Source organism: Rousettus aegyptiacus, unplaced genomic scaffold, assembly GCF_014176215.1.
Source record: "Rousettus aegyptiacus isolate mRouAeg1 unplaced genomic scaffold, mRouAeg1.p scaffold_m13_p_16, whole genome shotgun sequence".
NCBI lineage: Eukaryota > Metazoa > Chordata > Mammalia > Chiroptera > Pteropodidae > Rousettus > Rousettus aegyptiacus.
In genome coordinates, this window is record NW_023416291.1 from 27,859,766 (window position 1) to 28,003,944 (window position 144,179).

Genomic DNA, 144,179 nt, shown 5'->3' on the forward strand with positions numbered 1-144,179 from the left:
CTCACCTTTCTTTACACATTTTTGAAGAATTTCTTAAATTTATCTTCCCAATTTTTGATTTTGTGTTCAATAGTGTCAATCTTCCTTTTCACTAATTTTGAAGCATTTTATAATTGTTTCTCATATTTGTTAAATATTCTCTTCTTTCCTATATCACAGTAGTTTTATTAAGGCTTGTCAATTAACTGTTTTTGCTTTCTGTTTCCAGAATTTTACTTCTAAATTTAAATTTAAAAAGTAAATTTTGTCTAAACTTTATTAGTTTGTCTTTTAAAAGGTAACTATTTTTCCAAAGTGCATTCTTCCTCGGCCATTTGAGCACTGTGCTTCCGGTCTTTCACAAACACAATCGTTTCATAGGTGTTACATGACTATTTTCCAGTTGGCTCACCTTTGTGTTTTAAAATTCTATACTGATCTGTAAAATACTCTCTATTTCATATCTTCGATGTTAGAGACTATCCCTTAATCTAAAGAACTTTAGTAAGCTAGCTAGCATTCTAAGTGTAATAATATGGGAATAGGTGAGGCCATGAGCAAATCTTGCATATTCTTTTCTGCCCAGATTCTTTTTTTTTTTTTTTCCTTAGCAAAAGCCATTCCCAGGGCCAGACCAGGAGTGATGCAGTTTATTAGTGATACTGAGATCTATCTCCTCAAGAAAACCCTTGATTCATTAAGGGGAAAACCTCTACCAATAAAACCTGCAACCACTTGGCACATCTGCTTTTGAATTCCCCGTCTTTACTGCTGCTTCCAGAAAAAGGCCTTTCCTTGCCAATGACAACTTTAGATTTTGCTTAGCAACTCGCCTGGATGGTTAGCTATGCTCAACACTAATATGCTATTACTACAATAAGTCATAACATTGTTATGGAAACGAAAGCTCTAAGCAGAAAAAAATTATGTGAAGGCATCTCCATGTTAAAATTTAACTTTTTTTCTCTCACCTATTGCCAAAGTCCATATTCTTTTTTAAAAATAAGTTTTTAAAAAATGTGTTATGAACACAGCATGGGATCTATTTTTTAACAGATTTTTAAGTGCACACATGGTATTATTACCTATAGGCACAATGTGTGCGAGGGTCTCTAGGTCTTAGTTGTCTTACATAATTGAAATTTTATACCCGTTGGTTAACGACTCCCCACTCCCCCCTCCCATTCTGTGGTAACCACACAATTCTATTTTGATTCCATAAGTTTGACTTTTTTAGATACCTCATATAAATGAAATCAGCAATATTTATATTTCTGTGATTGACTTATTTCACTTAGCAAAATGTCCTCCAAGTTTACCCATGTTGTTGCATGTAACAGACTTACTTCCTTTTTAAAGCCTAAATAATATTCCATTCTATATATAGACCACAATTTTTAAAATCCATTAATCTTTCGATGGACATTTGTATTGTTTACACATTTGGCGTATTATGAATAATGCTGTAATGAACACAAGATTGTAGATATTTCCTCAAGATCCTGATTTCAGTTCTTTTGTGTAAATATCCAGAGATGGAATTGTTAGATTGTATGGTAGTTCTATTTTTAATTTTTTAAAGAACCTCCATATTGTTTTCCATAATGGCTGCACCAATTTACATTCCTACCAACAGTGCACAGGGGTTCTCTATTCTCCCCACCATTGTCAACACTTATTACCTCTGATCTTTTTGATAACAGCCAACCAAAGGAGTGTGAGGTGATATCTCACTGTGATTTTGATTTCCATTTCCCTGATGATTAGTGACCTTGAGCACCTTTTCTTGTACCTGTGTTAGCATTTGTATGTCTTCTTTGGGAAAATGCCTATTCAGGTCCTTTGCCCACTTTAATATGAATAACAAAAGTTAACTGTTTTGACTAATTTCAAGTTTATAATTCAGCAGCATTAAGTATATTCACCACACTACACAGCCATCACTACTACCCATTGTTTTGAACTTGTTCATCACCCAGAAACTCTTTATTCATTAACTTTCCATTCCTCCTTCCCTCAGGCCCTGATAACCTCTATTCTACCTTCCACATATGAATTTGCCTGTTTTAGGTAGTTGACATAAGTGGTATTATACAGTATTTTCTTCTTTTGTGGAACTGGCCTATTTCACTGACTGTAATGTTTTTAAGGTTTATCCATGCTGTAGAATACATCAAAATCCCATTGCTTTTTAAGGCTAAATAGCCTAATATCATTTCGATCTATTTATTTTCTGCTTAAACATCTGGAGAAAATTTCTGGGACTCAACATTCTCATTGTTCATATTAACATTTTTTTATCTTTGCTCTTTTTCTAGTTTTAATTTGTACTTCTTTGATAATAAATATATTTTTAATTGGTAATTTTACTGACTTTATTCCTAGTAATTTAAAACCTGGTTTTAAATTAGAGTTAATGCTATCCCCTTCTTAGCAAGAACCATATAATAAGGTTGCTTTCTTGTCATAAAAAGCACTGCATCAGTTCAGTGTTGAAATCCTTGGTGTGCAACTCTGATGGGAATAACAAAAGGAAGTTCAGAAATTTATCTAAGTGAAAACCAAGGTGATGACAATATGACTATAGATAATGGTTTCCTCCTGATGTTTAATATTTTCTGAGAATGATGGTCTCAACCTCTGAATTGTAAAAATTGTTGCATTTATCATAGGGAATGCTCCTGGTTCACAGGCCAAGTGTTATGACTTGGCACATAGTGTTTTTCCTTTGTAAATCAACATGTGTCACCAATTTGGCTTTCTAAACTCTTTAACTGATGTAAAATAGCTCACTGAGATTTGTGAGCCTTTTGGGACTTGTCGTAACTATAATTACAATTGGAACAAAGTCTACAGAGCCCAGTTCCAGGCAGAGACTCCTTTAGTACTGCTTGCCAATGGCAAGGCTGAGCAGATCCAGCAGAAAGCAAGTGTCAGGTCAGGGAACCAAGGAAAGTCAAGAGAAAGTTTAATAGAAACATACAGAAGAGAATAAGAGAGAGTAAAATGAATGAATGAATGAATGAGTGAATGAGTGAATGAGTGAATAAACATTACATGGAGGAGGAAGATAACACACAGGAATAAAAGTAGAGACAGTCTCCCTGGCTCCGCCAAGAACTAGCTTTTACTTAGTAAATAATTTAAACTCTTTAGGCATCTTTAAATTTTCTCATCTATGAAATGCAATTAGTTCATGACTTGTCAATTTCCAAAGAAAGTTTCCTAAGAAATGTGTAAAGGCGGTATGAGAGTATAAAAAGAAAAAGAGAAAAGAAGAAAGTTGGCCATGGTTTAGAAAGGGAGATAATGAACACCTGTCAATGATCTAGCCACAGGTTGACTCTGTCCTCGGGAGTATCAGAAGTGAGACCCCTCTCTGTGCAGGCTATTATTTCACACTTCTTAGGGCAGAAAGGAGGGCAAAGTTACTTATTTGTACATATTTCATGGTGAGTCTCTATTTTTTTTGCTGTTTTATTCTGCCACTGAAATGTTTTAGAATTTATCTTTATATCTCTATTCAGATTCTTCCTTTTATGTTAAGTCTAAATCTCAACCAGAACTTATGGGTTAAATTCAAACACTATCCTAGATAGGAGGCTGCCCTGTGCGGTGACCCTGAATTGATATTTTGGAGAAATCGACAAGCGCTGAATCCACAAAGCTTTTAGAAAAAATAAAACCACAACTGATTGTAAATTTGATTTATTTTTAAAAATAAGAATCTTATCTCATAATAATATGATTTATATCTGTAGCATGTGCTATGATGTATACAAAATTGCATGCATGTTTGTGTATAATTTAACTTAATCTTTCTAATAATTCTATGTGAAGAATCGTTGTTCTCATTTCACAAATGAGAAAACCAAGATAAAAATGAGAATAGGTGATTTTTCTCTAGGACCCACAGCTAGTAAGTGTTGGAACAGGGACAACAACCTAAGTATTCTAAATCCAAGTTTTTAGTTTCTTGTACACAACCACACTGACTGCAGCAAAATATTTGACACAGAAAGGCACATTCAATATTACAGTATTCAGTTTCCGTTTTATCTCTAGCTAAAATTTCTTTAATATAATGTTACCAGTGAAAATTTGTCTAATGTTGCAGTCAAATTGTATGCCCTTTGACTGTTTACTCTTGAAAATCCCTTTTGAAATCCCCCCTCCCCGCCCCGCCCTTGTGACTAGTGATTAGTACAAAGCCTGAAAAATGGTAATTTTTCAGAAAGTCTTTGTTTAACAAAAGGATTACATCAAGATTCTGAATTCATGGATTATGCAATTTACATTTCTCTGGTTGTTTTTCTTTGGTTCTTTAATTCAAACATTTACAAAATCCTCGTTTAGTGTGTTCACTCTGGGGATAGAAATATTAACCTCTTCTCTTGCTACCTAGGGACTCACAGGCTCATTCTGAAGACTGACATGAAAAAATATAGAAATAAAATAATCACTAAAAGAGAGATAAATCTCTAAAATACCAGCAAAGGGAACACAGGGGAAATGTTTACAAGGGGAAGGCATGAGAAGTTTCTCAGGGAGGTGCTATTTAAATCTCAAATTATAGGTGGTTTATCAGGCTAGTAAAATAAAAAGAGAAAAAGAGCATTCTAAGGGAGATAATGAGTTTCAACAATAGCCCAAATAAAAGTCATGGTTCATTAGGTTTATTTAGGCTAGACTGAACTAAAACATTTTATTTATTTATTTTTAATGAGTCCCTTTATATATTTATATGTACCACCCTTCATTAAACATGCACACACATGTGTGCATTGACAAATTGAGGAGGTTTAGAGAAGTCTTAAGGAAAGAAAAAAGAACAGTTAAGAGAATTAGAAAACAAGAATGTTGTAGAAATCCTAAAGCCATGGATCAGATGAGACCAGTGAAATATAAAATGTATGGCCTCACTTGTTTCATCAGTATGAGCTCCAAGTTTTACTCTAAACTATCTAAAACGAAAACAAAAAACAAAACAAAAAACAGGTAAACAAGAGAGATAAACAAAATTGACAGATTTAGTGTCCATAAAGTAAAAAGAACATGCTATAAACAAGGATAATAAAACCACATAAACAGAGCAAGACCAGCCAACTTAATAAATAAAAAACCAATGTCTCGGAAGGAACACAGCTCTTCCTGCTTCAGAGAACTGAAAGAAGTGTTCATGATGATGTGACTGCTGGTTCAAACTTGAGAACCTGATACTGTCTTTTTCCTGGCTCTCACACTCTTAGCCCCTAGGTCTTCCACATATTCAGACTCTTGGCTGCTTGTCCTAATCTGTACTCTGGTCCCATCCAGTAAGAAATGAACCCCAGCAAGGAGCAATGCATAGGCTCACATTAGGACATCCACCTAACCTTTCACCAGTAACTTTTATGTCTCATCATGGTAATGGAGTAATTATTTCTAACTGACCAGGGTGCCATGAATTGAGAAAAAAGTAATAGCTCCTTCTCAAGTTAGGATCTCATATCATCACTAAATAAATAAAAGAGATATTTTACCTGTTTTAAGAGTATTTAAATATTTTTTCGAAATGTACACCATGGCATATTTAAATGTGTCATTAAGAAAATCTAATGCCTGAAAGCACAATGGCTTTATACTGAGTGATATAAATTACATTTTGTATCACTGCACAATTATTAGTAATAAATGTTTCTATCCCAGTTGTTTGAGAGCCTGAATCTACTTTTTTTTTTTCCTATAGAATTATTCCTAGGCTCATTGGATTGACCTTTTTTGGTCACTAAAATATATATAGAATATTACAATATTTTCTCTCTTACACTAAGTTTATAATCAATTCTGCTTGGAGTAAAATAAATAACAACAAAGTAATACACAGTTTTTTCTTCACTTGCTAAAAATCAATATTGAAATCGTTACTCTTGACCAAAGGCGAGCGTTGAAATAATCTATATTACTTAAAAAAATAGAGGCCCCACTTTATGACAACAGAATCTGAACACAGGTTAAATGAATCAAGATGTTAGCTTTTTAATAAGTTCTAGAGGTCATCCTAATATGTACTCTTGGTGAAAGAACTAAAGATTTATTGAGAATATCTCAGCCATCATTGGCTTTCCTTATCCTATTTTTGTTATAGATCTTCACCATTCATCTAAATTAGCATCATGAATAGCAAAAGTAATTTGATCACAAAAATATTTTTAAATATATGTGTTTTTTAGTAATCTCAACTTTTTATCCAAAGCATTGCAATTAAATCTAAATGGAGGACATTTCATTGGTGCTGCTGATAAAACTTTGGGAGTTTAACTGAAATAAACAACAAAAACAAAAATTAAATATTAGAAACAAAGGCTACAGACAATATGGAAAAATAAGCTTGTAAATAACCAAGAACAAGCAATATTTTGACTTGAGACTATCTCAAGTTTTCTCTCTTGGTGGTTGCTGAACAACAACAAAAAATTATATGAGGGTTTCAAGTATAAACAAGAAAATATATGCAACTTCAGCAGAACTCAAATCATTTTTGGATAATCTGATCAGCTGTGGGGTACATCTGTGGTTCATTCACTTCTTTGTGGTTCATTCCTATGATCAAACGGAAAAGACATAGCTTTTTTTTATATAGTCTTTTTTTTCTAGAACAGGTTTAGGTTCACAGCAAAATTGAGTGGATGGTACAGAGATTTCCCACATGCTCCTACAGATGCACACCCTACCCTGCTATGAACGTCCCTCACCAGAACGGTACATTTGTTATAGTTGATGAACCTACACTGACACATCCTTATCTCCCAAGTCCACAGCTCACATTAGGGTGCACTCTTAGTATTACAAAGTCTATGAGTTAGATAAATGGATAATGATGTGTATCCACACACACACACACACACACACACACACACACACACACACACATATACATATATACACAAAACCTTGCGGAGTATTTCGACTGCTCTAAAAATCTTCTTTGCTACATAGATTCATTCCTCCCTCCCCCTAACCTCTGGCGGCCACTGATCCTTTTACTCTCTCCAAAATTTTCCCTTTTCTAGAAGGTCATATAGTTGGAATCATACAGTATGTAATGTAACCTTTTCAGACTGACTTCTTTCATTTAGAAATATACATTTAAAGTTCCTCCATGCCTTTTTATGCTTTATAGTTCTTTGTGTGTGTGTGCCGAATAAGATTCTATTTTCTAGATGTACCACAGTTTATTTATCTATTCACTTACTAAAGGGCATTTTGGTTGTTTCCAAGTTTTGGCAATCATGAAAAAAACTGCTATAAACATTCATGTTCAGGTTTTTGTGTGAACATAAATTTTTATTCATTTGGTTAAATACCAAGGAGTGTGTTGTTGAATTATAGGGTAAGAGTATGCCATGCCAAACTGTCTTCCAAAGTAACCATACCATTTTGTTTTCCAACCAGCAATGAATGAAAATTCCTTTTGCTCCACATCCTTGCCAGCATTGGATGTGGTCAGTGTTTTAGATGTTGGTTATTCTAATAGATGGGTAGTAGTATTTTATTTTTGTTTTAATTCACAGTTCCTACTAAATAATGTTGAGCATTTTTCATATGTTTATTTGCCAGGTATAGCCTTTTGAACTAACTGATCCAGACACCTCTTAATTTGTGGCAACTAGAGATAATGTCACAGTAAGGTCTATATTTATCTGAGTTCTCTAATTTCTATTTGGATCGTGAATCTCCCACACATTGACCTCAAAGAAACCTTTCATAAGCAATTTGTGTGGCTTTGTGCAACAGGGTCTCACAACTAAAGACACATGAGCTGTTTGGTTTAGACTTCTGCTTTCTTCTCAGAACACAAAATAGAGAAACAAAGAGGAAGAAAGAAAGCTAGGCTGAAAACAAGTTTTATACTAAAAAGGGGGTGTTGAAAAACTCACTCAGTTGAATGATTTAATTAAACTTAATGAGAAAGGAAAACATCCTATTTACATTAAAAAATAAATCTGATGTTTTCAAGGAAATTGCTGATGTGGCACAGCTGTCCTGCTCTTGAGTCTGTTTGCATACTTTTGTGTGTGGTTGGCTTGGATAGAAGGCAGCTTGGTAAGTCTGTGAGAGGGTAGCAGAGTTGTAGAATGTATTACTGTATGTACTTCTCCAGCTGCTTGCCAACTTTGTCTTGAACACACAGTGCTGTCTTGCAGCAACTGGGACCCACTCTGGTAGACTCAAAAATAAGAGAAACCCCATGCAGTGAGATGCCAGGGGAAATGGGATTAACTAATCCCTCACAGTTGGTTCCTCTTTAAACCTACAAGGGAAGTAACACCTGAGGAGTTTCTCTTCCTGATACTGCTCCTCTTGGGGAAAAAGGTGAATATCTGACCTGAGAGCTTTCTGTGGGGAGTAAATGATGGGTTTTCTGTTATCTGAGGTTTTCTTCTCTGTGGGAAATATATCAACTCCCTTTCCCTAAACTTTCGCAGCTGATGAAAGCTGAGGCTGCCCTTCTACTTATACGTAGCTAATAGAAAGAATAAGCAGTAGTGTCATATTAAAATGCTCAAAAACAACACATTAGAGATTATAAACATTAAAGAAAAGCAATATATTGGATTATAGTAAGTATGGAAATCTAAACTTTTTATTCAGCCTTTGTTGGGGTGGTAGGAGTGTAGCCATACTTGCTAGGCTGCCCCCAAACCCCCTCACCCGCTTCCTTTCTGGGGAGATCCCAAACAAGGCTGAGTAGAAGCCTGGGCCTCTAAAATTTAAAAACTCAAAAAATGAATTTAACAGCAAAATAAAAAAGACAAAGGGTCCATGTATTGGAAAATAGAAATATAGAAATTATTCAGTCAAAACAATATAGAGAAAATAGACTGAAACTAATGAACAGGTCTTTAGATACTTGTGGAAAATTAAAAAAAAAATTATAATATTCATTTCATTACCCAGAAAGTGAGTAGAAAAACAGCAGAGCTTAAAATTTCTTCCAAAAAATGTGGCCGAAAACATCCCAATTTTGCCCAAACCTACAGATTCGAAAAGCTAAATAAAACTTAACTAGATTCAATCCAGAGATATCTACACCAAGATGTACTGTAGTCAAATTTTGAAAACTAAACACACACACACATACACAATTGAAGACAGTGATCATAAGGGAAAAAAAAAACAATTCAAATGATGCAGATTTATTGTCAGGAACAATACTGGGAAAACCTGTCAATCCAGAATCCTGCATCCCAGGAAAATATTAAGTAATGAAGGCGAGATCAAGACATTTCACAGGTAAAGGAAAACTACAGGAATTTTTCACCAGCAAACCTGCTGTAAAGGAATGATTTAACAAAATTTTCTAAACAAAACAAAAACAAAGAAGAAATTAGGGGTAAATGTAAAGACTATCCTAATTCTTTTGAGTTTCCTAATTACGTGTTAGGTAAAGCAAAATTTATAACACCAATGTACATAATCTCTTATGTTCAGAGAAGGAATTTTTCTCAATTTTTTATGAAGCTAGTGCTACCCTGAAATCAAAACTAGTCAAAGACAGTACTGAAAAAGTAAACTGCCAATCAACATGCTTCATAAACATAGACATAAAAGTCATTAAAATAATAGTAAATAGAACTCAGCAATATATAAAAATAAATTATACACCATGACTAAGTGGAGTTTATTCCAAGAATCCAAGATTGAGCCAATATATGAAAATCTATCAGCCACCACATTAATGGATTAAAGAAAAGAACATCACATGTTCATAACAATCAATGGAGAAAAAAAATTAACAAAATTCAGCAGCAATTCATGATTAAAAAAAGAAACCCTCAGGAAAAAAAAGGAATGGAACTTCCTGAGCTTGATAAAGAGCTTCTATAAAACAAAATTACATTTAATTATATAGCATTATATTTAATGATTAATTAACTCAACATTTCCTTCTAAAACTGGGAACAAGGCAAGGATATCTGTTTTCACAACTCTTATTTAACAATATGCTAGAAGTTCTAACCAGTGCAACAGGCAAGTAAAGAAAAACTTAAAAACAAAAAATATCAAAAAAGATAAAATTAAACTTTATCTTCAGATGACATGATTGTCTATATAGAAAATCTTAAGAAATCTACAGAGCAATCCTGGAACTAATGAGTTAGTTCAATGAGGTTGCGAAATACAAGATGAACCTATGAAAATAAATTATATTTCTCTATCTTACCAATGAAAACAAGGAAACAAATTTAAAATACCAATGCCATTTATAGTTTTTTAAAAGTTAACTACTTATGTAAATCTGGTTGCTGGTCTTATCATGGTGATCATTTTTTTAGGTATATAAATGTTGAATAAATATGGCGTACACCTGAAACTAATACAATATTGTATATTAGCTATATTTTAATAAAAATCTTTAAAAAATAAAATAATAAAATAAAAAATACTTATGTAAACCTAGCAAAACGTATAGAACTTATATGCTGAAAACTAAAAAATAATGATGAAATAAATCAACTATTTAAATAAATGGGGACACCTACAATGTTCATGATTTGGAAAACTTAATGTTAAGATGTCAGTTCTTTGCAAACCGGTATTAAGTTCAACATGATTCCTAACAAAATTTCATCAGGATTTTTCTATATACATACGAGATTATTCTAAAATTTGTAGGGAAAAGCATAGAAACTAGTAGAGCTAATACAATCTTGAAAAGAAAAAATAAAGTGAGAGGAATCTACTTACCTGATTTCAAGACAGATTACACAGCTATAGTAATCTAAATTGTGACGTATTGATGGATAGACAGGCACATTGATAAATGAATCAAATAGGCAACTCAGAAATACTTTACAAACATGCCCAACTGATTTTGACAAAGGGACAGAAGCAGGCAAGGATGCAAAGAAACTGGATCACTCACACATTGCTGGTGAGAATAATACGGGGTTACCAATTTACAATAAAGGAATAATAGCCTTTTCAACAAATGATGCTAGAGCGAGCAGGCATTCATTGGCAAAAACAACAACAACAACCACAACAACAACAACAACAACAACAACAACAACAAAACTCCAAACACTTCACCCTAAACTTCACAACCTTTATTAAAATGAATTCAAAATGAAGCTAAGGCTTATACATAAAATGCAAGACTCTAAATGTTGAGAAAATACATAGAAGAAATTGTTTGGGATCTAAAGCTGGGCAGAGTTCTCAGATGACACCAAAAACATAAACCATAAAAGGGAAAATTGATAAATTGGACTACATTCAAATTTTAAAACTTCGCTTCATAAAAAAACCTTGTTAAGAGGAAAAAGGGAAAACCACAGACTTGGATAAAATCTTTGTAAGCCACACATCTGACCAAAGACATATCTAGAATATATAAAGACTTTGACAATGCCACAATATAATTATATAAACAATATAATTATACCATGGAAAGAAGACATGAAGGGGCATTTAGTGACAAAGATACATGGATAGTAAATAAGCAGCTGAAGTGTTCGAAGTCATAATAAAATTTAAATCAATAAAAAATCAGTATTCACCTATCGAAGTGACAAAAATTAAAAGTAGTGAGCATCAAAAGCAGGCAAGGATGCAAGAAACCGGATCACTCATACATTGCTGGTGAGAATAAAATGGAGTTACCAACTTACAATGTCACAGACACTAGAAAATGTTTTGACGGTTTCTCAAAAAAACTAGAAATGCAACTAACAAATAATCCAGCCATTGCACCTCTGAGCATTCATCCCAGAGAAATGAAAACTTATGTCACACAAAAACATTACCTGAATGTTTACATCAGCTTTATTCCTAGTAGCTAAAAATAGGAAAATGTAGATACCTTTCAATGAATGAGTTATTAAATGAATGTGCATCCATCCATGAAATACCCATCAGGAATAAAATAGAATTACCTATTAATCCACACAACATTGTATGAATCTCCAGAAAATTATGCCGAGGGAATAAATATTCCAAAAGTCTATATACTCTATAATTGTATTTACATAAAATTATTGAAATGACAAATTATACAAATAAGTACAAATTAATGGTTGCCAGAGGTTAGGGAGGGTGAAGCAGTGGGTGGGAATTGAATGTGGCTATAAAATGGCATTAGGAGGGATCCTCATGGTGATGGACACAGTCTGTATCTTGACTTAATGTCAATACCATGGTTGTAATATTGTGCTACAGTTTTGCAAGATTTGTTATTGTGGGGAAATGGGATCTCTCTGTATTATTTCTCATAATTTCATGTGAAACTACTGTTATCTCAAAAAAGATTAATTTAAAAACACATTTACTCAATTGAGTTAACACCAGTTTGATCCACTAGGTCAAGGCAATTCCAGTTAAAATCTCACAAATTTTATAGAAATTGACAGGTTGACTTCAAAATTAAAATGAAAATGTAAAGATCCTAGAAGAGCTGAAATGAACTTGTAGAAGAAGAAAACTGGAGTACTGATTTCAAAAATTTTGTTTTTTTTTTGTTTGGTTTTGTTGGTTTTTGTTTTTATTCATTTTAGAATTAACTACAGTTATCATAATGGTAGTGAAATATTGGTGAAGAAACAGGCAAATAGAATTACACTTAGAAGGTCAATTGATTGTTAACAAAGTCACCAAGATAAATCAATGGTTTAATTATAGTCTTTATAAAAAATGTTGCTGAGATAACTGCATAGATACATAAAAAAACAAAGCAAGAAATATCAGGAAAAGTTACTAAGGTAAATAAAATAGGTCCTTTTACAATAGTGCCAAGCAACTAGAAATAAATCCGAAAGATGTTAAAAATTCTACAGAGAAAATTATAATTTTTTCAGGTATAATAAAGTAATTAATGAACAAATGGAGAGATATATCATGACTTTAGATAGGAAAACAATGTTTAAATATATCAATTATCCAAAACTTGATCTATAGCTTCAATAAAATATCAATAAAATTTCCAAAATTTGGTTTGAATTTCAAAATGGTTCTAAAATGTATATGAAATGGTGAAGCAGAGTAAGAGTGATGCGAAAGTTTTACATTTTTCTGACCAAGAGTCAAGCTTGTCTCTCTCTTTTTTTTTTTTTTTTTTTTTTTTTGTATTTTGGTGTCTTGGCCAATAGAGTATGGCTGAAGTGATTCTAAGTCATTTGTAACCTTTAAGAGAACTCATAGTTTCACAGTTTTTACCTTGGTCCCTTGGACTTCTGAGAGAGAGAGAGAGAGAGAGAGAAATTGATTGAGATTGTTTTTTTTCTGTTATATAATAACAAAAATTTTTTTCTTAAGCATTTGATTCTGATTTAAAGAGTCCTAACATACCTTCTATGTCACTTCTAACTATAACCTTTGAACTACTTGGATCTTTTATGATAACCAAGTAAGATAATGTATATGAAAATTCTTATATTTTAAGGGATTATTGTAATTTTGTCCATGATGCTGTTTAATTTTCATTTCTAGTTAAGCAATGTTTAAACATCCACCACAAATCATCAAATGTACTTTAATATGAAACATTCCAGAATGTTAAGTTGTAAGCTTTATGGGAATAAAATTCTCTGTGGTCAGGATGTTGGTCATGGTTTCTTAGTTCATGATCATAAATTAAGTCCTATGTTTAGTCAGTCCTTGGCTATTGCATTCATAAGGCTCCATATGGATGTCATCAAGTAAACAATCTCTTCACTGTTATTTCCACAGTTTTAATTTACAGGCTGATATTCACTATCTAATAAACAACATCAATATCCCAAGAAGATAGTCTAGTTTACCAACTTCTTTCAAGATACAAATTCTCAATGAATATTTTTGAACATCTGTAATCTTCAAGGTGCTGGGCTCCTGAAGTATACACCAGGAGATAGATGTATCTCCTGCCTTTAAGGGGTATAACTAAAGCGAAACTCCTGTCAACTGACCAAACTGGAAGATGTCATCTATAAGATGCCTATAGTTGTTCAAGTTGCACCTTAGAAATCATTTCAGATTTCTCTATCTCCCTCAAGTGTCACATCCAATCAATTAACAAGTCAGATAATTTTATGAGCTAAATATTTCTCAGTAGCGTACTTTCTTCCTGAGAGACTTTAGCATTTGTCTTCATAATTTGTCCCTTGCATATCTCACAAGCTTTATTCGAATACCTGTTACTTATATTTTTTACAACTTTTTTTCTAGCTTTATTGAAATATAATAGGCAATTAGTTGTTTGTTACATTTTACAATTCAATGAGTTTTTAAATTATAATTGCCACAGAGTAATATATTAGTTTCAGTCGCACAGCATAGTGATTAGAGATCTATATAACTCACAAAGTTATTACCCCTTATGTATTTATTACAACATTATTAACTATTTTTCTTATGCTACAATTTATATCTCCATGTCTGTTTTGTAACTAACTATTTGTACTTCTTAATCTTATGTTATATGCAAATTATGGAAAACACATCATAGATCTACAAACATATTGTGATTTTCTACATACCTCATGGCTTTCCTCATACAATTTTTTTCTCACCAGAATACCAATTTTCCTATTTCTTTTCCAGCTGACTCTATTCCCCAGATGATATGTATCTATTATCTGACTCTCTCTACTCCCCAAATGACATGCATCTAAAATCTACTTGAATATGATGCATAAACCTCAATCATAATGTTTACTGTTTTCATAAACTGTATCTGTAGGTTTATCTCAATTATTAGACTTATCTTATTAAGAAATACCTTAATAAGAAATATCTCAATAGTAAAGGTAGTATCAAGGGCCATCTTGGAATGCCCAGAAATGATATTAACTTAATATAAACTAACGTCAATTTAGTATAAACTCAAATTTAACATGATCTCAATAAATATTTAACTTATCTTACACCAGTTGTATAATTAATAAGTAAAATTAATTTCTAGTTAATAGGCCAAAAGCAGAATTTTCAACAAAAACAATAGTCGCCAAGAGATAATAAAAGAGCTCCCAAATGCTGAGAGATATTGTTATCCCCAAACTGTATTCCCTGTTAATCTACCATTAAAGAATAGGGTGAAATAAATATACTCTCAGAAAATAAAAACACATAGAAGTACTTACTTCAAGAAAACTTTAATAAAGGATTTATTAAAAAATATGTTTCATAAAGCAAATTTATTTTTTAAAAAGTACTGATACTTAAAGGACCTGTGAGCAAAGAAGGTGGTATACACGCAAATGATTCCACATAGATCATCTGCATAGAACACAAAATAATGATAATGACTAACTTGGGGGTCAAAATCATAGTAGAACCAAAATATGTGACAACAACAAAACATGTGGCAAAGGGGAGATGCCGATAGGAGTTAAACTGTTCCAGAGTCTTTCATCATTTGATGGTAGAGATGTTAATTAAGGTTAGATTTTGTCAACATTTAATGATAACCACTATAAATGATGTAGAACGTTGATCTTTTGGACCAACAAAATAAATATAAAATTATGGAGAAAATGCAACTGACTCAAAATAACGTAGAACAACACCAATAATAACAACAACTTAGAAATAGACAGATAGCCATACAACTTACAATCAGATGCTAGCAAATTTCCAAATATATCAGTAAAAATATGCTCAGTAGTTAAAGAGATGTTTTTAGATTGGGAAAACTCTATAAATGGAAACGTAATTTGGCATTAATTCTTTACCTCTTTGAACTAAATAATACCATTTCTAGTAACTTATCCAAAAACAAAAACAAAAAAAGAAATACAATCAAAGATATATACAAAGATATACTTAACAGATCATACAAAGCAAAATTCTAAAGTCATTAAAATAACATCTTAATATTCAACATGAAAATACTTATGTCATAAAGCCATGGAAAAAATAGGTTCCCTTTATACAATAAGAGCTAAAATTCATAAAATTTAATTTTGTTTTATTTTTTATCTTTTATTAGTGCATAGAAATGAGATAAATTATCAAAATGTTAACAAAAGTCATTTCTTAATGTTGGGCCTTTGGGTGATCAAGTTTTGGTATTTATGACCATGAAAATGTATTTTTGTAATTAGAAAAATATAGTTATTTTCCTCCAGTAGAGCTCATAGAAGTACACTTCAAATATACTTCATATGCAGTATTGTTTCTTTGAGACTAAGAGAATTTGCATTTGCGCATTTCTTTATAGTTCCATGTGTGTATGTACATGTGTATATGTTATTTTACATGAATTTTATAAGAAGCTTGAAGTAGGTATTGCTATCATCATCCCCTTTTTACAGAAAAAGAGACCGAGAGTCAGAGAGATTATGATATGCTAGCTAGTAAGACTTCGCATGGTACTTGTTTTATGGATGTTTGTTCTCTGTGCCAAAGAATTTCTCTAAATATGTACGGACCACTCATATCTTTTCTAACTTTGTAGATCAATTTCTGTAAGGTTACTGAACAGCAGTAGTGATGTATGCAAATATATACATGGGCATCTAAGTCCAGTTGTACTTTCCCTCTGTTGTAGGAGCACCAGGCCCAACAGCTGTCCAGCAGTGATTCCTTAGCAGGCTGTAACCACAGACATAAACATCTCTCATTGATGAGGAACATTCTCATGATCTTGACACTGCAGTTACTTGGAAGTTTCCCAACACCATTAGGAAACATTCCCCAATCTCAAAAATAAGGTTTGAGAATTTTATTTCTCAACATGTAAAAAGAAGTAGGGGGAAGATAAAACTGGAAGATAAATAGCTGGAGAGACCACCTCTTCCTGCTGTGTGGGATGCCTCAGCCAGCTACCTGCAGTCGCCAACATGTCTGTGGTCCTGCTTTCTTTCGTCTGGCTCATCGTACAAACTGAAGGTAAGCACTAATGTGTTGACTTTTTATATAAAAGTCAAATTATTTAATGCATTTTTTAAAGAACCTTAAGAAAGGTTACTTGACAGGTTGCTTGTATAACAGTCAAGGCATTGAGATTGGCCTAATAATTTAGTTAAGATGTCTCTGAAATTTTATCCCTCATTCAATAATTCTATAAGTGCTACGTGCTATCATTTTATTTTATAAAGTACACAGACCCTAATGACACCAGAAAATCACCTTTTAGACTAGAATTCAAGAATTTTCTAACCATCTCCAATGTTACCTTGAGTAGAATTGATACTTTCTACTCCATATAAAGACAGTCATTTATCTGAGGACACAGTTTATCCAAAGGTTTCATTAGGGTGGATGACAAGGATGGTTCTTAAGTAAAATCAGAGTTAAGTTAGACAGCATCGCATTATTATACAAAATTAAAAATTAATTGACCAAATAGTACTAGAATTGAGACTAAAAATTATTAAAATTTACTTTAATATCAGCCCCATAATTCTTTCCACTTAATGGTATTCATATTCCTTTTTGATAAAGAACTTTTAGTAATATATTTATAAATTTCTTTTTTTGTATGTAATGAATCCTTCTCAGGACAGCATCACAGCAGGGTTTACAAGGAGAGATTTTCTGCTTTAGTATTTCCCTTTAGGTATAGAATTGTTTGGTGTTCTGAAGGTCGCACTGAATGTCACACTGAGTGGGAAACTGTCTCCAAGCAGAGACATCGATCTGTCGAAATGAGAACATTTAAAAATGAGACGACCTTATATGGATGATTGAACAATTAAAAGAAAAAATGGATGAAGTATATATCCATTTTAGATATGCCATCTTCCTAGACTGGTGTTAAATAATTTACATATTTTATACTATTCAATTTTTACACCAACCTTTATTTTAGATAAGTGAACTGAAAAAAAGGTAAAATGGCCTTTACAAGGTCATTTAGCTAGGAATTAAGGCCACATATTTTTGCTCCAATATGAATTATTTTCCTATATGCAAGCAAAATAGAAAAATACCTATGCAATGCAATTTCAAGTGCATCAAGAACATTTAGTCTATAGACATTTTTTTTACTTGTTCTCTGATGCTTTAAAATATTCCAACAGAGGATCACAAAACTTTATTTCCTATGAATCTAAAGTTTTTGAGGGCAAATTCCAATGAGAAAAAGAATATAATGGTTTATTGTTATAATGAGAAATAAAATAACATAGTAGAATCTTTCCTAAGACCAAAGTATTGTCTGTAGATAAAAATTTTGATTTTTGGAGGGTGAAGTAAGAGATTGCATCACAGAGAGAAAGAGAGAAAGAAAAATCAGAGATCTCTGGGAAAAATGAGAGAAAATTCACAATTTGGAGGAGGACTATAGAGGAAGAAGGAACTGGATAACTACAGGAGTATTTCCTGGCTCCCATAATCTTTATTCTAATCCAAGACATGCCTTTTATGGGCATGGTGGCCCAGAGTTTACACATATTGGGAGATCATCTAAAGAACTGTTTTCATCATCATGATGTCTTTCCAGAATGGGGTGGGGAGAGAATGGAGAGCAAAAAAAAAAAAAAAAAAAAAAAAGTATCTGCTATCAAAATTTAAGTAGAAGGAAGAATTTGTTCTTCTTAATGTTTACCTTCTCCACGGGAATTCAGTTTTTGTGCCATTTCAACAAACCAGGCCAACCAAAAACAATATCAATATTATCTCTCTTTCTCTAGCAATAGCCATAAAGCAAACACCTGAAGTAAAACTTTGTGAAGTAGTTCATCCTAAAAAACTACACATTGTACAAAAAAGAGAGATACAGACCAACCAGACAGAGAAGCTTGCCAAAGAGGTAAGTGATGTGAATGACAAAAGATTTTACAATTATCTTGAGACAGTAAAGAGACTTTTAACTAATAGAAGTGATGTCACAGTCAACATCTAGTAGTTCTTATAGGGGTGATCACTTGTAGATTATATAAATGTCTAATAACTATATCGTAACCTGAAACTAATATAATATTGTATCCCTGTAATTGAAAAAAGTATTATTAAATAATCTAACAGCTTAGTCCTGAAGCTCATATATATATCTCCCCCTTTGTCTAGGAGAGACCATAGGATTTCTCAGAGAGCTTTTACAATTAAGCAGCAGAAAGAAAGTTAACTGCCCACTTAATCAGAAAGAATATAACGGTTTGGACATTTCTTCAAGGTTTTGTTTGTTTTTTATTTTTTCGGTGAGGGGTAGGAGACTCATAGGAAAGGCAGCCGTTTTTGAAGAAGTTCTTTATCAAGTTCACTAAACTCACGTCTTCTCCTTACCTTTACCCCTGTCCCCTCAAAATTTTTTGAATTTTGAATTTTTTGAATTGTCTTTTCCTTGGCCATTTTTTGTTTATAAAGGAGAATTCAATATTATCTCATACAATGTTGCCAATATTTTCCTCATTTTATAATTTTTACTTTATTTAATTCTTAGTAGATTTTTGGTCGTTTTTTTAAAAATATATTTGGTTTGTTTTTAACATGATAAAATTATATACCTTATTATTATCCCATTAGTGATTCCTTAGGATACACAAGACTGTATATTGTATATTAGGCAAATGATTAGCCCCTAGCTTACATATTAGAGTTTAATCTTCCAGTATTGCTACCATGTTATTGTACTTTTTGGAAATCCAACTAAATATATGACTTATGTTTTATTTTACATATTTTAAAGGCATAAGAGAGCTGTTTTATTTTACATATATTCATAATTATTCTATATATACTACATATATCATTATATTATAATAATTTTAGAAAGACTCAGAAATATAAATTGATATTATAATATCATTAAATATTTTTAGGAAAGATACGAACCTGAACTTCAGTATCAGATTATATTAAATGGAGAAGAAGTCATTCTTTGCTTACAAAAAATCAAGTAAGTTGTACTTCCTGAAAGTTTAATCACTGGAATATATTAAAGGAATATGGAAAAATAAGTCTTGAGACACTGTAAGTGTAACATGAGATAAAAGACATTAAGTTTAGTTTGTGCTAATATTATCTAAGACGGTTGATGCTTTTTTAGGAAAAAAATATGCAAAGTGTATATGCATATTTTATATGCAAAGTGTAAAATAAAAAAGAGCTTTTTTCCTTGATGCTTCTTGGAATTTAATAAAAATGGTTTTTACCCAGATAAGCTCAAACTTTTGATGTGACTTTCTATTACTTATAATAACATCTGTTCAAGGATCATTCAGGGCACACAGCCTTGAAATAGATCTCAGGGAATGGGGTTCCCCTCAGTTCTGTAACAGTTAGTTAACTTCTCTCTGGACTCTATGGTCCTTGATGCACCCTTCAGAAACACTGTGGAGGCTATGTTCTTGGTGCAAAGAATCTCAAAATAACCCATTTGCAGATAGGGAATCTGCAGCTAAAAAGTAGCTGAGGGCATTTCTTTCCTCAGATCCAATAGGTATAGCTAATGCTTTGATATGCATTTTCAGCAGCAGAGTTCCAGTGTCAGAAGAGGATCAATGAGTCAGAATGTCAGCTCATTCTCATTATAGACATTGTCATTCCTTTAGATCTGGAAATCATATCGAGAACACGTGTCTTTAGTACCACAGTGAGTGCATTGTGCAACTTTCTGCCTCCACAGGCATCTCCTGGGCCCAGGCTACACTGAAACACATTACTCACCCAGAGGAGAGGAGATCACCTCACGCCCTCAGAACATGGTAGGTGGGATCTTCTTGAGATCTGCCACTTACATGATAAGATCATAGGTCCAAGAACAACTTTAAAACATTTTTAAGAACTTCAAAACAAGGCGCTCATCTATAACCAATGAGACAACAGATTAAAAAATCATAGTCAGCTTTTTCAAAAGGTAAGAAGCTTTCAGATATTACATTTTTAGGAGCAACTGAAAGTCCACTTTTCCCTAGGCCATCTTATCAATAAATTAGAAATAGTCTTCCCTATAGTACTTGAAATATCATGTCACTATTTACTGTTTTCTGATGATACATGCATTTGTCCTAAGGTCAGCAATGAAATATCAATAATTTAATTAATATATCTAGTTAAACTATCACCCTCTAGGTAATGTCGAGGCCTAGATATCAGACAGAGAATCAAGGTCAAAGGAAGAACAGAAAGAGAAAACAAAAAGGCTGAATCATGGAGTGTTACCAAGCTGAGGGAGTCTCTCAGAGCTACCTCTGTGGCATCCTAAAAATGTACGTCTGTGTAAAAAACAGACTTCTGCCACAAAATGGCTCTTTGTTTCCTTCTCTCATCCAAACTCTCATCTCATGAATATCTGGAGTTTTGCTAACATTGACCTCCAAGGAAAGTATCTGATAAATTAATTCATTCTCAAGTGTGAATGGCTGATGATATTTTAATCTGATACCTCTCCAACTCTTCTATTAGAAAATGTTTATGATAATATCGTTTCTTCCAAAAGAAAAAAAAAAAAACATGGACGGAATTTCAGACTCTGAGACAAGTCAGTTTATTTTGAACAAGAGGTTAGTTATTAGCTTTCTTAGATCATTCTAGACAAGTGACCCCCTAGTTTGCTTTTATAGAACACCTACCATGTCTGAATTTCTAGTTGTAGACAAATTCTCTGGGTTTTTGGTACTGTTAAAAAAATTTCCACCGACATACCAATTAGAGTGGTGAATGGGACCAGTTAATATGAGAGGCCTGCAAGCAGTAGCACAGCCTCTTGAGAACTCTAGAATCTAGAAAAGTGTATACTGCATTTTATGGATATGTGATGGGTAGTGTCTTAGGGACTCAGCACAAGAGAGTCAAATCCGAGAGCTCTTCAGAGTACTGGAGATCCCAGGGGAGCTGGCTACTTCTTAGATGCCCACTTAGGTGTCCACTTAGGCTCAGCGCCCCTGGAGTTTAGCGCAAATTAGTGCCAGAAAGACAGCTCAGCCATCTAATATGGAGACTTTCCATGGTCCGTTGGGGAGCAGTTCCTAAAATCTCTGAAGTTCTCCTGATTTTCTTTTCTGGGAACTGCTCTGGCTACAGCCACTACTCGAAGAATTTTCATATATATTCAAGATAACGGCTTTTACTGTTACTGTGATACATTTATTCTTGTAGTTATTTTTTTTTCCTATTTCCCAACCTTAGGAACAGTGCTACTATAAAGGATATATCCTGAATGAAAAGAATTCTGTCGCCAGCATTAGTACATGTAATGGGTTGAGGTAAGAACTACTTCTCAAAATATTAAACATTAAGCACCATTTTGTTACACAGAATGAGTCTTCCTGGACATAATGTCTTATTATCTTGCTAAAATTTCCTCTGTCTATAAAATGCTGAATATATGTGGTTAACATAAAGTATCACTCTTATAATCATTTCATAATCTGCTTCTCCAGGAGAAATCAGTCCTAAGAATAAACAAAATGCTACACTCTGGACCTCAATAACTGGATCCATTTCCACATTTATTCACCCTACTCTCGAAAACATTCTTTTTTATTTTCTTAAGAATTCTACCCTGAAATTGAAATGGTGAAATGCAATTTTTTAAAGTTGTGTATGTGCGTGTATGTGGTATGTCTCTTTACAAAGGTAATTCTTGCCAATAAGGGAAAGTTTGGAAAGTTAAAAAAAAAAAAAAGCACAAATAAAAAAATAATCACCATGAAATTTTACCTCTGCATGATTTCTTATTAACATTTTATTATGTTCACTGGCTTGTATGCATATAGACAAATATATCCGATACATGGTTGAAATATGAAATAAAATATACATAATTGTTCTTTCGACATGGTTTGTGCCACATGACATTATAAGCCTTTTCCCATATTATAAAATACCTCATAGATGTAATTTTTAATGATTGTGTTGGCTTTGTAATATTCCATTATATGGATTCACTTTATATTTCTGAATCGATTATTTTACTAAGAAGAGAAATTCTCTAAGCTACTGATTCCAAACTGTTCCTTTGGCTGATTTGCTCATCATTCTTTCTCTCCTCTGGGATTCTTAAAATCTACATACTCTTTTACTTTGTTTTTCATTTTATTCCTTGCCAAGAGATATTTGCTAAATGTATAAACTAAGGACAAATATTTATTGAGCTCATGCTATAAATTTTCAATCCTTTGAAGGTAGCTTCATCTTAGTAATTCTTCATAATTCTCTGAGTAAATTATGTAAGCTCCATTTTAGTATTGATAAATACTGATTAGAACTCATATTAGCAAAAGTTAGCCAAAAGCCTATGAAGAAAAACTGTATGTATGAGCTTGGGATGGAGGAAGAGGTGTCATTCTATTCTGGTCAGTATGTGTGACCCTGTGACAAAGAATTCCCAAACATGAATCTCTGAATCTCACAGGGGATACTTCACACATCACAATCAAAGGTATATGATAAAGCCTCTGAAAAGCACAGACCAAGAAGAACATGCTGTTCTCACAGACAACCAGGAGCTAGACTCAGCTAATCACACCTGTGGTGTAAGAAATGTTGGCAGGAAATACAGCCTTATTCGAGCCTCTAGGTCACTCATAAGCCCAGAGGTAAGTGTAGCATTCCGATGTCATATTTATTCAATTGTCTTAGCGATGATGTATGACAAACTGGTGTGCTCAGCAATGACTGGTATAGATAAAGGTAAAACCAGGATATTTACTTATCCTTCAATTTAATTTCTCTCTGAAGAAAAAAAAAGAATCTTTTTGTAAGCTTTTTAATCTTTTAGGTTGAAGATAATTATTAACAATGTTCTTTTACACTTTGTAAAGCAAGAAGACTTTCTTCGAGCTGAAAAATACATTGATCTCTTTTTGGTGCTGGATAATGCTTTCGTGAGTATGAATATGCGTGGTTTTAGCCAGCTAAGGCAACTTTTAAGTTTTCTTATCAAGAGAATACAAGCTATAAACTATTCTAGCCTGTTCACCTGATTGTTTTCTCTGTTCAACATGCCTTGCTAGCAATAGTTTTCACTCACCCACTACTTTAAAATCCATCTGCTACCAAAATATTCAGATATTGAAAATATACTTAAAACCAGATAACTACAGGAAGTCAACTACAATATTTAAAAACAAACAAAAAAAGGAACAAGTTATTAAAATATTTCATTAAATTTTTGCTGTATTTGCTTTACAAATTCTGCTTTGTATAGTTAAATATAAAGTAGATATAAAACTATACATACTTTATAAATTATATTTATATATACAAAAACTGCTAGAATCTGTGATTCTAATTAGCAATTATTGCTCTGTAATCAAATTTTAATATTATTAAATTTTTTTAAAAACATCGACATTGTTAATTTGATTTATTCAATGCAAAAATGAATAACACTGAAATTTTATATAAATTCTTAATTTTTCTTTAACCAAAAAATTTTTACATCTTAAATAGAAACACAGAGTTGAAACACAGAGTAGTATATAAGGTGGACATGGAATGAATAGACACTTATTTACATTGATATATACAATTTTTCTCAACATGTGGACCTCTATGCCCCATCAGCTTCTCACTTTAATTTGCTGTTTTAATTATATTTTGCATTTTGTATTTTACAGTATAACATGTATAAGGGGAATCTAACTTTGATAAGAAGTTTTGTGTTTGATGTGATGAACCTACTCAATGTGGTAAGACATTTGTCCTGTAAACATGTGTTTCCATATGGGAGCCTGGGGCCTTCCTATGGTTTCACCAAATAAGGAGTTGGGAGGATCACAATGGCATAAGGTCAGTGGTTTGGGGAAATTTAGCAGATAAGGATGAACATCAAGGGAAAATCGAAGGCAACTTCTAGGATTTTTGTTTTCAAGATGGGATATATTTATTCATCACTTGTGGTCAGCAGAGGATCAAAAACACTAAAGACATCTCAAAAGTTTTTATGAAGAATAATGCTCTTCCCACAGATTTATAACACCATAAATGTTCAAGTGGCCTTGGTTGGTATGGAAATATGGTCTGATGGTGATAAGATAAAGGTGGTACCCAACACGGGCATCACTTTTAACAACTTTGCGAACTGGCATCGTTCTAATCTGAGGAAAATGAAGGTGCACGACCATGCTCAGCTACTCAGGTGAGCACACTCAGGCCAGGGGCAGGCAAAGGAAGGCAGAGCAGGTAGTCATTGTAAAGGTTTCTTGGTAGAGATTACTGTTCAATTATATCTCCTCCCATGAGTTGTCAGGAGCCTTAAGTTCTACCACTAACAATTCACCTGTGAGATTATCGGAGACCTGTGTCAGATCACTAAAATGGACTCTTGGATGTGGAGTGACCATCTGTGGTCATTATAATACTATGGAACAACAGAAGCTTTTCTGGGGCTTAGTGAATATAAAAAGGGTGCAGCAAACAAAGGAAATCTAATACATAATTGGCAAAAACTAATGGTTCCTAAGACTCAGATTGTAACAATGTACCTGTAATTTTCACACAGTGGAATTGAATTCAGCAACCGACGTGTAGGAATGGCAGCCTCGAATTCCTTATGCTCTTCATCTTCGGTTTCTGTTATAGAGGTTTGTAAACTTATAGTAAGGCTTCCTGTGCTTCTATACCCTCTGTTAAGACCAACATAATGCCTTGTATAGAGTTAGCACAATGAACACTTGCTGAGGCAGTAAATAAAAGTAGAAATGAAACTACTAGTAGCCCATTACACTGAAGGTTCCTCGGATTGTGAAAAAGAATGTTTCATTACATTTGTCCTCCCAGAAGGCTGCACCCCTCAGTTGGTGTTAGTGTGTAAGAACAGGAAGATTGGAAGAGAAAGGGAATAAAAGTCCCCTCTGTGGCTTGAGCCAACTTCAAATTAATCATCCCCAGTATTGACGGCCAGAGAGCTCAGACAGCTGCATGTTGGTATGACATGGTCAAGTACTACCAATGTCATAGGCATTATTGCTACAGGTTTTGGAGGCCTTCGAGTACATCGTATGATATCTTCACGTCCTACGAAGAATGTATTTACTAATTTAATCATGGTTTACAGAGAAGTTATGATTAGTTCAGCAAATTTTTAATAGAGCACGGACTCAATGGTTGGATTAATGAGAGTCATTTCAAATGTTTATTCAACATTTTACAATAACTGACGACAGGAGAAGAGACTAAATGACTTTTTTATCTGTCAAACTACTGAACATTGGCAACAGTTAAGAATTCGCTGAATGATAAAAGAAGTAATAGATGTTTCTATTTTTTTTTCAGGCTAAAAAAAAGAAGAACACGGCTCTCGTGGGAGTGATGTCACATGAGCTGGGTCACGTCCTAGGCATGCCTGATGTTCCCTACCACACCAAGTGTCCCTCCGGGAGTTGTGTGATGAATCAATATCTGAGGTGAGACCTTGTCAGCCAAGGAGGGGAAACATTTCTTAAATCTTAAAGAATTCAGGTGTAGTCTATATAGTTGGACAGGCATTTTTTTTTTTTTTTTAACCAAGGGCTGCGTATCCCATTAATTCACCCTCCAGCCTCTGAATGCACAAGTTTTACCAGCTCATTATTTGAAACGTCCAAAAAATACCAAAATAGAGCTTAAGTGTGGCGACCATGTTATTTTAACTTCAAATAATTTTAACTTCAAATAATATATTTTTGAAAAATATGTATCTAATTAAGATGATAATTATCCCTATTGCCAAACAATCCTTTTGTTACGTTATTACTAATTACCTTCTAATGCCAACCATTTTGCAAGGACTTAGGATTTTAAAAAAGGAATAAAACATACCTTGTCCTTGATATACTCATGAATAGGAAAAGAAATACGTTCATAGAACCTCTGAGTCTGGAATTATGTCCTTTCACTAGTTTATTGTTATTATCACTTACCTTTCGTCTCTTAATAATAACAAATGGCGAAGCTCATCAGTGCCGCCGATTAGAGAGTGCTGAATCCACGCAGAAATTTAAATTCTTCCAGCTCTACAGCTGAGTGTCTAGGAAAATGGTTTTCCAACCAGCCTCACAGGCATGCTCCGTCGCCTTCCACATGTAACACAGTGCAGTCCTAAGCAGAAACTAAATTTAGAATTTCTACTGAACCAGGCAATGATGTTAGATAAGTTAGATTCCCACATTCATTTATCATGGTATTTATGATTTTTCTTCTGGACACAGTTCAAAATTCCCAAAGGACTTCAGTACTTCCTGCCGCTCAAGTTTTGAAAGATACATTTTATCTCAAAAACCAAAGTGCCTGCTGCAAGCGCCAGTTCCTACAAATATAATAACAAACCCAGTATGTGGGAACCAACTTCTGGAAGTGGGAGAAGAATGTGATTGTGGCTCTTCTCAGGTATGAAAATATTCACAGTTTAAAAAACCCATTAGAGAGTGATTATGGCATGTTTCCTTTTTCTGTCTTGAAACAATGTTCTTTTGAAAATTCTGAAGACACAAGTTTGGCATTTAGTAAACGGTAGACTTGCATATGTGTTTTTGGCACTGATTTTTGTCACTCATCAAGCCAGTGTGTAAACCAGGCAGTAAATAAAACGGAGGAAAAATAAGAATTACATGCACCTGTAGAAAATGGGTTACTAACACAGAGCATATAATTCTGCTAGTATTTATAAAATCTAAACCCTTCAAGGCACCAGTGTACTCTAAAGAATCTTTCTGATGGAATATTTGCTAGCAACCCCATACTAAGTTTTAAAGAGAGCATTCTATTTTCTTAGCAATTTTCTTTTACTTTTAAGACCAAAAAAAGGCTAATATTTGAAGAGATTGTTCATGTGCCAATCTCCAAAATGCTTTTATATACATCATGTATTTTATGACTCACAACAAACTGACAGAATAGGTTTCCCTTTCATCCCAATTTAGAGAAGAAGCAGTGAGAATCAGAAAAGTTAAGTAGCTAGTTCCAATGATAAAAAGCTGGTAATTGGTGAAATCTGCTGCAATTCAAGATTTATCCATTACGTTAAGAGGCTCTGTTAAAAAGGGGAAAGCACATAATCTCTCTGTGCCTCAGTTTATTTAGAAATTTCAAGCTGTTTAATTACATTAGAAGATTATTATTATAACTTAATCATTTATGAAGAATATTGCCAATATTCTAATAATTATAATGAGATAGAATTTTAGAAATCATTTGATACTTTATAATAGATTAAGTGTAAGTTTATCTCATTCTTTCTTGATCATTTATTGGGTGGAAACAATTGAAGTTGTTCATAATCTTAGGTACTTTTAATTTCAGCAGGCAAATGCCATACATAGCTTATATACTTTAGAGTATTCTTTAGCAAATAATCCAGTTTCCCATGATATAATCTGCCATTTTATTATTTTTATGTACAGATATAGGTCTTTTTCTAAGTTTTTAAAATGATCATTCTATGTGTCTAGTATTATAACACAAACGTTATACTTTTTTAATGATTGTAATTATACAATGCATTTTAATATCTTTAGTGGTAACTCTTCATCGACATATAATTTTTTTTCAGAGGCCACTGGCATGTTCACAATATTAAGCATGGTCTTAAAAGACCATTTACTTTTGAAGTCTCTCAGGATGATTACGTATAAAGTTCTTCATGTGATTCCGGCACATTTTGGAATCTTATTCTGAAGTATTTCCTATGTATACATTTTTGCTATTACTATGTGTAAGGTTTTCTTCTTTATTTTAGGTTCTAATTTATTATTGATTTTTAGGTTATTTGATTATTATCTTAACCAGCTAGCTATCTTAGTGACTCACCCACTATATTTTTGAGTTGATCCTCTATTTATTCCAGGTCAAGAATTTTATCACACGTAAATAGTGGAATGTGATTTATACTTCCCAATTATTACACTTTTATATTTTTTTCCTTGTCTCATAGCACTGGTCAGAATTTCCATACAAATAAAGACTATAAATAATTCTTATTCCTTATTTTATTGGATATGCCTTTGCTATTAGATAGATTTTTTTATCATGATGATACATAATTCTGATTATAATTTGCTTATATGTGCCTGAAAAATTCAATAAAGTTCACTGAGTTTTTACCAACTAATTTTTTTCCATCTATCACAATACTGGTTGTTTTTTCCCCTTAGTCTCCTAGTATGATGGATTATATAACTTTATTCTGTACAGTTGAGACACCCTTGTATTTTTGGTAAAAAAAAAAAATACGCATAGTAGTAATGAAGTTATTATATAAATAAAGTGGTGTTTTACTAATTTTTTCAAGTTTTTGCATTTATATTCATAAATGAGAAGTGTGTGTGTGTGTGTGTGTGTGTGTGTGTATTCATTACCAGTTCTCATTATCAGAATTATGTAGGCTTGGTAAAATGAAGATTTAAAATATTTTTTCTTCTATGTTCAAACAGTTTTAATAGTATAGAAATATTCTCCCTTAAAGTTTTAAATTAATTTACATGTAATACCATCTAGGCCAAATTTATTTGCTGGGGTTCCTGGGTAATTCTATTTTTGGCCTTTTGAAAAGTTTTTTTCATTACTCCTGACATTTTTTTCCTATTATTAACTTGGTTGTTTCCACTGCAATTTGTAAAGCAGCTTAATTGAGTTTAAAAACTAACATTGTATTGCCATCTTGCACCAGCATTGTATGTCCATAGTCTACAGGGGAAAACAATGCTGAACCCACTTTCCCATTGTGTGTGCTTTAAAGGAATGCAGGAATGCTTGCTGTGAGGCCAGGACCTGCAAGTTAAAGCCGGAAGCTGATTGTAGAGAAAATACTCTTAAAGGTACCACGTGAGACCTTGAGCTTTTGTCTTTGCTCTCAAATATTTTCTCACTTCTATTTCAGATTTGAGAAAGATGTGCCATTGTGTTCTGTAATACATTTGAAAACACATTTTTAAAATGACACAATTTCAGAAAGGAAAGCAAAAATATTATAAACATAAAGTACTCAAGGTTGTGTGTATACTAATATGCTAATGAGAAAATAGCTAATTTGTCATCTGGGAGATTAGAACTGCTGAAATCTGCACTAAAAATTGTATAGATTTCTGTTAGGTAGTGATGACTTTAATAGGAACTAAGGTAAGAGAAAGAAAAGTTTGTTTTTAAAAAGATTTGATTGTTGAGCAAATTTTATTTTTGGTTAGGGGCTAATTGATAGTTGTAGAGCAAGGCAGTCAGGAAATCAATAACATGGAAGAACACATTATAAGATTTTATTGTTTTATTCCTTTTTTATTTACTAAAATTTTTATTTTATTTTTAATTGTTTATTTTTATTAAAAGTTAGTTGACATACAATATTATATTAGTTTCAGGTGTACAATATAGTGATTCGACATTTATATACAATGTGATCTCGTGATAAATCTAGTCTGGCATCCTGCAAAGTTATTACAATATCATTGACTATAGTCCCTATGCCATACATACATTATTATCCACGGGCTTATTTATTTTATAACTGGAAGTTTGGACCTCTTAGTCTACTTTGAACAAACAAAACAAAACAGAAACTCATAGATACAGAGAACAAACTGATGTTCGCCTGTGGGGAGGAGGATGGGGAAATATGAACAAAATTGTATTCCTTTTAAACTGTTTCAATAAGCTATAATCGAAATTTTTTGTGTGTGTTTTATACAATCCTATATTAATTGGGCTAGGGAATCTATTTGCATTGACTATGGTATTCGTTTCAATGAAAAAAAGTTTTTTGAATCTAAAAATGGTAATAACGACAATACATCATAAGTAGAGGAAGGACTCAGGATACATTATACAGAAGAAGTTATCTCTACCCCTATTTCCTGAATATTTTCTGGACTTGAAACTGGAGAGAGGTTATAAAAGGAACAATTGATTCAAACACCATCGACTATCACTCTCTTAGGAGGGGACTGGCAAGGTCACAGACAAGGAACACTACTCATTTATTTATAAGGAACTACTTACACAGCTCATGCTCTGGTGGGATCCACTCAGCAGGAAATTCTAGAAACTGTGCCCATATTCTAATTCTGTCACAGAGACTGGAGCATGGCATCTCAAAAAAATATCCATTCAACTCTTTAGGGGCTTGGAATGATAGGTGGGCATACCCCATTAATGGGTAAGATTAGCGATTTTGTATTGTGGAAGGAAAATTGGACCTGGCCTCAGGAAACTTTAATTCTTTTCTTAGTTCTGTCCAAAATGAGCTGAGGGACTTTGAGCCAAGTTATGTAATTAATTTTCTAACCTGTGAACTGGAGCTAATGATATTGTCTCAGATGGGTTGTTAGTATCATTTAAACTCTTCAAATGTTATTATTATTACATAACATTTTATAATTCGTATTAACTATGGTTTCCAAACTTTTTTTTTTCCTTTTGACCAGAAAGTGAATGAAAAAATCTACTTCACTGAGCTGCTACCTGCCAGGACAAGAATCAAGAAATATAAACATGCCAGAGTCTTGTGTATTTTCACCTTTGCACTTAGATGTATTTTGCTTTTCATTTGTCATTACCCTTACTATACTTTTTCCAGTACAGACAATAGGTGAATAGATATGCTTAGAGAAGTTGCCTGTTTTCTGAGACCTGATCTACAGTGTATTTTTAAGGATCATGAAGCTGTTACTTAGCTCTGCTCTTTGCAAAACAAAAGAAATTAGCTCTAGACCAAAATACCTTAAAATGTATGGCTGAATTACATGCAGAGTTACTCCAGGCTTGTAAAACTACAAATGACTTTTATTTTAACCCCATTTTCATTTTATCAGTTATAGCCCATGAAAAAAATAAAATCACTTGCTAAGTGAAGCCGTTGGTTCATGCATTATTACTTCTCTGTCTTTTACTTGCTATGCTCTTAGAAGTGTGGTATTTTCTGTACCATGTCAAGATTTATTAAATATAAACATTTTGATTTTATCATATATAATCCTTTCACCATCACATATAATATTAATATTGAGAGGTCTGCATTCCTTACATTTTAATTCAATCATCAAGGAATGCTTTATTCATCTATTGAATTAATGAATTGTAATGTTGATGAATAAAAATACAATTTTGCGGCAAACTTCTGTGTGGTTGTTTTCAAAAATCAGTATTTTTAAGCTGTTGTAGATCTGTGCTAGGTGTGGAAATGAGGGAAAAAAGTCACATCTCCTTTTAATGCTTAAAATTAAATGACTTGAAGTCAGTCACACAAGAGGACTAGACTTCTCTCTGAGGTTTCTTTCTCTAAATATTTTTTAACAATTACTCACAAAAATTACTCAAATTTCCAGTGATCCTTGTTCTGGGAGACTGGGAACTTAGACACACTTTGAAAACTTGGGCTTTGAAAGGAAGGGCTTTCTTGAAAGCCCTGACTGCCGGTCTGGGCTGTCTCCTGCTTCCGAGTCACTGTTAATGGTGGGTTTGGCACTACCAGAGTCACAGTGGAAGCTGCATGTCAGATGTCCCTGACAGACAGCATTTTGTCAATATCTCTGCTGTCCATGGGTCTGATACACATTTCCAGCCAATTTCTCCAAGAAAAAAGCATTTCTTTAAACATGTTCCCCCTCAACCCCCACTTCACGCTCCAGTAGAGGCTTCTTGTAGTAAAACTGCCTGAGCTGCAAAGGTTATAGTTAGCGATGGGCTGCATATGGCGACTCCTGGCTCGTGAGTACCAATGGCTCAGTCTTCAGGAATGTTACAAGCTGGTTGTGAAACGCAGCCATTACTGAAAACCACCCTGCATAGATTTACAATTAAATAAATTATATTAAAACCTATGTTAGATTTACCCAGAGAGATAGAAAATATATTTATTTATATAACATATATATGAGAGAGAGAATGAGAGAGATATTAATCTATTATGAGAAATCAGCTCATGTGACTATGAAGACTGCTAAGTGCCACAATCTGCCATCTGCAAACTGGAGACCCAGGAGGGCTCAGAGTGTGATTCTGTGCTGAGGCAGTTGGAGGAGGTGAGATATTCGAGCTCCAGCCGGCAGTCAGGAGGAAGAGGGGCGAAGTTCTCTTTTCCCTGTCTTTTTTGATACTCAGTCCCATCATGGCCTTGAGCAAGATTGCCATAAGGCATGTCGTGGGATTATATGATGGATCATATTTAGGGTCCGTTAAAAGAAAAAGGACATTTAGTCTAATAGCTTTCGGACACTGCTACGTCCTTGCCATGTATCATCGTGTTTAGTTTTCATTACATTCACTCCATTCAGTAATTTTTTTTTTTTATTTTGCTGATGGTAATATTAACATTCAGAAAAGATTTAACCAATGTCACACAGCAAATAAATGAGTAACTGGGTTTTACCCCCGATATGACATTCTCTTTCCAGTGAAATAAACCGAAGTTTTAGAACTTGATAATTATATTTATTCTCTGTATGTTTTAAAAACTGATAAGAAAATAAAATAATAGTTAAAATCATCATAGTAAGAAAATTGTCTATATATTTAAATAGTAGTCTAACCAAGTTAGCTTTTCAGTGTTTAGTATAAATGTAAAAAGATATAATACCACATGTAAACTATGTGGAGGATGGTGACTAAGGCAAACAAGAAAATACATATGATAGAGAGCTAGATATTTTAAGCAGCTTGAAAGGCTTTATATATATATATTTATATATATATATTATATATATATATTTTTTTTCCCCTAGAGATCAGGGAAGAAAAGTAGTTTACTGCTAATATTTCTTCCAATCGTCTTATTCCCTGAGAGGAAAATGGTGTGAAGGTCGCAGTAGAAGCGACCCGGCTCAGACAGCCCCCAGCTCTCTCCTCGGTGTTGAAATGTGGCCAGGGACTTGCTGGGGTTGCATTTAAGCTGATTCCCAGGAATCTTTGGAAACTTTCACATGATAACAACAGACCAGGAGAAACTAGGTCTGACCTGCTTTTAACATGTCAGAATTTTTTTTTTTTAAATGTGGTGGCTTTCTTGGTCTAGAAAGAAATTGAAATAAAAAATCTGTACACTTAATACCTAGACTAGATGAAAAGATTGACCTAACCAAGCCTTAGACATAACTGAAGTTAAGGGACAAAGGGACAGGTCCTGTGTGTGCGAAGATGTGTGGTTCATGTGCATTTCCTCAGAGAATTTCATTCAAACATGGATGCACTCACACAGAGGAAAATTTGGGGAATAAGCTTTCTTAGAACATTAGAATGAGTGAGGATGCTGAATGCGATCGAAGCAGAAGTCAATCATCCATGAGAAGAATATAACAGCCACGTGGGGCCAGGTTTGGAAGGGAAATGGTATTGTTGCGAAGATTTTATGGATCGAAGCTTTTCTGTGGATGGAGATGAATGAAGAAACTCTGAAACAAAGAGGGGACAGTTGAAGGGAAGTCTCTGATTCCAAGTGACACTATAATGTTGAGGAGGAAACAGAGTCAGCAAAAAGAGAAGATGCCTTTGTGAGGGAAATTGAAAGGTATGGGTTTTTTTGTTTTGTTTTTTGTTTTTTGTTTTTGAAAAGAAAGTGAGGAAGAAACTGTGACCATTTAAAGGAAGAGAATAAAATATTTTTATTTTTAAGGAGCCCATGTTTGGGGGGTAAAAAGCATTTGTATGGAAAATATGGTTTGGAAGATAATTTTCCAGCGTTGAAATTAAGAGACTCAAAAGCAAGTGAAAGATACCTGTGAGTGAGCATGTTGGGGAGGCTTCACTTGTTTTTGATATACCAGATCAAATCGTGGCAAAGTATGAGGCAAACCCTGTGTTTTGAGGGAGAATCAAGGTTTGAAAAGTAAAATTAGAACCAGACAGATCAGCTTTATAGAGGTTAATTATAAGTAATAGAATCCATCATATAGGAAAAATCCACAACTCTTCAAATATTCCGAAGAGGGCCCCTGCCTGCCCCTCTGTGCCCTGGGCTCACTCACTCTGTTTGCCGACTCACCACGCCAATCATACGGCTGTTCCTCCCCTATTACAAACAGATCTCACATAATGGAAAATCAAAGGTCCTTTCTTGCGGTTCCCTTAGAAGAGCAAACTGAAGTGCTTTCCCCCAATAATAGCAAACAATAAACAGCAGTGTAAAACACAAATGTAAATATAGTCATCTTTTTAAAGTGCATCCTTACTCATTCTGCTCTTTGCAAGAACTCCAGCCCTAAGGACTGGGCACCTTTATGTACCTTGCCCAGTTCTCACTCCTCCTCTTTGTTTCCACATAGGAGATCCATTTTATTGACTACTAACCTTTCTGCTTCAATTTCCGGTCCTCCTGCATCCCTAAAACTCTCACCTATGCACCACCTGGAAGGCCCCGCCCCCTAAGTTTGCAAGAAAATCACTTACCCGCAGGAGACTCCCTTATAGGAATGCTTGTGAGTAGGGGCTGGGTTAGCCGGTGACAGGGAACACACCAAAGTTTGCTCACCCCAGCCAGCCTTGCTCCGCGGGGCAGAGTGGGAGGGGCCCCCCCAAGGTTTGTCTGAAGGTCCCCCTTGAGCAAGGACTTTTGCCTTTCTCTCTCTTTGCGTTTCTGTCTAGTTTCCCCCTGCATCAGAGAGGCCGTGACCATGAGCCGTTGTGGAGCCGAGTGGAGGACTCCAGAGTGGGCTTTCGTCTGAAGTCTGGAAGCTGAGAGAGGGGGCTCAGGCAGGGTTTTTTAAATGAACAAAATCTAGGGCTTTGGGTGCCCTCTTGTGCCCACAGTGGGAATAGCAGCAGATCCCGTTCTAAATTCTCTGTTGACTTTATACATAAATCCTAGTACTAAAAGCTAGTACAGTCCTCTAAGAATGACTTTCCCAGGACTCAGGATGTGTTAGTTAAGCACTGTGTGACCTTGGCGGGGATTTGTTCCGCAGAGATTATTTAGGACCTGTCTCTGATCCAGTCCTATCCCGGAGCCTCTACTGCTAGTGAAACCTGCATTTCCTTCAAATCACCTTAACAAGATCAACCTTCTTGGGCTGAAAGGTGCCTTTTTGGCCAAAATCCATCCATTCAGCTCATAGAAATAACTGCTCTCTTGTTAACTGTTGGATGAGTAAGTAGTTGTCCTCTGACTTCCTCCAAATGTCTCGGTGCTACTTTTGTTTTAGAACTAAATTTGAGACTTAGAGTTTGCAAGGACCCTTTTCCTTACTTATTTCAGATCTGACCATTTTTCCACCTGAGAAGAGTCTTTGAAGGAGGACCAAGGACGGAGGGGCATGCGCTCCCTGGAACGGTCTCCCCAGGGCACTGCTAGTACAACACACACGCACACCGCTGACTGGCACCGAATTACCTGTGATGGTTACCGACAGGGTTCACAGATTCCACACAGCCGTCGCCTACAGCCTGTGCAGGTGGGTAATGGCCACGGTTTTAATGGTCAGTAATCAGGAATACAAAAAGGAACAGCCAGATTCTAAGGAGAGACTGGTTTCTTGTCCAAGGATTTAGAAAGTAGAGGGGAAATCTGGATTCGAGGAGTCAGAGGTTGGGATTGAGGATCGTTGTGGCAGTTTACTTACTCTAGAATGACATATGACAGGGACTTCAAACATCCAGTTCTGGTCGCCAGAGATAACCCAGCACATCCAACCAGAAGGAACCTGCTAAGCCCTGTTAGGCAGATGTGCCATGCAATGGGCTTTCAGGAAGTCTGGGGCTAAGAGTAACCACTGACCTCTGGGACACTTCCTCTGTTCTGCCTGAGAAGTAAAATGAGTCCAACCACAGCACCTCCTATCACCAAGTTTTTCATTTGCCTTTTTTCTCAAAAGGAAAGCTACCGTCTCATTAAATTTAGCACAATCTCCCTCTTTTCTCCTTTACCTCAGCGTTGAACCAGAGTTATGCAGGATAACTTGTTCCTTGTTTTTGTTTGTTTGTTTTTGTTTTTGTTTTTGTTTTTGTTTTGTTTTGTTTTGTTTTGCTAATTCTAGGACTGGAGCCTTGCCTCACTTCTCAGCTATGAACCACATATCTCTTGGATTTTGATGATCTACCATCACTTTTGAGTTCAATTATTCTGGATGCAGGTCCTTTGTTGGGCACATTTATTACAAATATTTAGATTATACACATACGGAAGGCATGCTGACCCTCCTGCAGTCAAAAATCCCCATATAACATTGACTCCCTCCAAATATAACTACAGTTGCCCCTTGGTATCTGCAGAGAGCTGGTTCCATGTCCCCACAGACATCAAAATCTGTGGGTGTTCAAGTCACTTATATAAACTATAAAATGGCTTAGAGCAATGCATGTAGTCAGCCTTCTGCATGTGTGGAGTTCCAGCCATGGACAGAAAGTACCGTACTATTTTCAATCTGCAATTGGCTGAATCCATGAGTATGAAAACTGGGGGTACTGAGGGCAGACTGGATATTTATTGAAAAACTCCATGTACAAGTAGACCCATACTGTTCAAGCCTGTATTATTCAAGGGTCAGCTCTATATATGAATATTTTCTCCCAGGCTGTAACTTGCCTTTTTCATTGTCTTAATGTTTTCTTTCCAAGGTTAGACGTTTTTAACATTAATGAAGTTTAATTTATAATTTTTTTCTTTTATACTTGTTCTTTGCTCTATATTAACAAATCCTTGTTCCTTCTTGGTTGTGAAGATTTTTCTCTTCCAGGATTTCTATTATTTTAACTTTTACCTTTAACCCTATGATGTATTTCAACCTAATCTTCATGTGTGATGGTAGGTCAGGTCCGGTGTTTAATTTTTCCATATATACAGCCAGTTGTCCCAAAACCTTTTGTTGAATTTCCTTAATGCATTTGTAATCACAAAACAAAACAAAACAAAATCAGTAAGTATGTATGTGAGTCAACTTTTAGACTCTACTCTGTTGTATTGATCTGTATATCTATGACCTTGCTAAACTACTGTATTAGTTCTAATAGCTTTCCCCTCCTACTAATTTTGATACTGCTTTTCCTTGTTGCACATATTCTACGGGACTGCAAATCCCAATGCTCTTCATGGGCTTGTCATTCATTCCGATACCTGTTTATGCTCTTCATGGGCTTGTCATTCATTCCGATGCCTGTTTCCATCTGCGAATATTCAGCGCCCGCCATGATTCCTCACCATTGAGGCTCTGCTTTTCTCAAAATTCTCCATTGTTTCCTTGATATATCTGCAGGGGCACTGGCACTCAGTTGGCCCTCTCCAGGGTTAAGCTCTGTAGGAGGGAAGCTAAATTGGGCAGATGTCTGGGAAACCAGGAAGCAGTGGGGAGAGGTGTGGGACTTCCCTGGCACCTGCAAATAGCACGTGGCTAGTTGCCATATTTCTTTGATGCTAAGGGTAACATCCTCTCACGTTTTGGGATACTGATTGTAGTATATATGGATGCTACACGCACACATACACACATGTGCGCACGCGTGCGTGCACACACACACACACATACACATGTTTGATGAGCTTTTGTTCCCCTTTTTCCCCCTTGGTAACCTATTATTAAATCAATCCGGTAGCTTACCTGCATGTTACTAGTGAATGGAGGAAATGTACTCAATATCACATCAATTCCAACAACGTGTTAATGATACTAACTGAATATATTTTAAAGTTCCATTTAAGACAATTAGTGCCCTTCTGTGTTAAGAAAACTTATAGTATCCTTTTCTTTTATGACACAATTGTGACACCTGCTGTCAGAAGTAAAGAACTTTCCTATGGAAAAGAAATAAATATTGCTAGGACATGAAAACTTCTAGGAGGAAATGAGCAAATGACGATGAACTTTTGTTGACCATTGACATTCCAGTATTAAGCAGGTAGCACTTTGTGTTGAAACACTATAAGCAGCCCAAGGCCTGTCTCTGTCCCTCCCAAGGTTTTTTTTTTTTTTTTTCCTCTGGAAGATTTGTTCGTGAGCTATGTTGTGACCACGAGGTGGACAGACAGTTGCAGACATCTACCTATCCTTGGGGAGATATCTACCTAACAATAGCACCCTTCTCTAGTTACTAGTTTCCTCTGTATGTTTGTATTTTTCAAATACAAATGAATCAAGGTATACTTTGTATACAGTAAAATACACTACTCTAAGGGTACAGTTCAATGCTTTTTGACAAATGCCACCACTGCCACCATCAAAATATAGAACACTTCCGTTACCTGTGTTTTATGCCCTTCTCCAGTCCGCCCCACCCCGCCCCAGGTCCCAGGCAATCACCCACCTACTTTTTATCACAGTGCATCAAGTTTGTGTTTTCTAGTTTCAAGTAAAGGGAACCATACAGTATATAGTGTTTATGTCAGTATCTTTTACTTGGCATAATATTTGAGAGATTCGCCTATTGTTCTAGTTACTATGATGCATAACTGCTTATTTCAAAACTTAGTGGCATTTTAGTATGCTTGCTGACTCTGTGGGTCAGGATTTCAACAGGGAACAGTGGGGACGACCCAGTGATGTCTGGGGACTCAGGTGGAAAGACAGGGACTGAGTAATTGCCTGGGGGCCAGAGTAAACTGGAGGCGATGTCACTCACTGTCCGGTGGTTGGTGCTGGCTATTGGCATGGACCCCAAATGTATCTATAGACTGGGAAACTTATATGTGACTTCCCCACAGTGTGGTGGCCTCAGGTACTGGATTGAAAGCAAGTGTCACAGAACCAGGCAGAAGCTGTACATGTTCTGTCCTACTCACAGATGTGACAGGTCATCACTTTGGTTGCTTTATATTGTTGCAAGTGCACTGTCATAGTCAGTTTAAATTCAGGACAAGGTCCAACAAAGAATTTGAAAAAACAAAATCTGTGAACATATTTTAAAACTCTCATTTATTTAAACGTGTACATCACCAGTTCATTTTTAAGAAATCACTGAGTAATACACCATCGTATGGCTATATCATAGTTTGTGTAATCCATCTTATCATTCATGGGTATTTAGGTGGTTTCTAGTTTGTAGCTATTATGAATATAAAGGCAATGAACATTTGTATACAAGTCTTTGTGTGCACATGTATTTTTATTTCTTGGGGTAAATACCAAGAGTGAAATAACTAGGTCATGTGGCAGTATGTAGTTAAACTTGAAAAGAAACTGACAAAATGTGTCTAGAATATTATCACTTTACATCCCCATCAGTCATACATCAGAATTCAAGCAGCCCCAAATCTTCACCAAGTACTTTTGATCTCTTTAAATTTTTAGGCATTTTATTGTGTATGTCGCTGCATTTTGAAAAGCCTACAGTTCTCTCCCTCTGTTTTTATTCTTCACCTTCACACAGAACATTTCACTTCTGACGCCTCTGGTCACCAAATATGTGGCAGGTTTTCCCACGTCAGCAATTCTGTGACAGCAGCAGGACGTCCTACAGTTCAACTCAATTTGACACTATCGACCTGGAGAAAGCGTCAGATCTCGCAGGCTAAGGGCTCAGTCCCTCAAGACTGCCCCCCACCCCCCACTCAGGAGGCCTATTGTGAAGAGTATGTCCCCAGGTCACCATGACTCTGTCCAACTTGGCTACAGATAACAGCTTCCCATGACCTCCTCCCGCTTGGATTTGATTGGTTGCCGGAACAGCTCACAGAACTCAGGGAAACCCATGGAAAGGGGTCCAGATGAACGGTCAGATAGAGAGACATAGGATGAGGTCTGGGACGGTCTTGAGTGCAGGCACTCCTGTCACCGTGGCGTTTGGTCCTCGGATACCGTCACCAGTGAGGACTCCCTCCACACCTCCTACCATTGGGATTTTATGGAGCTCCCTCACATAGGAGTGATCAATTATTAATTCCTTTTCCATCCCCTCTTCCCTCTCTGAAGGATAGGGGGTAGGGCTAAAAATTCCAAGCTTCTAATCATGGTCTGGTCCTTCTGGTGACCAGCGCCATCCGGGAGCCCATCCAGAGTTGTCTCATGAGGATGCTCCTAGTGCTCCTGTCATTAGGAATTTACAAGGGATTTGGGAGTCCTGTGTCAGGGATGCAGTCGAAGGCTAAACATGAGAACAAGAGGAGCTCTTATCACTCAGGAAATCACGAGTGTTTTAGCAGCTCTGTGCCAGCACCTGAGGGGCAGAGACACATCTCTGTATTCCTCTCTCCACCCCATTCATCACCCCAGATTTCCATATCATTCAAAAACAGTTCTAACACAATATTCCTGTGTTTAAAATTTTGCAGCTGTTGCCTTCGGGTACACGGTCATCTCCATACTCTGGCGAGCAGACCTCCAACCACGTCTGCGGCCTGCGGGGTGGCTCGTCTCACGGCACAGCCTCCCTGCCTAGTCCTGTTTCACCCTTTCCACTGATAAACACAGCTCCACTGAATGCCCGGTCCCCGGCACCTGCCCGAGTTTTAGATGTGAGTTGAGTTCCTCTAAATTATTATAAAATGATTTTACTTTAATTCATAAAAATACTCTGCTAGAGAGTTCATACCTGTAAGCAAAACTCATCATTCTATTAATATGTGTGTATACACATATATGTGTGTGTGTGTGCATGTGTGTGTATGTTCTTCTTTAATAACTACAGTTCACCCCTGAACAACATGAGTTTGAATTGTGCAGGTTCAATTATATGTGGATTTTTTTTTTTTTTCAGTAAATGCCTGTAGTGTTTTTGATCCACGGTTCGGAGTCTGCAGATGGGGAGGGCCAACTGTATGCACTGATCTTTGCCATTTTGGTATCTGTTAGCAGAGTCCTGGAAGCAATCCCCCACAGATACTGAGGGACAACTGGTATAGTTAAGTTTAGGGGGAGCCAAAAGCTATAACTACCACAATTGTTTAAAATTAATGAGCAATTGCCTGACAGAGTGAGTGCTCTGGGCATAAGTTTTATTTCATCATGATGTAGTAAGGTTCATTTCAAGCCGAGACTAAAAATTGTACATTCCGAGCTAAGGAATATCTAAGCGCCAATGTCCCCACCCTTAATTTTCTCTTTGTGAGGAGGCAACTTTGGCCGTGGGTTGCCTCTGGCACAGGTGTGAGGGCCGTACCCAGCCTCTGGCTGATGGTTAACGGAGTGCCGCTGGAACAGGGACACAGAGGTCCGGCTGTGCCGGAAGGTACGATGATGGGAGGGAGACTCTACAGAGCCTGAACGGGCAGGCTATAGAGATGCTATCACATTCATTTCTATTTTCAGAAGGAAGGCATGATGGACATCTAAACTATTAGAAATATCTCTATGACCTCAGCCTCTACTATTTGCTGGTCCATGTCTAGCTCCCGGTCACAGATGACCCTGGGGCTTTTAAGCAGCTTTGTGTTAGCTCTACAGAGACCCAAAGAAGCTTGAATTTTCAGGAAAATTAGAATTGTAGTAGAATTGTTTTTAGTCACAGCAAACCTGTCATGTTTATCATCTATTCTGTAAACCGAGTGCAGCAATAAAGCCATGATAAATTTATCTACTATTTATTGAGTCCCAACTGTGTGCAACATCTGGAGTTGTTAGGCCCTGCAGGGGACACATGAGTGTTTGCCGTGGTCTTCGTCTTCTTGGGGCTTGCACATGTTTCAGAAGATAAAGTGAAAGTTTGACTACTACTTCCTGGTATTGCGAGCATTTGGCAGCAGACGGAGGGCACGGACTTCAGATATATCACTTACTAAGATCGAAACAGACTTACTAAATACCTCAGACTTCACTGCATCTACTGTATGCAAACAAGCAGAGAGAAGAGAGAGAAAAAACACAGAGTTTCACACCAACATATGGACCGCAGGGCGGGGGCAGGCAGAGTTTGAGGAGTCAGAGAAAGGAAGGAACAGCTGTTCCATGGTGGGTACGAAGTATCACGAAGAATGTCATACGGGACATGTGGGTTCAGGTAAGGTGGACAGGGGCTGGCCCTTTACCCTGGAGAGTGACTGACCATATTTATCAAACTGGAGGAGAAAGGTGGCAGGAAATGAAGAATGTGATTAAGCCACAAAAGACTGACAAGTACACTCAGCGTTCTGTTCAATGAACCCTGAAAAGCTGTTTTGGGAGAGTCTGGAGGCGGATGAAAGGACAGCCAGCTACGTGGGGGAACTCGCACCGTGTGCTAATAAACGGAGCAGGGACGCCAAGGCCTGAGCAGGCCAACCGACCAAATGAGCAATGAGCGAAAAGTAAAACCCCCATGTTTATAGCTGGTAATCCTAAAATATTTTGCAAAAAGTATCTGGACGTGATAACATTTCTCCTTCCAGTTGGCCATCTGTACTACTAGGAAATCTTCAGGAAGGCAGAAGAGGGGGTCTCAGACTTTAGCAGTGTTCAGTTTCTTGAAGAGAAAATACAAACGATAAGGACAATGTCCCTATACACATGGTTAATTTACACTGAAAATATGTATTGAGAGTCTACTATGTGTGAGGTACTATTCTAGAAATTGGGGACCTAGCACTGGGCAACAGACGAAATTTTCTACATTGCATTAGAATATAGGTAGATGAAAACTAAAAGTCTTCACTGACAAGGTGCTTAGTCTGCACTGGCCAAGTGAGATGGGGGATGAGGAGGGCTGAGGCGTGCTGCCCGAGGGCTGTGCAATCTAAACCGCAGTAGGCAGAGAAGATCTTGACAAAAAGATGCCATTCAAGGAAAGAACTAAAAAAGCCGAGGGACAGAGCCTGAAGTTGAAGGGACAACGTGCTGGCATATTTGTTCTGAGTACATCAAGAGGGATGGACAGAGTAGCCGAAGAGAGTTGAAGGGAAAGGTAAGGAATGAGGCTAAAAGTAAAAGGGTACCAGAGCGTGTGGGACTCGTAGATCATTTCAAAGAATTTAGCTTCTCAGAGTTAGATGATAAGCCATTGAAAGATTTTACACAGAGGAATGACATGGCATTGCTTCCATTCTAAAAAGATGATTGGTTACTTTTGGAAAATAGACTATAAAGGTGAGGCAAGGATAGAAACAGTGAAACCACTGATGGGGAGGTTGTTATAGTAATGCAGGTGAGAGATGAGGGCGGACTTGCTCAGGGCGGCAGCAATGGAGTAGGTGGAAGGAGGTTAGATTCAGAGTATATCGTGAAGGAAGAGCTGACAGTATTTGCTGACAGATCGTGCACAGAGCATGAGAGAAAGAGAGGGCCCTGGACAACACCAAGTACTTTGGTTTGAGTGGCTATATTAATTGACAGTTTTGTCATTTCCTAAGATGAGCAAAACATTTGGACGAACAGTTTTGGAGCTGAAAATCAGGAGTTTTGCTTTTATATATATTAAATTTGTGATGAGAATCAGACATCAAAATGGAGATGCCAAACAGACAAATGAAGAAAAGAAAATATTTCTGTTACATGTAAATTTGGCAATCAACAGCATAACAATAATTTTTTTAAAGATATGTGATTTGTTGAGCTCTCCAAGGAAATAAGTATAGACAGAGAGAAGAATAAGTTCAAAGAGTTAGCCCTGGGGACCTCCAATGTCTAAAGGTCTGTGGTATGAGGGGAAATGAGTGAAGAAAAATAATAAGAAGCTAATGAGGGAGAAAAAGCAGGTTAGAAGTCAATTAGGAAAATGTATCGAAAAAGAGAGAGGGTTAAATAGCAAATCAAACGTGACCAAGAAATGAAATCAGAACTGAGAATTGACCATTGCATTTAAAATCTGGAGATCATTGGTGACTTTGATGAGTAATTTCAGTAAAGGGCAGGGACAAAAGAGATTGTCTCTTGTACCTAATTGGAGTGAGTTAAAGAGAAGATAAGGTACTAGGGACAGTAACGATATGTAACTCTTTGAAAGGACCTCGTTATAAATGGATCAAAGAAATGTTGAGGTTGCTGGAAGGGCATACGAGGTCAAGATGTTACTGTAGTTTGTTTAAAGATGAAAATTATAGCTTGTTGAAGGGTAAGGAGAAGGTATGACATCATTTTATAGAAATATGGGACTTAGGAATAGAATCAAGAATACTATCACCATGGACCAACTTATCCAACAGGAGAAAAATCTAATTATGTTATGTTTTATTTTATACTCTGCCACCATTTGTGTATGTTGTTGAAACCACTTGAGCTTATTAGATTTAGTGTATTTGTTAAAGCCCTTATGAAACAGTTAAATTGAAGGTGACAAATAATGTCAACCCTTCAACAAAATTGAGTTTTACATGTGCTATGAACTCTCATTAATTATCATACTTAATCTACACAGTGATCCTAGTTTACTATGAGGAAACCAAAACTCTAGTAATATTAACTTAATTTGTTCAATCTCACTAAGCACTGTGATTATCAGAACTAAGAGTAAAATTACACATTTCATTTAGTCTGGGTCTGCCATTCCCCAGCAATAACCTTGCACTTTGGGTGGCAGAGTGAGTCAATTTTTATGGCTCTTGTTGAACTAATTATATGACATTTACTATACATATTGATTGATAAATCTGTGGTTAGAAATGGAAAGTATGATAGTGATAAAAAGCCCCAAATTCGTCATTATACTGGCAATCAAGATCTCTACTTACAATGAAGATGGTCTTAGAAAAAGGGACATCAGAAAAGCACAGCGTCCTGATGTTAAAAAAAGAAAAAGATCTTAGAGATCAAACAGTTTGATAATCCTAATTTATAAATAAGACCCTGGGGCACAGGTAGCAGATTTAATCACAGGAGAACATAGAACTCCTGATTCTGTAGCTAGTGTTCTTTTCAATGCACAGTTAATGGACTGAAATTTGCTTCTACAAAGAGAATTACAAATTCACCTTGATTAATGTGGTTTAAGTGTACTTTATAATGATTTTTTTAAAAGCCAGACTGAAAATGCTAATTTTATTTCTATGTAAAGCTTTTGCCATTACTATTATAGTTTGAATGAGATACTTCTCTTCATTTGCTTGAATTTTTTGCCCCCTTTGTTCATGTTTCTCTTTAAAGGTGGTACAAGAAAGCCTTCGGGGTCTGCAGAGTGGGCTGTTTCTTGTTTCTGCCTTGGAATGTATTCTCCATCATCCGTCACTTGTCCTGGGCCTTTGCCATTGTGCATTTACTCCTTTAAGTCCTTAGGAAAGTCTGAGGGGTCACTCTCCAAGATGCTAGCTAGAAGGAGACGGAGACCAGGATGGAAGAAAAGAGGGAGAGAAGGAAGCTCAGGAGGGCAAACTGGATGCATTTGGATTGTGAGAGTTTAAGAGAATGTAGCAGACAAACTCCGTGCAAAGCCGAGAGGCCCTGGCTAACTACTTTGTAAAGAGTTGATCCTACTGATAATAAGCAACAAACATGAAAACCTACTACCTCAAACTCTCATGCAAACCAGGATGAGAGCAGATTAGAGAACTTCTTATAGAAGGTTGCTTCACTAATTTGCAGCAGAGAAATAAGAAGAGGATGGGAAAACTTCATACTTGTTAATTTTATTTAAAATATACTTTTGTCTGACATTTGAACTCTGCAGAGTCCTTTTGATATTGAAATATTTCAGGGTTCTTTTTTTTTTTTAAGGTTTATATACTTCAGTAATCATGTTAATTTAAATATTAAAAGCCGTGACCTGAGAGAGATAGCAAATTATAGGTTACTTATAATTTTGTACTATTTTGCACTAATCACTTGTTAGAATTTGAACTGAGGTATAATATTCTCCAAGTTTGAAAGATTGATTATAGAGCAATTATGAAAAGAAAATAAAGCTTTTTTATTCTCAAAAAAGAGGCACTAGTATATGATAAAAAGCACACAAAGCCAGGCAGAAATTTTCTTTAAATCTCTGCTTTTCATTTGTTGATGGCGTGGCTGAATAAGTTACAAAAATTCTCTTCCTCGGAAAGTTCTTAGTTTTACTTGAATTAATCAAAGATAATGCTGTATCTTTAATATTTTAGATCTTCTAGAAATTTAGCCTAGCCATAACTTTCTCAGAAACATTAGACAAATTCCTTAAAGCCTTATCATTTAACATGACACCATAAATAATTGAAATTCCAGGACTGACATTTTAAAAATTGTTTATTCTATTTTCCACAGTTTTAACTGTAGCAAAGTCAAGCTCAATATGATTCTTATTACCCAATTTAAAATGCTCTTTTCAACTATCATTGTCAATGAATCTGATAAGTTCCATTTAATATGAGAAAAAAAATTTGTTTGGTGACCAGTCAAATGCACCGAATATGCCATTGGTCTTCACCTATCTCTTGTATTGACCTGAAAGAGTATCAGGGATTCTTCTGATAGAGATGATCATTTGGATTAAAATTGTTTTTATTATGTTTAGAATTTCTGGAAAGACATGAGGATATAACCAGACAGTAATCAGGTCACAAATTAGTTTATTGCATTCAACAAATTTATGTTGAATGCAGTGTGTAATATGCAAGATACTCCTAGGCGTGTGGTACCAGAGTAAGCAAAAGCAAGCAGAATCTTTGCTTTCTTTTCTATAATCTCTAGAGAGTATATTCTGCTGCAGGACACAGATAATCAAATAATCAGATGAGTAAGTGTGTTAAACTAACATAACTTTTCAGAAAATAAGAGATTCTTGTTTCAGAAAGAAACTTGGTCTAGACTCTGGGGTTAGGAAAGGCCTTCCTGAGGGAGGGATTCTTGAACTGAGAACTGATGAATGAGGAATTAATTTGGCCACAAAGAGGTGTGGGGAGGACTCTAGGTAGAGAAACAAGTATTTCCGGAGGCTCTTTAATGGGAGAAAACAGTGTGTTGGGATAAAGAGAAGCCAGGGTGGTGGTGGGGGGGTGGGGTGGGGAGAGACTGAGAGAGAGAGAAGTAAAGATAAGATCAGGCACGTTCAGGGTGGTATGGTCGTAGACAAGAAAGGGAGGGAAGGAAGGAAAGAAGGAAGGGAAGGAAAGAAAAGTGGGTGAAATTGGCAAGTAAAAATGCAATAAAAACCAAACGAAGATTTATATACCTCTTTAAAAATTAACACTTATCTATCTTTTAATATGCAGCAGGCACTGCTTTTAAATGATTTAGATAAATTACCTCATTTAATTCTCACTACAACTGCTATAAGTTAGATATGATTGTTATGCTCATTCGAGGGGGATGAGAAAAAGCCGAGGCAGAGATAGATCAAATGTTGTCCCAGGTCCACAGTTGGGAATTGTCAGTGCTGGACACTGAACCCAGGTTGTCTGGATCTGAGTGTGTGCTTATATTTACTGTACATTACAACCTCCTTATTATTAAAAGTTAAAATAATTATAGGTTACTTTTATTAGATGCTTATGATTATCAGGGATTTTTCCAAGTTTTTTAAATGTACTGTGTTAACACATTAAATTAATAAAAATCAATTGTCAACCTATTGTTCTACGTATCGAAGACACAGAAGTGAACAAAACTGACAAAAATCCTTGCTTTTGTGGAACTACATTTTAAGGAGGAGAGACAGGCAATTAAAACATAAATAAATAAACAAGTAACTATGTAGCGTTCCAGATGGCATCTAAGGCAACACAACAAAAGGCTCAGAGGTACCAGGATGAAAGTGAGCACGTCTACTTTGCATAGAGTTTTTGGAGAAGACCTCACTGACATGATGACATTTGAATAGAGACCTAAAGGCAGAGAGGAGCAAGACATACAGCTGAAAGGCGAATACCCCAGGCAGAAGGAACAGCAAACAGAGATCTTTAAAGCAGAATGTCCTTGGCATGTTCAATAAACAGCAAGGACACAGGGGGCAGGATTAGAGTGAGTGAAGAAAAGAGTAGTGATGTATGAAGCCAGAGCCTAGTAGGTCTTCAGCTTCTCCTCTGAGATGGAAAGCCACTGACAATGTTTGAGCAGAAGAATCACATAATGTGATGTATATTAATAAGATCATTCTAGATGATGTGTAGATAACACACTATGAGAGACTAAAAGCAAAAGAGTAAGGTCAATTAAAAGCCTGTTTTGATAAAGTAAGCTAGAGATGATGTTTTGGATCATCACAGCAGCAGCAAATGTGGTGAGAGGTGGTTAGATTCTAGATGTCTTTTGAGGGTAGAGACGATTGCATTTGCTGATGGATGGGATGCAAGGCGAGAAAAAAGAGGAATCACAGATCACTCCCAAGTAAATGAAAGGATGGAGTCGTAATACCCTAAGATAAAAAGCATTGTGGAAATACCAGGAAATTCCAGAAGATCAGGAATTCAACATTGTACTTGTATTTGAGGTATCTATTAGATATTCAAGCAAAGATATTGAAAAAACACTTGCTTCTATAGGTCTAAAATTCAGAGAAGTTTGAGTTAAATAAATAAAATTGGCAGCCATAATGTTCCAGATGATATTTAAAGCCATGAGATAAGACAAGAACCACCTCATTAGTGATTGTAAATAGGGAAGAGAGAAGTTTCTAGAGTCAAGCCCTAGGAATCTAAAATATTTAGACACTTGGAAGAGGAGGAGGATTCAACAAAGGAGACTCAGAAGAAGCAGTAAATAAACATGAGGAGATCCATGGTGTACCATGAGCTAAACTCTTCCAAAGTGGAAGTGACAAACTGCATCGAATGCTGCTAGAAGGTCGAATTAGTGAAGATGGAGAATCAACCACTGGACATATCAAGGTGCACGTCATCAGTAATGTTGACAAGAAGTGTTTTATTGAGTGAAAGAAAACAAGTTTAACTGGAGTAATTACAAGACCAAATGGGGAGAGAAACACTGAAGACAAAAGGTATACTCATCTTTTAAGAAATTATATTATTAAAAGAATTAAAGAACAGGATAGTAACTGGGTAGAGGGGAGAGTGATATAAAAGAAGAATACTTTTTTTAAAAAATAGAAAAAATGGTGGCATGTTTGTATATATACTAATCGAGATGATACAGTAGAGAAAGAAGCCAAATACAGTGATGATATTGCAGGGGTGGGGCAAGAAGGAACAGCATACAATATATTCATGATGAGCAGACCTTAGAGGCATGGACAGTACATCCATAGAAATAGGAGAGACTTCGTTTATATTGGCACATATCTTGATAAGGTAGATGTGATAGTTGGAGAAAGTGAATTTTTTTTTCATCTGATGACTTCTTTTTTGTCGGTGAAATAGAGATTTGAGGAGAGAAGAGAGGATGTAAAATAGTCAACTAAGAGAATAGGAGAGTAAATCTCACAGGGAATGTGAGACTGCCTGTCAGCACGGTCATTTAATACTACATCATCCCTAGGAGATACATGTTATTATTATACCTGTGTTACAGATGAGAGAACAAAAGTACAGAGACATTTTATACTTTGCCCAGAGCCACCGAGTTAAAAAGTGGCAGGCAATTTATGCTGTGAGGCTTTAAAGCCCAGTCTTAATTGCTAACACCAGTGAAAAACTACTGAAGCGTTTTCAATAGGCACATGACATGATCAGATTTGTACTTTGAAAGTACAACAAAGATCACACTTGTTGGAGCACAGCCAAATACAGTTTGTGGTAGCTTGTGCCAGAAGAGATGGAGAGAAACAGATGAGGTGTTTTTAGAGGGTAAAATCAACATACTTTATTTTAGTGATGGCTTGATTATGAGCGATCTCAATGATGGCTACTGAGTTGCAACGTAGAATAAATGATGACATTACTAACTGAGGCAGAAAACAAATGGGAGGGCATACATTAAGTTTTGTACTCATTGAGTTTGCAAGGGTTTTGAAGTCTCCCAATGAAGATACTGAGTAGAGAGTTGACTGTAAAGCTCTATCACTCAGATGACCGGACGTATAAAATGTGAACCATAGCATGGAGATGATAATTAAACCAATAACTGAAGATGGGATGGTTTGGAATAAGCATGCAGTTAGAGGGAAAAAAAGGTATGAGCTAATACCTTGAGAACACCAAAATTTAAAGGTTGGGTAAAAGATGATACACTCGCCAGCTGCCAGGGATCTAGGAAGGAGTTAAGAAGACTGTGTATCAAGAGAGCTAGATAGAATTTTTCAAGGGTGAGGGCGTGGTCCACAGTGCCAAATATTGCTGATAGAGCAAGTAAGACGAGGAACCAAAATATCCATCGGATATAGAAATTGTGAACTCAGTAGAATAATAAAGGCAAATGCCAGAGTGAAACGTGTTAAGATTGGCAGGACGTAAGAAAATTGCTACAAGAATTATAAACTTTGTGAGAAGTTTAGCTGAAAAAGAAGGTAGCCGTAGGGGCCTGTGAACTACAGGATTGAGGATAGGATATTTTGAAAGGGAAAGACTCAAGCTCATTTAAATATGAAAAGAAAGTTTCCAATTGTCATAGATTAGTTTATTATAGGACTACTAGAGAGATCATCAATAATGTGAATAGGGGAGGGGATAGAATGCCAAACACAGATAAGGGATAGTATTGGCACAGGAATATCTCTTCTAACAAAAAAACAGGAGAACAGAGACATACAAGTAGATCTGTACAGGTCTCTGCCCATTTGCTTGTTGATTATCCTCCTTTTTGCATTGATATGAAAGAGTTCTATATTACGAGGATATTTACTCTCACCTTTTATCATATATGTTGCATACAATTCTGAAGTGTTTGTCTTTTAATTTAAAATAATTTGTGATTTGTCACATAATAAGTTTTTGTAAATAGGTTTGGATGAAGGTGGTCAAAAGGTACAAACTTTCGGTTATAAGATATTAAGTTCTAGGGATATAAGGTAAGGCGTGGTGCCTATAGCAAACACTCCCGAACGATATATAGGAAAGTTTTTAAGAGAGTGGATCCTAAGAGATCTTATAACAAACAAACAAACAAAATACATCTCTTTTTCTTTTTTTGTATCTATATGCAATGATGGCTGTTAACTAAACTTACTGTGGTAATCGTTTCACAATGTATGTCAGTCGAATCATCACGCTGTACACCCTAAACTTACACAGTGCTCTGCGTCAGTGACATTTCAATAAAAATGGAAAGGAAGAAAAGATTAAGTTATTTCCTCATTTTCCCCAATATCATGTGTTTCACACAGCACTCTAAAGGCCATTATCCACAGGCCCCTCATGGCCCAACCGTTTATTTAGCTAGAATCTAGAAAATAAAAGTTTTCAAGTATTTCTGTCTGGTTTGTTTTATCAATTTTTCCTTTGTAGTGTCTACATGTGGCATGTGGCATTCTGCATAGAAAGACCTTCTTCAACCAAAGTTTTCATAAACATTCTTTAATCATTTTTTCGAAGACATACATGTTTTGGGTTTTTTTTTTTTTTTTACTTTTGAATTTTTAATGCACTTGGAACCATGTTTATAGTAGGAATGAAGTAGGCAACTCTGCGCAGCTCACCTCCACCAGCGCCATCACCACCACCTCAGTGGTTGCCTTTAATTAGGACATGATGTCCGCCCTCCAGGTTTTAGCCTCAAGCATCTCATGAATTGTGTAACTCGATCAAGGAACACTTCCTTGTGCCTGATCAAAACTGCCTATCTGTTAGATCCTTCATCTTTGCTGTGGATGCAAGGACGAAGAACTGTGCACGTTTTTTTTCCTCAAGCCTGTGTGCCCCTCTTCTGCCGGAATGCTTCTCAGGAGTTTATTTTTCATGACTTTACTCATTTCTCAGATTACAGGTATGTCTTAATCTTTTTATCAGGTTTTTATTCTTATTCTATGAGGTAATGTCTCTTTAGTCACAAAGTTTAAATTGTAAATGATAAAAACAGGAAAACCCATTGGTGATTTTGCTAAGAACATAGCATAGGACTTGGACTAGATTACAGCTAATCTTGAGAATCTCTGATTCCATGAAATGCCATATTACTCTTAAGTACTCTGATTTACAGTGAGATGTATTACTGAATATTGGTAATGCGGCAGACACTGTGCTAGCCATTAACCACTTTGTATATTAGCATGTTTAAAATTCTATATTTATTATCTCCACTGTACAGGTAAGGAAATTGAGACTAATATGTACAGATCAGAGAGATTAGATATGCCACTCATCGTCATAGAGCCAATGAACTGGTAAAACTTTGATTCAAACAAGAGCAGACTCCAAATTCCTGTGTTCTTTCCTCTATATCATTCTTTAGTGAGGTAAGCAGGGCTCAACTGTGTGACAGAAAATGTGTGGTAGATTATGTTTAGCACTGACTGAAGAGTACCTAAAATCATTTTAACAAGTAAAGGCTTAGATTCAGCTATGAGAGTTAAGACTTCAAATGCAACTATCCCTGGGAGATAAAGTCAGTGATTTCCACTGAAACAGTACCTTCCAGGGCAGGCTTTGGAAGCTGGCAGAATCCAGACACAGGTATGAAAAGAATAAGATGACAGAGGTGACAACTGCAGAACAAGATGAAAAGCTAAAGGAGTCTGATTTCTTTGCCTCCTTTTCAATTTTGCTGATATTTTTCTAATTTGGGACTAACAGTCTCAATTTGCTTACCTGTAAAGTGTGGGTGCTATTTCACAGTGTTGCTGCGCATGGTTGCTAACTGGGAACTAGGGGACTCTGTAAGAATAATTCTGTTATCCAGTCGCTGTAGGTGTTTGTTAACAATGCTAGATGTGATTTCCCCCTCTGTTTCTTTTTAGAAAAGGTAATACTTGGAGTAGAGGGTCAAGAATTGGTTTATCCTAAAAAGCTTCCTGTGGTACAGAAGCGAGATGTTTGGCACACCCATGATTATGACACACAGGTATCCATTTTGAAATAATAACTAAAACTTACTGCTTTCATAGGCATGTGGAAAGCAATCTCTGGTTCTAATCAGAAGCAAACAAGACAGAAGTCTCAATTATTCTGAGGACTTCCAATCAGCTTACAGCCTGTGTTTGGGTGGGTGGGGGTTGAGGGGTGAGGGGAAAGCATTCCCTTGACAGATTAGGAAACAAAGGTGTAAAGTTCAGATTTTAGGGGTGCCATTTAAAATTTTCCAGTTTATGTGCAGCGTTCCGCTCTTAGCTTTTCAGGCTGCTTTAAGGCGACCTTATTTATTCTGAGCTGGTTCCTCGTGGACTATAATATCTGAGTATTTTACTTTCCCAGTGATCTGATGTGCAGGCTTATTTACCTTACAGATTCTGCGGCAAAGGTGGACAAATTTCACGAGAACGATAAAGGCCTCTTTGGCTTGTTGCTTACAAGGGTATTTAGTCAGGTGTTCAAATTTAAAAACAGTTAACATTTTGTTTTCAAGAGTAATAAATGTTTATGTAGAAACTATTTAATAAACAACATAGGGATAAAGCTCCAAAATTAGGTTATTTTCAACTCCTACTGTTTAGAAGACATTCAAGGACTCTCCTTAGATATTTATCATTAAACACTTGCACTTAGAGACTTAGGTTTTTAATTTGGCCCATGGAGAATACTGGCTGTCACTTTGCCACAACACGCGTTGAGAGGACGAACCTTCCCCAACACAATGGCTTCGCTTTCCTTCCCTCCACCATCGGAGGAGCCAGCCTTCCAGGCTCTCCCTTGCTAGGTTTCTCCATCATAAGTGAGGCACATTTCAACTTTCCAAATGGTCCCATTGAGGCCACTTTCACATGGCTTGTGATAATAAAAAAGCAACTCTCCATCTGCTGCCATTTGGAAATAATGTCTAATCATTTTTTCTCTAAAAGTCAACTTACAAATACTTTTTCTGTTGATCTCCATTTCTCTTCTCACCTTCTCAAGCCTTTTATTGGTTGAAGGTGAAGCTAAGAAGGTGAAATCAAGTTTCGACCACACATTGCAGAAAGGCTAGTGGGCTCTTCTGACATCTTTTGCCTTAAGATTTAATCAAGACTGATACTAAAAGTCCTATTATGAACATACAGAATGACTCTGGACTGGGGCTGGAAATACACAAGATGAGTTTGGAGCACCATGTAGTACCAGAAAGAAAGGAAGTTCTCAAAAAACCAAACAGAACCCCCCAAACCCACGCTGTGGGAGTATGTTAAAAAGAACACAGGAACCAACTGACGGAGCTTCCAATGGCTAAAGAGGGGATAATTTGAGAAACAAAATTAATAATATAGTTTTGGACTGTAACATAAAGTATAAGTTAATATCCATAAACCCATATTGATATAAATAAATAATTGAATAAGTAAATAAATGGGAGTTAATAGACAAATCTCTCATACAGAAGAATAAAAAGATTGATTAGATACTCCCCTCCTCAACAGGTGATGCATCGCTCCATACTCTTTAAGCTTGGGCTGTGTATAGTGACTTCCTTCCAAAGAATAAAATATGAAAGGAGGAAAAGTAGAACTTTACAGTGGAGAAAGCTGTTGAATGCTACCTCACCCAGGTGATCAGGGTAAACAACATCAATGATAAGTCATGACGATAGTACCCATGCTGCTACAGCGTGATGAAGATGGTGCTTTATTTTTTTTCTCCCAAATCTCCATAATGCAATCTAAACACAAGAAAAATATCATGAAAACCTAAATTAAGGAACAGGCTACAAAATACCTGACCAGCCAAAGTCATCAAAAAGAAGGAAATTCTTTTTCATGGTTGAGTGAAATCTTACCATTTGCAGGGATTAAGAAGTAGAAATTGGTAATTACAAAATAGTCAGGGGATGTGAAATAGAGCATTGGGAATATAGTCAATAATATTGTAGTAACTATGTATGGTGATGGGTGGGTACTAGACTTATCAAGGGAATCACTTTGTAAATTATATAAATGTCTAACCACTGTTGAACACCTGAAACTAATAAAAATTATAATAAAATAAAATAAATAAAAATAAGGAAAATCTGAGAAACTGTCATAGTCTAGAGGAGCCTAAAGAGACATGATAACTAAATGTAATGTGGTGTCCTCGATGAGATCCTAAAACAGTAAAAGAACAATAGACAAAAACTGAAAAAAAAAAAAACTGGAAGAGTGTAGACTTTAACTGATAATACCAATCTTGGTTCATTAGTAGTGACAAATATACCATAGTAAGGTCAGATCTCACAACAGGGAAACCACCTAAAACACCATACTTCTGTATTTTTCTGCCTAAACCATTTTTACTTCTGTTTGCCCTTAGAATAAAGCCTAAATCCTCTTAAGTGACTTATTAGGCTGTATAAAATTTGTCTCTTTCCAATTCTTTTCATTTCTCATTTCTACTCATCTTACACTTGACTGTCCAGCAGAACTGAACAGCTCTCTATTCCTCAAACATGTCAAGTTCCTTCCTACCTCAGGACCTTTGCATGTACTGTTGTCAGTCACTGACTTCTTTCAATATTCCTGATACTGTCACTGCATACTCTTATTATGATGCTTATAATATTCTTATAATATTTGTTTGTTTGTTTGCAAATCTGTAGCTTCCATGAAGGCAGTGACCTCTAACTTACACATTATTGTATTTTCCATATTATCACTGTGCCCAAAATAAATAAGTGACTATACATCCAAATAAACAAATGAACAATAACCTAAAGAAATGTGTAAAATATATGGCCTAAACTGTAAATCCTTAAATTATTAAGAATTTTTATGAATCATAAAGAAATAAAATGCCAGAAAAGAAAATGGTGAAAAGACAGAAATTAGAGATTTGTATACAAATCTGCCAATAACTAAACAAAAGAAAATATCAATTCCAATTGTTATCAAAGAAAATTTACTACAATATGTTATTTTATTATTTGAAAGATCTTTATTAATGATAAAATTTAAGGCAAGAAAACAAGAACTGCTATAAATTTCTAAAGAATTCTTAATTCGTATTTCTGTTCTTTATGGTTATCTGATTATTATTTAGCAAAAACTTTACATTTTTTTCATGTTGTTTACAATGAAATCTTAACTATAGTGAATAATCTAAATTGAATTTCTGATATTGTTGTAGATTTAATAAATTCACATTGTGCTTCTCAGGCATAAAATATATACTATAAATGAACATTTATTAGAATAGAAAAATGGTCATGGTCATGATTTATTTTCATGTGAAGATAAGTAAGCTATAAAAAATTAAGATATAAAAAAGTGTACACGAAATTGTTAAAACACATGAACAGAAGATTTACTGATGCAGTAGAACTGCAAGGACAGAGAGTAACTTGCATGTCTTCGGATAAGAGAACAATATGCATTTTTTCATTTTTTTTTACTTTATTTTATAACTAGAAAAAGTCCATCAAAAAAATTAAGAATAGTTTGAAAGCAAAATCCTTCATATATTAGCTTTCTTACAAATGGCTTTATCAGTATTATTCATTTTGACTGAAAGGACTGCTGGGCTGCTGGGTAGACTGTGAAAAACCTGTAATTTTCCCCTCTACCCACCCCAACACACACTAATTGAGCACATATTTAAGTCATGTAACGGATATTGTTTTTCAGGAAACTTATGAAGAAGAATTGTTGTATGAAATAAGTCTAAGTAGAAAAACCTTTATACTTCATCTTTTAAGATCAAGGTAAGTTCTATTATGATTCAAACACTTACAGATTTATTAATCTATTATACCTCAGTTTTGGTAAAAACTGCCAGTGAATTCCTTAAGTCATTGTTATCTATATATAATTTGAATTCTTACTCGTCTAATGTAAGCCCATATCATTTCAACAGCTTAATAATTATGGACATGGTTCTCCAGTTCCTAAATTACTCCCTGTTTGGGTGCTGGAGTTCTTTGAGCTCCATTAATACATTACCACTTTGTGAATCAGTGGGAAAAAAGAAATTTGGAAATCACGGTTTTTAAAGTGACACAAGTTTTTTAAAATAGATATCAAACCAAGTTCTGTTGGAGAGTAAGCTAAGAACTGGGAAGAATTTTCTTCATCGAGTTATCTTGTGTGAGTTATTTAATTTCAGTACCCTTACCTCTCTTCCTTAGCTCTCTTCACCACCTCCATTGTGGTTGTTGAATTCCCGATTTTTAACTTTGGTGTATTTCTACACTCAATAGCTCTGCCTCTCAGCCCCAAACATTAAAATCATGGATAAATGTCAAATGCTCAAAGAGAAGGATAACTTTATTGAAGAATTGAGACTCTGACCTATAAGCTAATAAAATAGAAATAAAATAAAATAATAAAACAATAAAATAGAATAAAATAAAATAAATAAAATAAAATAAAATAAATAAAATAAAATTTACTATAAGAAAAAAAGAAAAAAGATTCCTCTACACTGAGTCTCCCACTGGGACAAATGTACAGAAACATAATAAACCTAATAACATAACTATATCGATAATTTATTCGGACTCTGTATATTCTGACATTCTCAGAATGAAAGGAAGCTAACATTTATTGAGCATTTCTCCAAAGTTATCTCTTAATTCCTACAATATCCATATAAAGCCAAAATTGTTTTATTTCCATTTTATTAAGCAAAAATCAAAAGTTTACCTAAATAATAACTTGTCCAGGGTCACAATGCAGGTGACGATACTGATACTCTAACTCACATCTGTCTATGTTTGAAGTTACCCCTGCCTATGCCAAGTAGCCAATTTTATATTGCTTAATCCTGCTAATAAGCTCAGGTATGTTATAGAATTGTAAACATGAAAGCGGTTTAATATGATATTCATATCTCTGGTGAACATTACTCTGATTTCCTTAGCTCCACAAAATAAGTAAATTTAGTGCACACCACAGAGCCTCCAAAATCTGTAAATATTATTTATTCAGAGGTTGACATATGATATGGTAATAAACAGAACCCTGATTTTATTAATTCAGATTTTATTTGTCTTTTTCTCCATAACTACTTTTTTCTCCATATTTTCTCAATGAGTTTTGACTTGGTTTTTACCATACTTATATTATATAATATTATATATTATATATATGTACATAATTATATAATGGTCATTTTCCAAGGTGATGTTGAGAAATAGAGGTAAATCTTCATAGGCCAACCATATTAAATGAGATTGTTTATTCATCCAGTGGAAACATTGATCGTATTAACTTTGTTTTCACTATAATAAATCCGTTAATAGGTGAAAAGTTCTATTTGTATGTGTGTATGAGGCAAAAGAAACATTAATTTATACCATATGATACTACCACATTACTAAAAATTTTATATAGCCTATTTCAAAATAACCACAAAATGATTGTATTCTATTTAACTTATTGTAGCTCTTATTTTACAGTTTTTTATAAAGAAATTTTTACACATCGAACAAAGTTGAAAGAATTTTATAGAAAACATTTATATATCTGTTAATATATACTTATACCTATAATCTCATCAAGATATATATACACATATACTCATTAACATTTTATTATGCTTATTTTATCACAATTGCTTGTCTATCCACCCAACATTTATCCATTCATCCATCCATCCTCCATTATTTTTATGCATTTTAAATTATATTGCAGACATCAAATACTTCCCTCTAAATATTTAAGCAAGCATATCATTAGAGTTTAATATTTATGTTTTTTTCTTTTGTTATAAAATTTTTATGCAACAAAATGCATAAATTGTATACATTTATTGTTTTGACAAATGCACATTTCTGTTACCCAAATTCCTATATATGAACTATAAGCATTTAATCTGAAGTGGCATTTATTTTTCCCTCTTTCTTGAAAGCTATTTTTTTTGCTGAATATAAAATTATAAATTGATGAGATTTTATTTCTTTTGGCAAATGATGCTGACATTGTTCTCTCCTCCAGGTTCTACAATCTCTAATGAGATTTTTTTTTTTTTGCATTAATTTTGACTCTTAAGGCAAGAGACTTTTACTGAGAAAATATTTTCTCTAGGTCCTTCTCAAGATTCCCCCTTACTAAAACAGCCAGAATCTTTTTCTTTTTCTCTTATAGTTTTTAAACAAACCAGGAAATCTATTAGAAAGGCTTTTTGTAGGAGGATAGATTTTGCTTATCTGTTTTTAACATAAGAAGACCTTGCTGAGATTTGAAAGCAGCCTGGAGGCTTCCCTCTCATATAATTGGTTTTATCTAATAACTTTTTAGAATGAGTAAATCTTAGAACCTGTCTGTCTTCTTTTTCAGGGAGTTTCTAGCCTTGAATTACAGTGAAACCTACTATTCCACAAAAGGAGTGGAGATCACTAGGCATCCTCAGATCATGGTATCTCATGGAACCTTCTTTTCTGTTTTTTCTCTGAAACTATCATTTCTTCATGTGATTTTGAAACCTAATTTCAGCTTTACAAGCAGCTTCAGAAAGCATTACATCAGAAATTAATCCTGCATTGACTACTGTAATTGAATATTTCTAGAATAGAAAATAGGACCCTCTGAAATCTGAAGGAGACTAATCACTGCCTAACCAGCAAATCAATAACTGCTTATGTATTTTTATTTATTAAACTGACTTCTATGTACCCACAATGATATTAAGTCTGAAGGAAGTATAAAACAGGAAACTAAAGAATTATAAGGCACCCTGATAAGGTTATAATTAAGTTAAATGGAGAAAACCTATGGACATAACCCAGTTTTAAAACCTCTATCTAACTGACCCTTAAGTGAGTCACATCCGCTTGCCCAGTTTTTCTGATGTGTCAGCACTGAGGTCTTGCCTTCATTCTCCAAATGAATCTTTGTTTGTTTCTCATGAATATTATTCCAGTGGGTACAGATTCTATTTTTATAACTCTTTTATTTCTCTTTCCAAAACATGCCCTTTATAGCCTATTCAACAATGACATTATTCTTTTTTACCAAAAGTATACTTTTTAAAACCTGTTGCCTCTAAGGCAGCTGTCAACTATAAAATTCAAGGCATTGTGTAATCTTTGTGAAATAGAACAAGAAGAAAACTGGGTAATATTATTTCATGCAAGGGGTAATTATTGGCTTGTGAGGATCTGAGGTCCTTGGAGAACCATGGAAAATGTCACATATAGGTGACAGTTGACTAGATGAAAACAACGAAAAGAGTAATTACTTGATAGAATCATCATGGGCAGAGCACCAAGTAGGGAGTGATAAAGATATCAACTTAACTGAAGGAAAAAAGAAGCAAGAGACATCACTGGAGGATAAACCTAATTTTAACAATTATCAACAACTTTGGCTTGATTTCACAGGCAACTCAACTGGGGGAAATTATAATAACACAGGAGGGGGAATTTCGTAGTAATTTTTGGATAGATTTAAGTAGTAATATTTCTAAAGAAATATATGAGTCTGGTGTCATCAGCTAACAGAGTGTTAAATTTGTGAGAGCCAAATCCATATACTACTGTATAGAAAGTAATCACGCAATTAAAATAAAAGGATTCTAAAGGAGTTTAAATTTTTTCCAAATAAAAGAATGCAGAGAATGAATACATGAATGAATATAGCATAATTTGTGAGAACGAAATACTGATATACTAGAACATAAAATATGTAGATATTTTATTTATATAACATCAATATGTGTGCTGACATCAATAATCTCTTGATTTTAGGACCACTGTTTTTACCAAGGATCCATTATACATGAATTTGATTCTGCTGCCAGTATCAGCACATGTAATGGTCTGAGGTAATGCACAGTATCTTTCTATTTTATTTATAAGTTTTCCTATAGATTTTCAAAGAAATTAACTTCTCATCTTTCTTCTTAACAATCCTGGTAAATGGAAAAATTAATGGGAAAAGCTACTGTATATTTTCAGCATGAGTGTCCACCCTAGCCCCATTGTTTATGTTCACTTTTGGCAAAAAGATGTTTAATGCCCCACCCCCAAGAAAGACAGGTTTTTTGATATATGATCAAGGGATACAGAGTTGGAAGACTACTGGGATTAATTTAGCCTGTCTCATCCTCTCGTTACAAATCAATGTACTGAAATCAGAGACTTGCTCTAGAACATTCAAATTGCTTGTGGTAGAATTAAGTCCAATCCAGACTCCTGACTTCTAGTCCTTTAAATTCCAGCCACACTACAATGCTGCACAGTGTCTCCAGTTTCTAGAAAGTAAAACATCAAAAGTAAAGTCTATATATGTTCTTCATAGATATTTGGCTCAAGGACAGAAGAAGGTGTGAGGAACCAAAGGGTAGAACAAGATACTTTGGTCTTCATTGATGAGGACTTGCCTTGAGTAGTTTCTAATATTTTCAAGTATAACTCCTTTAATGACAAAATTAGCACATACTAGTATCTGTACTTTCATATATTTATGATTAATGCATGACGAACATAAAAATTTTAAACATGTTGCAAGAACTCTGACACTTGCCCAGGTGGGAATCACTATTCTAGCTATACTTCAAAGTGGAGATTGGGCTGTCAAACTTCTGAAAACCCAGATGAGCTGACTCTCACAAAAACTGTTAATTCAATCAAAGACCACATATCATCTCATTTCTTTATCACTCAGAACACTTGGCTACATGTTCATGAGCTCTTGACCTTATAGCTTCCTTCCTTAAAAAGCAAAGTCAATAAAAATGAAATAAAGTAGTATTGTATAGTAATGCAGTAGTGAAAGTCTTAAATACACATTGTATCCTCAATTTCCACAGGGGGTTCTTCAGAGTGTATGACCAAAGGTACCTCATTGAACCAGTGAAATACTCAGATGAAGGAGAACATTTGGTGTTCAAATATAACCCAAAGATGCAGTATGCTGCCAATCACTCTTGTACAGAGCTCAATTTTACCAGGGCAACTGTTCCAAACAATAATAGTAAATTCATGGAGGACATCAAAATTGGAGTGAGTGTTTTATTTTTTCTTGGATAAAAATTATCTTTTTCTCTAGTAAAATGCCTCTTCTTTCCTTTACGACCTCAAGAGAGAGATTATGAGTCCAATGAATGAAGCGTAAATACTACCTGAGTCAGACTCTTTATTGTTTTAAATCTGAAATGTCAAATTTTGTATTTGTTATCTATATAGAAAGTGTTTGTTTCCTACAGTAAATCTCAATTCGACCCAATGACTTAGTGAAATCTTTGAGTAATATGCTCTTGGTTCACACTCAGAGAACATGCATATACCTCAGTGCATGTCACCAAAAGCTGAAAACTTACAATTTCTTAGTATTGCTGTTTTTAAAAAAGGCATACTTATTAGCATATTATAGATATTTTATAAAACATGTTTCCTTTCTGTGACTACTGCAACATAGGAGATTTTAAGAGAGTGGCAGGAGTCAATGAAAAACAGTCAGTCCTATTAGTTAGTCCTACGTGTTAGCTTTGAACTAGATGGGTGCTTTTTACATGAGCTTACTTAGTAAACATTTACTTTGTAAATAAAAAAAAAACCTAAACATTAAAAACTGAATTCATAATTTTTTATAATTCTTATTTTATTTGAAAGATGAAACAAAGAAAGCAAGGATAATCAAATATGGAATGTTATTTCAGGTTTATTACAATCTGATGTATAGAGACAAATATTTTAATAATACGAGAGGTTTTATTTAGATATATTCTTAGAATTATTAGCTATCCTTCTATACTTCACATTCCTGTATTAATATTAACATGTCTTATCTTAAAAATTTTAACTTTAAATATTAAGATAAGAAATAGTAACCATACTTCATTAAATTTTTCATAAATTTCCAGGTTATCCACACAGAAAAGTATGTTGAACTGTTCATTGTTGCTGATAATAATGTGGTAAGTTTTCAGATGAACTTTTGCTCTTTATTCATCCTTATAATAGCATAGCTGTGATTCTAACAACAATAACAAAAAAGCATTTTAATCAGAGTTTCATCCCATTCTCAAAGTTCTGTTTTTAGCTTCCCAAGACAGACTTATACAAAAGACAATAGGGTCCTTGGGCAGCATAGCAGCCTGAACCAAAATAGAACCACTCACTCTCCCCTGCACAAACATGTGAAAATGCTGAACAACATGGAAAAAATAAAGATATGTTCATAATCTATAGTTGAGCTCCAAAGAAAACACAGGAAATCTCCAAGTGCTAAAAATGACTTAGAAAATCTCTGTCATAGTAGTATTCCCTAGAGGGTTGTTAATGTAACAATCTATGATGACATTGACAACAAACCCAGAAAATTAAGTAAAACTATAAGCCAATTTCACTTATAAACATAAATACAAATATCCTAAAAATATCTGCAAACCTAATTTTTCACATATAAAAACATCTTCATGACAATGGTTTATTATAGTTAACATAATTTTTAAAAACTATGTAATCATCTCAAATATTTTTTATATATATATATCAACATTCATAATAAACTCAGCAAATAAGAAATGCAAGAAAATAAAGAATATTTACCAAGATGTTATCCTGTGTAAATATTAAACTCAATTTTGAATAGGATACATCTGTTTATCATTGATAGATTTTTTCAACATATTTATTGAAATTCCCATTCAATATAATAAGAGAAAATAAATAAGATCTATGTTAGTTGAAAAAAAAAAGACAGCATTGTTGCACACTAAATAAAAAGAAAACGGGAGAAACTACAATTAACCTAACAATTAAAAAAATAGAAATTAATAAATTTCGGGCACTAATCAATAGACAGGTTTACATTAGCATGTTGGTGAGAACATGTTAACTAACTTTTAAAAAGAATGCTAAGACCAGTTTTGTTCTTAACTTATTGACTATAAATAAAAACAGTCTATTAAATTTAACATTTTACCCCAGATACCAGGTGAAGGTTTGCTTGATATGATTTTAGGTGCATTAAACTGGGTTTTACATGCATAACTCTCACGCTTGCTGCCTTATTATTGTCTTAAAATATTTAAGGGCTTCTTCCCCACCCCCCACCCCCACCCCCCAGAGAAATTCCTCTGGTAAATTATCTGTTTTAATTTGCGAATAGTTAATGAATATCCACTATGCTATATTCTGAGTATTAAATACACACACATACACACACACACTACTATAAAGGACATGAGAACAAAAGCAAAGCACAGTTAGGGTATTTTGATGAAACAGAATAGGAAAAACAAAGACAGCTTTTGGAAAACATATTGAGGACTTTACATATCTTGAAGTCAATATGATGCATTTTAAGCAGTTAAACAGAGTGAGGCTATGGATGTGTACACTCAGAGCTAGCAAGTTGAAAGAGAAAGCAGAACACAAATGTCTGAATCCTGGGGAACGCTAACAATCCAATAAAGATTTGGAAGTAAGAGTACAAAGGCCTCATACCCATCTATACCTCTTAAATCCATGGGCAGTAATCAATAACTGATAAGGTACCTATTCTTGTGGTCCCTAATATAACCTCAGACTCTCTCCAAACTGTGGAATTTAGGCAAGCCCTAGCAATTCATCCATGGAAACTCTGGTGCAAAAATATATTTGCCATCTAGAATTTAAGGGAATGGTGGAAAAGAGAAACCTGTGCATTATAAAATATTGGGAGTGTATAAAATAACAGAAACCAAGATGATAAGAAATTTCTTGAAAAGGAAAATGATCAACATCAAAATGGACAAAATGATCAGGAAGATGAGGGAAAAGTGTTAAATGGGTTGATATTAAGAGTACATTTGTGGGCCTATCAAGAATAGTTTCAGTGGAATGGTGGTGTTAAACCAGTGAGTAGTGAATTGAGGAGTGGTTGGAAGATGAGAATTGAAGAGATTCTAATGTTATATCTGCGAAATATGTAGATATTTAAGACAACAGGGCAGCAATGACATGGTAGGTAGAAGATACTTGCAAAATTCTGGAAAGGTATATATATTTTTTATTTTTATTATATAAGAAGCTTGGCCATTTGCATTTATCCAAGTAGAATTCCTTACGTTATTATTAAATATATTTTATCAGGTTAAAATCGATAATACTGAGAACAAGGTCCTGATGGCATAAATAGAGAATCCATTTGTAAGAAGAGAACAAAAGGCAGAATAGGCTGGAAGAGAAAAGTCAGCATTGCCTTCCTAGCCTTTTCCTGGAGGGAGGGGCGACCCACACCCTCATGCCCCTCTCCTCACATCTCTGGTTCTAGGGTTACTCTCGATTTTGTGTTCCTTAGTCTGTAACCAACATGGACACTGGAAGGCTGAGAAAGTTGCTGCCCTCTTGCAATATAATGGTTGCTGTGGAGCTTTAGTAAGTTTTGTTTTATCAACATGATAAATATGAACTCTAAAGAACACTTATTAGTTGGTTTAATAAATCAATATAATGTATTGTGAAAAGGAAACAATATTATAAAGAAAAATTTATAGAAGTGCTAAGTTGAATCATGTCTGTAGAAAGTGCTGTATCTAGTTATTTTATGTCAAAAAAAAAGTATTTCTGCTTAAGTCACCAGATTTTTAGCTTACTGGAAGGAAGGAATGTCAAGAAAATATTTTCCTTGAACTATCTGATGACAAGTAAAGTATTTTGTTGAGTTTGTATTCGATTCCAATTATTAATGAATGTTGATCTGATATTTGTATTTCTAGTATCACAGGAATAATCATCACAGTAAAATGAGGAACCGAATTTGGGGAATGGTCAATTTTGTCAACATGGTGAGATTTTATACATTTTAAATCAAGCTAAAAATTAAAAGAAACTGTTGAATTTTGGGGTAGTTTTGATATTGAGAGTGCCCAAAACACAAAAATTCACCAACTCAATTCATTGAGAAATTCACAGAAACAAATAAACCACACTCTGAGTTTTTGGTTTACTAAATAAATTACATTTAATATTTCAATATTTAAATAAGTTTCAAATATTGTCAACTAATCACATAATTTATAATGTACAAAGATTTGAATACACATCATGCATAAATTAAATCCACTATTTTATATTACTGTACCATGATCTTGTATAATTGATTGTTCATGCTTTAACACAGAAATCAGGAGAAATATTTCAGTGAAATGCACTAAAATGATTAATTTGTCTTTTTTAAAATGCAGTACTGTGAATTACATATATTTTTCTTATGCTGACTTCTAAGTCATGAAGCTTCATTTCTAGGATAAAGAGCGCACAAAGGAAGATCCTGTAACAAATAGTCCCCCTAGGTCATTGGTTGTTCATTTGCCAATTAAGGACATTTGATCTGTTTCTAGTTTTTTACTAAAATGAATATAATTTCTTTGAAAATTTGCATACAGATGTATATGCACACATAGATTTTTATGTTTATTTTTTTAAATGACTAAGTGGGAATGCTGGCTTAAATGGTAAGTGTATGCTCTTTAGCTGGTTCTCACAACTTTTTGTTTTATTTTTAATTTTTATTCAATTCAAAAATATTTTAATACCCCTTATGACTTTTCCTTTGATTCGGTGCTTACATATGTGTATCATTTAATTTCCAAATGTTTAAGAATTCTTAAATACATCTTTACATTAGGATTCTGCCTACCACATGCACATTTTCACTGGCACTTTAACATATTAATAATTATTATTTACATTTCTTATCAGATAATTTCACCATTTAGATCTTCTCTGAGTCTATTTTTGTTGACTCATCTGTCGAACAGTGGGTTGTTTTTCTCTGCTCTTTTGTGTGCTCTTAAATATTTTATTGGATACTGAACATTATGTGTAAGATGGTAGGGACAGAAGAAATAGAACTTAGGCCTGGAAATGTACTTTTTCTTGCTAGGCCATTAACATATGGGATCGAATCGATTTTGTCAAAAATTGAATTGGTTCAGGATTTTGTTGTTGATATTGTTGCTTAAGTAGAATACAATTATTTTGTGGTTATTTTGAAATAGGATATATAAAATTTTTACTAAAGTACATGGTAGTATCATATGGTATAAATTTTTGTTGTTTATAATAGAATCTGTTAGTGTTATCCTAGTGGGTCCTGGATTGTTGGGGAGATCACTCCTGCCTCTGCCTTTGCCTCTGCCTCTGCCTCAGGCCTTTATCAAGAGCCAGTGCTCAGAGAAGGCCTCCCTTCACTCACTTAGCTCTTCTTCAGTGGTAATCTCTTCTTGTTCAGTCACTCAGTGGTGACTGGCCTCGTTATGGGACCCGGGACCCCCGGAGTGTTTTTTGTTATGCTGATCTGCCCTTGGTATTAGGAAAGCCCTGCCCATGGGTCTTCGGATGTGTATTTCTTAATGTTCATGTTCCTCCTCCATGGATAGGGGACCTCAAATGATCTGGCCTCAAGACAATTTCCTTTCCTGCTTCTCTTCTTTTATCCACAATAGGTCTTCATTTAAGTTTTGGAGATGTGAAAAAAAAAAATTGACTGAAGTTCATACAGCAGCTTAGGGCTTTTTTTTTTTTTTTTGCATCAGGAAAGAAGAGTCGGGTAGGTTTTAAGATGTTCTCAAGACAGCTCCCCTCCTTCAGGCCTGTAGCACGCAGGAGGATATCTCTGGTCGCCCACTCTGCCCCCATCACTTCTGCAGGCATCCAGAAAAGGCCCATGGAGAAGGAAGAGTCTGCATGTGGGGGTGATTACTTAAGTCTGGGTTTCCCAAAGGGTCCTATACTCTCATTCTAGCTCACACTTGCCCTTTATCGATTTCTTAAAAATGTTTGGTGAATTCCTCCCTGCTTGTACGGTGCTCAGCATCTCATTTTCTCATACTCTGTCACCAGGAGAAGTCTGTCTTTCCTTAGATTTCAGGCTACTTGTTTGCCAATTACCTCAGTTCTCTTATGCTTTCAAGAAGAGCTATGATTTTGTAGATTCTCTGGCTTTTGTGTGTGTGTGTCACGGTAGGAGCAACATTGTTTTCAATTTTATATATCTTAGCTAGAGGCAGAACTCCTCTGAACTTTGAATCTGTGTCTATGGAACTTAAAACGCCTCTCCAAGACTTTTTCTTAAAGGTAGAAAAATGTGGAGAGGAATGATTATACCTCATGGTCATCTCTGCTTTCTCCTATTTCTTATGTCTTACAATTGTCTTTATCATTACTCTAACATTGATCCAAATATAAAGATCAATTTCTTTCCTTGGGTTTTCATCTGCAAAGTAAGCATAAATACAAAATTGTTGCACTTTGCTGAACTTTTATTAAAGATTTTTAGTTGAGGTAGGGAGGTCATACCACAAACAATTTAAAGTAACATTGTCCACAAATCCTTGACCCTTTCCATCATACCACTCCTTACTGGCCCTTTATCCTCCACAGAGCCCATGGGGGAAGAGTCTGAGGGACTGACAGGAAGCAGTCTCTGCTCTGGCCTGCATCCAGCTGGGTCTAGCTAGAGGGTCTGGCAGCAACTACCTCACAAATAGTCTGTCCTTCACAATAAAACATGGCTTTATTGTACAGGATGCTTTCTCACTGGAAGAAAATACATTCATAGGATGACAAATATTGTTTTCATTTGCACTTGCAACCTAAAGATCCCTATGAATATAGAAAGTCCAAAGTGCTCAGGTTAAAAAAAATTTTTGCTCTGTGGGACCTGACTCATGAAGTTCATTCGACCATAAGATTAGTGCCAAAAAGAATGTGCATGACAGCCTCCAATACGTATTTGAGATCATGATTTGACTAAAGGTCTTCATGAGAGTTTTTAAGAAATTTAATTCTCATGGTTGTGAAATGAACTTGTTGGGTTATGTTGACACATGGAATTCAATATATTCATAATACATAGGTTAAGAAAACTGGAAAATCAACACAAGGTTATTGTTTTAGCAATGATATATTAAACTTCTTAATAACCAGTTATATTCTTTACTAATATTACATTAGTGACCTTTCTATTTCTATTCTTAACACAATGTTCATAATTTGTCACTCATTCTTTTTTCCAGCCTGGCTAATATGGGATATAAAATTGATCTAACACATAGTTCTTTGCCTCAAAATCCTCATAATATTTGTTTAAACTCCATCTTCTTTCATCCTGTCATCGACGTATCTATCAACTAGGTGTGTACAAAAGCAGATGGGTATTAGGGTGAGAAAGCTTATAAGCTATAACTATGTCTGCCTGCTTTGAGCAATTCTCAATGAGATTTCTTATTGACAACAAAATAGTTCCAAAAATCAAACATGAAGAACAAACATGACAGCTAACTATCGGTTTTTGAAAACCAGTATCTGTCACGGAACCAACTCATGACCTAAGAGTAGAGATGAATAAAGAACATTCATTCCACTGTGTGCTACTATTAGTAAAATCATATTTTCAGGTCACTTATAATCTCAGAGCTTTAATAAATTATTTATTCTAACACAGCCTGAGTCCAGTGCCTATAAGCCTTTTGATAGTTCAAGAGGAATCCAATGTTTTTGGTCTAGTTTCTTGGTTGACCATGGCCCTTCACCTCACGTTAGGTTTCAATATAATTGTTTGAGGCCTGCACTTTTTGCTTATTTACATCATTCATTAAAATTACTTTTAAAAAAATGTAAAACAATGCAGTAATGGTGAGGATACTTCTGCAACTTGACTTTGTGAAAAATTATTTCTTTTTTGAACAGATTTATAAAACCTTGGACATTCATGTTACATTGGTCGGCCTTGAAATGTGGACAAATGGAGATAAAATAGAAGTAGATTCCAATATAGAAACTACTTTATTGCGTTTTTCAACTTGGCAGGAAACAATCCTTAGAAAAAGGAAGAATTTTGATCATGCTTTGTTGCTCAGGTATGTAACTGCTCTATTTTTGTGCATAACTTAGGTGGATTATTAAAAACAAAAACAAATGAACAACAACCAAAATACTTTTAAAAACAATTTACTTTTTTTATATATATATACACCTATAGAACCTGGTCTTCCTAGGTGGTCTTCCATCCAAGTAGTAATCAGGCCTGACCCTGCTTAGCTTCTGAGATCAGTCAGGAGTGGGCATATTCAGGGTAGCATGGCTGTAGACAAAAAGAAGCAATTGACTTTTGAATAGTATTCAGGGACAAAACATTGTCTGACTATACAGAAAGTTTCTGTATGAACTTCGAATAATCTTTCTTTCTAATTGTGAATAATACCTGAAAAGAAAAATCTGACATATTCATATTCCTGGACAGGATTGACATTAGGTAAGCATAGCACATTTAGAATCCACTCAATATTCTTATTCTTATTGGCTTCTGACACTGTCTCCCTTCAGCCTTCCACACCATGGCATGCTGACTCCAGCAAAACCTACCTTTCTGGGGAAGCATCTCATTCTCTGAACATGTTTCCTCAGCAAGTGTGTCCATCTAGTGACCAATAGTAGAGACAAGCATCTTCTCTACTATTAAAAATAACAGATAACAAATCTCATCAATTAAGCCTGTCACAACTTTAATATTCCCAAGAAAGGGTTTGGATTTATCTAGAATACTAGGTCATTAACTTCTAAAAGGGGGGGGGCATTTTTATCATTTTCATTATTCAAAATACCTAGCACACACTCCTCGCCTATAGGAAAATAACAAAAAATTGTGGAGTCAATCTGACTTCGACCTTGTATTTCACATAGTCCTGTTATTGTAAGGAATATTAAATTATGGAAGAACAGTTTTGGAGCAATGGAGTCTTCTAGCATCTCTCCCAATGCCCTTAAAATGACTATATAAGATGGGTACCCACTTTACCTACTTCATTTACCTATAACACCAGTGTTTCTCCTAAGGTCTACAAACAGCCTGCAAATGTGTTTTCTACCACTATGTAAATGTTAATTTTCAGTCTCAAATCAGAACTGTGAAGCTTCACTTGTAGTGAGAGGTAAGGTCCAGCCCTTTGGCTGATTGATGAGAGTAACCTTGAACTCCAAAATAATATCGTTTTGATTTTCATGTCTGGGATGGCCTGTAGCACATATATTTCCAGGGGAAACATGTACCTGGCTTGGTCTTGGATATGCGTGCACTGGTATGCCCCCAAATTTGGGGGGAGTTAAGCAAAATAACACCATAACTTTCATAGTGAGCAAGATTAGCTCCTTTGTCTATTCCTCGGACATGTGTTTTAAGATACTTAATGAATTAATCTGAAAGTATTTAAATGGGTGTAAGTAGAAAACCTTTTACTTGCATGACTGTCTCTTACTCTGAGCAGTAAGTCTCTATCAATAGAGTGTCTACAATTAGGGGAGTGGGGGAGGGGGAGGAAGTGCTACTAAATGTCTAGCTGGATGTTATATTTGGGATTTCCCAGGTATTGAGTTTCAGGTATGCTGTTCTTTCTATATTCACGTAGATCTAGAAGTGATGAAACTCAATATGTAGCATTATCATGGTGTGACTTTTGGTTTTAAGTGACTATGAGCAAAGTCAGAATCCAGACTGTGCTTTCTCTGGTGCTTCAACTTCATAGGTGGTATTCTCTCAAGATCTTCATAGTCTAGGAAGACCAGAATTCTAAGTTCCTCCAATATTTACAGTCAAATCCTGAGATTTCAAAATGTAGGACAAGACCATTTCAATAGTAAAGAAAGAAATAGAACATATCTTCTTGATCAACAAAGTTAAAAACTGAAAGGGGTCATCTACCTTGACAACTTTTCTTGCATTTGAGTCCTCTCTATTAGACTCCAAGTGTGGCCCTCCAGACCATAATAGTTCTCTTTAAAGTGTTCCAACTCTAAATGTCCTTCTCGAAAGCATATAAAATTTGGATCTCTTTAATATAGGCATCTACATCATTCTTTCTTGATACTCTAGGAATTGTCCTGTTTCCACATAATAACTCTTTTAAATGTTTGATTGTAACTATCAAATTATGCATTTCTATGGCTTATTAAACATTTTTTAAAATTTGCAACCATGGCTAATTAATTATAGTGTTGAGTCCATTTACTATGTTGCATTTTCTCCTCTAAACATTTTTAATTAATTTTTTTGGTCTTTTACATGGTTTTACTCAAAGCTGAGTGTAGGGTAAACTAAAGTCAAGTAAAATGAAACTCAAACCATATTATTTTTTTTATAAAGTATTTGTTTTTATGATTTCATCTTAAGATTGCATTGACTTTCTCAATGCCTCTAATAAACCATAGGTTTAAAATGAGCTTAATTTCAACTGACATCATCCTCAAATCCAGAACTCCAGAAAAAAAGAAATACGCTTTCATGTACAAAGGAACTAGCATTGTGGAGATTCACCGCAATTCATTCTATGTGTTAATTAAACTGGCTCAGACTGAAGAGTGTATTTCATCTTGTTTATAGTGGGAAGTGGCTCTACACGGATGCTCAAGGAACTTCTTATCCAGGGGGCATGTGCCTACCCTATTATTCCTCCAGTGTTGTTAAGGTGAGTTATGTTTTTTATATGTTATATTACTTAATCGAAAAGTTTGAATTAAGTTTCTGTAATTTTCTGTGTCCTATTGAAAGGGACTATGTATGCATTCAGTTATATATTCCCACAAAAATGTTTCATGATGAAACTGTCGTATTTCCTTTATTAAATGAGAAAAATATATATTTTATAAAAGCTATAGGTGAATAATGAATGTAAATGAGTGCTCAGACTTTAACAGAACATTATATACAGTTCAAGGTATAAAGATTAGAAAAGCTCTTTTGTATATTAAATATAGTTATATGTAAGAACATGTAAAGTCCACAGAACTTGGCTGATTTAGCAAGTGAAAATAATTGTATTTGTGCTGAAAAAGAAAGTACAGAGACCTTTTAAAATACCATATCAGGGCAGACCTACAATTTGTTTACCAAAAGCATAAGAAGTTTAAATTGCTGACTCCTTTTGTTTATTGGATTCTTTCCCAAGCCACTAAGCTTCTAGTAAATACTGTTCAAGCAATCACATCTAAGAAATTCTTAAAAACATCAAGATTTGGATTTGTTTCTTTTAGTTTCTCTGCCTAGTTGTTGCTATGCTCAGTTCAGTGTTGTTAAGACTTTGAAATTAAAAGCTAGTATTTACCAAAATAACTTCACAACCTATTTATTATGTGGTTTTTGTATGATTATGCTTTTCCTATGGAATTTCAATAACAAATTTTGCATAAAGAGTTAATGAAAGAGTTAATAATCTAATATAGGCTGTCAGCTCTCCAATTATGATATTATAACCCATCCAGGACACAATTTAAACTTAAAATGAGCAAGACGAAATTACCGAATTAGGGTGTTTTACTTTTACAGTAACCCGATATTGCACCCCTTTTGGAAATTAATATTTTTCATTAATATAAAGATGAAAATATTAAATAGAGCTACCAACGGAGGTAGCAATCAACTTTGCCTTGAATTCTGCGTCTCTGATCTATGGTTTTCTGCACAGTAGAAACTCCCTCATGACTGCACAGTGTTGCTGTGAGATGTGAGACTGTACACCGAAAGCGTGAACCTGTGTATTTTTATTTTTATCCTCTTTGAATATCTAATATATAGAAGACAACTGAGAATGTTTAGTAGGTAGGACATTCATTAATAATTTTTAGCTATTTATGAGAATAAGTATAAATCCAACAATGACTATCATCGAGTCACAAAAAAGAATTACAGAATGTTAGAGTTAGAGACACTCAAAAAGTCATTTGTCCAACCTCATTATATAATTGAAGAAGCTGAGGCACAGGAGAGGCCAGTAACTAAGTCTAGAGCCTCTCAAATAAGTATGAGTTAACCAGCAGCTAGAACCCAGTTCTCAACCACCAGTTTGGAATACTGTGTACTACGGTGTGCTATCTTATTAAAATTACTAATGCACATCTTTTTTTTTTTTTTTTTTTTTTTTGCATCAGGATCTTTTACCTGACCTAAATATAGTTGCGAGCAGAATGGCACATCAGCTGGGGCATAGCCTTGGCATGCAGCATACTGATCACCCATGTACCTGTACTTTGGGAAGATGTGTGATGGATGGTAGCGGAAGGTGAGGCTCAAACGATATAAAGAATATATTTCAATACTTTGGGAGTGGCTTTGGACTAAAAATCCGTATCGTATGAATATATATTACATGGACTTTTTCCTACTATACCCCGGAAGGTCTATTTTAAAATCAAGCATGGTTAGGAGTTTTCCTTTTTAAGCTAAATCTTATCAGTTGTTAGTGTCTCTCCTAATGATAAAATGAGAGAAATTCTAAAACTCCATCTGAGCATACTGCAAAAGCACACAAAAATCAATTCATAATTATACCACGGTGCCTAGGAGAGGAATACACTCTACATGCTTTGTTTTATCATCTTCATCCTAAGCTATAAGTTCCTCCTTCAAATCTTTACTCAAATATCATTCTCGGCAAAGTCTTCTCCAGACACATGACCCAATTTTTCAATCCTGTCCCCTCATACACATACCCTGGCATTACCCACTCCCTCAATTTTTACTTTTTTCCCCTCCTTAGCACTAACCACTATCTAATAGAGTCTATATTTTATGTATTTGATTGATTTATTATTTCACTCCCTTACTAGAATATAGGCTTCATGAGGTCAGAGGGTTTTTTCTGCTTTGTTCTCTGTTATATCACCACTGTCTAGAAATGCCCCAGACACATACTAGGTCCTCATTAATACAGAATGAGTGACTGTCCAATGTCCTTCCAGCATGTAAGTCAGCAGCCATCAGGTCCTAAGCCTTGCCCATCTTTGAACTCTTTCACGGGGGTACACACAGTCCATGGTATATGATAAGAAAAGTGTTTGTTGATGATGATCAGTACTTCTATATATTGATTAAATGAAGTAAAGTGTCTAAAGCACCCAAGCACAGTGACTGGCATAGAGTAAGGACTTAGTAACTGATACCTGATTTTACATCATTAAATACATAGTAATAGTACTATTATTACATTAGTATTAATTCTTACATAGTAATAGTACTATTACTACATTTGTTATATTTTTTCAGGGTCCCACCATCGCAATCTAATGTAGTTAGGGCTCTAAAAGTCCATCTGTGTTTAATCCTTGCATCAATAATAATGGCAAAGGAGTCAAAACGAAAGGAAGATAAAAGGGAGGTGAAGTTCAGTTTTTCCAAACTTCAAACTTCCTTTTAAAAGTACAGTATATTGCATTCCTAGGTTGTGTGAGAAATTATTAAATAAATAGTTTGTTTCCATAAACATTTATAGAGAACTACTTTGTGCTGGGAGCTTTGTTAACTAGTGCTTATTTATTTTTTTTAAAAGTTGAGTATGATACAGTCCTGCATTGAGACGTTTGTAATCTTGCTTATTATAAACAAGTATATAGATAAATTCAAAAGGAACAAATAAAAAGTGATACAGGAGCAGCAAGCACAGACAATCCAGACAAACTGTGGGCGTCAGGAAGGATTCTCTGGAGGGTATACAGTCAGAGTATTTTCACTAAAATAGCTTGTGTTGGCTGTGTTTCATTGAGGTATTTTCTATAATGAAGAGCCCATTTACCACTCTGCTTGAGCAGTAAGGAAAGAGTAAAAAAAAGTAAATGGACTTTTAGAGTCCAGCAATTATATTTGTTCTTTCTAAATTCTTTATAAAATTTTAACAGCTGTTCAGTATGCATTGATATGATTAATCTGTTTTTAATTTATCCTACCTCTAGCACCCCTGCCCTAAAATTCAGTAAGTGCAACAGAATCCGGTACATGCAATTCCTGAAGGATAATAGGCCAACGTGCATGTTTAATGTTCCATTTTTTGATAAGTTCGGTGATTCCCCATACTGTGGAAACAAAAAGTTGGATGATGGAGAAGAATGTGATTGTGGCCCCGTTCAGGTATATACAAATGATGGCTTTAACTTACAAAGTTTATGCTCAGCTAGAACCTAAGCAGGGATGTGGCCATTAATTAACCGTGAAATTCCTTTTAAAGCTTTAAAAGTATGCTTTTTTTTTTTTTAATCATTTATAAAGGAGTCGTTGTTGGTGCAGCCTTATTGCGGGCTTTTTACCAAGTCATAAAATGTGTATAATAATGATCTTATAGGAGGTCCACAGCATCACATTTCCTGGCTTATGTGTTAACTGATTCTTATTGTGAGAAGGGCCCATCAACGTCATTGTCTAATTTCTTAGGCACAGTGGGAGCTGTTCTACAAAATGCTTCATAGTCAGTCAATAGAATTTTACTTAGGAACTTATGAGATGAGCCTATGGCCCAGTGAGACAGTTCATGTTATGAGAAAAATGTCTCAATTGAGTAAGAGTCTTTTAACCTTTCACATATTTATTGCAATCTTGGTCTCTGGAACATTTAGAATAAGCTTTTTGGGGCAAATTTTAAAGTGATTTTTAATCTGCTTTTCTCCAACATAGAAGCTATTTCTTCAAGAGCTCATCACATGAGTCCTAGAAAATTTCTTCTCAATTAAAATGTTATTTTCAAAAGTAATAAATGTTTATATAGAAAATACATAATACATAACATGGGGAGCAAGCTTCAAAATCAGGTTCTTTTCAACTCCCGTTGTTTAAAAGACATTCATTGTCTCTCCTTGGATATTTATCTTATTCAGCAGGTCTAGAGGGGGCCAAGGTTATTCATTCCGACCGAACTGCAAGGTTATACGGTTGCTGGTCTAAGGACCACAGTTTTAGTACATACTTATGCTCTAGACAGTGCATGATTCAAGAGTCTCATAGGATGGCAATTAGAGACTTCATGATCAAAATAAGGGTGGTGACCTGTCCAGAGGTTACAACATCTACTCTTCAACTGTTTCAAATTAAATGTGAGTAGGCTTCAACTTTGGAAATTGATGCCTTTGCCCATGCACAGTCATTGGAATGGTCCTATAGTTTTACTCTAACACTTGAAATATCTTACATGACAGGATGCAGATAGGGTTTTTGCAGTTTTAATTTTGTGTTTGTGCAGATAGGGCCTAAATGTCTGTCCTGCTGTTACTACTGAATGATGCATTTAAAGAAACCAAAAGTCAGCCTGAGATACTAGGCATCTTGAGGAAAATGTAAAATTCAGAAGTTGCATTATCTCACACCAAACCTTTAGTATAGAGAATCAGCAGGACCCTCCCTGAGAAAGGAGGTCATTGGTAGAATGGAAGGTCACAAACTTAGGACTTCGTATGCTGACAGTGGGAATTCATTAGCTCTGGAGTACCGAACAGCCATGTGGGAAGGAAACAAAGCAAACATCTCAAACACCAGTAGCAAGCAGTAGTCTTTATATACATGTCATAGCCAAAGACAATCCAATTGTACTTAACTCTGAAAGATAATCAATGTATTTAAATTACAGGAAAGCACAAACTAATTAACTCTTCACACATGGGTTTAACTGCAAACCAATTTCTGATCTTTGATTTTTGGTTATTGCCAGGAGTGCAGTAACCCTTGCTGTGATGCAAAGAAATGTGTGTTGAAGCCAGGATTTACTTGTGCAGAAGGAGGATGCTGTGAGTCTTGTCAGGTGAGATCTTTCGCTAGAATCAGGCTTCTCTGTTTTCAGTTTGTTACGTGTACATAGAACCAAAGAGTGGTCTGACCACTCTGAATGACCCTGTGCCACTAATCCCAGACTGGGGCTCAGCTTGATTGTACACAATAGAGCATCTTCTGAAGTGCTGCAATTTCTAAGCACTGGACAGTGCTACGGTCTGGGGAGTGAAGAATTTGGTAAGCAGCACTTGGCCTTGTAGGAGTGGAGTTATATGACTAACATTATTCTCACTTCTTTGTAAATCGTTACCAACCTATTCCACTTCAGCTCAGGCGGGGGTGGGGAATTGCCATCTCAACAAGAAAGAACTAAAAGGAAAAACATTATCCTGGAACTGAAAAGTGATAATGACTAGTATATGGAGATATATTCCTAGGAAAAGCGATCAGAAATCCAATGACTCTGTCCAAGCTTGATTGACATTTCTTTCACTCCACTAGACCAGAAAATTCCAAAGAAAGGGAAGCATGTCTTACTCATCTAGAAACATTCCAGAACTCAGCACCATTACATGCATGCCGAATGGCTGAATGAGAAACTATTGTGATGCAGTGCCTTCCAGCAATGAGAGCCGGGGCATTTTCTAGTTTATAAGGAGAAATCTGATTTCTTGGAAGTGGAGATACCTCTTTATAGGCAGGGGCTCCCAGCTGTGTGTGCTTTGATAATGGGGGGAAGGACTGGAGCAAGGGAGAAAGAGGACAAGATGAACAGAACACTTACTCATCTCTCTACTTTATGTTTGTTCCAACTCTCCCCAGTGCTGTTCTAAAAACAAATTTCAAACACGCTATCTTGGCATTCCTTATGTTGATAAAAACCGAGACATTTACAAATGATAATAATTCTCAGTGGAATGGAAAAAGAAGTTATGATCTATCCATTTCTAAACCCTTTTTTAGATGAATTAAATGGGTCAACCTTCCTCCTGTTAACCTTCCTCCTACCTGTCTAAATGTGTCCAAGATTCAGTCTCTGTTTATCTTCAATAGATGAAAAAAGCAGGGTCCATATGCAGACCATCAAAAGATGAATGTGATTTTCCTGAAGTGTGTACTGGCCACTCATCTGGATGTCCCAAAGACCGATTCCAAGAAAATGGATTCCCTTGCAAAAATGCAAAAGGCTACTGCTTCATGGGGAGATGTCCCACCCGGGATGACCAGTGCTCTGAATTGTTTGATAATGGTGAGAGACAACTACAATGAATGGCTGATAACCCTAACAACCATTATTTCTCTGGTATTGTCCTGTGGGAATTTAAGGAGAAGATTGGTGATAATGCCACTTGTAGCATTTTTCCAAGATATTGCCTAGTATATCTCTGCATCTTACCTTTAACAGTAATCGATATTACCTCTAATATTAATTGATTAGCTCAGTATGTGAGTTAAGGCATGTTTATTACTTTTTTTGTACTCCTTCTCAAGGAAATAGGATAGATTTTTAATTATTGATCTCATTCTACTTGACCACTATATAATACTGAAATTTCAATTACATTAGAAAAATAAAGTATTTTATAATTAATAATATTCATGCTTTCATCGTTTTCCTTTTTTTATAACATTTTGCATCCCAGGAGCAAAAGACAGTTCTGATATGTGCTACCTGATGAATAAAAAAGGAAATAGATTCGGATACTGCAAAAATAAGGAAAACCAATTAATTCCCTGTGAAAAGAAGTAAGTGCCTTGTAAAGAAAAGTAAGTGCCCTCTAAGGGTGTTTTGCAAAATCAGAACAGCTCCTGTTCTGGTAACTGTTAACCTCTTTTTACTGAGGAAACTAGGAAGAGGGGGAAGTAGGGAGGGAGAGAGCAGGCCTCTCTGACAGTGTTAACTGACAGCTACGTACTGTATTTATTAGCTGAAGGTCATGGAATATAAGGAGATAAGATGGAAAACATTTCAGATTCTTAGGGAAGAGAAGAAGAGAAGAAGCTACAAAAAAGAGAAAGGAGCACACAGGAGGAGGGGAAAAATAAATAAGAACAGAGAAAAGAGTAAGAGCGAAGAAGTGAAGGCATAAACAAAAAGAAGAAGGTTGGAGTTGAAATTGGAAGAGAGAATGGGAGGATTGGAAGTTAGATCTGATTTTTAAAAGCGTGAGCTGACCCATGCTTCCAGGTTTGTTATTGACATTTGGCAAAGCTTTCTGTGTGCCACAAAACAGGATTTGGACTAAAAATAACAGCAGCAAAAACTTATGGTCAAGTTCAACTTTGCTCTTAAATGGACTATGTAAAAATGAGCAGTCACTTAACTTCTCTCACTTCCAATTACTTCCTAATCTTTAAAAATGTAGGTTATAATAATAGCAACCTCAAAAGGTTTATTGTGAGAATCAACCGATGTGCTTTAAGCAAGAGAGAATAAGAAAAAAAATCTTAGTGTACTGATTAAACTTATGCTAATTCAAATAAATTAATTATTAATAAAAATATTTTTCTGTAAACTTAAGCTACTATTGACTTGTAAGAATCACAAAGATATCATAAAGAAATATGACCATTTTATATGTTTACTGACCTGTCTCAGTACCCAGGGTCAGGACTATGTCCAACAGTTTACCTGCCTCTCTTGGCCTCTCTGCAGCCTGCTGACAAACCCGGGTCTAGAAAAAAGTGGCCAGGCCACTTCACTGCAAACCCAGTCTCTAAAGTTCTATTTCTGGTTCCACGTCTGAAAATATTCTCCCTTTCCTTCAGAGATATCAAATGTGGAAAGATATACTGCACTGGAGGGCAGCACTCATCTGTCCTTGGAGAAGAAAAGACCTATTACTTTAATAAAACCCCAAAGCAGAATGTCACCATTGAATGCAAAACTTTTTATTTATATCACAATTCTAAAGATTGGGGTCTGGTTGCTCCTGGAACAAAATGTGGCGATGGAATGGTAAGATGAAATTGTTTGTTTTATTAAAACTTTTTGGTTCAGCCACTTTAAAACATCATTGGATCCTATAATTGGGTCCAGAGGGCCTATATATAGGAAAGCCAAAAAAAAAAAAAAAATGGTAGCTTGTTTTATTGAGCAGAGTAGCAACAAAATGATCACAAATATTCTTTTTATCTAATCTTTATTATATAATTTATATGTCACTGTTATAAGTATGCTTAATTAGTGTCTTACAGTAGACATCTAATCAAATTATAAACATAATTTTTAAAAGTAATTTGACAATGAAGCAGCCATACATTCTTCATTTATTTTATTCATTCAGCCCTATTTTCTGGGCACGTACTGTGGTGCCAGTGACTGTGCTGGATGTGGATGATGCAAAGATGAATGTACTTGAGAATTTCATAGATTAAGTGAAGTCCATCATTACAATCTAGCACAAGTGGTGAGACTAATGTACATTGGAGTCCAAAGGACTGACTTCACTTATAGAACATAAATGGCATCTTATGATGCCATTAAATGAGAGACACTTCAGCTTGGACTTGATGAACAACATTTTTCAACACACAGAAAATGAGAAAAGACTTTTTATAAAGACATATCTACATAATATGCACAGGTACAAAGTGTATGGCATAGTCAGTTAAATGACTTTTTCAGTGCGACTGGATTTGGGGTAAAATGGCAAAAATGAATTGGGACAGAGAGAATGAGTCCAGATTGGAAAGGGTTTATTATTCCAAGATGAAATTTTACAGTGTATACTACTAATAATAGCTGGCTCATCAAGGCTTACAAACACAAGAATAAAAAAAAATAGCACTTTATTTTTAAAAGTCCACCATTTTGATATTGAATATTTTCCATCTGTGATATAGTTTCCCTCCTCTTTCTCTCTCTACACCACCATCCGCAAACATTACAGTGTCATTCATATAATGTGATAGAGAAACGAATTGGACAACAAAAATTCAAATGTAAAAAAAAAACATTAGAATTTAACGATTTAATGGAGACTGATATTTCAAGTCTAAATATTTAACTATACAGTTTCCCATTAAAATTGCTAAATAAATATCAAAATGATAAGGAATCTATATTTGTGAAAATTGAGTTATGTACACCCACCACAAGCTTGAAAGTTCAAGGACTTTCAAGAAAATGGACTGTGAGGCATCAGGTTGAAGAAGATACCAAACAATTTTTTATTCACTTCAGGTAAGGACAAACAGTCCGAAGTATAAAGCAAAAGTATGACTTCCATTTTATAGAACCCCATTAAGAGTGGCAGGAAGTCTATCCAGCCAGTGCTAAATACTCAGGGAGCCCTACAGCCCTCCAAGATCCGGACTGATGGTTTTCAGAACACTTTCCTATTAATTCCTTCTTGATGACCAAAGATCCTGTGCAAAGACACAGGTCCACAGGAGCTACCTTAACAGGTATCAAGTGCCACTGCCACTTTAGAATAAACTTTCTGTGGTAGTGTGGAGCCAGTTTGTCCCTGTACTTTGGAAATATTTTCAGGCCGTAATGAAGTAAAACATAAATTAATTTTATTTCTTCCATTAAATCATTGCCAAAGAGAGACCTTTGTGACAAGTAGGGTCAATAGAACCAAAAACAAAATTTCAGAGTCCTCGGTTCTACATCATCTCCATGTTAAACACCCTGTTTTTTTTTGTTTTTGGTTTTGTTTTTTTAGTGAATACCACAAAGGTCCTTACTCTGACCACTGTGCCAACGTATAGTAGCCAAAATCACCATGAAAAAGCCTTCTGTTCTTTTACCTCTCCATCGTGGTTTATTCCTACTGATCCTCGGGCCACCTTTCACTCCCTCCTGGCAGTCACTGTTATGCTGATCTATGCTTTACCCATCAGTTTCTCCTCCAAATTGCAGTCAATCCTGCCCACATCTCTGCTCATGGAGCAGCACTGTTCTATTTCTGGCCCTGTTGGAAGAACACACGGGGGAGGCTGGGAGGAGAGTGTTTATAAAGTCCATAGTCATGTAGAGTAATAGCCTAGGCCTTCGCATTCACTTCATCACTCACAGACTCACCCATGGTAACCTCCAGTCCTGTAAGCTCCATTCATGGTAAGTGTTGTATACAGGTATACCGTATTTTATCTTTTATAAAACATTTTTACTATTCCTTTTCTATGTTTAGATATGTTTAGATACACAAACACTATTATGTTGTAACTGCCTACAGTATTCTGCGCAGGCTTGTAGCCTAAGAGGAATAGGCTGTACCCTATAACCTAGGTATGTACTAGGTTATACCATCTAGGCTTGTGTATGTTCGCTCTGTGACATTCACACAATGATAAAGTTGCCTAACAATGCATTTCTTAGTATGTAACATATCCCCATCATTAAATGACACATGACTATATATAGAAAATTTTTTTATAAGGATAAGCAAAAAGGATAAATAGTAATCAATATAAAAGTATTCAACAGTGTAAATAAAGGAGACCAATCTGAAGAATCATAGTCCCCTATAAAATAGATATACATTAAAAAAAAGGAAAATCCTTTTGGAAAAACTTAATATATTTAATAAGATTTAAAAGGGTATAAAATCTATAAAAGTGGTATAATTTGAAATTAAGAAGCATTGCCTTCAAAGTACAAAATAAATTGATATAGTACAAAATAAATTGATATGTAATTGGGGCAGTAAACCATTGAATAGATCTGTAAAAACACAGTAAGTTAGAAGCTAAACTTCTTAAAACGGAAGGTTAAGATAAGGGAATTTTTTTTTTTTTTTTAGCATTTACATACTTTATGAAATGATCCCCCTGATTACTCTATCATTCCTCTGGCTCTACACACAGCCCTTACATTACTGCTGACTGCATTCCCTAAGCCATGTTCCCAATCCCCACAACCATCTATCAACTACTAATATGTACTTTAACCCCTGTTGAAGGAATTTTAAAAAATAAAATAAAATGAATAAAAGCAGGAAAAATAGTCCTAAAATATTTAATACAGATTTAATAGAAATTCTAGATTTAAAAATAATAATAGAGGTAAAAATATAATTAAAGAAATAATAATAAAAAATGTCCCTGAGCTGAGTAATGTATAAAATAAAAATTCACTTAGTACTAGGAAAAATTCATACAAAGAGATAAACATTTATACGTTTATACTGAACCTCATACCTTGAAGTCAATGATGAAAACAAATTATCTGAAAAAGAAATCAGGAAAATCATCCCATTTACAATAGCATCGAAAACAATAAAATACTTAAAAATAAATTTAACCAAAAAAATGAAAAATCTGTACACTGAAAAAAAATTGACTTTGATAAAAGAAATTGAAGAAGACACAAGTAAATTAAAAGATATTCTGTGTCCATGAATTGAAGGAATTAATATTTTTATAATGTTTATACTACCCAAAATGAACAGATTTGATTCAATTCCAATCAAATCTACAATAATATACTTTATAGAAATCGGAAAAACAATTTTAAAATTTGTATGAAATTACAAAAGACCCCAAATAGCCAAAGCAATCTTGAGCAAAGAACAAAGCTAGAAGTATTGCATTCCAAATGATATTGCAAAGCTATATTAATTAAAACAATATGGTCCTGGCATAAATTTAGACATAGACTAATGAAACAATAGAGAGCTGGGAAATAAACCTATATATATACAGTCAACTAATCTTCGACAGCAGCACTAAAAGCATATAATGGGAAAAATAACGTCTCTTCAATAAATGGTGGTGTAAATACTGGATATCCACATGCAAAAGAATGAAATTGGACTCATAACATGAACAAAAAGTAACTCAAAATGGATTAAAGACTTAAATTTAAGCTATTAAACAGTAAAACACCTAGAAGAAAACATAGGGGAAATTTCATTGACATTGATCTTGGCAATGATTTTTTAAATATGATACCAAAAGCGCAGGCAAAAAAGCAAAATTAAATAAGTGGGACCATATCCAAGTAAAGCATTTCTTTAAGTAAAGGAAATAATCAAAATGAAAAAGCAAATTATGATGGGAGAAAATATTTGCAACCCATATATCTGGTAAATAGCGAATATATAAAAGTTATAAGTAACTCATACCACTCAATAGCAAAACAACAACAAAAACAAATAATCCAATTAAAAAATGAGCAATGGACCTGAATAGGCATTTTTCCAAAGAAGATGTACAAATAACCAACAGGTATATGAAAGGTGTTCGACATCACTAATCATCAGAGAAATGCAAGTAAAAACTTCTATGAGATATACATCTCATATTCACCATCCAGCTATTATTAAAATAACAAGAAATAACAAGTGTTGGTGAGGATGTGGAAAAAAAGGAACCATTATCCACTGTTGGTGGGAATGTGAATTGATACAGCTCTTATGGAGGTGCCTCAAAAAATTAAAAATAGAACTAATATGTGATCCAGTAATTCCAGTTCTGAATATATCTCCAAAGGAATTGAAATCAAAATTTTGAAGAGATATCTGCACCCCCATGTTCATTGCAGCATTATTCACAACAGCCAACATATGAAAACAATCTAAATGTCCTTCAGTGAGTGAATGGATAATAAAAATGTGCTTTAAAAAAGGAAATCCTTCTATCCGCAACAACATGGATGAACTTGGGGAATATTTCACTTATGCTAAGCAAAATTAGCCAGACCCAGAAAGACAAATACTGTATGAATTCACTTATATGTGGAAGCTAAATGTCAAAGTCACAAAAGCAGAGAGTAGGATGATGGTTGCCAGGGGCTAAGCGGTGGAGAAAATGAGCATATGTTGGTCAAAGGGGACAAACTTTCTGTTACAAGTAAGTTCTAGAAATCTGATGTACAATTAAGAATGCTGTAATGTGTACTTCAAATTTGCTAAAAGAGAACACCTTAAATATGCTCATGTTCTTACCACACATACAAAAAGTAACTACTTGAGGTGATGGGTGTGTTAATTAAGTTGTTTTTGTTAATTATTTTATAATGTATATCAAATGATTATGATAGACACTTTAAAAATATACACTTTTATACATCAATTATGCTTCAATAGAATGGGAAAAACATGTACCAATATAAGCTCATTTTAAAGAAATAGGTGAAAATAAAAATAACAATTAAAAATTAAATAAATGGGCTAAGATAAGCCAGGCAATAACTATGAGCAACAAAATGATAATAATTTGTTCATAAAATTCACTAAAAAAAAATTAAAACAAAGGTGATAAGCATAAATAAGATTAATTGATATTAATAAAATTCTCAACCAGCAACTGTGATATGACAAGCACAGATCTTCTTCAAATGAAGAAAACTTGATAGAAATAATAGAAGAAATTGTTGTAATTACAATTGTAGAATCTTTGCCAGATAAACATTTGAAGAATTCTAAAGGACACAGACATTAATTAAGGAGATTGTGTATAACAATATTTGAATGTACTGTACATTATTTTCAAATAGAGGATTTCTTATTCCACAGAAGATTCTACATGTGATTTTTCACAGTAGAAAACATCATGTAAATTGTAGGAACAAGTCATTCTAACTCATATTGGTTACTTTATTTCTAGGTGTGCAGCAATGGTGAATGTGTGACTATTGAAAATGCCTACAATTCAACCAGTTGCTCCTCTCAGTGCAATGAAAATATTGTAAGATTTGACTTCTTTTTAAATTAATGTCTTACCAGTCATTTATTTACATAAGATTTATTCCAGAGCCTATGAGTATATGTGCGTTTGTTTGTGAATGTATGTATGTATGCATATTTGTAAGGTGGTTTTTAAATCAAATGTACATTTTAGATCCATTTATTTTTAATGTATCATCAATAAAATTGACCCAAAGAGCCAAACCAGGTATTACATGTAGATATCATCAGTATTGCCAAATATTTTGTCATTGGACTAGTAATCTAGAAACCCAGTAACTTAGATACATATGAAGTTTATACCTAAAGTTTAAAGTTGGACTTATCATAATGTCAAAATTTGTTTAAGGCTTTTGAATAAAACAACTCAATTAACTTTGTTCAAAACTAGCAGGGCCTAACAGTTATGTTTGTGGGTGACGTCTTTCCCATGTTCAGTTAATCATAATGCACGTATAGAGTTGTATATGTGTCAGGAACTCTTTCAAATACTTTGCATATATATGAAATTTTAAAAGCTTCATAACAGATCAAAAGAAGAGTACTACTCCTATGTCCACTTTTACAGATGAAGAACAAGTTGCACTGAACTATGAAAGGAAAAGCTGAGATGTATATACAGAGTGTATTCTTAACCATTACACAATGCTCTTTAATGGACTAAACATTATTCCATCATTTTTCCCCACATTAATATTATCCCATTATTAAGTCTAGCTTGAGTCTGTTCTTTGACAGTTTTCTGTCCAAGTCTAGCAGGGGATGTTTATTTAATAATATTGACGCTTTCAGGAAAGATAAGTCAAGCCATCTTGTTTGTCTAGTTTTCAACTTGTCAGAATTGCTCTCTTGTTCAAAGACCATCTTCAATGGTGGTTGATTCTCACATGTTTTTGCTTATTTTTTTCCAACGTAGACTTTGGTATGCAGTTTAGTTAATCAGTCAATAAAAAGTTTGTGTGTGTATGTGTTTGATATAGAACTAGTACCAAGCCAAGTGAGGTATAAAACACAGCTTATGTCAGTCATTTGATAAAATTATGTGATGATTGCTCTTACAGGTGGATGGCAGTGAACTCGAGTGCCAGTGTAAGGAGGAACAAGTACCTGTGGACTGGGAAGAAAGCTTAAATGTTACCAGTAAGCATCCTATAACATAATATATTGCATATATCAAAGCCAAGCCAGTGAAAAGGCTTTTATCTTCTTTTTCAGGTCTACTACATATATGTTATGTTTCTATTTGGATTTGTATGGTCTTTTATTTTCCATATTTAATTAGTCAAGTTTGAATGTACTACCATTGCTTTTTGGAATTAATGAGTCTTCTCCTAGTTAAATTTGGATCATTTCTTCTAAGAGCCCATACATAACACAACAAGGCCTTTTCTATGTCAGTTAAGAGCTGATGATCAAAACTTCTCTGCTGATCGTGGGTTCCTTAAACATAATGGACTCTTGAGTGGAGTGGCAATTGCTAATATAGATGATAATTTGTGTAATATTTTGGTCTTTTACTTTATATTTAAAAATTATAGGGAGGAGGAATTAACGTATTTGAAGGAGGGGAGAATCAGCGTTGTAATGGCTCAGTTAGTTAATATTCCACCACCCTAAAGATATCCTGGTTGAAGCTTTATTTATTTATTTATTTATTTATTTATTTATTTATTTATTTGCCATTCCAGATCTCTTCATTCTGGTCGTCGTACCTATCCTGGTTATTATCAGTATTGGGATTATCACATTATTAATTCGTTCCCAAAAATGTATTAAACTGAAGCTAGTTCAGAGGTATGTCTGTATTTTCTATGTGTTGAATGGGACAGTTACTGAAAACATATAAGCTTTGTGGTCATAGACGATACTTTATGGGGGAGAAGTATAACCTATTATTGAAGATCATATAAGAGTAGCAGCAAATCAAGCTTTTACATACTTTGTTCTCATCCAAATGTTTATCATAATGGTTTCCAAACTTTGCTGCCTATTGGAATTACAGGGGATTTAAAAAAAAAATACTAATTTGGTTCCTCTTTCAGGTTTAATTGTTATAGGGTGTAACCTGTATATTGGTCTTTTTAAAATCTCCCAGATGACTTATTATTAACCACAGGCTTATCCCATATCTTGTGCTAATATTCAATTTCCTTCTGACAGCCCACCCAGAGAAACACTGGGAGTGGAGAATAAAGGATACTTTGGTGATGAGCAGCAGACAAGGACTGAGCCAGTCTTACCTAATATTCATCCCCTACACGTAAGAAAATTTCATTTGTAATAGTTAATTAATTAGTCAATTTTAAAAGTAGTTATGTATGTGTTTGAAGTGGAACTAGCCCTAAGCTAAATGAGGTAGGAGATGCAGGACAACAATTTAACATGATACCATACCATGAACCCTTCAAACTACTTGTTGGGAGAGAGAGAACGGCATAGTCAACGCAAACCAGGACAGTATTTCAGAGCAAACGATATTGGTTAAATAAAATACTGATTTGTGCACTACTGGAAAAAAATTATAACCATAAACTATATTTTGGGACATAAAACAAGTCTTAATAAACTTAAAAAAATTGGGGCCATACAAAATATGTCCTCAAAATAAAATCATATTAAAAATCAGTAACAAAAGGTATGGGGAAAATCCCCAATTAAAAATTAGGTAACAAATTCCAAGGAATCCATGGGTCAAAGAAAAAAAAATCAAAAGACAAATTAGAAAGTATTTTAAACTATAAGAAAATGAAATGCAATATAGCAAAATTTGTGGGAAACAGTGAAAATACTAATTAAAGGAAATTTTATAGCATCAAATGCTTATGTTAGAAAAGAAGAAATGCATCAGATCAATGACTTCACTTTAAGAAATTAGAAAAATTAAAATAAGTGAACAATGTAAGCAGAAGATGGGAAAGAATAAATATCAGATTGGTCACCAATGAAACAGATTACATAGAAAATCAATAAGCATCTAGCCGTTTTTTAGAGATTAATAAATCTTATTAACCTCTAGCTAGACTGATCAGAAAAAAATAAGAGCATAGACTGTCAGGAATCAGAAAGGTGACATCACAGAAGATTCAACACTTATTAAATTGATAATTGGAGAATATTATTTAAAAATCATTTCAATATATTTCACAGTGTAATGAGATAGTAGCTTTTTTGAAAGGCACACATCACCAAAGCTTACTCATGAAGAAACAGACAACCTGAATAAAGAAATCGAGTTTGTAGTAAAAACCTCTCCACATAGAAGACAGTGCGCCAGTATAGCTTTACTGAATGAATTATACCGAATATTTAATGAAATAATACCAATTCTATATAAATTCTTCCAGAAAATGGGAGAATATGAATACGTCACAGCTCATTTTATGACAACAGGATTTCTCTCTTACCAAGCTGGAAAAAATAATTACAACAGAGAAAACTACTTGCCAGTACTTCTAATAAATAAATGTACAAAGCCTAAACATAGAAAACTATAAAACGTTGATGAGAAAAATTAAAGAAGACCAATATAAATGGAGTGAAGTACATGTTTATGAATCAGAAAATTCACTATTGTTGGGTTGTCGATTCTCCCCAAAAATGACCTATTGACTCAAAATAACCCTAATCAAAATCTCTGCAAGATTTTTTTTGTAAAACAAATAAATAAATTTAACAGTTACAGGATGCAAGAACAATAAGCAAAAATAAATTATATTTCCCTATTCTAGCAACAATGTGAAAATAAAATTTTCAATATATCATTTGAAATGGCTCCAAAATGTGAAATGTTTAGGAAGAAATCTGAAAAAAAAAAACAAAAAAACAAAAATGGACGTTCAAAATGGTGATACGATGTCAAAAAAACTGTAAAAGACCTAAATAAATGGAGGTATATAGACCCACATATAGACAGCCAATTGATCTATTATGAAGGTGCAAAGACAATTCTGTGAAGAAAATTACTCTTTTCATAAATGGTTATAGAACAACTGTACATTCACATGTACAAAAGTGAACCGTGATCTATTTTTTGAACCATGGGCCAAAACGAACTCATAAAACTTGTGTGTGTATGTGTATATATATATACACACATATACATATATATACATACACATATATGTAATTTTCTTATAAAAAATTAAAATAAAAAATGTGCAAGACTAAATTATAGAGTCAAGAGATAAATATAATGATATGCAAGGCAGAGATCATTTTTTTAAGTCAGGAAAGTAGATGATCTGGGGGCAGGAAATAAGTGGAAATAATGATAGAAAACTTGACATGGCTGTTTTATTTCTTAGCTTATGCAGTGATTACAAAGATAATGGCTTAAAATTGTTCATTAGTTCATGAATCCATTTTTTTGTGTTTTTCGTCTTTATTATATTTCTCATGAAATTATTAAAAATAAATAAAGGACGGAGACACTAATTACTGGTGGGGATATGGACAATGAAAACTCTCATGCACAACTAATGAGAGTTTAAATGGTATAAGCAATGGAGGAAATTGTTACTACACCCAACAGAAAGGTATATATGGGAACATTAGAAACCATTTACAATAATGTTCTAACAGTAAAAGGGCTACACGAATTGCTAAATTTTCATACTACAGACAAAGAATAGTAAATGAACTACTGATATCTACAATAACAATGATGAATCTCACAAATATACTGTTAAGCAAGACACCAAATCCAAAATCAAACTCTGTGACTGAATTTAGATCAAGTTCAAGAACTGGTAATGCTAATTTATGGTATTAGGAGTCAGGGTAGCAGTAACAACAGGGAAGAGAGGATCTTCAGAGGCAGAAGTGAAGTTTTCTTTTTGAATCTGGCTGGGCTTTGGTTACACAGATGTGCTCATCTGTGAAAATTCACCCACCTCTACACTTAGTACCTGTGCACTTCTTTGTGTGTATTTTACGCTAAAGGAAAAAAGTTTATGAAAATAACAGCTTTAGTGATATATGAAGGCCTAAGATAAAAGCCGACAATCCTACAGAAGTCCCTACAACTAGTGGCTTGTTAAGTGCCTTTAACAACATCTATGATTTCCAATGCATTCAGTTCACTAACAAAACTATGTAGATTAAGAAGCTACAAAAGCATTTCTTTAAAAATATTAATCATTGAAGAGATCATTCTTGGTAAGATTGTACCGATGAAACTGCCCTCTAGGACCTTAGTCTTGAAGGAGGTAATAAAAGTCTTAAATTTTGAGGCTAAATATCAACTGACCATTGTTAGGTGCAAATGTCAATGAAAATAGACTGGTGCTAGTATTTTGAAGTTGTTGTTGTTGTTGGTGGTGGTGGTGGTGGTGGTAGTGGTGGGGTGTGTGTGTGTGTCTATGTGTGTGTGTGTGTGTGTGTGTGTGTGTGTGTGTGTGTGTGTTTTGTTTTGTTTTATTTTTTTGGTGGGTTTTTGTTTTTGTTTCTGATTTTTTGGGTTTGTGGCAGTTTGGTTACACAGCTCTAGGGGGTTAAATGTTTAGTCCCAACTCTACATGTCCCAAAAAGCATGTGTTTTTAATTGCGCAATATTGCATAATTACCCCCTACCCCCAGGAACACATATTATGATGTTATACCGGAAATGCTCTTACCGAATTTCACGTAAGTATTTAGGGATGGACAGGTCATCTTTCTCTGGTTATATGATGGTTTGTCATTTTTATCCATTCGTACTTTTTATTATACAAGTGGCGACACCAAGATGATTAAAAAACAAGTCTTAATTCTCCACTCAAATGGACAGAAAATATTGTGTGATAATTTTTTAAGCTTACACGAGATTTTGGGGACTGAAACCGCATGATGCTAATATCAATAATATTTGCCTTGAAGTTTAAATAAGAAACGGTATGTAAATGTACTTAGCACAGTGTTTGGCATATACTTAGCACTTAATATGTGTTAATTATCTACTATGCCTCATGTGCTGTTGCAGTTTCTTTTATAATTACAGTTTCCTTAAATTCATATGCAAAACAGGTGCACTCCCACAGCAGAGTCAAGCCAAGGTGGTCTTAGCATGTGATCACTGATGAATAGTCACAGAAGTCAAAAGAGGTTTAAATAGAGCCTGGGGCACATTTGTTACTTTCTAGAATGCAAGCGTCTTAAGGGTTTTTTGTTTTCTAGTTAAATGAGGAACTTAGAAGAGGAGCCTAATAAATATTTTTTTGACTGTATGAGTAAACTTAACTCACTACTAACAGAGTATATACCATAATATATTATAAACATAGATTGTATAGGAGAGTTTGGTTCCTGTAATCTCATATTCAGGCGTGTTGTATTATTCATTGTAAAATCGTATACATAATAATGATTTAGCTGGTGCTTGTTTCGCACATTACCCATCGAAGGCCAGTTTTCAGCAAAATTGGTTTGGGAAAAGTCTGTCTTTGGTGTCCTTTCCCTGTCACATTAAAAATCCTCAGTTAATTTTTCCTCTGGCACTCAGTGCCTCTTCCGGGTCCTGTTTCCACTGGAACAATCTTCCTAGTTATAGAAACATCTGCTGGGGGTTAACAGAAAGCATTTTAAAGAGGGTAACCTCGCCAGGTATATTCATACAGCAATAGTAAGTTCTGGAAGGTCCTTAAAGACCTTCAAGGTCCAAAGGGATATAGCTGGTTGAGGAATTTCAGGCATTCAGACAATTAGAAATATTAAGATTTGGAGGCTAACAGACGTGTCTTGTACAACTCATATTATACAATACATAAAGAAATTCCCAATCTTCTCACATGTAAGGTTTCATAGGTAAAACCTTAGACTCGTCCATCATAAGACAACAACCTAGGGAAGAAAATTGTCTCCCTGTATTTTAATATTTGTGCATTTACTAGGACTGTGTTCCAGGGATGGCTGAAAATTTTATTTTATAGGCTTGAAAAATAATCATACTTGCTTGAAAACTAATTGCAAGTTAACAGTTTTCTTTTCACCAGAGAACTGCAGAGTCCTTGGAGAGACTTCCAACCAGTTTTTCCAGCCCACACTACATCACACTGGTATGGTCCCCTGTCTCCTTTATGTTGGTTGTGCCCATTTTCGTAATAAATTTGATGGACTTAACCATTCATTGGTTCCTTGAAAAGATCCAACAATGTAACATAGGTTTCTAATTTGAAGCAGAAAGAGGACAGTTCCACTTTTCAGCAGGGCTTGGATTAGGGTGAAAAGAGCATGGTGGGTCATCAAGTGCCCGTTCAGATGCTGTCTTTATTTAAAATATTGACATTGTGTTCGTCATGAATTCTTGAGAATGCGTTTTGATTTTTTAGAACAATGCATTAACATATTATTTAAAATGATCACTGAGTTCATTTGTGCCTCTTAAATGTTGCTCCTGAGACAGATGCCTCACTCATCTCACTCTAGTCCTGGTCCTGGTTCTCAGGGGTCAAAACCCAATGGTGGCTTCCAGAGAGGCCATGATCAGCCTGAGAGCCCCCCACTGACAGAAGAGGTATATACTCTGAATCAACTGATGAGAGAAAAGCAAATTTGCCAATTTAGCACACACATGCATTAGAGATAGTCAAAACAGGGATATTACAGGATTTCTAAGATCACCCAAAGTGCTAGACTCCCTATATCTACATCTTGTATCCCCAAGGTCACACACAGAGTGGAGCACTTCATATTCAGAACTGGGTGTGAAAGCACCAAGATTCTCAATGGTGTATTTTTAAAATTAGCAATTCTCCTTAAGCTGTCTCGTGGCCGAAAGGGTGTGATTAAGGCAGTTTTCAATCCTTCTGTCACACGAGAGGGGCTCCGAAGGTGCTGCTCAGCCAGGACAGAACGGAATGAGCATGCCTCCCATGCTCAGCCAGCACAGTTCACTTTCACGGATCAGTTTCACCGGCATTTCAATAGATGCACTTTTTGAAAAAAAGCTCTAGCACTTGAAAAATGTTTGGAAACCACTTACCAAATATATTGTTAGAGAAATTCACAAGGTTTACAAGAAAAAAATGGTTTCTGATAAAACTTCACTTAACCAGAACCATACTCCCCAACACATCCTACCCTATAAACAATTTACAAACTATCATATTTTGTATGAATCAAGAAGAGGTAGTCTGCGCGTGTACCCGCACGTGTGTGTGTGTGTGTGTGTGTGTGTGTGTGTGTGCACGAGTGCCTGTGTGAGATATCTGGTGCAATTCCTGACACAACAACATTCATTTATTATAGAAACCTGCAAGTAGAGATTCAAGAGGACTCGCAGATCCTAATCAAAGTGCCAAAATGGTAAGTTCTCAAGACAGATAGTAACCCTCTGCCTTTTACGTTTTTCAAATGCTGGCATCCTGTTGTGCTTTTCGCCTACTCATTGACTGATGAAGGGACACCCTCTGCCCTTATCAAAAGAAGAGAATGGTTGGAGTTGTTCCCTCTGATTTGCTAACATTTCTAACAGACAATTCGCAGAACATGTTTTAGTCCAAGAGTTTTCCACCTGACCAAAGGAGCAAACTAGAATCAACAGTGTCAGAGTCTCAATATATTTTAGAAATAACAACAAAAAAACTTGCTCAAACTTTTCTTAGACAAAATATACATACCCATGGGTTCTTATAAAATATTTTAAAGGACATAATAGTACTGGTAATTACAGAAAAAGGTGTCATCCTAATGAAATGATTTTTTTTCATGATTGCTTTACCCAAGTTTTTACTGACTATATCTGAAGGAAGATTTCGCTTGTGAGTTATTATATCTATGTTAGAAAATGTATCAAAAACATGTGTTTTTTTTTTTGTCAAAGGGAGACAAAATGAGCATTGTTTGGCTCCATTTCAGAGTTTTTGTTTTCATTCCTTTATTCATCCATTCATCAATTTTTATTGAGCCCCTACAATGTTCTGGGTTAATATGAAGCTTTCCCCCACAAGGCATTCTTACCAGAAATCTGGCCCAATACACTTTCCCTGTTGGTAGTGTAAGTAAATTGGCTCTCTGTAATGAAAAACTAAATGATATTTTTTCTTTTGTGATAGGCTTGTTCATTTTACAATAACTGCTTAATTAGCCATGGCTAAGGAGAGCTGGAGAAATGTGAATAAAAGTAGTACAGCAGAATCCAGAAAGGTTATTGTAATAAGGAGATATAAATGAGTAACTGAAATAGAACATGCTTATAGATTTTATAAAAAACAATTTTTTTTAATCATCTCTTTCTACTTAGAGCTTGAAATTGGATATCCAAAATGGCTGTGCAAGGCTAGGTTGAGGCTTCGGGATGCAAGATCTTCACAAGCTTCTCTCGATATTTGCTGCACAAATTTCTGGCAGTTTTTTTGTTCTTTGCCCAGATAGAAAACATTGAAAAGAAATAACTTCTTTCTGAAATATTCATAACCTGCACTGTAGACGTATGCTACAAAAAATTGTTATGGTTTTCCGAATCCTCTTTAGCTTAACACAAAAATAAAGTCTCCTTACTCTAGTATTCTCCTACAAAATGTTAGTCTAGTCACTTAAAAAAAAAAAGAGTCAAAACCTTGAGGACACTGTAAATTACAGCCCTGAGTGAGTCTAAGAAATAAAACCTAGCTTATAAAGGGTTATTTTCTTTGGGAGCATAAAAGTACTTACCTTAATTTGAACATGACACAATTAACACGAATTCCAGTTTAAATGAAATTCTCTCTCACAGAAATACCAGGAAATCAGTGCAGGAAAGCATCCAATTCCACTAGCTAGTTAAAATGTAGATGACTGTCTTACTCATCTCCTATCAGCGAAGGAGACATAAGAATTAGTCATCTTAACAGAATAGTGCTTAAAATTGTGGTGGTTGCAATGGAAGACTTGATATGTTCCTGATAATTCTAAATTCCTAAAATTTAATTCTAAGTTCCTAAATTTTTAGAATTCCTTAAGAATCTGACGGAGAAGTCAGAAAGGTACAAGAATTTCAGAAAATTCACTTTAGCAGAGAAGAAATACTCCCCATCCCCATGAAGGGCTTGTGAGATCCTTATAACATGCGGATTGAGCACTTAACGTGTGGTTTCTGTGCCATCTCCATTCCTCCCTGTCAGTTGATTACGGTATTTGGAGTTGTCCTGGGAATGATTTCAGCTGTTTCTTTATACTAATGATTCCCAGTTTGTTCTCTTGTGTTCTCTATTTCCTTTGTGTTATCCATTAAAGCTGCATGCAATTATTTTTTTCGTTTGCTGAAATAATGGTTTCGAGTGCTAAATGCAAATTTTATGATTCAATTAAATAAAGGCTGCAAATCAAGGAAGAAGGCTGGTTGTCCTTGGTGAAATGGTTGTTGCTATGCTTACGAGCTGATGTCAGAATGAGATCGAACAGCAGTGACTCAGCACTTTACACCTAGGCCGTTCTCAACAAGCGTTTGTTATTCTAATTAAAACCATCCTTTTAAGAAAGAATATTGATAAATGGGTACTTAAAGCGGAGAATGCTAATTTAAATATTTTATGTAAATATATGAAAAGACATAAATTGTATATAAAATATAAAATCTCATCTATAATAGCCCGGTTAAAGCAAACAATAATCCTCTGATGTCCAAAAGGAAGAGATAGTCACATATTTGTATCCACCTAAACAGTTCATATGTTGATGAACATTTGGTGATATCTTATACATTTGGTGATATCTTATTCTCCCTCTAAAAAGATAGCCCTCTTGATTTGTTATTTTTGTTATTGTTCCCATATCTCTTCCAGGGAACTCACCTTCACTCACTTTTTCTGTCTTGGGCTCTACATGCATCTAACTACTTATTTCTGGTGACGATTTTTTTCAAATTGGAATGTCTTTAGGGATATATATGTACATATCAGTAGAGAGACTGCTCATTAAAATTAATTGATACTTTAAGACTTCCTTTTTAAATATGAAAGGACCTGTCTGAACTATAAATGTCATGTTTTTAAGCTAACACCATAAGTAATAAAGGCTAAAGAGCCTCCTTGAAAAAAAATGTATCTACATTAAATTTTTTAAATGTATTAACATTTTAAAAATGACATTCAGTGGGCTGGATGTGGGTTGAGGAGGAGAAGGTCAATCATTAATGAGCAAAAGTGCTGATAGGAGACAAATAGGACCAAGATGCATCTTTGTTGGGCTGGGGTAGTAGCCACAGCAGGGTGAGAAGTGGACGGGCCCAGAATGAAATGGGGTGGAGGGGAGGGGACCTGGGAATGAGAAAAGTGGCAGCTTTGACCAGCTCTCCACACACCCCTTGCTGACCGGGGAAGACCTGCGTTGGGGTGAGCACCCCAGGAGTATAAGAGAGGAAAATCCCAGAGGGGTGAAAACTGAGTGACCTTCGACTGTGTTCCCCAACCGACCAGCAGATCGACAGGGGAGGGCTGAAGCTTTACCTGCGTGGGGAGTTTGAACAAAACCTCTTCTCTAATCACTGACCACTGAACAATGCAGATCCAGGGCGACATGGAGAAAAACAGTATAAAATATAAAAATGAAAAGTAAAACCAGAGCAGAGCATCAGCAGCTGTACTGCAGGGGTCGGAGGGTGGGCAAGGTTCTGCAGTTTAAGTTCAGGCAAGTCATTTTTTAAAAACATTCAGAAAAATAAATCAGAATCCGTATTTATTACTATATATTATCTAAATGCTATTGTGTCAAGGAATCTCAAGTATATTTTTACATCAGTTCTGCCAGGAATGCAGTGATGGCGATCTAAAACTAAACTAAACCAAAGTGAACCAAACCGGCATTCCCAGTATAGCATCGACTGTTCTCAAACATCAACCAGCTGCTCGTAGACACTTGGCCTTTCTTTTTCATCTGTCTTGACAGATGATTGTGGAGTTTTAAAAAGTACGTTGGATACACTAAAATTGAGTAGTCATAGTCTAAAGGGATGTAATTACTTCATTTTTAGCCTGCAAATGTGTGGCAGGACTGCCTGCACCTGACAACCCATCAAGGAAGTTCCTAGAACGATCAGTAGGTGGCGATCTAGCAAAGTAAATCTCCCGTGAGCGGGCAACCTCCGAGATTTCATCCCTTTATTAAGACAACCCGAGGGCTTCAGAATCGTGACTTGAAATAAACTTACTAAGAAATTTGTTAAACTCCGTTTCTGGTTATTAAAGATGTAGCTCTAGGGGAATTTTGCCACACATCACTTCCTTCTCTGCCAAGGTCGTGACTTCAGGTACACAAACAGGGAGCATTATCCTAAACAGATGGGGAGCTGGGCTGGCAGCCTGAAAGCTTTGAATGAAGATTTTAAATTGGAAAGATAAATCCTATTTACCCTTCGTTCTGAAATCCACTCTTGAAGATGACATGAGCCTCCAAATGACTGAAAACTACTGTGATGTCTAGTTTTCTTTTAAAATTTTATATTATCTGTTTATCTACTTTTGGGGAGGGGGGTGGAGAGGCCAGCAAATTAGCCGCTGCCGTCATGGAAACCTGAAGCACTTCCCCTTTTCCCAAGGACATACAAGGGATAATACATATCAGGAAAAGCTGAAGCCGGTGTGACTTATATGACTTTGTGGTGGACCACTGATGACAATCGATGTCTCCCTACTAATCATCAACGAGTAGGAAGAAATATTAATTGGACTTCTGAGCTTATTGGAAGCTTCCTGATCACTTTCTAACTGAAGGTCAGGCTTTTAGGAAGCTAAAGAGCCATTATGTAGGGAAGTGTCTCTCTCTTGGCCATGGCAGAATCCATTAACATCTTTCTCCAGGAAAAGTTGTAAGTGTGAGCTATATGTAATGGATATTGATTGTTAAGAAAAGAAGATACATATACCTTTAAACCTGAGGGGTCTACAGGGACAAAAGACATAGAAGAAGGGGCTTTCAGGATCTCAGGAGTACTAGCTGGAAGAAATTGTACCAGAACTGCCTTAGAGAATCTTAGATAAGTGAATTTAAAAGTCAGTCCTTCTTGCTCAAGGATACCAGCAGTTTGCTGCAAGGAGAGTGAATATAGCATTTATTGAGCACACACTTTTTGTCAGGCATTAGTCTAAGCATTTCACATGTATTATTATTTCTTTTCATTTAAAACAACTCTATGAATTAGCTGCTATTATTCTCATTTTATAGTGTGAGAAATTCAAGGTAAAAGAAATAATTAGCCAAAAGAACCGATTAAGTAGCACAGTTAGAATATCAAGCTAGGGAGTGTAACTGCAAAGAATATGCTGTTAATCACTACCATGATGCTGGTGTAAACAGAAATTTGATTAGGAAAAAACACAAGCCTCACCTAAACTCAGACTTGTATAAGGGAAATTCATATATCTCACTCCCATTCTCATTTTTCATCCACCAAAATCCCCAGCCTTCGCAGTCATCTTAGCAACGATGCATGAGTTTACATAGCAAGAAAGGAAAAAGGAAGCCAGGCAACTGTCAACTCCAAATTTAGCCAGAACCTAGGTGAGATGCTGCTGTCCGTAGTGGAGCCATATTTGGGGGATGCACCTGAGACTTTTACATCTGTTTCCATTCTCCTTGCCATCCCCTAGGGGGCGCTAGTGATCCTTGAATCTTTTCTGGGTTTCACAACTACTTCAAGTTCTGAAAGATGCTTTCTCAACAGAATAGGGCTCTGCTTGGTTGATGTTTTAGTTCCATTTAGTGTGCCCCAGAAGCTGTCTGTCGCTGCCTCCACCATCTTTGTGCAGAGAAGGAAAACCAACAGAACTATCGGCACTTGGCAGCAGCCGGCAGGCCAGGGAAGGCAGGGGTCGATGAAGAGGCGGAACCTCAACGAAGCTTTCTTCCTTCCTCCTTCCTATGATAAAATGAAAACCGTACTAGAAGATTGGTCTTTAATACTTAGGAAAGGAGAGAGTGTCTGCACTGCACCCGTCAGGCTGCCCACTGCAAAGCTCTGTGACAAGTCTGATTTTACAGACCAGGAAACTAAGGATGATTTGTCCCTAGACATACAGCTGTTAATAGCAAAACAGAAATCTGAACATAGGCCTCGCACCAAAGCCACAATCTGAACTGTTACCCATTCCAATTCTGAGACACCAGGACGACAATGACATCAGAGGTGGCACTGAATGACCTAAGAGATTATTCCTGGGAGAGGTGACTTCGTTCTGTAAAGAGGCTGCCCGTCAAAGTGCAGCGAGCGGGTGGGCCTAGGTTTTTACCATTAAGCAACAGGGTATCAATTTTATTTTCACATATTCTTCAGCTTCTCCTAAGTAATGATTTGAGGGATAAAAATGTTCAAAGGTCTATTTTCTTTCTCACGGGACTCAAAAGAGAAATTAGTGGGTGGACAAATATGAATAATTTTAAACAAATCCTCCAGCATTTAAAATCATTATTTAAACTATTCTTTTCTCCCATTTTATCAGCATTAGCGTCTTGATATAAAAGTTTATGTCAATGACCCAGGTATGGTGACATTAAAAAAATAACAATAACTTAAAGTCTTGACTCAGGGGCATGCTTCTTCAGGTCTACCAGGGAAAGTAGCCAGAGATTAATTTGATCTTCTCTGAAATGTGTCTTTCTAAAGAAGGACATAGTTTAAAATAGCATTAGCTACCGCAGTCTTCAGGCTGGCTGAGAGAAGGAAGAAATAATCTAAGTAGCACATTGAGCAAATTTGATGCCTGAGTGTTGAGGCACTGCCAAGCAATTCAGAAGAGAAATAAATCAATTTATTCCATCTCGTTAATGCTGCTTTGGTAGTTTTTACAGGTTTCTATGCTGAAAATATCACCAGCTGGACACTGTGTCATTCAATATTTCACCTTCAGAAATGAATTATCAGGCACAAGCCCAATCAAATGTCATTCACCTCCCTGGGCTCCCTGGGATCTTCAAGCGAGAGAACACTCAGACACAGAAAGAATAAAGGTAAAACGGCAGTACCACACAATGTTATTTCTGGGGTCACAGTATAGCCAAAGCCATAACCTTCACTGGCTCTCCCCTGCCCCACTCCCTCAGGTGGCTCTTCTGAAAGTAACAAACAAAAACTAGAGACAGTAAAAATACTGCAGATCTCAGCTTAAAAAAAAAAGGTCTAAAAATAAATAAAAAGTAAGTAAGTAAATATGGATTTATACCATTTAGAGTCTTCATATTTAATTATTCACTTCTTTATTCAACCTGTACTCAATGCACACCTGTACTCAATGCACACATATTCAAGGTGTTGTTCCAGGTACATGAAGTCACACAGGTATATAAAGCTCTCCCCTAAAAAATCTAAGCATCATGGGAAAGCAAAACAAGCTTCTAAATGAAGGATCATGAACAAATGTGATGAATGGCACAAAGAAGGAAGCAGTAAATGTGATTCCCGAGGGGAAGGCAGAGGAGGTGTACACTAGTAGAAAAGAGAAGGCTTCAGAGAGAAAAAAATTCTTATCAAGGTCTTGACAAATGTACAAAAGGCTTGCCAAGAAGAGAATTGGCATTTCAGGAAGAATCAGCGAGTCTATGCATACCAGAGTCTGCTGGGCCCATGGACAGTGAGTAGACAGTGTAGCTAAACTATGAGATGTACAGGAAAGCCTGGTGTGAGGGCAGATTGAAGGTAGGTTGTATAAAGTTCCTATTCTGTGTGTATCTCCAATGCAATGGGACTTCCTAAAGGGATTTAAATGAGAGCTGCATGATCAAACTTATGTTTTAGAAAATATGACAATCGTAATTACTTAGGGAAGATTAGAAGAAAACTACTGGACTGTTCAGATTAGAAGATATCAAACTTGATAGAGACCAGGGATGGTAGAAACAGAGAGAAGAAGATGGCTTCACAAAGCTTGTTATTATTGAGAGATGGAACAGGATGAGGTAGGGAGAAAGGTTGATAATGGCTTCTATGTTTCTGTTTGTGCAGATAAGGTTTCATTGTTCCTTTCCTCAAAGAGAATGTAAGGGAGGAAGCAGGTTAGACTGGAAGCAATAATGAGTTACATTTGAAGCATTTTTTAATATGTATAATGAATTAATATGATCATAAGAGCAAATCGAGAAAAATTACTCAGAAAAGTTTTCCTTAAATAAATAAAAATATCTATTCAATTTATTCTATTATTGTGCTAGAAGCAGACAACCTAGAGCAGAACCCTGGAGTTGTATGACAGGGTAGAATACAAAATAGGCTCATGAAATACTGGTTTAGAGTAAAAAATGTGTCCCCTTTTCTTAGGTAATGAAAATAAAGCCCATGATGTGGAAAATAACTGAGATGTTGATAATTTTGGAAATAGGATCCAATTCCCCTAGTTGCTCATATCTTTCAACTAAATTGAATATTGTGCTAGAAATTTTAAATTAGGTTATTTTAACGCCAAGAAAAAATATACAAGGAAAGAAGTGTAATCACATATACTACGCTGTCCGAAAATGAGTGATGCTTAAAAGAATTGTGCTGTAACTATTTTGGAAAGATTAGCAAAGAAAACTGATGAGCGAAAGGAAGTAAAAGAGTGATAATTCTTATCTTTCTTAGCTGGAATCATAGGAGTGGTTAATTCCTAAAACTGACAAATGTACAAATGGAAGTATAAGAAACTTATTAAGAAATATGCAGGTAGCTAATATTGGAAGTAACTTACAGTGTTGAATGTTTAGTGTGTAACAAATTGGGAACCAGGAATGAGAAAGTATGCAGCAGAAATGTCTGTCTTTCATTATCAATCTTTGACTGTTAGTTGATATTTTAAACTATATGTATTTCTATGAAAAAAATATTTTTCAAGAAGGTTAGGTAACTGATCCATCATGAGATTCAGTGATCTAATTAATAAATTAGAGTTCTGCTTCATATAAATGAGTAACTTAGAAAATTTTGACAAAAATTAAATATCTTTATTTCTTGATTGAAACACCAAGAGATGCAATTTTTTGACCTCCACTCTCACTATATATATATATATATATATATATATATATATATATATATATATATTCCCCCCCCCCCATTATTTTAAGTTGGTTTCCCCTATTGGAGAGTTTGGGCAGGGCAGGCTGAGGGGGGTGTGTCCATGGGTGGATTCAGGAGCGCCAAGACTTGTCATTATCATCCCTACATGGTCCCAGAAAGACAATGTAAAATTGTGACTGAGAAACAAAATGAAGGCTAATCCAAAGAGGCAAATGCACAATGGGCCCTGAAAACTGCAACGGAGGAAGCATCAAGAGCTCACATATTGAAATCAACTGGAATTGGAGAGCAAGGGGATTTGGGCAGAACTGGCTAGAATAGGAGGTGGACTAGAGCAATCCCAGAGATAGGATCCCATGCCCACCACTACGCTTGTATGAATTCTCCTTATATTGTGGCATGTAAGAGCTCTTCCAACTGAAAGAGGATGAGACAGAAAAGAGGGTCAGTCTGTCATTCAAGGGAGACTCAAAAATTGAACAAATACACTTGCACATACCCAGACAAACACACAAAGGGTAAATTATTCTCTTACTTCGAAACAATGTATGGTCTCTGAGAGCCATACGAATGATGAAGTAGATGAGGTGAGCAGCCTGCAAGTGATCAAGACAAAACTCTGCTTTGCTGCAATGCTGAAACAGCATCTCTGGATGACAGCATCACTGCAAAATATCTGCATCCTATTTTGACTAAGAAATCTAGAACTGAGGGCTTGTTTCTTCTGGGTAATGGGGTTTACTTCCCTCTTTGCTTTAAGGAGAACTACTAATATAGGACTATTATAATCAATAATAATATGAGGATTTTTAAGTGATTTACTATTTTAAATAGATGCAGTGATTAGGATATCTTGCATTATAGTAGTTAGATGGACAATGTGGTTTTCTTTTTATCACTAAGAATAATTTTTATTATTAGATTCAGAGAATGTACACACATGTGAGAAGTTGAGATGGTTTTTAGAAGAGCAGCTATCTCACAAGAAAAAATTTTAAATCCACTAAGCTAATGTTAATATTTGCATTCATGTGATTAAAACCCTTCTCATTTTCACACCTGAATTTTTCAACTATGCATATGTTGAGTATATAATTTTTTCCCTAGCTGCAAGAGCTGCACAGTTGTTCCTCAGGGCAGTTGCATTTTGGCTTGCACTATCCACACCCTTTCTTAGATCTTCAGAACTTCCAATAACCAGGCTCCTCTCCATCTGTGTGTCCTTTCCATCTGCCTCTCAGATCCACTTTCTGGCCTTTTGCACCTTGTTCCTGCCTGTGGATGCTGACGATTATAGACTGTGCCAGTGAAAGGTTTCTTCCTCTGGCTTCCTTGTGGAATTGTCCAATAGGAGACGACAGACGACAGGCAGGAATAGACATAGAGAGAAGTGTGGCTGGGTTATTTCCCAGTCCTACCACATAGGGCTGTGGGCTGGAAGCTGCTGTGTGTCTCTACCACAGTGCACCCTCTTCAACAGCCGTGAATCATTCTCTCTCTCTCTCTCTCTCTCTCTCTCTCTCTCTCTCTCTCTCTCTCTCTCTCTCTCTCCTTCTCTCCTCTCTCTCACCCTTCAGACTAGGGTGATAAGGACTAACTGCTATTGATAGTATTGGGGTGTTCTACTATCCATTTTTAATCCCCTGAAACCCTAATCACACCCTTTCACAAAATAAAAAATTCTCTTCTTGCTACTTACTCCCTTCATTAACACTCATTGATTATCCCCTTTTGAGTGTGGAATCTGTGAGCTGCCTGGACCCTGATGGCTACAATGTCAAAATTCTGGTTAGTTTCATGCAGAGATAGAATAGTCATCTTTTTTCCCCCTCATTTGGTACTCCAAGCAATTACATGAACCCTAAAGCAGATCAGCTTATAACCAGTTATATTGCATCAAATCTCATGAAAGTCAGTTCTCTAAAATCTTAGGAAGCAGGCTAAATAAATGAATAAATGAATAAATAAATAAATTTAAATTGTTTCTCTTCATTCCTCCCATTATGCCCTGTTCCTATCACAACACCCCTTACAGGCATAAAATATGGATACAAAGAGACATAATTGACACAGGGCTGGCATGAGAAGGGAAGGCTTGGCTTAAAGGATTTACCCAAGCCAAACATAACTTGTTAAAATCATAGAATTGGGGGGTCAGGAAGTAAGAAATTTATAATTACACAGGTTGGACTAATCAGAAAAGCTTTTGTGGGCCATATGAGAGCAACTTGACCTCGATAAAGAAAAAGCATTTAGGATGCATGAAGGAGCTTAGAAAGCATTTCAGGAAAAGGTGATATTTTGATAAAGATGGATTGTGTGCAGCAGGTGCTGGGGAGCAGGGGAAGATGGGATTGAATGAGTAAATGAGGCTCCTCCATGAAAAAGTTTGAAAGCTAGGTAGAAATATTTAAATTAGATGTAGTCGGCAATAGGAAAACATTGAAATTATACGCTAAACATGACCAGACCATTGGAGGGAATTCTATTCTAGCACTTTGGATTAATTTAACAGGATTTATCCTCAGAACAATCGTATCAGACTTTGAGGAAGATATGGAAACCAATAGAAGTCAAGTCAGTTCTTCCATAATGGTCCATGTGGAAATTTTGAAATCCTACATATAGTTATGGTGCTTTGCTAAATTTTTGCTGAGTAGCAGAGGTGAGGAGGAAACTGATACCTGCAGAGGCTAGATAATTTGCTAACTAGAACCAGATGGAGGTAGACCCCTACACCATGGGAACTTGTTTAATATTACTTCCACTACAATGTTTCTTTGATACCTTCTCCAGTGTAATTCCACCATTACTAATGTAATCACAATGACCCATTATGGAGCAATTTCAAGGAGAGTTTCATCTATTTATTCGACACTATTCTGAGTTCGCATGGATTTTTATTCCAGGAAGAGTAGCCAGGATGAGAAAGAATGACACTAACAAAGTTTTTTCTTCTTTTGTGGCATGTACCACTCATTAGCCTGTGACTTATGTTGAACACTGCCCAAACTAGTGATTTAGTATTTAAAACTTTTGGAAAACTGTAAGATAGACATTATGCTGAACACTTTGCCTATGTTATCTCATTCTGTACTTGCAAATCTTTGAGGGGTGTGAGTGTGTGTGTGTGTGTGTGTGTATGGTTATTATGTAAATTAGAAAACTGAGGCTCTTAGAAGCAATCTGTCCAAGTCACATACCTAGTAAGTGACAAAGCTTAAAATAAATCTGGTTTTCCTGAACCCAAATTCATGCTCTTTACACTGCACCCGTTTACTCATCAAATGCATCAACTCCACCCTAAATTAAGCAAAAGCAATATTTGTTTTCATGCAAGGTAATCATATGTGTATAGTTCTGGTTTTAGAATTAACAGAACCATGCTTAAATATGTGTAGCATTTTGCATTTTCCAAATGTTTTGCATCCTTTTTTATTGCTTGCTCAATGAGAAAAATCTTTATAAGCAATTTTTGCAAGTCATAGTGGTTTAAAAACAAACTGCAAGGAGTAGGGCCCTTGAGCAGGGATAGCTCTGGCATTCTACAGCCTCAGAGCTAGAGAAAGATTACAACTTTCTGAGTTCCCTAGATTTTGTCAGTGCTCTAAATTGACAAGCTATCACTCTTAATTCCAGAATTGGTATAAAATTGCCAGTGGGAATTATGCTCTAAAATACCAGGTCTCTCTGTTAAAAAGCAAAATGAAAAATATCACAAAGGTATACCTGGGAGTCACAGAAACTCATACCTGATTTGTGAAACACTCGTTACCATCGCTGAAATGTCAATGACTCCATGCAACCTCATGAGCCATCAGCCTCAAGCCACCTAACATTACACATTGTAATAGAAACTCACTAGAGTGGGGGAGCAGGAGATGGCATTACTGTATTACATTTCAATGCAGTGACTGCTTCAACATCCATTTCCTTTGGCTGCATTGATTATGCTGCATTAATTTACATAAACAGCATAGATGCTACTCTGGTTTATACTGCAGTGACTCTAGTTAGCAGCTCCAATACTACAGAAACTCCGGCCTCATAGTTCTCAGAACTGAAGACTTGAGAATGGTATATTTAAGCCAAATTGAGGTGCTGTAAGGTTGAACTAAGATGTGGGAGTTAGTCTTCTCACCTACCTCCAGTTACAGAAATAGATAAACTGTGGAAGTCTATTTGGATCATGGGCAGAAAGGAAAACAAGAAATGGAACAGTAATAAAGGAATTTTACCAGCAGGTATGAAAAAGTTGCAGAAACAAATTTTTCTGTAAAACGCTGCTGTGGCTAAAATCTGTGGGTATGCATGTAAATAGAAGCCAGGTGCTGGAAAAATCTGAACTTACGCCTAGTTCAGCACTGATTCTGTTGAGTAATGATAGACACAAAATCTGTGTTTGGGTACCTATTTCCACATCTGTGGTTTAGGTCATATATAGCTCCACCCTACCAATGACATGTCTTAACTCATATTTTTCACATCTAGAGCACAGCAGTATCCAATTCACAATGACACTAAAGTTAGGTTTTTTAAATAAATTAGAATCTGGTCTTATTGCCTATGGTGCTCACACATCATTAAGAGATAGCATAGTTTGGGGGTTAGGTATATATATTGGGCTCGGAAAGCCTGAGTTTGAATCTTCACTACACAATCAACACATGTAAACCTAGTCACATTCTGTCACCTTTTCATGCCTTGCTTTCCTCAAATGCAAAATGTAATAATAGTATCCACTTTATAAGGGTAAATGAGTTAATATATATAATATGAAAAGTAATTAAGACAGAGCCTGCACATAGAAAACATTGGTACGTGTCAGCAAGTAATACCGTGTTAAAAATAGCTTCATTAAGTCCGATTCCCTATTTTATTCTCTTTCATGATATTCTACTAAAGATATTTATGAATACTGGAATGCTGAGTGAAAAGGAAAGAAAATAGGAGGCAGCAATTAATAACTTAAGAGAAAGAATAAACATCCCAGATGAGGTTTCTCTTATGACCTAGAGCACAAACAAATCAAAGCATTTCGACAACACTCTGTCATAAAACAATGCATTACTCATTAACATGGGACTTTAAAAATGAAAGGAATTTTCTCATAGCTGTAAAAGAGAACTGGAGGGCAGGTTTGCTCTCTAATTCCCTTGTTTGAATTCATATTACAGTTTGCATTCTTTTTAGACTAGAATACACTGGGCATGAGGTGTTGATTATAAGCTTTGTCTTTGAGACCAGTATTTGCTAGCACTTCCTCCCCACATATACCCATTGCAATTAACTGGCTGGCACTTTCTCCTCATTACAGTCCCAGTGGACTGTAAAGCACTTTTTCTGATTCTACGTCTTAGAGGTTTATTTGTCTTAATTTCACATTCTATTGAGAAAAATAAACTATTTCCAAAGGGAGAAGGCCGTACAAGACCTAATTTTGTTTTTAAAATACATAGGTCATTTATTTAGAATTAGGTTTGCATGAATAAATAGGGTTGGAACACTTTCCAATATCCTGCTTATAAGCTCATTCCTGCCCTAGCCTTCCAGGCTTCACTATAGCTCTTGGCCTATCGACCACGTGAAGACTCAGCTTGAGCTCATTTAGATGAAACCAAAGGAGTCTATAAGGGAAGTGGCTGCCACCCTGAGATAGGGTCAAGAACTGGTCTTACTTCAGCAAGCCCAGGACTATTCTAGCTGGAGTTATTCATATTTAATTGTCAATTGAGCTGCAGTTCTGCATTAACCTCAACCATCAGTTTCTAGACCACAGGCCTGGGTTTCTGACTCTGTTTTCTGATGGGCACTCTTGTTCCCAGTCGCATTGGAAATTGGGGTTAAAGCCCAACTGAACTAGACAGAACTCTGATCTACAACTTAGGCCTCACTGGCATTTACTCTAGGGACTGGGCCTGTCTTCTCGACTTCCTTCATTGCTTTCTATTTTGTTCTGAACCAAATGGACCACCTGTGATCATGATGTTGATTTCACTTGATTAGGTGTAGCTCCGCCATCTAGAAGTTCTCTTTATTTTGAAATATCCCTTGTGTATCAATGACAACCCAGATCAAGAAATCATTAATGATGCTTGTGGATAAATTCATCCAGGTTTATTTATATGCTCAGAGAGTAGAACTTCATTTGGGTCTATTAGTTCTGCCCTGCGCGCCGTGTCTATTTATTCTTTGCTGAGCAGATAGTGGTGTTTTATCATGCCCCACAGCAGAGTCTGTTGTGGCCATGCTTCATTTAAATTTAAAATTATGATACACACACATTTATGTATATATGTATATCTCTGTGTATACACATACACATTCTGGGTTACTAGGAACTAGTTTCCCATGTATTCATGTGCCTCATCTGCTTCCAAGTCATTTACTCATTCAATAAATATTATTCGAGCAATTACAATATGCTGTGAACTAAAGAACAGAGGAAGAATCAATGATTAAGGAGAAATGGTCCAACACAAGAAAAAAGAGAAAATCTTAATAATCTATGTATCTTAAAATATTAAAACTGTAGTTTAAAAAAACATAAAACTTCCCACAAAGAAAACCCCAGGTTCTGATGCTATGGCAATGATTTCTACCAAATATTTAAGTAATTGATTGTTTTAATTCTACACAAATTCTTCTATTAATAGAAGAATTTTTACAGTGAATAGCAAAATGTAAACTTTTGCCATTTATTTTATGAGATGAAAATAACCCTGCCAAATCCTGCAAAGGACATTACAAAAAGGAAAATTATAGGTCAATCAAGAATATTGTTCCAGAGTTAAAAGCAAAATAGATTCAAATAAAATTAATTATATATAAAAAGGATAATACATCACAATCAAGTTAGGTTTATTCCAGAAAGAAAAGATTGGTTTAAAATTAAAATTTAATTAATATAAATCATCATATTAACAGACTAAAGAAGAAAAATTTCACAATCATCTTGATATATACAGAACATCATTTAAGAAAATTTAACATCCATTTTGGATGAAAATTCTTAGTAAAGACAGATTTACTAACCTGATTTAAGGCATCTGCAAAAAAACCTACAATAAAATTTATACTTAACAGTGAAAAATATGAAGGTTTACCTCTGAAATCAGGAATGAGCAAGAGTGTAACTTACCACAACGTCTGTTCAACATCGTATTGATGTCTTGGCTAGTACATTAAGGTTAGTAAAAGAAGACGTGAAGATGAAGAGGAAACTATTATTCATTGATAATGTGACTTTTTATTGTTGAATAAACAGCAAAATTGACAGATTGTTTACATGACTAAGTAAATTTAACAAGGTCATTAGATACTAGGCCGATATGCAAATATAAATTATATTTTATTATTCTATCTAAAACAATTAGAAATGAATTTTTAAAAAACATGATGTTTACAATATCGTCATAATCATATACTTAGGAATAAATCTAACAAAATTTGTACAAAAACCTCTAAACAGAAAACAATAAAATATTTGTGAGAGAAATTATATGTCTAAAAACTGGAGAGATATAGTGTTTTCATAGTTTTGATGACTCAATATTTTAAAGATGTGCATTGTTACTAAACTGATCTAGAGATTTGATACAATTCAAAATCCTCGAGTTTGTGCATATAAGTATAGGTGTAGGTGTGCATGGAAAATAGTAACTGATTTGAAAATTATCTTGCATCTGGAAATGCAAAGGACTGTAAATGGCTCACATAACTTGAAGAAAAACAAAATTGGAGAACTTAAACTTCCAGTATTCAGAATTTTCTAAATCTATAATAATTAAAACAGTGTGAGCAGACATCAAGATTTTTTATGAAACTACAATAATTAGAAAAGTCTGTAAATATAGTAGGATATTTAAAAAAAAGTAATACAAAGAAATGGAGGGTTGAGAAGCAGACCCACACATATACTGACACAGGTCAGAGTGGGGGTAAATGGCAGTCTCTCACTAAAAGCTACTGAGTTCTTTGATGTCCTTCTAAGAAAGGTGACTATTGGCCCATATCTTACTGCATGTACAAAAATCAATTGCAAGTGGATTGTAGACTTAATCTTAAAACAATAGAGAAGATATTGTACAAGAATCTCTTTATAATATAGAGGTAGAGAAAGATGCCTTATGCAGAACATATGCACACACTCATGCATACACACACACACACACATGCATACAAAGCCATTAATTATGAATGAAATAAAATTAGCAATTCCTGCTCATCAAAATATACTGTTAAATATGTCAAAACACAAGGCACAGAATGGGAGAAGATACTTGCAACATATAAAATGTAAGAATGTTTGCATCATAAATATATAAAGGACTTCTACTCTCCAATAAGTATACAACAGATAACTCAGAACATCAGGCAAGAATGCTCAACAGGCTTCCACAAATGAGGATAACCAAGTGACCAAATGACAACACACACATGAAGGTGCTCAATTTCATTAGTCATCAGAGAAAATACAAATTGAAACCCCAATGAAATACCACTTAATACTCTCCAGAATGACTAATACTAAGAGACTGATAACATAAATGTTGGTGAAGAGGTAGAGCAGCTAGAACTCATGTACACTGCTAGTGAGAGTGTTAATTTGTCTTTGGTAGCATGCTAAAGATATGTATGTGTGTGTGTTTGTGTATGTGCATGCATGCATGTATACATTTTAAGTCTCAGAAATAACTATCCCAAGTTTATACCCCAGTAGAAATACATGCATACATGCATCTAAAGACATATACATGAATGTCATAGCCATATTATTTTTAGTATCAAGTCACTGAACTTAATAGAATATACAAATCAATTGTGATGTATTCATACAACAGAATACTACACAGGAATGAAAAAATATGACTTCCTGCTACATGCAGCATTACAGATGAGTTTGCAGGAATAATTTTGAGTAAAAAGCACTAAACACAAAAAGGTATATTCTAGATAACTGCATTTATATAAAGGGCAAAACTAAGTGGGAACAGTTACCTCTGGGGAGAAAACAGACTGAGAGGGGACATAAGGATATCTTCAGATGCAGATACTACTCTATTGCAATTGCTCTGTGGACAGATATTTTCACATTTAATACCTGTGTACTTTTCTGAATGTATATTATATTGTGATTAAATGTTATTAAAGCATAAAATCATAGTCCCCGCAACTGAGGTCCCCTTTACTTTGTTTGAAGAACACAGATTTATAAATAATACATGATCTTCCCCTTCTCCATTTATCCACGTTCAATCTAGTATTATTCTCCTGTGAGCATATAATGCCAAAATCTATAGTTTAAACCTGACATCACTTCCCTCCTGTCACCAGACTTGATACGATGTGATCACTTGAGCCCTTCCTCACCTAATCCCACAATACCATTATTGCTGCCTCTAAAATCATTTGAGTCCATTCGCTTTTTCCTACCTGACAATACTCATTCCACTTGACACCATCGTGCCTTTTCCTGGATAATTGCAGCAGCCACCTAATTTATTTTCACAAAGGCATTTTATACCTATTATAAATATAACTCTTTCAAGACCTTAAACATGATGATGCCATTTTTTTTTTTTTGCTGAAAATGTTAATGTTTTTCCATTTCCTACTGAATGAAATCAAAGCCCTGGACCATGGTCTTACTATCCATATTTTGTTGCCTTCGTTTATGATTTTTCCTCTCCCAAGAATTTCTTTCCTATCATCTTCAGACATTTAAGTCGATTTGTTCTCTAATGTCCATTCAAATGCCACCCTTTCTGTGATTCTTTTCCTCAATTCTTCTTGATGCAACTTCATCTTCATTTTAGAGACTATCACTTTAGTTTCATATATCTTGTATGCATCAATCAATTTCCACCATACAGAAAGGTCCTAATCTGCATAAAATACTAAATGTATAGTCAGAAAGCATGAGTTTGATTCATCCCTTTGCCACTTACTAGCTGTATGATCTAAGTACTTTAACTCGATCCTCAATTTCCTCTTTTGTCAAGATACAGTATTGCCTAAGACTTTTCAGAACTCACCACAACATAAACCTATCATAAAATAAAGCCTTCCAGACCCCAGGGAGTCTTGGGAGACAAATAAAAGACTCTTTACTAGGTGACCTCTAAGGCCACTCCAAGTTTCATGAACCTCTCCTTGTTTTAAAGATATATGTGTATATTTTTCTGCCTTCTGCAAGGCTTGAGTTGCTAGAAGATGAAGTTTGTGATTTACTCATGTTTACTTCCTTAGCACAAGTGCAGCATCTTACATCCTATGCTTGCTCAAGAAATATTTGTTCTTTAAGTAGATTATGCAAAAGAACCATATATTGACAGGGTAGTATCTTACATAGAGAGTTAGGTAAGGAATTTAATTAGGAATGGCTAAAGATGCTGTAATCAATGATATAATCAGGATCTAAGTCCAAGTGTCATGTTTCAGAAGTTAAGGATATAAATAACTTGAAGGCTCTTCTAATCATAGATGAAATAGTGACAGGAATTCTGGTCATCATCTAGTTCAAGCACGTCGTTTTATAATTGAGTTCTCCGCTCTCTGCTGAAATGCTTTTCCCATGTAATACAGACAGAAAGCTACAGCTAGCAGCAAGGTTTCCTTTCTCCTCCAGAGATCTCTTCAGCTTGTTGTTTTACTTGCCTCTGGAAGTTCCGTTGCTAGGCAACCATGAGCTCTTTCAACCACTTAAGTTTTAAGTGCATTTTATAAAATTTCTCTGCTTGACATACTTGAAAGATGGTGGCATTTGCTAGCAAGAAAGAACAAGCTGGAAATGGCTGGTTTGTGAGCTTAGGGCAGTTAACCCAATCCATTTCTCCAACTGGAAGATGGGACTGTCCCACCTGATGGGAATAATGAGCAGAATAATGTCATTACAGCATCAAGCACTTAGAGTCTACACATGCCCTGGAAATGCAGTGTATATTAATCTCAGCATGTCCTTTTAAAATACAGATTTTATATAAAATTACATTTTTTTATTGTTTGCTTTAACAGGATTTTCACTTAGAAATTTCTGCATTTAATCTGATTTCAATAGCAGCTTAAAGCAGTACAGAGGCCTCTCTCTCTCTCTCTCTCTTGATTTATCACCTTTACTGGAAAATTGCCCCGGGATCCCTTCTGGACCACTGCTGAGCTCTGGTTCTCTTGGTTTCTTTGGCTGCTTGACCAGGGTAGCAATTAGGAATTGAAGCTGACTTCTATAACTGGATTCAGCAGTGCTACACAAATTTCTCTGCAATGCACCACAAAAGTCTCTTCCAAGCAGAGCTAGCTCTAATCCTAGTAATATTTTCATTTCTATATTTTTAAATATATAATATATTCCAATTATGGAACATGGACCACATATTTCAGAGGGTACCATCTATTATTCTTCAAATGCTTAGATATGATGAGCAGACTGTATCCAATTACTCTCCTGATGATTCCTTTTTTTTTTCATAATCAAACTTTGAACACAGTTTACTTCACCCAAAACTGGTCATTGTGGGTTTTTTTTTTTTTTTTTTTTTAAGATTTAATCCAACTCTGCCAATGGTAATTCACTTGTTAAGTTACAGGTGATACAAGAGTTGTTAATGTTTTGGTACTTAAAAATATTTGAAAGTTGCCAAGTGCTATACACATTTTTAATGGTAAATTGTTATTTGTAATAAAACATGTCAGAACTTATAAGTTTATAACTATAAGTTTATCATTTACTTCCATGTAGCAATTCTCAGAATGTAAAATACTTTTTTCTGATGTTTATAATGATCCTGTGAGATGGACATCATTTTGTGAAGGAAAACATTGGCTCCAATACATACAGATGAGGAACTGAGACTCAGAGAAGTACTACGATTTGCCCAAAAGCATTCTATAGAAAAACCGAGACCTTAACCCAAGACTTATAACTTTAAATGCATTACTCTACTAATAATGATTCTTTGTCCAGTGTTAGTACATCATATTTATCAAGCTATTTATCCCATCTTCTCCTTGGTAGAAATGAGAATTCTGATTATCTAATACTAATACTAAAAGTAGCTAATACTTTTGGAAGCATTGTAACTTGCCAAATATCACACACACAAGAAGGGAAGGCAAGATTCAAACCTAGGCCATTTGGTGACTCCTAAACACTCCTGTGTTTGAAGTAACAAGTACAAGGCAGCTAGCAGAAATAAGGTACAATGGTGACTATGTAAGTTCTCAAATTCATTTGGGAACCCCAAGGTCATTACTACTGTATTTATTCACTACAAGCTTCAAACAAAAAACTTATAGATTTATAAAGGAAGAGGAAGTATAAGCTATCAAGATTATGCAGCTGAGGAATATAGATTTAAAGCACTGAAGGTCTGAGAGTACAGCCGAAGATGGTGGGAGAGCAGAGAAGGCTCTTCAAAACGATTGACTAAAACACTTGCCTTCGATCTTGCTCTATATTATTCCTACATCTATTTTTTCCAGTAACATAGTTTAAATACAACATGGTAGGTCGAATATTTATGCTTTGATCATCCTATTTTGCCCTGGTCATTTTGTTTTATGTCTGTTGTTCCAGAGTAATTGTTACTCATACCCCTTTTTACTCAGGCTTTCCAATTTGGGTAATAGATAATGTGCTAAGAAACTTGTAGTTTTTAAACTACCAAAGTCTTTGATTTAGAGAAAAAAACTATATTTTGTTATAAAACTGGCTCAAGTGAGGTTTCTAGTTATTATTTTATCTTGGAAATTGTGAACATTTTTTCAGCTTCATATCTTTCATTTGCAAAATAGGAGTACCCGTATAAGTGTTGTATAGGTCTTATGAGGATTAAGTGATGTAAAAGCATTGGTTCTCAGTAAGAGCTTGTTCCATTCTTCACTTCTAGTATTTTATTATTATGTAACCCTAAACTGCATGCTGACAGAGACACCTTTCCATACATGCTGCTTCTCTTCCAAATTAGAGAAGTCCTTGAGCAGTTATGATCAGATGTGAAATCACTGTATGTCCAAAGCATTCAATATGTTTTTTTGTACCTGCTCTTTATGTAATAAATATTTGTTGATCAAAGATTTATCTATTAATTCATCTTACTGAAATATTTAGGTATTGACAAGATATAATAGTATCATGGAATTAATATTAATGCTGGAAAGTCATCCAGCCCAACCTCGTCATTTAACGGAAGGGAAAACTGACACCTGAAGGACAAATTCTATTCTCTGGCATCAGCAAAGCCAATCTTGTTGGTTATAACACTTGTTATCTTACTAGGGCATCCCTTAGCAAACAACTATAAAAATATTTCACACGAGTATAGTGCTTTTCAACTAAAAGTACTTTTCCATGCATTATCTCTTTTAGATCCGCAAATCAACACTCATTATCCTCATTTTGCACATAAGAAAATAGTGCATCCTTCATTAAGGAAGTATCTAGTATAGCAGTGGCTTAAAATAAACTAGCCTCGTTGTCAGAGATTGCAAGTTTCTTAAACGCTGCATGGTATCTTTTTTTTAAATTAATTAATTTATTTTAATTAGTTTCAAGTATACGATACTTTGGTTAGTTATCTATATAGTTCGTAAAACGATCTCCCCAATTGCTCCCTCCTTCTGCTGGCTGTCCACCTAGCCAAAATATTAACGCTAACTTTAATCCCTCTGCCATGCTCCACATCCCCGTGCCCAACTATCGACTACTAATTTGTATTCTTTAACCCTTCACCTCATTCTCCCAGCCCCTTAACCCCACCCTCATCCATCAAAAAATTGTCCACTATATTTGTGAGTCTGTTTTTGGTTTTAAGAATGCACTGATCACTAATGTGTTCTACCTACAAAGTCAGGTCCAAGTCAAAGTATGAATGAAGATATATTTGCAGAGATTTTTGCAACCTAATAGGTCAATATTCATAGAATCTAGGGACTTTTGCACATGGAACTGAGGAGAGAAAACAGAGTGTCTAGCCTGAGACAAATGCCAAAGTCCTAGGGAAAGTAACTGACCTTGTATAGAGGCCAGCTGACGAGATAACCAGGCAGCTCCAAGGATAGTGAAATAGTAAAACAGGCCTCAATTATGAGTTTCTAAATGATCAGTGTTGAAAAATAGAACCATGTAGGGAGGAGGTAGTGTGGGAAAATCAAAAGGGAGAGAGGCAGGATTCTTGGCAATCAGGTAAACTGTGGTTACGATTCTAGAAAATTTCCTTATTGAGCATAATTCAAGATCGAGCCCCTAGAGGAGATAGGGATATATTTCTCCTGTTAACACTTATTACATTTTATAACAATGTCTTGTTAAAGATCTGCCACCTCAGTTGACTGTAAACATGGTGAGGGTAGGGGAATGCCACTTGTTCTTGCACTACTTTGGTACCCAGCTGGCACGTTGTAACTGTTCAATGAATATTTGTTGTAAAAATAAATAAATTAACATGATATATAGAACAATAGGATCTTAATCATGGAGACTAGATAGGACACACACACACACACACACACACACACACACATACACACACACACACTTTGGACGGGAGCTAATGATTCAGGCAGAGAAAACTCTAACATAGAAGTCTGCTTATTGAAGACCTATAGAGTAGGCTGAAGTTCTGGCTTTGGTGTTCACTCACCTCCACATACAAGAGCAAAGGTCAGCCTAGCAGGAAAAGAGACTCCATGGGATCATTGAAATTCAGACTGAAGCATATGACCTAATTCCTAGTCTAACCAGAGAGGAGCAACTGACACTCATAGTCCCTATTCTTGCTAAGTCTGGCACAGAGAACACGAGTCTGGTTGCCAGTAGGTTGAGCATTGGAAAGTCACAAAGGCATTAGAGTATTTGTCCTTGCATTAGATCATTTGAAATAGACACTCTGGCAGACTCTGCAAAGTCTACATATTGGCTTCTTTATTACATTATATTATTTATTGGAAAGCTGAGTATTGATTTTTTTTAATAAAAGCAAGAAATATTTGAAAAGATTTTGATCATTTCCATTAACTTATTAGGACTATAACAAATCAGCCATCTATTAAGACTATAGAATTTGTTTAGACAAGATAGAGTCCTACATTAAATTTGTTTGGCCTCATGCTCTGCCTTTGGCTAGGCAAGTACAGTATGCTACTATGTTTTTAAAGATTTTTCTATTTCTAATTTGTTGTTTTGTTTACTTCTTTATTTTTAATATAAATAATTCTACTTAGGAAAAACCATTTCCTTATTTGCTTTGAGGTGAATTAAAAACTTCAGGACATATTCAGTATATTCAATATGCATTTGGATCTGTTAACATTTTCATTTCTTATTTGAATATCTTTCCCTATAAACAGTATCGGGTAGCATTTAAGGATAATCAGGCTCGGCAATGAGGCATGCTGGAATAAGTGCAACATAAGGTAAAGCTGAGACACGATTAGATCGAGACCAGTGGAATGAACCCAAGTATATTTAACTCTGCATCCTGGGCCAAGGCAAGGGTCTGAAGGACAGTTACATGCTCAGAAAATGCATGAAAAAATGGATGAATAAATGAAAGAATGAATGGATGAATAAATAAGAGAGTGAACGCATTAACTGATGTATGTGATAATGATCTGCCCAGCAAACCCAGAGCAATGTGCAAAGAGATTCAAACAATCGGATCGCTATTAGCAGTAATAACACAGAGTCATGTTAAGCCTACAGTTGATGACATGAGTCCCCATAGTTTGAGAGGATAGCACAGCTTTTCTTAAGAAAAGGCAGATGTCAACAACAATGTCTGGGTCCCAGTAAAATGAAGTATAGTTGATGTTAAGACTCTTATCTCATCATAGAACTGAAAACTTGAAAAGAAAGATGAGACACAGCCATTTGGGGCAAAGATGTACATTTTAGACTGTAAAGCTGAAGACCATAGCTCTATGATATTCAGATGCTTGAGGTTCATCAGAAGTAGAACACATCAGTGGCAACAAATTTAATCCAAGATCCATTAATTCAGAAATTAGATTCTATCAATGTACTTCTTTTCATCTTGATGGGGACTGGCTAGATTCTTAGAAGGAAGCTTGCTGCAAGTGAAGGGTTTCAACATATCATGGCTGAGCAGGAACAAGTAAAGTAAGAGGTGATACCAGAAATACCCAGCTAAGTACAAAAATTTTTTTTCTCATCATCTAGGATGAATAAATCTTACCCAGACTAAAAAGGAGAAGAAAAAAAAAAAAAGATGGCAAGGTAGGTGAATCTATGTACCTATGCACCTTCCTGTAATCCCTACAACTATTTTGTGAACCAGGCTCCATTTCTCCCAATTTTATAAATGGGGAAACTGAAGCTCATGAAATTTAAACAGCTTACCCAAAATTATAGTACAAAAAGTGACAGAGCTAGGTGTCAATTCCTGATCTTTTCTGAGCTCATTACACCCTCAGCAGCCTTAAGACTCTGAGGAACTAGGTCTGTGAACTGCAAAAGGACAAAAACCAAATCCAGGTCTTCTTTTCTGGAGTTTCCTCATCCTGTTAGCCATTAAGAAGTATGGTCATTTTTTCCTTCTCACCCTGGAGTTTTAACCCAAATCATGACTACATTAGCCAGTCTACAGATTTTTATTGTGCTAGGTTCCAAGAAAGATGAAAAAAATTATAACTCCCAAGTCTTGATGTCATAGAATTTAATATCTAATTGACAACACAAGATAGAAATTGTTAGATAGCAATATACTAGATCATAATATTAGTACAGAATGGTCATGAAACAGGACATAAGAACACATGTGAGGGGTCAAACTGTGAGCTAAGACTAGGTAGAACTATTTTAAATAGAAGCAATAGGAGTTTGCTTTTTCCTAAAGGGTCAGTAGGATTAGAAAGATGGGAGGAAAGTATTCTTATAACAAGAAGAGAAGTATTTGTTCTTGATAAATGTGAGTCTCATATGCCTTTTAAAGATATTCTTATCCTTTAGCTATTTTCATCATTTTTTTCCATATATAGATTTCTACTCCCCTCTCCAGCACCTAAATCCAACACTAACCTCCAACTTGCCAAAGACAAATGGGTGAGAGAGTATAGTCCATAGAAAATATTGCATATTTCAGAAGCCACAGGGTGTGGTTCATATAGCAGAACATCAGTTTATGATTCTCTTTACTCTTTTTTTTTCAAGGACCAATATTTTTCTAGCCTGTAAATAGTGATATTATGACTCAGCAAAAAAAAAAAAAATTAAGGTTTCTTTTTTTTAATAAAATCAAATTGACCATTGGTACTGTTATGTATTTTGAGTGGAAATAAGCATTTGCTCCTTTAATCTAACCATATGGTATGTCGCATAGAATGTTTTCAGTATCAAGAGTTAGCTCCAAAACTGTACAGCGTAGGATTTTTAAACACAAGGGTTAAAATATTAGAAGCTGTCTTAATGCTTGGAAAGTGAATAGCCAATGAAACAGACTTTCAGTGAGGTAATGTCACTTCCTTGAGCTTCATTGGTTGAGTCTAAAATTCCTGTTTCCAGGAGTTGGAAGACAAGTTTCTCTGCAACCGGAAAGACCTGGAGAGTGTCCAATTGCTTATGTAAGATATTTTATGATCACTCAATAAAGGCAAGTCCCTCCTCAACTTGCCAATAGCCTCCTCTGAATTATTTCCCCAAAACACACGTATATAAAATAGACTGCAGGGGTTTCTGCTGGTTCCAAATGAAAATCTACATAAAAGATTAAGTAATGGAGCATTAGATGCTCAGCGATTATATTTGTATGCTATGGTGTAAAGCATACTGCACTACAAGTTCAGACATCTTGTTCTCCATTCCAGCTCTGATACAATCATCTTTGCAATTTGTGCTGCTACTTACTACATCTAGAATTTAGTTTTTAATTTCTGCTTTTTTTAAGTTTAGATTTCTTAGCCGACAATAATAATTGTGCAAATTCAACCTACTTTGTAGAGTTTTTGTATGCAGGGACATCTTATTAGATACTGTAGGTGCAAGAGTTCTGAAAGATACATGTCAATCTCAACTTCCAGAGTTGCCTATCATTTTAAGGAAAGAACGCATTGATGATTTCTTATTTTCTGAGGCAATATTAGCCCCGTTTATAAGCAAGCACAGAAAGCCTCTTGGCTAGAAGTGGTACTTCCATATGTTGAAGAATCCTAGGAACTGAGAAAGCAGTCTGTGCCTTAAAGCTAGAGAGAAGGATGCAGGTTTTCTTTGGGCACAGTTCTATCAAACTCAAACTGTCTTGAGGCTTAATTATCTAATTAGAATATTGCTCTTACCTTTGTGACATTGGGAGGCTTAACTTCCATCTTCAAACACGCTAGGCTTTGAGGCAAGTAGCCCACTTCACATTGCAAAGTCTAACCATCTGGGTGTACAACCCACTGCATAGGCACATCTTCAGCTTTAAATTTTTTGCTATTTTGGCAAAGAAAAAAAAGCAACAAATTCTTTTTCTAGGATACAGTGCTAGTTACAGATCATTAACATATTTAAAAGCAAAATTCTTGATAACCTTACTACCTAATTCCTACCTTCCATAATCATCGTTCCTTCCATATGAGTAAACAGTAATCTCATTCTTCATGTTATTTAGAGAAAACACTATGGGTCATGTTTGTACCCTTTTCTTCTTTCTACCCAATTATGAATCTATCAGCAAATCCTGTAGGCCTTCAAAATAGAGCCACAATCCAGGCTTTTTTATTATTTCTTTTGCCACAACTCTAGTTGAAATTGCTGGCATCTTTCCCCTGGGTTATTGGAAGAAACCCCTAACTACTTTCCTTGCTTATGTCCTTATCCTCATACAGTCTATTGTTCACATAACAACCTGAGTGATTCTTTTAAAAGAGCAAGTAAGCTATGCCACTCATCTGCTCCAAACCTTCCAATGGCCCCGCCTCACTCAAAGTAAATGCCAGAAGCTTCACAATGATCTGGCCCCACCACCGCCTGTCTACTTCTTCTACTACTGCCTCTTTCTGTTCCTTAAATACATCCAGCCCTCACACTTCACCTTTGCACTAGGGGTTTCCTCTGTGTGGGATAATTTTTTCTCATTTCCCTTCTCACTCTCTCACCAAAATAACTCCATGAAGACAAAATCTTGGATTTTTCTCCTATGATCTCAGCATCTAGCAGTAGATGCTGAAAAAATATTTTTAAAAGTACCAAAGGAAGATGCTGTTTTAATATCTGACTTGAGGTAGGTATGAAATATTTTAATATTTAAGGCAAACAAAAGTATAATTATGAAATAGTAAGATTAATTCTAAAGATATGGTAATTAATCTTCCCAGAAGAGACTTTTGGTATTCAATCAATGTCAATGAATCATTGAAATAATTATACCATTGTTTGAGGACATTATAGTGATAATAGAAATAGAGAGAGTAGAAGTGAATGCTTAGAATTACTTGGACATTTTCTTTTGTTAGCATTTATATCTCATTTAGAGAATCTCAATAGTCAATAATCATTTAGCTGTACATATATTTTTCATTCTTTATAAAACCAGTCCATCATATGTTTAAGTGTGAATAAATATATATCTTTTATTTTAAATATAAACAGTCAAATTCTTATATATAAGTTAGTTACCTTGTGGACATAAGTTAACCATCTCATAGGTTGGGAAGAGCATATTTAATTAAGCTTAGTTATGTAGAATCAGCATACTTCTCAGAGACCTTTTTTTAAGTGCAGAGAATAGCATCCTCACAGGGAACAACATGGCATATATAAAAGAAAAATTATTTTACACTGGTTAAAATGAGAAGAAAGACTTTACTCAGGACTATTGCAATAGGTGTCAAGATTATATAGGAGAGAGTGATTGGGCTCAATTCTGAATATAACAAAATGAGCAGATTGAGGGGCTCAATGAATAGAAAATTACTAAGAGAAGACATAAAGGGTTGAGAGACTATTAGTCTTTCTGAACTGAAGTAGGCAGGTCAAAGACAGGGTCTAAGAACAAAACCTAGTCTAAAAAAGGACACAGAAGGGCATGGCTAAAGTTGAGTCAAAGAGACTTTTAGTCACATAAAAGGTCATTGCAAGAGCCCATCTGAAGTACTTTTGTCTCCAAATATCAATAATTAAATAAAAATTGCTAATTCAACAATATGTCCACTGACCTTGCTCTGGGCACTGTGTTAAATATGGAGGAAATAAATTCGAATATGAAGCAATCCTGACTTGGGAGCTCCCACTGTAGGGGGAGACTAAGGTGTAAGTTAATAATTATAGTGTAATACAGCATATGCTTAAATAGAGGGATAAACACAGTGCTATGGAAACACAAGGGTTGAGAGGGAATTAATGCTGAGCAGGAGAGAACAGAACAGGAGTCGAGGAAGACTGCTCAGAGGCAGACTTCTTCGGTTTGTGTCTTAAAGGAATAGTAGGCATTGAACAGTTAGGGGAAAAAAAAAAAGATTGAGGAAGGTCTTTCAAGGCAAAAGGACATTTACGCAGGTAAGAGATAAACAACATCAGATGTGAGAGCTCACTGAGAAATGTAGAAAGACTCAGCATCAGGCACCTGAGGGGATGGGAGTAGATAAGACTGGTAGTCACATGGGAGCAGATTGTGAAGGATATTGTGCTTTAATATGACAGGTCTTCCCTCATCCACAGATAGTACTGAAACCTAAATATACTATATTAATTACTATACACGAATACATTTCTCACTTAAAGGAAGCACTTAAAGGTTTCTCTTTAGCATATCTGAATTGCCAGCATCACTACTCTTGCACTTTGGGGGCCATTATTAAGTAAAATAAAGATTACTTGAACACAAGCACTGTGATATGACAACCAAGACGGCAACCAAGTGACTCACAGGTAAGGAGCATCTACAGCATGCACACACTGAACAAAGGGATGATTTACATCTCACGCAGGATGGAGCCCAACGGTGTTAGACTTCATCATATTGCTCAGAATGGCACATAATTTAAAACTTATGAATGTTTATTTCTATGACTTGTAATTTAACATGTTCACAGAACTCAATCAATCCGTGGGTGGTTGAAACTGGAAAGCAAAACTGCCGATAAGGGAAGACTCCTGTACTTCATGTACTTGGACTCGACCTTGAGACAGGGGGAAAAAGTAAGAGTTATATTTGTAGTTTAGAAAGATTTTTCTGACACTTGGATGAGGATAGATTGAAATAGGAACTGACCAAATGCAAGTCTACTAATTTGGTAGGGAGCTCAGGGAGAAAAAAAATAATGAACATGTCAAGGAGAGCTAAAGGACCTGGAAAGGAAACCATAAATTTTAGAGGAGACAGATTCCCATTAGTAATCTAACGTTATTTATAAAGAAAAGGTAAAACTTAATAATGGCTCCCAGAGTTCTGGTTTGGGCATTTGTGAAGATAGTGGTGGTATTAACAAATATAAGGAGCACAAAAAGAAACAGTAGGTTGTTTGTGGGATATAGTGAGATTTGCTTCAAATCTATTGAATTTAAGGTGCTGGAGGGACTTCCTAATCTAGACGTCCAGTATGCAGATCTATGTGTGGGTTTGCAGTACAGAAGGAGGTGGAAATTGAGACCAGAATTTGCACATCACTGTAATAGCAATGGGAGTTTGAAACACTGGTATACAAGAAGAGCATCATGTGAGAAGGAAAAGAAGGCAATGAAAAATGGGACCATGGATGCATTAATGCTTAAGAATAGCATTTTGTGTACAATTAAAAAAAAAATTTTATGTTACACAATTGCAACCATTCTTAAAAAGGGTATATTATGTTAATGAGAAAAACCTTGTTTTGAGAGCACACTGACAGGTTTGAATAAGCAAATTTGGGATATGCAAATTTGCTGAATTACTCTGTGAATTAACAGAACTGAAGTCTTTTGTAGAAAAATAGGGGAAAAGAAAACAAAAAAGAAAAGCTCAGTGTTTAGAGAGATCAGAGAGATAGACCTTGGCAGGTAATTTAGAAAAAAACCACACCATAAAGAGATTTGAAGTTCTGTGTTTCAGCTTTAAGTTCTTGTCCCCAAATGAAAATTTCAGCGAGTCCACAGTTCATTGATGTCTTTATGCCTGTGGAGTCACTGGCATGGAGTGATGATGAGGGTGGTGGTCGGTTCTCCAAGATCTATTAATTTCCACTTTTTCCTACTTAGTGCAATTAAAAGACAGAGGAGGCCACTAGAGTCTAGGACACAAAAACCGATCAAAAAAAAAAATGTGTGGAGGGCTTCTTACCTCTCACGGGAACAGGAAGCTTCCTGTTGACCTTTGTGTTATACAGTATAGACATGCCTGAATGATGCATATGAAGAAAACATGTATAATGGGTTTAGCTAGCTAGCTATATGATCTTAGGCAAGTTGCCAATATTTATCCATATATCTACTGACTTATATATGCTCCCATATTCATATATCAAATTCTCTTTGAGATGCTTAGCATGAACCATCATATTTGTCTATATATTTAACCACACTTACATTCATTACCATGTATATATGCAAAATGTTGTTTCATTGTAAATCTCAACTTAATAAAGGAATAATACATGTACTCTTTTTAAAGCTACATACTGATCTCTGATTTTTGAAAATGACAATTTTAATTTTATGAGGGTTTTGTGATTAGTTAATTCATGCAAAAGGGATAAAAGGAGCTTAAAAACAGACCCATGATGCAAAAAAGTCAATCAGAAAGGCTTTTCTATAAAAGTCAATACAGAAGAGCAGGCCTTCTGTGCACTCTGCAGGCAACCTGGTGTCAAGATTTCAAGTTGTCCTATGAGATTCAGAGGACACTCATATTCTTGCTGCAAATATTGCAGACATGTGGGTATGGCTTCTAATACAGAAGTTGATTATATATGAATATTCATAGACACACTCTAGCTGAAAACCTCAAATGGTTTCTCAGAACAATTAAAATAGCAACAGTAAATTTTGAGCTAATCAGATACAATTAGTTAAGGAAAGATTCTGAGATCTTTGAAAATGAGTCTAAAGCCTTCTTAGGACATGGTATGTGTTTCCCCTGAATTAGCTTCCTCTGAGTTATGGGGGCATATGACTTGATATAAATTGGTAAGAAACAAGAAACACAATTCGGACAGCTACAAAGCAAGAGAATCACATTCTTTCTTAAGGTAGTGTCTATAATTGTATATTTCTTGATGCCATGAGGAGTTACAAAACTGTCTCAAGTTTATCTTACATAATATTTATTTTGGCAAAATCATGCACCTAAAGATGTCATAAAGCTGTATAAATAAAGCCAAATGCTTTGCATTTCCAATCAAAATTATAAACACTATAACATAATAGACTATTATTTATCGCAGATAATAACTTTATGCAAATTAATTCACCTATCCATTCACCTACTTATGTATCAATCTAATATATCTATACACACATACACATATACACAATATTTTTAAGATTTTTTTTTTTTTAGTTTTACATTTACAGCAAAATTGAAGGAAAAGTACAGAGATTTCCCAAATATACTCCCACCCTCCACACATGCACCATCTCCCCCATTATCCATATCCCATCACAGAATGGTATATTTGTTCAAACTGATGAACCTACACTGACACATCATAATCACACAGAGTCCACAGTTTATATTGGAGTCCATTCTCAGCGTACATTCTAGGGATTTGAACAACTATACAATGACATGTATCCAGCCATCATTATAGTACCATACGGAGTATTTTCACTGGCCTAAAAATCTTCTGTGCTCCACCTATTCATCTCTCCCACCCACTAACCCCTGGGGACCATAGATCTTTTTACTATCTGTATAGTTTTGCCTTTTCCAGAATGTCATATAATTGAACTCATATAGTATGCTGCCTTTTCAGATTGACTTCTTTCATTTAGTAGTATGCATTTAAAGTTCCTTTGTGTCTGTTCATGGCTTTATAACTCTTGTTTTTTTTTTAGTATTGAATAATATTCCATTGTCTGGATATATACCTGCTTACTTATTCATTCACCTACTGAAGAACATCTGGGTTGCTTCCAAGTTTTGGCAGTTATGAATAAAGCTTCTCTAAACAGCTGTGTGCAGGTTTTTGAGTGAACATAAGTCTCAACTTCTTTGAGTAAATACCAACAAATATGACCGTTGAATCCTGTGGTTAAGAGTATGCTTAGTTTTGTAAGAACCTGCCAAATGGTCTTTCAAAGTGGCTATGCCATTTTGCATTCCCACCAGCAAGAATGAAAGTTTCTGTTGCTCAACATCTTGCCAACATTTGGTGTTGTCAGAGTTCCAGATATTGGTCATTCTAATAGGAGTGTAAGAGTATCTCACTATTGTTCTAATTCGCATTACCGGAATGAGATATGATGTGATGCACGTTTTCATATGCTTATTTTCTATCTGTACATCTTTTACAAGGTCTCTGTTAAGATCTTTAACTCATTTTTTTAATTAGTTGTTTTTTTTTTTTTTTACTGTTGCGTTTTGAGTTCTTTGCATATTTTGGATAACAGTCCTTTATCAGATGGATCTTTTGCAAATATTTTCTCCTAGTCTGTCACTTTTCTTATTCTCTTGACTTTGTCTTTACCATAGCAGAAGGTTTTAATTTTAATGAACTCCAGCTTGTCAATTATTTTTCATGAATTTTGCCTTTGGTGTTGTATTTAAAAAAATCATCCTCAAAGTTATGTAGGTTTTCTCTTAAGTTATATTCTAGACATTTTGTAGTTTTACATTTTACAATTAAATATGTGATCCGTGTTAAGTTTTTTTTCTTTTTGCACACTTATAACCATCTTTCTTACATGTATTTTTAAGCACTTATTTAAATGCATTAAGAGTGGCTATTACATTAATTCCCTGAAATAACACTACTGAGTTAAATTTTGTGAAAACTGTAATTTCTGTATTTAGATTTATTATTTTGCAGTAGATGTTTATTTATTCCAGTACCATTTGTTGAACAAGATATCTTTGTGCCACTATGTTGCCTTTGCTCTTATCTAAGATCACTTGAGTATATTTACGTGAGTCTATCTCTAGACTCTCTATTCTGTTCCATTGATCTATTTATCTATTACTTTGCCAATATTACATTGTCTTAATTACTGCTGGTTTATAATAAAGTCTTGAAGTCAAATCGTGTCAGTCCTCCAACTTCGTTATTTTAATGCTCCAGATAAGGGACTGATGGTAAGATTATCCTGTAGTCTCTTCTATGTCAGCGGTCCTCAACATCTTTGGCACCAGGGACCAGTGCTCCTATGAGAATCTAATGCCTAATGATCAAAAGGGAGCTGAGGTGGTGATGCTAGCTCTGGGGAGCAGCTGCAAATATAGATGAAGCTTAGCTCACTAGCTGGCTGCTCACCTCCTGCTTTGCAGCCCGGTTCCTAACAGGCCGCTGACTGGTACTGGTCTATGGCCTGGATTTGGTGACCATTGTTCTATGTATTCTCAGCAACAGAATAGTCTCAAGAATGAATATTGCAAGTTAGTCCTCTCTTCCTTCAAACTCAGTCCCTTTTGTACTCTATATTGCAGACTACTTAATTTTTCTGGAATATGAATGACATTTATTTCTAATTAAAGCATTGATGTTGGTTTTTCCTCATTATATTTTTTTGATGATTTTATTCAGGTACTATGATAAGGGGTAAAAAAACAAATGGGTAGAGAGCTATTAGCAAATAAATAAAACTTTATGCTCAGTGTGTCATCTCATCTAGAAGTCTTACAAATTCTACTACTTTTGTTTATATTTAACATATAAATAATTCTGTTGATTTTATGGTTATAAAATATGTTTTTATTTTATTATTTTCAAATAATTTATAAATATATCATAAAAAGAAACTAAAATTTCTTCCAATCTGATCATAAAGCAATATATCCACTAATAAAATTTTACATATAGATATACAGAATTATTTTCTGAACACACATTACATAGATATTTTATCTAAAAAGACTATTATAGATAAGACTATTATATAAAAGTCTTATATAAAAAGACTATTATATAAAAGGCTATTATAATTAACTTTTTATAGGTAATAATAATAATGCTTGTTATTTTATGCCAACAAATATAACTTTACAGTATCACTTTAAATAACTACATAATATTTGATTGCATGGATATACTATAATTTAACTATACCCTATCATTAGTATTTAGTTTTTTATTTCCAGTTTTCCATTCTATAAACAATGCTTTGATTAACACCTTTGTACAATTGCTTTAATATGGTTTGATAAATATTAACAAACTTTCCTCTAAAAAAATACTAATTTAAAATTCTGATGGCAGTGTTAAATTGCTTATTGGCTGCTATTAATTCTTCTAATCACCTAAAGACAAAAAATAATTTTTTCTGCTTTCATTTATGTTTTTATTAATTAGATGATTGAACATATTTTCATATAGTGATTTTCTGTTTGAATTTAATTTACTTATTCATTTTTTTTATTTTATTAAAAAAATAAAATGAACCTCCTAGTATGTGCAGATACTGGTCTAAGCGCTTACACCATAGTAATACATTTACCCTACCACCGAAATACTCATATTTATCTGTAAGAGATTTCATATATCAAGGATATCGACGCTTTCCCTATCATTTAATATAAGAATGATTTCTCCAGTTTATGGGTTGTCAGTTTTGTTTTTAACTTTATCATAATTATTATTTACCAAGATGTTGATTATATTTCCTGTGGTTAATTATCATATTTCTGTAGAGTTTCTTTGGAATGGTACAGAATGGCTATTACATGGAAGGACTAGAGGCTATGGCGCCACACTGAGAAATTACAATATTCATTTAATATTTGCTACTATTTTATTCTTATCTATTTAATTACATTTTTAAAGTGATCTTGAATATATTTTGCTATAAACTGAGAGAGAGCTGATTTTATTTTGTTGAAATTTCTAGCCATTTACCCAAATATCTTTTATTGATTAATCAGTCCTTTGCTTACTGATTTTGAAGTCCATCCCAAAATGTACTTATATAAGAGATGACTACAATTATAATGTTTTACATAATGAATTTTATAGTGTGTTTACACATCTCTTAGAGAGGAGACAAACATAGTTAAAAATACCGATAAACAGTTATATCTTCCCCAATAACTTAGCTTATTTAATGACATCTAACAATCTCATCTTATGCATTATATCTCAGCCTCTTAAAATATACATTTTTTCAGTTTAGGCTCTTGTCAGGTGACCTTGATTATACAATTCTGTATTCACTAAGATTAGAAAGTATGAAGGGCATTAGATCTAACAGAAGGCTTATAGAGAGCACTAAGAAATGATGCTGAACCCTGACAATAATGGGAAAGAGAGATGCAGAGCAAAATTTAGCCAGGAGAAATAACACAACAGTCAAAGGTCATTTAATATAGTGTAAATAATTCTACTCAATTCAAATGTTGTAAAAATTGATTCTCATGCTATTAATGATAAGCCTTAAGTAAACATATTTTTACAACATTTTCAGTTTAGAATGGCAGGAAATCAAACATTCCACCTGTTAATAATGCCTATAAATTGACATATACAAAATACATATGAATACTAAAGCATTATGCCTTAGTATCCAACATGTGCTTTTGTGGAACACATTTTTAAGATGGTAAACCATGAGATTATTCTATTGTTGGAGATAGATGCAATTCTATTGCCATGCAGTAAAGGGTTAATTCAATGGGATTGAGGTTCTCGAATCCTACATGTTCCAAAGAAAGAAGCTGCCTCTTACCAGAATCTGAGAGATACCTTTAAACCTTCGTAGTATTCTGCTTTTTAAGAATATCTTCATACACCTGGGGACTTGAGACAAGCCAGATTTATGCCAACAACATGATTTATGATGAACACCTGTTTTTATTCCCCTGGGGCCCTGGGCCATACTGTATCGGTTTGGCCCCCGGGCAGAGATGGGAGGGTCAGCAGCTGAATGTTAAGATCGGTCATGCAGGCACTCTATGCCAGGGTGACCAACCTTCAATAAAAACCCTGGACTCCAAAGGCACAGGGGAACTTCCCCAGTGGCAATACTTTGGATAATTTACCCCATATCATTGCTGAGAGAATTAAGTGCTATTTATATGATTCCATTGGGAGAACACAATCAGAAACTTATGCCTAGATTCTCTTGAACAATGTTCTAAGCACCTTTTTCCTTTGCTATTCTAATTTGTATCATTTTACTTTGTAAAATAATTCGAACTATGAGTATGACTATGAGTCTTTCTAAGAAATCTTTAAACTGGAAGAGTTCTGAGATCCCTGACAGAGTTGCTGAGAACATTAAAAATCTTCAGTAAATGCTTGCTACGTGTTATGAAAATTATTGAAACTTAAGTTTGGAAAAGACTACCAAGGAAGCCTGAGACACAGCTGGAGCAGTAGCCCGAATCCGGATTTCATGTTTATCACTCTATACTTTGCATGAAACCTGAATGCCAAAGTAATTACACCCAAGACCCAGTCCAGCTGTAGATTAACCCTGGAATATTCAGAGAGGCCCAGAGGAGCCCAGCATGGTGCTCAGGGCTGGACGCAAAGGTACGACTTTAAACAAAATATTTGGATTTATACTGACCACCTTCTATCTGTTGAAATGGGCAAGTTAAATAATCTCTCTGTACTTCAGATCTGTTAACCTGTAAAGTAGGGATAATGATAGGTAGTTTGAATATTGATTGAACAAATGTAAGAAGCATAGAACAATTTGTAACTAAGAGCTCAACAAATATTAGCTATTGCTATTAAGGTTATATTGTTTTGCAGCCAAAAATTTAAGGAACCCATTACAAAATTGATGATGAAGTTATTTAGCTTATTTAGGAAAGAAAAGTTCGTTGGCAACTAATAGTGATAGCCTGGTCTTATAGTGCACTTAAAATACATTAAAACAATATTTATAAATAAATATATAAAATGTATAGAAATGTTTATAAAGTAACCATCAACAATATTGAGATAAAGAGATATGAACCTACCCTACAAGCCTTATCAGTTTTTTTTCGAATATTCACATTCAAGATTTGCCCTTATATATTTATATTGTGGCTTTTTTCTTCTATAGATTATTCCCAATAGCTATATTTGCAGGGGTGAGATTACTGCTGTAAAGGATGTTAACACTTTTACGATTGTGCTGTTTATAATCATACTGTTTTATAACAAATTACCCACCACTATTCAATGCCAGCTAAGCAGAATGGGCACCAGTTAAGCTCTAGGGTCCTAGAATCATTTGATTTGGGTTCACCAATCATTGCTGTCACCTAACTCTGTGACATAGCACTTGCCACTTAAGTTCTTGGGCATAACTTGCATCTATAGAATTCCAGATGAAAATATCAAGATCATTTGGACAGTAGAAGGATTAAATGAGAAAATGAATGGAAGGTAGTCTGAATCATCACCAGTAGTAAATACTCCAAAAAGATGTTACTTTTGTTACTATTTGTTTTAAATAAGTGCTTTGTGTCAGGCCAAGTGTAGACATACACAGATTTAACAAATATTAAGATATGGCTAAGTGTAGGTACATGAGAATGAAAATAGATGTTGTGTCAAATTGCTTATGGTTGAGTAAGGAGCAGACACATATAATGACACAATGCATCAGAGACAGAAGAACTGAATCCTGCCCAGTGAGATGACAGAGGTGACAAGGAAGCTGGGGAAGGCTATTCCAGGTAGAGAGGAGTCAGTCGTAGTTTGTGTGAAAGAGTGATGAGCATATTGAAGAGATAGTGAAAGTGAGTTTCCAGTAGCTGGAAACTAGGCTTTGGGTAGAGATTTTGGCGGGTCGGAGTGGGCATCCAGGTACTCAAACTGAAGGCATTGACCCACAGCCTCATCGGCACTTCCTCTTCTGCTTTCTCAAAGGCAGAGAGTGCTCAGGCATTTGGAGTCTGTCTTCATTCTGCCTCCCTCTTAGACTGTGCAGTCTGTTCCTTCAAAGCTAAAACAAATTACCCTTATTGGCAGATGGCTCAGACTACTGCAGTTAAGGCTGTCTGGCATGCCTGCATTTCCAATGAGATCCTCCTGATTTATTTCATCTGCAGTAATTAAAGTTGCTTCCCACCCCCACCCCTTGTAATGATTTAAAAATACTAGGCGCTCCGGGCCTCACTGAAGATGTTTGTTGTGTCACTGCCAGGTGACCCAGGGACAACTTCAGACCATTTCAAATTTTCACCTGAATACCCTAAGAAAAAGCCCCTCAGCTACAATACAGCAGTGCAGCTCACAGCTATTCCGTTGGTTGGAACCAAAGACTGACAATGCGGTCCTCTCTGTGTTTGTATCCTGACAGATTCGCTCTGCCCTAGGGTGAGCTTGTCAGTGTTGCTCAGGCAGTAACAGGGGACTAGAGCTCTGTCAAGCTATGTAGAAACATTTTGAAATATTGTATGTGCTTAAAGGATGCAAAATATAGAGACTTCAAGCCAAAATAAATACATAAACTTTTAAAACACATACACACGATGCAATTATTGCCAGAATTCTACTGAAGAAATCCACAGATATTTAAACTAAGATTCTATTCCTCTATCTTCAGGAATACCCTTTGATGGTCTCATTGCAGAATCTGCAGGCACATTAGGGATGGTGCAGGAAAAACAGAAGTCACGTGAGAGACAGGAGCAGTACAACCACTCTTTGCAAAAAAAGGCTGCTGGAGCAGATTGCCCTTCAGATAAAACTTAAAGAAGTTAGCCAGGTGTGATACTGTGCTTATATAACAAGGAATATAAATTCAGTCTTTGTCCCATATCTGGCACAGAGTTTCTGAAACCCTTGGAATTTCCTGTAATGAAACTCATCAAAGTAGCTTTTGTTATGTTAATGAGGTGACCTTTGGAGACTGCCAATAGATAGGAAGTGGTTGCCAGAGAAGCCAACAAGGTATTGAGAAGGTCTGGATCCTCAGTCCCTTCCCTCTGACATCCAGGGAGGGGACAAGGCTCGAATCAATCAACAATGGCCAGTGATTTAATCAATTATACCTGTGTATTGAAGCCTCCATAAAAATCCAAAAGGACAGGGTTCAGAGAGCTTCTAGGTTGGTAAACACATCCTTGTACTGGGAGGATGATGTACCCCAACTGCACAGGGACAGAAGTTTCTGTGCTAAGGACCCTCCGGGCCTTGCCCTAGATATCTCTTCATTGGCCTTTAACATTCTTTGTAATAAACTAGTAATCTAGTAAGTACTAGATTAGGAGTTCCATGATCCGTTCTTACAAATTAATTGAATACAAAGAGGGGGTCTTGGGAGCCTCTGATTTATAGGCAATAGATAAGAAGCACAGGTAACAACCTGGATTTGAGACTGACATCTGAAGTGGGGGCAGTGTTGTGGGACTGAGTCCTTGCTTAACTTGCAGGATTGTGACTGTCACCACACACAGACTTCGGTTCTTTAAGATGGGTTTTGCTCTAGTTCAAGCAAGCTTAGCCAGCTATAATAAATAGCATTGTGACTCACTTGCCTTTTCTGCCCTTATCCTTCCTTCCACCTTTGTGTGCCTACTCCCTTAATCATTAAGCCTTAGGACATAAAGTTCTAGCTAGTGTCAGATCTTTTAAGAATAAAGCCTAAAGCCTATTGATCCTGAGGACAATAAATTTCTATTAAACTAAAGATAACATCTTGGCTTTGGGTTGTTTCAGCCCTAGACCCATGGGGGTGGGGGGGGGGAAGCCCTACTTGCCAGGAGACCAGATGCGATGACATCATGGTTGATTCCCAAACTGGACATGATAATCAATTACCCCAGCCCTGTCCAATCAGCAGCACCCATGACCCTGACTTCCTCAGTTTCCACGGCTAATGATTTTTTCTTCTATAATCTATCCCCTCAAGACACCCTTGGAGCCAGTTCCCTGAGAGTGATAACTTGCCTGTGTCTTACTGACTTGGAACTTTCTAAAAATAAACCCTTGCTTTCTTTGCTGCAAAGAAATATTTCTCATTGACTCAGATGCACAAAGACAGAGGGACCCCTTTATTCTAGTGACAAGACCTCATACCATCTCCAGGTATATAGTGTCAGAACCAGGTTAAATTTGTGAGACACCGAGTCATGTCCTTGCAGAATTGAGCTAATTTTTGGTGTGTAAAGAAAAAATACATTAGAATTGGTATCTGAATTGTACCAAATAAATAAGCTATTGAGAGGTGGATGTAGGAAATGAAAGTGGCACTTTCCATGTGGCAAGCAGTAAGGTCCAGTAAGATTAGAAGGAGTGTGTGATGGAAGTGACCGCCAGTGTCTTGCTCACTTACTCCATGCAGGGCACTGAGCTAAGTCTGTTAAATGCTTCATCTCATTTAATCCTCACCAGGGCCCTGTGAGGTAGCAACTTCATTATCTTAGTTTTGCAAAGGAGGGAATCGAGATGCAGAGATTATGATGGATTGGCCAAAGTCATTCAGCTCTGTAACTGGGCAAAGGCCAAGCCATGAAGGGTCTTACATTCCAAGCCAAACTGAATTTTCCCCTGAAAGCAATAAGAAGGTGTGATAAGATTGTAACTGAGAGTGGCATGCTCAGATCTTCATTTTGTAACGATAGACCTGGAGATGGGAGGAAAGAAGGAAAGGAGGAACCACAGGTAGGAGAAAGAAAATGAGTACCAATTAGAAAGCTTTGCAGATATCTAGGGGTGAGTGAGAAGGCAGAAACTGGGCAGCTGGTGAATGAGAATCCATCTGAGAGATGTAAACAGACTACATTGAACTGTCATAGGCAACTCAAGAGTGAAAGCAATGAACTAGAGCAGATATTGAAGATGTTTTATTATTTTATATCTCCAAAGGATGATGGGAATCTGCACAATTATACAGGATTTACACCACGATAAATATTTACTTGGCAATCTAGAAAATCTGATTAGTGATTAATAGACCGAGTTATTTTAAACTCATGGGCCATAGTCATTAAGTAAAAGAAAATTGCCTCTCTTGTTGCATTATATTTTAATTCCAAGCAGGGAGGCTTATTTAGCAGCCTTTGTTACAATATAAACAACAGTTTGAAAAGTGGGATGACATAAACACCGTATTATTCAGACACTGCATGAGTCAGCCTCTACAAAATAGGACACATTTCTACAGCCCGGACCAGTAGTTAGGGTTTATATGAAGGCTCATTCCCTGTCATTATCATCTCTTAGTTTATGCCTTTTAGAGAGAAAAAAAAAATTACAGATCTCTATATGAATTATAGTTCTAAAAAATGGTTTACAGCCCCAGGCACAGTTTCTTTCCATTTTTCTCTCATATGTATAAAAACTGGTCAAGGACAATGTATACTACTTATAGATTTCCTCCTGAGAAGACAATAAAAGCAGTAGCTACTTAAAATTTTACAGGAAAAGCAGCACAAGAGAAGATCCAGGACCTGAGTTCAGTTTGCTCGGCTCCACAGTACCTTTTCCCACAAAAATGTGAGCACACTGTGAGGATTCAGGACATAAAACAGAATGATTCAGGATTTTGCAGAAAGACCACCTGAAAGTTAAGTTCCTGCAAAGTCTTATTTTTTTTTAATTTTAAAATTGTAATCTGATAATAGATTTATTGCTTGTGCTGAATTTTTATAAATCATGTTCAAAATAAGGCTTCATATTTGGAAGGCTGGATAAGTTTTTGAGAAATGCAAATAAAGCTTCTTAGAATGGAAGAATTCAAAGTTGATACAAACTGTCTTGGCGCTTTCCCCAAGTCTAAAAAGAAGCAAGAAACTATAAAGCTATAACACAAGAAGGACGTCATGTAATTTTCTGAGCAATTTGTTTTTTTTTTAAACATAACATATTCATGAAAATGTGCACGGATTTTAAGTGTATACCTCCTTGCATTTTCACAGTGCTCCCAGTCATGTAACCAGTGACCAATGCAAGAATCAGAACATGGCCAGCCCTCCAGTCATGACTTTCTCCAGAATAATGATAGCATAGACTAAATGCTGTGTCCTCTCAAAATTCATGTGAAGCCCTACCCCTAATGAGGTGGAGCCTTTGGGAGGTAATTAGGGTTAGATGAGATTATGAAGGTAGGGACCTCATGATGGGATTTAGAACCCTTATAAGGAGGGTCAACAGAGACCTTACTCTCTCTCCCCATACACAGCAAGATGGTGGCCACCTACAAACCTAGAGAAGAAGCCTCAGAAAAAAACTCCCTTGCTGACACCAGGGCATTAGAATTCCCAGCCTCCAGGACAGAAATAGAAAAAGGATGTCCTTATTCTGGTAAATATGGATAAATTTCTCATTATATTGAGATAAATAAGCCAAACATAAGGAATGCATATAGTGTAATTCTAGTATAGTGGTTACTCCGTATACTATAGCTGGCATTCTTGAGTTAGTACAAGACAGCATAAGTATTACTTTTAATACTTCCCAATAATGCTGAAACTTACAACATTTTAACTTCATTTATTCCCCATGTCTTTCATGTTATTTTTGTCACACATTTTAATTCTATATATACGTTAAATCCAGAAAACATTACAAATGATATTTTCTACAGTCAATGTGTCTTCACATTTATTCACATGTTTACTCTTTCCAGTGCTTCTCGTTCTTTCATTGGAATTATGATTTCTTTTTATAGAACTAACTCTCTTGTATTTTTTAAAAATATGTGCCTGTTAGTGATTAGTTCACCGTTTTATTCTGAATGTATCTATTTTTACCTTCATCTTTGAAGGCTATATTTGTTAGGTATAGAATTTTAGATTATTGGTTGTGTTTCACCACTTTAAAACTATCATTTTTAATGACACGTAAGTTCTATAGAAAAATAACCTGTCAGTTGATTCTTAAGACGATATTTTTCTTTTCCACTAACTACTTTTAAAATTTTCTCTTTTTCTCTGGTTTTCAACAATTTGACAATGATGTAACTAGATATTTTTAAATTTATATTTATCAGCCTGGCTTTCCCTAAGCTACGAGAGACCATGGACTGATTATATATATATATATATATATATATATATATATATATATATATATTTATTTATCATTTGAAAAATTTTTAGCTATTATTTCTTTAAAAACAGCTTGTTTTCCATTTTCTCACCCTCTTGAATGTTAATTTTATGTATATATATAAAATACTTTTCGAGCATAATCCACATGTGTCTTATTCTCTGTTCTAGTTTTTTTTCACTCATTTTTATTTTTGTGCTTCGTTTTGTATGTTTTCTCTTCACTATTCTTCCTGTTCACTCTTCTGTCTTCTGGCACGTTCATTTTCCTGTTAGAATCACCAATTCAGAGATTGTATTTTTTCAGTTTAATAATGTCCATTTGATTTTCTCTGTATATTTCAATTTCATATTAAAATGCTGCATTCTGTTCTTCAGATTTTCCTCTATTTTGTTGAATAAATCAAGAATAATAAAATTTATTTTAACGAACTTGTCTGCTAACTCTGATATCTGGACTACTTCCTGGTTTGATTCTTGTATTTGACCCTATGTTTTAACCTCTTCACATGCCTAGTAATTTTTTTTATTGAATGACACATATTAGGGTAAACAACTGTAGATGGTTCAAATTATTTTATCTTCCACAAGAAAGAGATTCCTCTTTCCTTTGCTAAATGGTTAAAAGAGGACTGATCACTTTAATCCTGATTGCCCTTGGCCAACACCAAGCTACAGTTCTGTTAATACTCAGTCAAGTGTGTGTGTGTGTGTGTGTGTGTGTGTGTGTGTGTGCGCGCGCGCGCACACACCTGTTTCTAGGGCATAGCCCTTCAGCACTGTCAATTAAGAACATGTGATTCCTTATCTCCTCAGCAATAAAAAAACTGCAGAGATTTCTGCTCTATTTTTCAGGGGTTTTCAGTTTAGTTGTTCAGTCTCTTATCCCGCAGATTACAATTTGACAATAGTCTTAAGGAGGAGACCAGCTGTGTTTAAAGTCCCTCAAGTTTCTAATTTTATCACTCCAATTCTGAGTAAATGACAAAAGCTCTGCTGGTTTCTCAGTCTACAGCAATGGTCTTCTGTTGGAGGTTAAGCCTGGATTCTTAGATTATAGCTGTACCCAGTTCTGCAAGTGCCTCCAAGGGAAAAAAAGTTAGAGCTCTGCATCCATGTCAGTTCCCCACTCCTCAGGGGGCCTTCAGTTCTTGTCTGTTGCTTTCAGGTTCCCTGCCCCTGATAAGTATTTGTTTTCTAAGTAGCAGGAGGCTGCAGAAAATTTCACTCAGCAGCTTTTCTGAGATTTGGACTTTGTTCTATAGTCTCCCATCTCATTGCAGATTTGTAGCTCAGCAAGTGTATTAAAGGGAGAATTGGACATCGGTGTAAGAACTTTCACATCTTTAAATCTGTCGCTCAGACCCTTCATGACTGCTATGATCACTGCTGCTTATTCTGAACCCCAGAAGTGGTTAGCAGCCTGGCCTGAGACTGGATTCTCATCTGTCGGCCAGAATGAGATAATGTCCACGGAGAGAGCTTGAACGTTCTGATTTCACCATCTAAAAGTTTTCCTCTCCCCAGAATTTTACTCTAGTCCTCACAGTTCTGTGTTTCTCGGACACTTACTAAATCTTTTAAAAATTATATTTTATCTGACTTTCTAGTTGATTTCACTGGGAGCATTGATCTGCTATGAAATTCTCTATCTTACCAAATCAGAAGTCCTGACTTGGCTTTTTATATACGTAAAATAAATGTCTTTTTTTTCTCTCACCTCTACATGGGAATTACTTTCAGACCTTCTGCATACATATCCAGCGGCTTTCACTCAGGGCATCTTGCTGTATAAAGACTGACAAATAATTTTATTTCAAAGGAAAGGACAATCCATATACCATAACTCATGTCATCTTTTCCAAAAGTCGTTGGGTGTTTTTAATCTATAAGCAAAAGCAAGAAAAATCATCAAAAACAGTTTTTCTATAAATGTTAGCTTTTAGACATTATATCTATATTAATGATTTCCGGATAAGAATGTCTTTACCCAGATATTGTAGAAGCGCTTTCTACTTACTCATCTAAAGATCGGTAAAATCAGTTATACACACGTGTCTTTTCTGTCACCACTTCAGTGACATCTGTTGAAGATTAACCCCACTCTGCCCCACTCCACACATCTACTTCAAACGTCTCAACACCCCCTTCTCCCTCAGTGTTCATCGTAGGAGTTTTGATACTTGTGTTTCATAATGTAACTTTAGTTGGAAATCGTGTTCGTAGAGGGGTTTCAGACTTCTTAAAACATACAGGCGTTTGGTATCAGCATTTGTCTGGTATAGTGAGATCATTTTCTGACACCTCTTTCCTTTTATGGAACAAAAACAAAGATAATGTTCAGTGTAGTGTTTTCTGCTGACAAAGCAGCTTTATCTAACCTCACATCTCAATAAGCATATAACAAAGTTATTATCCCCATTTGAAAACTTAGAAAACTAAAAACCTGAGAGATTATTTGATTTCCTCAATGTAAAATAACTAGAAAGGAGCTGAACTGGAGATGAAATCCAGGTATTCCAATGAATTCCATGCTGTTTCCTTTTACTTCATGATTTTAGTAAGAATAACTAGCATAGCAAGTGTTGTACTAGGAATTGGGAAAACAACCATATAAGGCCCTGCCCTTATATCTATATAGTCCAGGGAAAGACAGACTAATGACCCACAATTTTTAGATACTGCAATAAATACTTTACTATGCTGGTGATGGTGTGGATACACAGAGACTTGCATTTAAATAAAAAAGAACAGATTAGTAAAGACTTACCTGAGAAATGACACTTGCTCTGAGTTTTCAAGGTGCAAAGATTGGATGAAGAATGAAGAAAAGGTATTTGCTACAGGCAACAGTAAGTGGAAAGACACAGAGGTTTAGATCACAAATGCTCTAATATTCTAAATATATTCTACTTGGGGAATGGTTCAGAAGGTAATGATTAACCTATAGCCTATTAGAGATTCTTTGAGATAGAATTGTTCCCCAGATCTGCCTAGCCAAATACTTGTTAGCAGCTACACAGTATCTTAGTGATACCAGCCAGGTGAGCATTAGTTTTTTTTAAAACAAAAACAACCAAAAAAAACCTTTAAATCCTACTTTCCATTCACAAACAACACTTTTTTATTTCTGAATTATTTCAAGAAATAATCTTTGGTTTATTTAATACTACCTGTTTTTGCCTTAGGTATAATTATCCCTAAATCATATAGACAACTGAGAGCACAAAGAATAACATACTAATGTTTTAATTTGTGAAGCTCATATATTTTTCCTACTATTCTTGAAAGCATCACTGTAACCTCGGAGGATCTCAGTTTCCTTCCATGTAGAATAGGTCATCATAAACTCTGTTTAATGGACCTGAATTTACAAGCTTTTATTTTATTTAATTCCAGATCCTACAATTTCATTTAGTAATAATTTCCTAATCGGAAAAACATAAATAAAAATAATTTGTCATTTCTATATTGCCGATTCTACTGTAAATTGAAATAGTTTGTCAGTCATAAGAATGTTAATTTTTTATAAAAATGTTTACTTCTCAAAGATTTCATACATATATATTTTTTTACTCTTACATTTTGTTACACATCCTAGACCACGAGCAGACACTGCAGCTGTCTGATTTTGGTCACAAGTACTGAATCAGAATCAAACTTAGTTTCTAATCCAGTGATTTTCCTATTACCCCATGCTGTCTGAACACAAGTCTTCTTCTCTTCCTCTCTTTTAGTCTCTTACTGACTATACTCCAAAAATCTTATTATACCTAATAAGACTTTTACCTAAATTCAACAGTGGACAGACTGGAGTTATCTTCCCTAGAGTTTATGCTGTTGATTAGAGTTCCCGAATTCCGTAACCAAATGAAAAATGACTTTGACTTCAGGGACTTCTTTCTTTGTGTCAATTACTGAATATTCCCTTTCTGAATCTCAGATTCATTTTTTATCCCTGACACAGAAGTAGGACCTGACCTACTTTCTAAATTTATATTACATTGCACTTTACCTTCACTTCTAACAACCCAGTTTATTTCACTGCTTTGAAGAAAAAAAATTGTGTGAATATATTTCTTGGTGAATTTTTAAGTTAAACTTTTAGCAAGCCTATCAGTTCAAGATGAGACATATGAAACTGCTGAAGAGATAGCAAGAGAGAAAAAAATTAAAACATTATACTTTATCACTTAACTGAAAGGGTAAATACATCAGAATAGACCCTGGAGTCAAGTACATTAACACTATAATCTTCATGAGCAAGTTTGGAGACTGACATTCTAGTAAACCTATTTCCCAGCGAAAATATTGTAAAATGGAAATTAGAATTAAAATATAAGAAACTAGAGGCTCAAACTAGAAGTTAAAAACAAGAAAAATGAAGATTTTTATAGAATTAATAATACGATAAAATTTCCTCAGCTGAAGAAATAAGTTTCTATATTTAAAAGGACCACTGAGTTAAAATACAATATATGAAGAAATTTGTGAAAGTTTCCAAGAGAAAGAAAATCAAATACAGAATATCTAAGTTTAGAATGTTTTCATATTTCTCATCTATTATTGTTTCACCCAGAGAAATAACATAAACTTATTTATGTCATCATGTTCACACCAGGAAACACTTTACCTAGGCGGCTCCCAGCCAATGATTGTGAGCACAGTTAGAGATATTTCAACTGTATTAATTCCTACAAATTGTAATGGCCAAAACTTCTCAAAACTGCACTGAGGACTGAGGCTCTCCCTGCTTAATCCCTCCTTCCCTCTTTCTTTGACTGGTATCAAACCAGCATCACAGCCTGAAAGCTGTCTCTGCCTTCCTGGGCATTTCCTGTTAATCTCTTATATATCTAATTCCATCTCGGTGTCCACTTTTCAAAGGACAAAACAGATATATTGATACTGTTTCCTTAAGTATTAGAATGAACAATTTTTACCACAGGTATTGGAGGGTAAAATCTTTCATGAACCACTATTCTGAGATAAAGGACTCAAAAAGTCCTTTCAACTTTAAGTTTATGTTCCAGGGTTGGAAGGGTCTTTAAAGGTTATCTAATTCAACCCCACATTCTTATGTGTGATTACTGAAATATATTGACAAAAAATAGTTTCATTCTCCACCACTCATCCCTGTATCCACATTCTTTGAAGTGTAACTTTGCAGCTCCTCCGATCAAGCATTTAGGATTGCTTTGACCAATAGAATGTGATGGAAGAAACATTGGGCCAGTTTCAAGCTTAGACTCCAAGTGACCTTGCATACTTCCACTTTTCCTCTTGGTCCGCTGCCTTCACAAGTTAACAAGATTAAGGTCACCTTCTGGAGGATGAGAGACCACATGAAACATAATGAAATCATTCTAGTTGCCTAGCAAAGTCTCAGAACCGTGAGAAAGCCCAGTGAAGATGAGCAGAGCTGTCCAGCTGATCTACAGCTGACCACAGACATATGGAAGAGCTCCACTGAGCCTAGACAGACTCGTGGGCAATAAAAAATATTCTTGTAAGCCAGTGAGTCTTGGAATGATTTGTTATACATTATTGTGACAAACAAAACTAATACATCCATCTTCTAAAATCATGCTTTTAGTGAGTACCCAGCTTCTGCTTGGATTATACCAGTGACAAGGACTTAAATAATTGATC

General features: G+C 35.3%; 2 protein-coding genes across 2 annotated transcripts; both read left to right on the plus strand.

The window, feature by feature from the left end:
• The first annotated feature begins 16,635 nt into the window (after positions 1-16,635).
• Positions 16,636-31,777, plus strand: ADAMDEC1 (ADAM like decysin 1). Its single transcript, XM_016148175.2, has 14 exons — positions 16,636-16,830; positions 18,576-18,694; positions 19,704-19,780; positions 20,510-20,588; positions 22,012-22,088; positions 23,240-23,423; positions 23,649-23,711; positions 24,447-24,518; positions 24,798-24,967; positions 25,331-25,412; positions 26,104-26,234; positions 27,018-27,195; positions 29,543-29,621; positions 31,221-31,777. Exons 1-14 carry the CDS (start codon positions 16,782-16,784, stop codon positions 31,229-31,231), a joined length of 1,371 nt encoding a protein of 456 aa, XP_016003661.2. The 5' UTR covers positions 16,636-16,781; the 3' UTR covers positions 31,232-31,777.
• A 4,261-nt stretch (positions 31,778-36,038) lies between these two features.
• On the plus strand, positions 36,039-100,561 carry ADAM7 (ADAM metallopeptidase domain 7). The gene is made up of 24 exons (XM_016148161.2): positions 36,039-36,176; positions 40,982-41,164; positions 52,331-52,337; positions 53,308-53,411; positions 57,076-57,152; positions 59,728-59,806; positions 61,137-61,213; positions 62,201-62,393; positions 63,254-63,307; positions 66,095-66,163; positions 70,071-70,240; positions 72,757-72,841; positions 74,301-74,431; positions 76,098-76,272; positions 77,840-77,929; positions 78,952-79,147; positions 79,542-79,644; positions 80,668-80,857; positions 86,458-86,538; positions 87,599-87,677; positions 88,226-88,331; positions 88,698-88,797; positions 94,761-94,817; positions 100,076-100,561. The coding sequence occupies exons 1-24, from the start codon at positions 36,039-36,041 to the stop codon at positions 100,559-100,561; spliced, it is 3,030 nt and encodes a 1,009-aa protein (XP_016003647.2).
• The last annotated feature ends 43,618 nt before the right edge of the window (positions 100,562-144,179 follow it).

Coding starts and splice junctions, on each gene's coding strand:
- ADAMDEC1 (XM_016148175.2), top strand. CDS start 16,782: ATGTCTGTGGTCCTGCTTTCTTTCGTCTGGCTCATCGTACAAACTGAA. Junction 23,424..23,648: donor GGTCACTCATAAGCCCAGAG/GTAAGTGTAGCA, acceptor CACTTTGTAAAG/CAAGAAGACTTTCTTCGAGC. Junction 24,519..24,797: donor TGATGAACCTACTCAATGTG/GTAAGACATTTG, acceptor CTCTTCCCACAG/ATTTATAACACCATAAATGT.
- ADAM7 (XM_016148161.2), top strand. CDS start 36,039: ATGCGCTCCCTGGAACGGTCTCCCCAGGGCACTGCTAGTACAACACAC. Junction 79,645..80,667: donor TTAATTCCCTGTGAAAAGAA/GTAAGTGCCTTG, acceptor CCTTTCCTTCAG/AGATATCAAATGTGGAAAGA. Junction 94,818..100,075: donor CTAATCAAAGTGCCAAAATG/GTAAGTTCTCAA, acceptor GCCATCCCCTAG/GGGGCGCTAGTGATCCTTGA.